The sequence below is a fragment of the Podarcis liolepis genome, assembly GCF_965112155.1.
Source record: "Podarcis liolepis genome assembly, chromosome: 1".
Taxonomy (NCBI): Eukaryota; Metazoa; Chordata; class Lepidosauria; order Squamata; family Lacertidae; genus Podarcis; species Podarcis liolepis.
Genome location: NC_139554.1, coordinates 82919882 through 83063000, shown reverse-complemented (window position 1 = coordinate 83063000; position 143119 = coordinate 82919882). Strand labels below are relative to the sequence as shown.

General features: G+C 41.8%; 20 protein-coding genes across 22 annotated transcripts; 4 read left to right on the top strand and 16 right to left on the bottom strand.

The window, feature by feature from the left end:
* Positions 1-2416: 2416 nt before the first annotated feature.
* On the bottom strand, positions 2417-3355 carry LOC310685803 (olfactory receptor 5AR1-like; the record flags this gene model as incomplete). Its single annotated transcript, XM_083458756.1, has 1 exon — positions 2417-3355. The coding sequence occupies one exon, from the start codon at positions 3353-3355 to the stop codon at positions 2417-2419; it is 939 nt and encodes a 312-aa protein (XP_083314882.1).
* Positions 3356-9736: 6381 nt separating this feature from the next.
* Positions 9737-10672, bottom strand: LOC310686386 (olfactory receptor 5AR1-like; the record flags this gene model as incomplete). The annotated part of the gene is made up of 1 exon (XM_083460177.1): positions 9737-10672. The coding sequence occupies one exon, from the start codon at positions 10670-10672 to the stop codon at positions 9737-9739; it is 936 nt and encodes a 311-aa protein (XP_083316303.1).
* Positions 10673-15574: 4902 nt separating this feature from the next.
* On the bottom strand, positions 15575-16519 carry LOC310689358 (olfactory receptor 5AR1-like; the record flags this gene model as incomplete). Its single annotated transcript, XM_083466995.1, has 1 exon — positions 15575-16519. One exon carries the CDS (start codon positions 16517-16519, stop codon positions 15575-15577), a length of 945 nt encoding a protein of 314 aa, XP_083323121.1.
* A 5044-nt stretch (positions 16520-21563) lies between these two features.
* On the bottom strand, positions 21564-24658 carry LOC310713566 (olfactory receptor 5AR1-like; the record flags this gene model as incomplete). The annotated part of the gene is made up of 2 exons (XM_083517874.1): positions 24582-24658; positions 21564-22524 (listed from the first exon to the last, which is right to left on the bottom strand). Exon 2 carries the CDS (start codon positions 22518-22520, stop codon positions 21564-21566), a length of 957 nt encoding a protein of 318 aa, XP_083374000.1. The 5' UTR covers positions 22521-22524; positions 24582-24658.
* A 2332-nt stretch (positions 24659-26990) lies between these two features.
* On the bottom strand, positions 26991-27926 carry LOC310686329 (olfactory receptor 5AR1-like; the record flags this gene model as incomplete). The annotated part of the gene is made up of 1 exon (XM_083460016.1): positions 26991-27926. The coding sequence occupies one exon, from the start codon at positions 27924-27926 to the stop codon at positions 26991-26993; it is 936 nt and encodes a 311-aa protein (XP_083316142.1).
* Positions 27927-31542: 3616 nt separating this feature from the next.
* On the bottom strand, positions 31543-32478 carry LOC310686083 (olfactory receptor 5AR1-like; the record flags this gene model as incomplete). Its single annotated transcript, XM_083459197.1, has 1 exon — positions 31543-32478. The coding sequence occupies one exon, from the start codon at positions 32476-32478 to the stop codon at positions 31543-31545; it is 936 nt and encodes a 311-aa protein (XP_083315323.1).
* A 14819-nt stretch (positions 32479-47297) lies between these two features.
* Positions 47298-51537, top strand: LOC310713677 (olfactory receptor 5AR1-like; the record flags this gene model as incomplete). 2 transcript variants are annotated; one of them, XM_083518114.1, is made up of 3 exons in its annotated part: positions 47298-47397; positions 49493-49581; positions 50577-51537. In XM_083518114.1, exon 3 carries the CDS (start codon positions 50584-50586, stop codon positions 51535-51537), a length of 954 nt encoding a protein of 317 aa, XP_083374240.1. In that variant the 5' UTR covers positions 47298-47397; positions 49493-49581; positions 50577-50583. The 2 variants fall into 2 exon arrangements, with proteins under 2 accessions (XP_083374240.1, XP_083374241.1); XM_083518115.1 differs by lacking the exon at positions 47298-47397 and adding an exon at positions 48761-48799 and having other exon boundaries at positions 49496-49581.
* A 4010-nt stretch (positions 51538-55547) lies between these two features.
* Positions 55548-56504, bottom strand: LOC310689353 (olfactory receptor 5AR1-like; the record flags this gene model as incomplete). The annotated part of the gene is made up of 1 exon (XM_083466974.1): positions 55548-56504. One exon carries the CDS (start codon positions 56502-56504, stop codon positions 55548-55550), a length of 957 nt encoding a protein of 318 aa, XP_083323100.1.
* A 3964-nt stretch (positions 56505-60468) lies between these two features.
* Positions 60469-62090, bottom strand: LOC310714120 (olfactory receptor 5AR1-like; the record flags this gene model as incomplete). Its single annotated transcript, XM_083519160.1, has 2 exons — positions 62030-62090; positions 60469-61423 (listed from the first exon to the last, which is right to left on the bottom strand). Exon 2 carries the CDS (start codon positions 61414-61416, stop codon positions 60469-60471), a length of 948 nt encoding a protein of 315 aa, XP_083375286.1. The 5' UTR covers positions 61417-61423; positions 62030-62090.
* Positions 62091-63917: 1827 nt separating this feature from the next.
* LOC310686134 (olfactory receptor 5AR1-like) lies at positions 63918-64853 on the bottom strand (the record flags this gene model as incomplete). The annotated part of the gene is made up of 1 exon (XM_083459333.1): positions 63918-64853. The coding sequence occupies one exon, from the start codon at positions 64851-64853 to the stop codon at positions 63918-63920; it is 936 nt and encodes a 311-aa protein (XP_083315459.1).
* Positions 64854-80903: 16050 nt separating this feature from the next.
* On the top strand, positions 80904-81842 carry LOC310689348 (olfactory receptor 5AR1-like; the record flags this gene model as incomplete). The annotated part of the gene is made up of 1 exon (XM_083466960.1): positions 80904-81842. One exon carries the CDS (start codon positions 80904-80906, stop codon positions 81840-81842), a length of 939 nt encoding a protein of 312 aa, XP_083323086.1.
* A 2337-nt stretch (positions 81843-84179) lies between these two features.
* LOC310686815 (olfactory receptor 5J3-like) lies at positions 84180-85109 on the bottom strand (the record flags this gene model as incomplete). Its single annotated transcript, XM_083461090.1, has 1 exon — positions 84180-85109. One exon carries the CDS (start codon positions 85107-85109, stop codon positions 84180-84182), a length of 930 nt encoding a protein of 309 aa, XP_083317216.1.
* Positions 85110-89697: 4588 nt separating this feature from the next.
* On the bottom strand, positions 89698-91988 carry LOC310714069 (olfactory receptor-like protein COR4). Of its 2 annotated transcripts, none has more exons than XM_083518926.1 (2): positions 91659-91988; positions 89698-90722 (listed from the first exon to the last, which is right to left on the bottom strand). In XM_083518926.1, exon 2 carries the CDS (start codon positions 90710-90712, stop codon positions 89765-89767), a length of 948 nt encoding a protein of 315 aa, XP_083375052.1. In that variant the 5' UTR covers positions 90713-90722; positions 91659-91988; the 3' UTR covers positions 89698-89764. The 2 variants fall into 2 exon arrangements, with proteins under 2 accessions (XP_083375052.1, XP_083375053.1); XM_083518927.1 differs by having other exon boundaries at positions 89698-90717; positions 91829-91988.
* A 1675-nt stretch (positions 91989-93663) lies between these two features.
* On the bottom strand, positions 93664-113413 carry LOC310689342 (uncharacterized protein; the record flags this gene model as incomplete). Its single annotated transcript, XM_083466945.1, has 5 exons — positions 93664-93817; positions 94960-95015; positions 102538-102729; positions 107073-108112; positions 112498-113413. 5 exons carry the CDS (start codon positions 113411-113413, stop codon positions 93664-93666), a joined length of 2358 nt encoding a protein of 785 aa, XP_083323071.1.
* On the top strand, positions 100579-103705 carry LOC310713347 (olfactory receptor 5AS1-like). The gene is made up of 2 exons (XM_083517382.1): positions 100579-100637; positions 101938-103705. Exon 2 carries the CDS (start codon positions 102034-102036, stop codon positions 103000-103002), a length of 969 nt encoding a protein of 322 aa, XP_083373508.1. The 5' UTR covers positions 100579-100637; positions 101938-102033; the 3' UTR covers positions 103003-103705.
* Positions 113414-116513: 3100 nt separating the features above from the next.
* Positions 116514-117458, bottom strand: LOC310714497 (olfactory receptor 5F1-like; the record flags this gene model as incomplete). Its single annotated transcript, XM_083519835.1, has 1 exon — positions 116514-117458. One exon carries the CDS (start codon positions 117456-117458, stop codon positions 116514-116516), a length of 945 nt encoding a protein of 314 aa, XP_083375961.1.
* Positions 117459-123210: 5752 nt separating this feature from the next.
* LOC310714380 (olfactory receptor 5F1-like) lies at positions 123211-124172 on the bottom strand (the record flags this gene model as incomplete). The annotated part of the gene is made up of 1 exon (XM_083519819.1): positions 123211-124172. Exon 1 carries the CDS (start codon positions 124153-124155, stop codon positions 123211-123213), a length of 945 nt encoding a protein of 314 aa, XP_083375945.1. The 5' UTR covers positions 124156-124172.
* A 3537-nt stretch (positions 124173-127709) lies between these two features.
* LOC310714261 (olfactory receptor 5F1-like) lies at positions 127710-128654 on the bottom strand (the record flags this gene model as incomplete). The annotated part of the gene is made up of 1 exon (XM_083519576.1): positions 127710-128654. The coding sequence occupies one exon, from the start codon at positions 128652-128654 to the stop codon at positions 127710-127712; it is 945 nt and encodes a 314-aa protein (XP_083375702.1).
* A 4195-nt stretch (positions 128655-132849) lies between these two features.
* LOC310689336 (olfactory receptor 5T7-like) lies at positions 132850-133782 on the bottom strand (the record flags this gene model as incomplete). The annotated part of the gene is made up of 1 exon (XM_083466937.1): positions 132850-133782. The coding sequence occupies one exon, from the start codon at positions 133780-133782 to the stop codon at positions 132850-132852; it is 933 nt and encodes a 310-aa protein (XP_083323063.1).
* Positions 133783-137770: 3988 nt separating this feature from the next.
* Positions 137771-138697, top strand: LOC310686856 (olfactory receptor 8U3-like; the record flags this gene model as incomplete). The annotated part of the gene is made up of 1 exon (XM_083461221.1): positions 137771-138697. The coding sequence occupies one exon, from the start codon at positions 137771-137773 to the stop codon at positions 138695-138697; it is 927 nt and encodes a 308-aa protein (XP_083317347.1).
* Positions 138698-143119: the final 4422 nt, after the last annotated feature.

The following is a 143119-nucleotide window of genomic DNA, read 5'->3' as shown; positions in this document are numbered from 1 at the left end:
GAAGTGAATTCACCGCCTTGATCAGAAAATAAACAGCCAATGCATTTATTGTGAGCATTCTCCAACCAAGCACAGAACGCCTTGAACTTAGGGAACGCTTCTGACTTCTGCTGGAGCATAAACACATGAATGTACCTGGAAAAAGAATCAAGTAAAACCATGAAGTACCTTGCTCCACCCAAAGAGGGTGCAAGTGGACCAATCAGGTCTGCGTGGACTAGCTGATAGGGTTTGGAAGCCTGTCTGCTAGACACTTTGCCTTTCGGATCAACCTTCACCTTGTTTTCTGCACAAGATACACATTTAATTTGAAACTTACAGGGCTTAATGTTCAAACCCTGAACCAACCCAGGCATCTTGGCCAGTGCCTGCCAAGACATGTGACCAAATTTTCGGTGCGCCTCGTGAATACATCCTGCATGAAGAACTTTGTTAGTTTGTGCAACACAACAAGATTCAACATTAGACACATCAACAGCATTGTCATCATAAGTTATCAAGAACAAGCCATCTACAAACTTCGCATGCAAAATGTCCTCTTTGCCCTTCCTGATGACACAGACGCTCTTCTTGAAGGAAATCTCAAAGCCCTGCCCAGTCAGCTGTGGGACGCTGAGGAAATTGTCTGCAGAATCTGGAACAAAAAGTACTTCGCTGATGGTTGTGTGCAGACTTGCCAGTTTCACTGTCCCGACTCCTGCAACTCTCAACATCTTTCCATCAGCCTGTTGGATCTCCCCATTTTGAGGCATGAAGGAAATAAACAGGTGACGATCCTTGTTTTTGACTGGCCTGGGTTTCCCACCCCCCTTCTGCTTCTGGCCACCTGCACGCTTCTTCTTTTGTTTAGCTCCAGCCTTTGGGCAATATCTCTGAATATGACCTTGGTTTCCACATTTCCAGCACTTCACAGCTGCCAATGCCTTGGCTCCCCCTGGAAGCTGGAATGCTGTCCCACACTGCTCCCCCTGAAGCACACAAGCTGGTTCAGCTGCATTCCTCCTATCATATTCGTTTTGCAAGGTCACCAAAACTTTTGTAGCAGTGAGGTCCTGCGCAGGAAGAGTTACCAGCTGGCTTGCCACAGCATGATAGATCTCATCCAGGGAGACCAGGATAAGGATTGCAAACAGAGACTCAGGCATATTAAAACTTCTATGAGTCAATTCCTTTCTGAGATGCTGCAAATGCAAAACGTGGGCTCCAAGGTCTTCCCCTGGCTCCAAATGCTTCCTGTGCAGCTTTTTGAAGTAAAGCAACACAGACCCAGTCTCTTGTCAGGGATGACAGGCCGGAAGCCCTTCCCACATCTCATGCGAGCTGGCCTTGCCAGCCAGGGTGATTAACTCTTCAGGAGCTACTGAGAGCAAAATCACTCCCATGGCTCTTGAATCTTGTGCCACCCATTCATCTGTCAGAGGCACAGGGGGGTCCTCAGAAACAGTGTGCCACAGACCAAGCCCATCTGGCCCTCACAGTACCTTGCCCAGGTCTGATAATTGTGGCCATTAAGCTTTGGGCCCAGAGCCCCAACGGAGGCTTGTAAAAGATCCATCCCAGCTCTTTACTTCAGCCGTGAGCCTTATTCCCTTCAAGGGCTCCTTATCTTTAGCACGTCGTAAATCAGACGTAGCTTGCTTCCACGGCACAGAAAAGCCTCGATTTTCCACATACCTCTGTTGCTATTGCTGCCAGGATCTCAGCAGGCATCAGCAGTCTTACTCTCCTGTAAGTGCCATGAATCTGGGCCCGAAAGCTATTGTTGGGATACTGCCAGGGAGATGGATCACCGATCTCCCGTGGAACAGCATCAGTCAATTAGTGACACGAGCCTCAGAGTCATTCCAAGACCTGTGCACACCCTTTCAGCAGATTCTCCGTAATGAAAGATGCAGACAGGAGAGCATATTTACAGCTTTATTCAATGTAGTTCAGAACAAAGGAAAAACATGACGGCTTGCCTCCGTGTCCAGGAAAAACAGCCAGAATACAAAAGCTATGTACAATGGAAGTTCCCAGCAGACAGTGCTTGGAGTAAACAGGCATGTGATACACAACAATCATGCCTGACCCTTTTAAGGTGAAATGGAACTATATCCTAACAGTTAACAGGAATTTTGGATTATATCTGGCTAGGAAATGTATTATAAGAAACCTTACTTCTGAAGATGATCAGTGTCGATCCTAGAACCCTAGAATAAGGGATGTAGAGAGAAATGCTCATTTTATAGCTGTTTTGCCACCACCTAGTGACCAAATTCCTCAAAGGCATAAATTAAAATACTCTGTATGACATCTCAGCACAATCACCTGAGGACATACAGCCTGGGAATTTATTTTACTTTCTACTATTCATCTTTAATTAGTTTCTAACAGACGTTGCCCCTCCCAATTCAGCTCACAATTCAGGAGGAATTTACCTAGAGACCACCTTTCCTCCAACCAGCCTTTTGAAAGCCTCTTTTACCTCCTTGTTTCTCAGACTGTAGATGAGTGGATTCAGCATAGGTATTGCAAGGGTGTAAAAGACAGAGATGATTTTGTCTTGCTCCACTGAATACTTTGAACTGGGCCTTAAGTACATGAAAGCTCCTGTTGCATAGAATATGGTGACAGCCATAAGGTGGGAGGCACAGGTGGAGAAGGCTTTATGTCTGCCCTCAGCTGACCTGATCCGAAGGATGGCAATAAGTATGTATGTGTAAGAGATGGAAATGGCCAATATAGTTACAAATATAAGTGCTGCTGAGAAGGCGAAATGAAAAATATCAATGACTGTTGTGTCTGAGCAGGACAGCTTTAGGATCGGGGGCTCATCACAGAAGAAGTGGTTGATGATGTTGGAACGACAAAAGGACAAATTAAATATAAGGGAAGTGTGGACCACTGCATTCACACAACCTGTTACATAGGAACCAGCCACAAGCAAATAGCAGAGCTTCCTGGACATGAGAGCAGTATACAACAGTGGGTTGCAGATAGCAATGAAGCGGTCATATGCCATCACACCCAGCAGGCAGCACTCACAGGATACAGCAGTGCAGAAGAAGAAAAACTGCAGGGCACAGCCAGTGAAGGAAATGGTTTTGCTTTCTGCCACAAAGGTAATCAGTGTCCTGGGAGCAATTACAGTGGAATAGCCAATATCCAAAAGTGACAGGCTGCAGAGGAAAAAATACATGGGAGTGTGGAGCCTGGAGTCAACCCTGATTAATGTTACCATGCCAATGTTCCCCACCAGGGTCAACAAGTAAATCAGTAAGAACAATATGAAGAGAATAAACTGCAGACTCGTGTTATCTGTGAATCCAAGCAAAACAAATTCAGTAATTGTGGTGAAGTTTCCTTCTGACATTGTCACAAGTTGTATTCTCCTGTGTAAATAGAAATATGAGAAAAAAGTTGAAATAGTATTAGCTCCACAACCAAAAGTAGTTTCAGGAGACCCTACATTTAAGTTGCAAGGAACAGTGATGTAGCATAGGTTGCCAGTACCCGTGGCCACATAGGGAAGGGGGGTGCGGAGAAAGGGAAATGGATAGAGTATGCATGCACATTAACTGCCTAACAGCATCTGTGTCACCCAGGAGATCACAGCCACAGAGATAAGAAAAGAAGAATCGTTCCATTGTCTGGAGAGGTCACTTCCTTTTTCACATGGGGAAGCCATTTTCTTTTTTTCTTTTATTAATTTTATAATAACAAAAAGAAAAAAACCCCAATCATAAAAAACATCACAATCAAAATCATACATCTTAACTGACTTCCCTCCAACTCCCCCTCCTGGTTCAATTTTCTATACTTATTTATACACTTATCCCTTTTTTAAGGAAAGGGGGGAAAAGAGAAATTGTCTGCTATGTCCAGTTATAGTTTATTAGTTTGTTTTGCCAATCTCTTTCATCTTCTTTGGCGGTGGCTTCTTCCTTCTATAGGGATGGGCTGGGCTGGCCCTGGCGTCCGTTCTCAGATGCAGGAACAAAGTCTTTTGCATGGTAAATCCATTAAGTCCTGTACCTTCCAGGATCTTAGCTTCATTTTTTTTAAACAAAAGTCATTTTCAACATTTTCTTCAAATCTTTATATACCACTTCCCAGGCTTTTACATTGTCACCACATATGGTGGGCTCTCATACCCTTTACCCAAGTTTCCTGCATCATCTCTATCACCGTCCAAGCTTCCCAGATCAATGTACACATGATATCATTTTTGTAATAGGCTGTCCTTGTTCTTCCTTGTATTTCCCTCAAACCTCGCACAGCCACATAGATAAGAAAATAAGAGTTGTTCCATTGTCTGGAGAGGTCACTTCCTTTTTCACATGGGGAAGCCATTTTCAAGGGAGCCCAACGACGGAAGTGCACAGCAGTACTGAGGCAGCACAGGGTGTGGAAATTTTGCACCTCTAACAATTTTGCACCCAGGGAAGCCGTCCCTGTGGCCCTCCACACACTTTGCCGCTGGAGAGGAATGTCAATGAGATGCTTAACGTTTCCTCCTCCAATCTAAACCCCTCAGATATAAGCTTCAGAAACTCCTAATGTTTGTCAAAAAGAAGATATGAGCGCTCCTGAATTCTTCTCTGGCTCTTGCCCCAAGGGCCCTGTATGTAAATTGGGATTCTTCCCCATCACTGTGCAGTCTGCTTGTGTCAAGCTGCCAGGAGGGGTTTGGTTATCAAACACATAGCCTCTTTCAGCCTTCGTCAAGGTTTTGTAGAAAGCTCTTGTGCTGGCCATTGGCTCCCACTAGTGACCAGTGCCACCACTTACTCCCCAAAACCAGCACCATTTGCTGCGCCTAATACCCATTTTTTATTTTTAAAACATCCTTCAAATGCTGGCCACTTCTTGCTATGTCACTGCAGCAAACCTCCTCAATCCCCCTTAAGTTAAGGTTCCTGCATCTTTTCCCCATCTTTTCCCTTTTTTAAAAAAGAATTCACTATCAAATCTTGCTGCAACTTGGGTCAATGGAATCTAAAAACAAGGCAGAATTGGGTTGATGTTCTGCAGTATGCTGTTTGCCCTGGTGTTCCCCATATTCATTTGTGAGGCTGCTGTGGAAAACAATGAAGCACCGTCATACCATGGATCTCAAACGCCTCAGCTCCCGAACAAATTGGCTTCTAAACAATCGAAACCCATAAGTGAGTGTTCCGGTTTTCGAATGATTTTTGGAAGCCGAACACCCAGCACGGCTTTCGTGGCTTCCAATTGGCTGCAGGATTCTCCTGCAGCCAATTGGAAGCTACGCTTTGGTTTTTGAATGGTTCCAGGAGTCAAATGGATTCTTTTCGAGAACCAAGGTACAATGCAAATTGCCCTTCAGCAGGCAAGCTCTCTTCCATTTGCTCATAAACATGTTTGTTGGATGGAGGTCATAAAGAGAGAATGCAAAAATATTGTAACTGAGTGTTAACTCGCTCCCTTCAATGCCCAGATATGCAAATGTGTCTCTCACTTCAATCTGAGTTTTCCCCCTTTTTGGTTGAATCCAGCTGCAGTACCAGATAAAAAAACATGAAGCAAATAAACTGCTTATCTGGTGATTTTAAATCTCCATTTCTGAATTCCTTATTACAATCACACAAAACTTGTAAGAAAGATCTAGTGCAGCATCATCAGAAGTCAACCTCCCCAGTTTTGTGAAAAGAAACCAAGCTAAATTCCAAAAAAATCCCTTGCTTTCAGAGAATGGAACTGTCCATAGATATCATCTGGCTGCCAAAAATAAAATATCCTAAGCACTCTGAGAATAAATCAGGCTAGGAGTCTTACCTGTGAAGAGGACAGATGTCATTCCTAAAGCCCCAAAGTTAGGCATATCAATAGAAAGGCTAATTTTATAGTTGTGAGGTAGCTGCAGTAGATAAAGAATTACTTCCTCTGCAGTATGTTGACATCCTTCATTTGCACATAAACCTGTTTGCTGGATCAGTGCAAAAGAGGTAGAATTCAGAGATACTGTAACCAAGCAAGAACACCCTCCCCTCAATGCCTAGATTATAAATTTGCTTCCAGAGAAATGCACTGTTGATAAATTTGACTGCTAGTGGGGAGTTTAACAGGAATTTTGGATTATATCTGGCTAGGAAATGTATTGTAAGAAACCTTACTTGTGAAGATGATCAATGTCGATCCTAGAGCCCTAGAGTAAGGGATGTAGAGAGAAATGCTCATTTTATAGTTGTTTTGCTACCACCTAGTGACCAAATTCCTCAAAGGCATAAATTAAAATACTCTGTATGACATCTCTGCATAATCACCTGAGGACATACAGCCTGGGAATTTATTTTACTTTCTACTATTCATCTTTAATTAGTTTCTAACAGAAGTTGCCTCTCTCCATTCAGCCCACAATTCAGTAGGAATCTTCACTAGTTACTTTCCTCTATCTTGTTTTAGAGCAGCCTTTCTCAACCTGTGGTTTCCCAGATGTTGTTGAACTACAACTCTCATCACCCCAGCTAACAAGGCCAGAGCTAAGGGATCATAGAATCATAGAATCATAGAGTTGGAAGAGACCACAAGGGCCATCGAGTCCAACCCCCTGCCAAGCAGGAAACACCATCAGAGCACTCCTGACATATGGTTGTCAAGCCTCTGCTTAAAGACCTCCAAAGTAGGAGACTCCACCACACTCCTTGGCAGCAAATTCCACTGTCGAACAGCTCTTACTGTCAGGAAGTTCTTCCTAATGTTTAGGTGGAATCTTCTTTCTTGTAATTTGAATCCATTGCTCCGTGTCCGCTTCTCTGGAGCAGCAGAAAACAACCTTTCTCCCTCCTCTATGTGACATCCTTTTATATATTTGAACATGGCTATCATATCGCCCCTTAACCTCCTCTTCTCCAGGCTAAACATGCCCAGCTCCCTTAGCCGTTCCTCATAAGGCATCGTTTCCAGGCCTTTGACCATTTTGGTTGCCCTCCTCTGGACACGTTCCAGTTTGTCAGTGTCCTTCTTGAATGATGGAATGATGGGAGTGATGGGAGTTGTAGTCCAACAACATCTGGGGGCCCACAGGTTGAGAACTGCTGTTTTAGAGTAAGTTTGTTGCACATTCCCTAAGCTATTAACACTAGTTAACAATACCAACAAAGTCATTGGGACCTGCAGGACCGAAAGGTGCTTGCAACGTGATGATTGTTAGACAGAGCCATCCAGAGCAGCTCACCTGCTAGGGCTGAGCTGCTTCATTAACAGTGCGGGTCACTCCTGGGTACGTGGGATTAGAATCTCACAGTTCAGTATAAAGTTGTTATGCTGTCTAATTGCCCTCACTCAGGCATTGAGTAGGTACTATCCATGTCCAGAAAATGTCAGGGGGCAGGGAAATGAATTCAAATTTAAATTTAAAAGTGAATATCTATAGTGGTCAAAAATGGGCAGTCAAATCCAGATGGTTCTACAGTGGTACCTCTAGTTACGAACTTAATTCGTTCCGGAGGTCTGTTCTTAACCTGAAACTATTCTTAACTAGAGGTGTGCTTTTGCTAATGGGGCCTCTTGCTGCTGCTGGAGCCGCTGGCACACGATTTCTGTTCTCTTCCTGGAGCAAAGTTCTCAACTCAAGGTAACTCTTCCAGGTTAGCAGAATTTGTAACCTGAAGCGTTTGTAACCTGAGGCAGTTCTACTGTATCCATTTTGATAAAGAGACCAGGACTTGAACTGAGGAGCAGTAATAAAATTCAAATGAACAATCTTAAATCTATTACCTGGGAATAAGTCCATCTGAATTCAACGGGCCTTACTTCTGAGCACACACAATTAGGTTTGCAGTGTCTTAGTGTACACCTGCCTTTGCCAAGAATGAAATATTGCAAAGCAATTTATGTTACAATTTGAGTACACGTTAAGAAATAACAACATTCCTTGCAGAGAACTAAAGTGCATAGCTTTCACAGCAGATGTTGTTGAATGAGCGGATGGAAGGAAATCTGCTTGATAGCCTCTTTTCAAAGGTTTCTTCTGACATTGTGCTCAAAATCTTAGGCTCTACTAATCTGCCTCATCATGTTCATAAACCTGATTAGTTGGGACACAAGACAGGGCCTTTTCTACTGTGGCACACAGGTTGTAGATCACCATTCCATAGAGTTGACTACTTCTCTTTCAAGTTTTGGGTAAGCAGTGAATAACTTTATTTCCTCAAGCTCATTCTGAGTCTTTTCTACATTCAGCTATTCAGCATCAATGAGGCACTACCAGGCAGAGATTGTTGGAGATACGTTATTTCTTAGTGGCACCATGTGAAGCTGTAAATGGACACATGCCAAATATATGGCAATAATGCCAGGGGCGGAGGAAGGGAGGTACAGTGAGGGCGGATCGCCCCAGGTGTCTTCGCTGAGCGGGGTGACATTTGGCAGTCGTGGGCATGCAGCACACAAAATGTTTCACTCTGGCCACATGGGCAGCTCAATTCGCCCCTGGCTGCAGGGCATGTGCGCGCCGCTCTGTGCACCCGAGCAGCTGTCCCATGCCTGGAAGGGCACCCTCCATACCCCGCCCCCCTCGGGAGTGCGTCTGCCCTGGGCAGTGTGGGCATAGGCTCCATCTCTGAATAATGCCTTGCTGAGGATTGAGCCCATTGTATATGGTGAATGGCTTTTTAAAGATCTACATTATTAATCAGTGCTATTTTTCTAGAAAAATAGGAACTCTTTTGGAACTAAAAATGAACACCCCCTTGTTCACCTGAGGTGCCAGAACTGAGTTCCAGTAAATTCCAAGTGAAAAAAGTCCTGTTATTAATACATGCAAATAGATAATGGTCATGCTGTTCACCCCCTGATGTGACAGATGAGGTAGCATCAAATGACTGAACCTCTAAAATGTGAGTGAGCATTCACTGAATGTTCACTAACCCCCCGCCAAGCCAAATTGAAATGGCTTAGTTAAATGAGCTGAAAAACTAAAGTAAAGAGGCTATGTGTGTACCTAAATAGACATGGGAACAAAGGATTCAATTTTTTGGTTGCCAAAATTTATTTATTTATTTATTTATTATTAATAATATATGTTCATTGCCTTTTACAAAACTTCTGAAAAAGTGACTTACACCATACTAGAAGACAAACAGCTCATTAAAAATTTAAAATTCATAACATGGAATAAAACATAACAGTAAAAGTGTTCGTCCAGCAACGCTAATAAAGAGAGGAACATCGTTAAAGGCCACCATTAAAAGTCAAGCCAGGCCACTCTAATACCACATTATAAGTAAATGACAGAGAGTTCCATGTAAACCTATTTCATTCATTTATTCATGTATATGTACACATACCATTCCATCACCCCCAGGCATTATGACACGAGACAGTAGTGGGGAGAAAGCCAATGAATAATAACTTCTAAACATTGTGATAAGATGTGCAAGGGCAGCCTATTTTGGGGAGAGAGATGGGAATGCTCTATTCAGTCTCCTTACTGGGCATGACCACCATAGTTTATGCACTCGATCAAAAATGTTACTAATGCATACCTATCTCTTAGAACTCACACACATTTCAGTGGGACTTGATATAAATTAATGCACAGAACAATACAAAAATGCCTGCTGAGAAATAAACCCTGTGGAGTTTAGTGTGAGCTACTCAAATTAAGAATAGAAGTGTAGCTTTAGCCTGGATCTGACTCACTGAGAAGGAACTAATAGTAATACGGACTTTGCAATAAAGGATGAAGTAAGCTGTAGGATTGGATTTATTGTTTTGAACGTTAATGTCTTTAAGAGATAATCTTTCCCCCAATCATCCTTTTGAAAGCCTCTTTTACCTCCTTGTTTCTCAGGCTGTAGATGAGTGGATTCAGCATAGGTATTGCAAGGGTGTAAAAAACAGAGATGATTTTGTCCTGTTCCATGGAATATTTTGAACTGGGCCGTAAGTACATGAAAGCAACTGTGCCATAGAAAATGGTGACAGCTGTAAGGTGGGAGGCACAGGTGGAGAAGGCTTTTCGTCTGCCCTCGGCTGAGTTGATCCGAAGGATGGCAACTAGGATGTATGTGTAAGACACAAGAATGGCCAGGATAGTTACGGATACAATTGCTGTTGAGAAGCTAAAATGAATCATATCAATGACTCTTGTATCTGAACAGGAGAGCCTTAGAATAGGGACCACATCACAGAAGAAATGGTTGATGATGTTGGATCTACAAAAGGACAAACTAAATATAAATGAAGTCTGGACCGCTGCATTCACACAACCTGTTAGATACGAGCTAGCCACAAGCAAATAACAGAGCTTTTTGGACATGAGAGCAGTATACAACAGTGGGTTGCAGATTGCAATGAAGCGGTCATATGCCATCGCACCCAGCAGGCAGCACTCACAGGATACAGCAATGCAGAAGAAGAAAAATTGCAGGGCACAGCCAGTGAAGGAAATTGTTTTGCTTTCTGCTACGAAGGTCATCAGTGTCCTGGGAGCAATGACAGTGGAGTAACCGATATCTAACATTGACAGGTGACTCAGGAAAAAATACATGGGAGTGTGGAGCCTGGAGTCAATTGTAATTAATGTTATCATGCCAATGTTCCCCACCAAGATCACCATGTAAATCAGTAAGAACACAGCAAAAAGAAGAACCTGCAGATTCTGGTTATCTGTGAATCCTAGCAAAACAAATTCAGTCATTGCGGTGAAGTTTCCTTCTGACATTTTACTAAGGTGTGCTATCTTCTGCAAATAAAAATAGGAGAACAATGATGAAATAGTATTAGATCCAAACTAGATATTACAGTGTGTACTATGTCCATCACCACCAAAAGCTTCAGGAAGCCACAATTTTAAGTCTTGAAAGAGGAGTGCAACCATTCCATTGCAATTGTCAAATACAGACAACAGAGATTACCAGGAATGTTGTGAAGTCTTATAAATGAAGTGGGGGAACTGAAGCCCTGGGTGATCAATGAATCCTACAAAACTGAACTAATTTATAATAGTATGCTTTTATTTTACTGCATAGGGACACGGGTGGCGCTGTGGTCAAAACCACAGAGCCTAGGGCTTGCCGATCAGAAGGTCGGCGATTCAAATCCCCGCAATGGGGTGAGCTCCCGTTGCTTGGTCCCTGCCCCTGCCAACCTAGCAGTTCGAAAGCATGTCAAAGTGCAGGTAGATAAATAGGCGGGAAGGTAAATGGCATTTCTGTGCGCTGCTCTGGTTTCGCCAGAAGCAGCTTAGTCATGCTGGCCACATGACCCAGAAGCTGTATGCCGGCTCCCTTGGCCAGTAAAGTGAGATGAGCATGCAACCCCAGAGTCGTCCATGACAGGACCTAATGGTCAGGGGTCCCTTTACCTTTACCTATTTTACTGCATATTGCTCTGAAATGCAACCCAAAAGAATGCCTGCAGCTGGATGACTACCACACTACCTTAAAACGAATTACCACAATTATGCCAACAATATCTCATAGGAGAACACTGTAGGAATGAATCAGCCACAAACTACAAGCATAGATTTTTCCACCTTCTGCTGATATTATTGGCGACAGTCCATTCATTTTATGGAACTGGATTATGTCACAAACCTCTGAAAATGAACTTTGACTTTTGACTCCACAGTCCCACAAAAACAAAATACTTAATGGAACAAAGACCTGTAATGGCCAAACTTGGCCCTCCAGCAGTTTTGGGACTACAACTCCCATCACCCATAGCTAACAGAACCAGTGGTCTGGGATGATGGGAATTGTAGTCCCAAAACAGCTGGAGGGCCAAGTTTGGCCATCACTGAACTAAGTCTTGCATGGTGTCACAAACCCCGCCCACTTCTTGGAGGCGGTGAGTGGTAATTTATTTTCAATACAGATCCACATTCTACCACTATGGGAAACTCTTTCACACCAAGGTCCAGCTACTTAGGCATTTTGAGCAACTTGCTTTAGCTGTCTGTACTATCTGGTCTTCATGAAGTGGAATTTTGATTGTCCCTGCTGTTCACTTATTTACAGCATCCTGAGGCGTAAAGGAACCTGCTTGGATTGTGTTCCTATTTTACACCGTCATGCCCTTTCAGTATGTAAGAGTCTATGACTCTAAAGTTTTTTTGTTTGCCTACCAAGGTGATTGCTGCTCTTGGGAAAGGGGAATGCATGCTCCAAAAAATATGTGAAAAAGCTCACATACATCCCCTTCTTCCCAAAGGCAACAACAATGAAAAAAACTATGGAGGGACATACTCCTTCCTTTGGAACTGTGTAAGCTAACAGTAACATTTTTTATAAAACCTCTTGCCCAATATTTCATATTTGTTACGCAGTATGTAAGCTATCCTTCAGCTGCACATGACTATGTTTTCTACAACAAGTCAATGCAGAAAGACTGCCATCTGCATTTCTGCAGATCTCCATGATCTGCTGCTGCTTACAGTCACAGGCAACTAGTAGGCTACATCACATACAGAGAATAAAAAAAGTCTTTTGTCAAAGAAAAAGCCAAAATAAATCCCAGGTAATTGATTTGCCCCCAGAGAACCAAGCTGTTGCTAGATCTGACTGCTAGACATAAAAATTCACAAGCACTCTGAGAGTCTATCAGGTTAGTTAACATAGCATATCTCACCTTACCTGTGAAGACGATGGATGTCATTCCAAGAACACCAAACCAACAGTTGTAGATAGAACCTGTCATTTTATAGTTATTTTAGCATCAACTAGAAGCCAAATCCCTGAAACACATGGGTGAAGCCCATATCATTAAAATGCTCTCCATGACCCCTCAACATAATCATCTGAGAACATGCTATTTGGGAATTCATTCTTTCCATTCTTCATCTTTAATTGGTTCCAAGCAGAAGTGTTTCATCTCCATTCAGTCCACAATTCAATGTGAATCTTTATTTATTACTTGCCTCTATTTTCTGCCAAATTAAGTTTGTTGATAAACTTATGACAGCCTGGTCCCAATCTTGCCAACTCAACTGTGCAAAGCTATTTCTCATGGGGAAATTTGTAGTATGCCTTTCACAAGAACAGGCTCTTCAAGTATATGGCATGCTGATTCATACTGAAAATGTGAAGTGTGAGCTTCCAGTGGAACATCTTGCATTTGCAAACATTTCCATCATTATCCTCACATACACACACGTCAGCAATTGGGAACTTTGAGATTGCAGAGTCGTCAAGGTTCATAACACCTACATTCCCCCCCCCTTTCCATTATCTTTTCTGGTCAAAGAGATTTTGAAGGGCTTCGAAACATTTCAGAAACAAGCCCAATCTTTTTGACTAAAGATTGCTGAGTTAGTTTGGAAATCAGTATGGCCATTGAGGTGGAATGGGTTTTGCACTCCCACGTTCTCGACACAGAGGGTTGCTAGGAGAGGGAGAGGGCAGGTGCAAGGTGCAAGGTGCAGGGAACGGGTTTGGTGCAGCGCATCATGGCAGGACCTTCTGGTTCACTCTGCAGCCATATTCTTCTCTGGGTTCAGCTCCCTATGTAAAGAAGCGCACGTCTGAACCCACAAGCATGCCCAGCAACCAAATCTTCCCTTTACAAGATCCCAATATGTTGTTGGAGTCAATGTTTCTTTCCATTAAGAACATGTTTTTTCTACCTTAAATCTTATTCTCAATAAGAAAGTAGAATAATGTAGAATAAAGAAAGTAGAATCTTTATTATGTTTATTACGTGAAATGACAGACAGAATATACGGGTGCTGCTTCAGACACCCTGATTATAGAGATATCAATAGGTAACAAATCCCCCAGTACAGTTGCTCCTTGGTCTTAAGAGCATCCCAAGCTACCCAAAGCCTGATGAGCAGGTACTGCAATTTGCCACAGAGCCACACTCTAAAAGTAAAGAGAAAAAGGGAGGGGGTATAGTTTTCCTGAAGAAAGAGGAACTGAAGTCTGGCATCAGAGATGTGTGCCTTCCATGTGAGAGTTAAGCTCTAATATCAGCAAGGCTCCAGCCGTTCCCTCACTCAATCCTAAGTCTGCAGTTCAGCAAAGATGGTAGCTGGTCCTTGAGAATGTAAGGCAAAAAGGTGGTCCCATTGAAGTGTGTGAGCTATCCTACCATGGAAATCTGTGGTTTAAATACTATTTGGAGCCAATGTAACATGATGAGTAGGGGAGGGGTCTTCTTGGAATGAGCATTGTAACATACTTATTCCTTTCCAACATAAATAATTTATTTTTGTTGCCGAAGTACACTACAGGATCCTGGAGACCCATGGAGATGAAATAGATTGCTCGCCTCTTTTTCCCTTTGGCAAATGACTGTACTGTTGAAATGGCGATGAGATTGCACTGGCCTATTTATTCTGATTTTTTGTATGTGATGCCAATAAAGGTTTGATGATGATGATAAATAATTTCCATTCCCCCCCCCCCCATTATGTAGAGTTTGTACAGTCTGAAGTTGAAAGAGCATGACCTCCATAAGAAATGACTAGCTGGTTATATTTTTTCTAAACCATTACTTTTTGAGGAAGAGCCTACTGTCTAAGCAAAACAGGGCTTTTTTCATTAGAAGAGGTAATAAGCTTTGTTTGTAACAGCAGATGAGTGCACTGCTCTTTACATTAATGATTAGGAGGTCTGGATATGTACTCATACCTTCCCGGTCACATTTAAGATAAAGATTATTACCAGAATAAATATATACAGTAGTGAACCATAGAAAATGTATAGTTTGGCACCATTGCTTCACCCTCCCTTGTCCCACCCCTTTCTCTTTCTGCAAGTGCCAGCAGTTAGCTAGGTTGGAATGCTAGAAGAGCAATGGTGCCTCACCCAGGCTCCCTCACTGGACCCTACTGTGAAGGAGCAATATAGTTGGCTGCCAGGAATGTGGCATTCACTCACAGTCAAAACACTTCTCCATGTCTATCAGTGAATGGTGTGACTGTCTTGCCTAAGTATCACTACTGCAACACATTAACCATCCTCTGAAGAAGGGTAATCAGAGCCATGCTATTCATATAGTTCCCTTGTCACAAATAGCATATATTAATCTTTGCAGCAACAGAGAATGATGCATCGGCCAATGTGTGCAACATGTGGACCTTCATCATACCTGTGTCAGAAGCTTCCAGCATCTACTAGAGCAGGCATGGGAACCTGTGGCCCTCCATATGTTCCTGGACACCAGAATGGACAATGGTCTTGGATGATGGGAAGTGTATTCCAGCAACATCTGGAAAGCCAGGGATTTTCATCCGCTACAGGTTAAATAGTATACTCTCTGTTATCATTCAATGGAATGGTGCTCAGTTCTCATTCTTTCCCTTGCTGACAGAAAACAGGCATTAGAATTCCTTGGTGCTTCAGTAAATCAATAGCCTGTAAACCTCAAATTGTAATACTTTGCTTGGAAACAGGCAGAATTTGTTGTACCTCATTCCAATAAAAATCGAGAGGGCCCAAGTCAAACTTCAATGGAACCTAACTACACATAAAAAATGGAACAATCCCATACTCAGAAATGGGAGTACATAAAGGATTGTAGACTAAGTGTGAATGTAACCCACTATAGAGATAAAAATTAAAAATGGAAAATGAGATAAAGGGTACAATAAGATACAGAACCAGGATTTTGATAATGAAGCTTATCGCCTCTTACAGATAATCTTTCCCCCAACCATCCTTTTGAAAGCCTCTTTTACCTCCTTGTTTCTCAGGCTGTAGATGAGTGGATTCAGCATAGGTATTGCAAGGGTGTAAAAGACAGAGATGATTTTGTCCTGTTCCACAGAATATTTTGAACTGGGCCGTAAGTACATGAAAGCAACTGTGCCATAGAAAATGGTGACAGCTGTAAGGTGGGAGGCACAGGTTGAGAAGGCTTTTCGTCTGCCCTCGGCTGAGCTGATCCGAAGGATGGTGACAAGTATGTAACTGTAAGACACCAGAATACCCAGGATAGGTATTGATACAACTGCTGTTGAGAAGCTAAAATGAATCATATCAATGACACTTGTATCTGAACAGGAGAGCCTTAGAATAGGGACCACATCACAGAAGAAATGGTTGATGATGTTGGATCTACAAAAGGACAAAGTAAATATAAATGAAGTCTGGACCGCTGCATTCACACAACCTGTTAGATAGGAACCAGCCACAAGCAAATAACAGAGCTTTTTGGACATCAGAGCAGTATACAACAGTGGGTTGCAGATTGCAATGAAGCGATCGTATGCCATTGCACCCAGCAGGCAGCACTCACAGGATACAGCAATGCAGAAGAAGAAAAACTGCAGGGCGCAGCCAGTGAAGGGAACTGTTTTGCTTTCTGCTACGAAGGTCATCAGTGTCATGGGAGCGATGACAGTGGAGTAACCGATATCTAACATTGACAGGTGGCTCAGGAAAAAATACATGGGAGTGTGGAGCCGGGAGTCAATTGTGATTAATGTTACCATGCCAATGTTCCCCACTAAGATCACCAAGTAAATCAGAAAGAACACAGTGAAGAGAAGAACCTGCAGATTCTGGTTATCTGTGAACCCCAGCAAAACAAACTCAGTAATTGCGGTGAAGTTTCCTTTTGACATTTTACTAAGGTGTGCTCTCTTCTGTAAATAAAAAGAAGAAGTGACAACGTTTAAATACTCTTAGCTCAACACTAGATGTTGCACATATTAACTTGTCCACTGACTTGTTAAAAACAAGAACCAAAAGCATTTTCAGGTGGCCTTGCATTAAAATGGAGGGGAATCGTAAGGAACTGTTGAACACTTCCTCCTCTGAACAAATCATCCCTGCTATAAGCTTCAGAAATTATTGTTCCCCAAAGAAGAGGGGAGTGCAATGAAATTATGTGGTTCTTGCACCATGGGACCTCTCTCTTTGTTGGGATTCTTCCTGACCTGCGCTTTCCTTCTGGACAGTTTCCTTATGTCAAATAACTAGAGTTTATCTAGTTACCACATGAGGGGGGCAGGTCAAATGTAGAGGTTTGGAGTCTTCTCCCCCAGGAAGCAGCCTGCTTATGTAAAGTCACTAGGAGTGTTCTCATTATCAAATGGGGGCACATCAATTTTTTTGTAATGAGGTGCTTTGCAGACTGATCCATTTAGCTCATAAATTTTACTTCCTGCAGGGTAGGGTCACCCAGTAAACAGCCATAGGAGCATGATAGAGTTTGGGGATATTTCCTGCACAGGGCTTTCTCCAGTTCCTTAAGTTCATTGTGTTCTAACATTATTTTTCATAAGGTGATCCTAGTTTACTCCAAACAATGTGTGTTACTTCATTATATCTGGCCTCCTTACACAAATACTACTTTTGCTTGCAGCATACATTTCTCTCTTTTTATATGATGTCTGCATTACTGAGGCACCATGTCAGGGACTGGCTGGATGAGGAGGAATTGTGGAAGCTGCCTGACAGGAGCCACCCTTAGAAGTCTCTGTGTGTTCTCTTTTCTGCTTTCTTAATAAAGAAACTAACTGCAAGTTAGCTGGCATGTCACTATCTTTCTCTGTTCTGCAAATGACCTGTTCTCTCTGTTGGCTTCTTACTTAACACACCACAAAGGGTGGGAAAGTATCTGCTTCAGGGATATTCTGGGTGTCTGACCTGTCCCATGCCAGGGTCCAACACTGGTCAACTCCCATGGGAGGTGTTGGATACCTGCCAACTATTCAAACAGAATGCCATTCCATTGCCAAGGGCTGATGGGAATGAAGAGTCAATCCTCACACTACTGCCAGGCCAACCCCACTTACCTGCTGTATAATCAATAAAGTTGTAGCTTTATTTAACCAAACACTTGTCTGGCACGTGTCATTCTCACAGCACCCACAAGCCACAAACCTGCAGCTGCCTGGGAAACATTGCCTTTGTTTTATGGAGCAGGAGTTTACCAACTGCATTAAAAAAAAGTGCTCTGTGGCAAATATGACATGCTTAGAATAAGGAGCACTCATTTTATAGCCTTGTATAAGCTAGAAACCAAATCCGTGAATCACATGAGTGAAGCTCATATCATTAAAATGCTCTCTATGGCCTCTCTGTATGCTCTCTATGGCCTCTCTCCTGAGGACCTGCTATTTGGGAATTTGTGGTTCTTTCCACTATTCATCTTTAATTAGTTTCAAAGAGAACCGTTCCCTCTCAATAAAGTCTATGCTACAAAGTGTGCAACTGAAGCCCCATTTTGTGTCCACCACCCATGTGTTCCCTATATACTCTACACACGCCTGATAGGTTAAGGATCTTTGTTGGCGTTAATATGTGTGTTTCTACTCTGTGTGTCTATTCTTAATTTCATGCCCAATAAGAAAGATAGCACACCAGCAGAATAAAGAAAGCTTGGTTTATTACATGGAATGAAAAAGACAGCGCATATATGTGTTGCTTGACACCTTGATTACACACATACTTAACACAACCAGGCAGCAAATCATTCATGTTCATCTTAATAGCAAAAGCATCCCTAACTACCTCAAAGTCTAATGAGTAGGTGGAGCAATTTGTCACCTTCTGGGGCGGCAAGCGGCGGTGGCATATGGCGGAGGTCAGGCACCCATAGCAAAAAAATGTGGGTGCCCAAGCTCCCAGGGCCCACTGGAGCTGGCGCCAGTGCTCAATATACAGCACACCAAGGGCACAACTGGCTGCTCCAACCCACCCCTGTGGATCAGCATGGAGTAGACAAAAGGCTCTGAGGGCGGTTCCTTTCTTTGTTCCCTCGAGCTGGCCAAATATGAAATGTATGTTAGCTTCCACCCCTTCAGGGTGATCATCTCGGCAGAGGTGTAGGAATGGGGGTGCGGGGGGTGCGGTCTGCCCCGGGTGTCATCCCTGAGGGGGTGACAAAATGGCACACCATGGGGGGTGGCACTTACCACAGAGCCTGGCCTGTAGCGTGCCAGAGCCACACGTCTCTCCTGGGAGTGGCTCAGGCCCCCGCACTGCCTGAAATGGCAGCATGGGGCTTGCGTCCACCAGGCGGACTCTGTGGGCAGCTCATTGCGGCACCCCCCGGGCAGATCGCTGTGGCGCCCCCGTGAGCAGATCACCCTGCCCCCACTGCTCTGGGTGCCAGAGCAGCTAGCTACGCCCCTGCATCTCAGTAGAATAGTATTCCAAAAAGGGATTGTGAGGTGCTCTAAAAGAATCTCTCCATATTTGAATGTCAAAATGGAAATGAAATTCAATGTAAGTGAGTTTAAAATGAGACACATTCGGGGGGGGGGGGGGAAATCTAACTTCACATAACTTCAACTGGTGGTGGCAAACCAGGGGGAAAAAAGGATTCAATTGGAAAAGAGACTGGCCATATTGTAATGACTTTTCCAAAGAGATTGTGAGGGAACCTGGTCACAAATAACTGATTTTGACAATTAGAATGTACAGAATGATACACTGGCCAATGTGTGAAACATGTGCTTCTCCATGATACCTGTGCAAGGAACTTAACTCATCTAGAAGAGAAGCGATGGGAACCTATGACTTTCCAGAAGTTGTTGGACTCCAGAATGGCTGGGATGATGGGAGAGATAATCCAGCAACATCTGGAAGGCTGCAGATTCTGCACCCCTGTAGCAGTGTAAGGCCTATACTCTACCTCTGCCAGTCCTCTAGATAGACCTGTTTGTGCTTGAAGGGCCCCTTTCATTTCACATCTCCCATGTTTTATGGCATCTAAAAACAGCCATAATTGGGAGTAAACAGGCATGTGTCTAGTATTTAAATCAGTTACATGTCTAATAGCAAACTCTGTTGCTATTCAGTGCAGTGCCCAGTCCTCACTCTCTCTCTTTCTGATGGAGAACAGACAATCCTCACACTACTGCTTGAAATCAATAAGCTGCATTCAGCCTAAATTAGTTATGTTTAAGTCCAATTCATTTTATTTTACGTATATGAAAAAAATCTTTATTGGAATTCATTAATGTCATTACTCTGACCAAACTGCGGGAGGCAGTGGAAGACAGGAGTGCCTGGCGTGCTCTGGTCCATGGGGTCACGAAGAGTGGGACATGACTAAACAACAACAACAACAATGTCATTACAGATTTAACTTCACACATACACACATACACATACATACTATATATATATGTGTGTGTGTGTGTGTGTGTGTGTGTTTAAGAATATATATATATATATACAGGGACGCAGGTGGCGCTGTGGGTAAAAGCCTCAGCGCCTAGGGCTTGCCGATCGAAAGGTCGGCGGTTCGAATCCCTGCGGCGGGGTGCGCTCCCGTCGTTCGGTCCCAGTGCCTGCCAACCTAGCAGTTCGAAAGCACCTCCGGGTGCAAGTAGATAAATAGGGACCGCTTACCAGCGGGAAGGTAAACGGCGTTTCCGTGTGCGGCTCTGGTTCGCCAGAGCAGCGATGTCACGCTGGCCACGTGACCCGGAAGTGTCTTCGGACAGCGCTAGCCCACGGCCTCTTGAGTGAGATGGGCGCACAACCCTAGAGTCTGGCAAGACTGGCCCGTATGGGCAGGGGTACCTTTACCTTTACCTTATATATATATATATATATATATATATATATATATATATATATTCTTAAATTAGTTTAACTTAGAATGTTAACTTAAGCTTCTAATTCCACTTAGATATCAGCTAAGCTAAAATCATATAATGGTACATAAAATAAAGTAAAACGACAACAACAAACTATAGTAAAATAAATATAGACTTCCCATCATTTCCCGATATAGTTGACATTTGTGATTTTGAATGTACTTATAATTATTACCTTACATTTAATATACGTTCTAATACTTTCTTACAACCTTGCATACTGATTTTCCTTTATTTCTTAATATTTTATGTACACAAGGGTCATTCAAACACTACCATATATAATATGTCGCTGTTATTATTTTTTAAGTATCTCTTAAGCATTTCCCATTTCTGAGAAAATAATTGTTTGGTGTTACCTCTTAACCTATTTGTTAATTGAGCCATTTCCACATAGTCTAATAATTTATTTTGCCATTCTGTTAGCGTTGGTATCTTTTCCCCTTTCCAATTAGATGCAATTAATAGACTGGCAGCCATTGTTGCATATAAAAAGATTTCTCTTGTATGTTTCGGAATGTTTCTACCTAAGATTCCTACCAGAAAGGCTTCTGGTTTCTTTAAAAATGTTAATTTGAACATTTTTTTTCATCTCATCATAAACAATATTCCAAAAATCTTGGACTTTTCTGCACATCCACCACATATGATAAAAATCTCCTATTTTTTTTCTCCACACTTCCAACACTTATTCAAACTATTTTTTTACATTTTGGAGATTTTTGATGGTGTAAGGTACAACCAAAACTGCATTTTCATCATATTTTCTTTGATGGTGTAACATACAGTAAAGTTCATGTTAATTTTCCAGTTAATTTTCCAATTCATTTTAAAGGGAACTGAGTTACGACCTTTTTCATCCATTTCAGTGGGACAGAAATTCAGTTAATGAACAGAGCAATCACATACATCTCTATGCAGAAAAAGGACTCTCAGAGTTCAAAGTGGCTTACCTTAAGGTAAGTAGTCAGGACCAAACCCAAAATGTAGACAAAAATTAATCATATGGACATTGCAGTTAAGGATGAAATAAGGCCTCTTAACATGAAGTTCAATGGCTCTGAGTGATAGCCTTTTCCCCAAGCAGCCTTTTGAAAGCCTCTTTGACCTCCTTATTTCTCAGACTGTAGATGAGTGGATTCAACATCGGTATTACAAGGGTATAAAACACAGAGATTATTTTGTCCTGCTCCACAGAATATTTTGAATTGGGCCGTGAGTACATGAAAACAGCTGTCCCATAGAATATAGTGAGAGCTGTAAGGTGGGAGGCACAGGTAGAGAAGGCTTTACGTCTGCCCTCAGCTGAGTTCATCCGAAGGACGGCAACAAGTATGTATATGTAAGAGATCAGTATGGTCAGGATCGTTACTAATGCGATTGCTGTGGAGAAGCTAAAATGAATTATATCAATGACTCCTGTATCTGAACACGAGAGCCTTAGGATAGGGGGTACATCACAGAAAAAATGGTTGATGATGTTGGATCTGCAAAAGGACAAAGTAAAGATAAATGAAGTCTGGACTGCTGCATTCACACAACTTGTTAGATATGAAACAGCCACGAGCAGATAACAGAACTTTTTGGACATGATGGCAGTATACAACAATGGATTGCAGATAGCGATGCGGTCATATGCCATTGCACCCAGCAGGAAGCATTCACAGGATACAGCAATGCAGAAGAAGAAAAACTGCAGGGCGCAGCCAGTGAAGGAAATGGTTTTGCTTTTTGCTACCAGTGTCATCAGTGTCCTGGGAGCGATGACAGTGGAGTAACCAATATCTAAGATTGATAGGTTGCTCAGGAAAAAGTACATGGGAGTGTGAAGCCTGGAGTCAATCCTGATTAATGTCACCATGCCAATGTTCCCCACCAAGATGAGCAAGTAAACCAGTAAGAACACTATGAAGAGAAGAAACTGCATACTCCGATTATCTGTGAATCCCAGCAAAACAAATTCAGTAATTGTGGTGAAGTTTCCTTCTGACATTGTCACAAGTTGCATTCTCCTGTGTAAATAAAAATATGAAAAAAAAGTTGAAATAGTATTAGCTATCAGGAATTCTTCCCTTGCTCTTGTCCCAAGGGTCCTCTGTGGATGTTCGGAGTCTTCTCCACAGCCTACTAATGGCAAATGACCAGGAGAGTTCTCTTAACAAATGAGGGTCAGAAAAAAAAAAGATTGGCACATAAATGTTCAGTCTCCTTTCCCCTATTTTGTGTGTGTGTGTGTCTAATTTATTTCTGAGCCAAACCAATGGAAGCCATGGTCATTTCACTCATAATTCATAATGTGCCATTCATATTGGCTACCTCAGTGTTATGTACTGATAGTCATCTTTACTTTATTATATGCTGTTTTCTGTGGATGATAATATTTTGACCTAGCATAAGTGCAGGTTTGTCACCCATTCCTTATTTTCACTGTTCACAATTTAGGACTTATCATCATAATTAATAAAATATATAGCATGGGCAGAGTTTTCCCATATTTTAAAGGAAGGTGAAAATTTTCAACCCCATGTTATCTTGTTTTACTGAGGCATTAGCTACTCTGACATCAGTAGATTTTATGCCCAAATACATGAGCATAATATTGCAAACTCTGAGCTGAGGTTTCAATGTTATATAACCACAAGGCAGTACAGGACAGACTTATGACCTAAGAATGCAGGTTGTGTCAAAGATTGGCACAAAAAAGCAGGGGTGGGAGCAATTTCAAATGAAAGGCAAGAGTTGAACCCTATCTCTGCTCTCCACTTTCCCACTGCTTTTCTCCGAGATGCGATTTGAGATTAGAAATTAAAGGCAGGATTCACCTAACCAGCCTTTTCAGAGGAAGACACAGATTTACACCTTTACTCTTTCCACCCTCTCCTTCCCCCAACACCGCAGAAATTGACTCAAGGGGGTTGGGTAACCAGTACACAGAGGAAAGAGACAGGGGTCATTTTATCTGACAAGCTGTAATGCTTGCACAGACAGAATGGTTAGAAAAGTGTGGCACTGAATGGATTGTCTAATTCATTTTGCCCATTCACTAACTAGGATTTTTTTTAAATGGCTATGCGTTTTGACAGGAGTGGATATCTGCAAACATAGTACCCACTTTCCCCAGCAGCTTATAATGATAAATGGAAGTGTTCGGATTCTGTAAATTTTTTTCTTGGTTAGGCAAAATACCATCAAAAATTGACATGTATTTCCCCACAGTTTTTTTTTTAAATAAACCTTTGCAAACTGCTGTTTTGTTCACAAAAGTTGACCTTTTAGACCATCCTTAATCAGCCCTTGTAGTATGCTACTACAGCAAAGTCCATCTAGCCTTTCCAAATCCATCAAATTTCAGGTTTCTTTTTTCTCATTCTTTTTACTTTAATGTCATCATCTGTGCCACTTGAGTAAACAGAAATTTAAAGCTGGGAAGAATTGTGCTATTCTTCCTACTGAAAGGGTGTCTTCTCATTCATTTGTTAGGCTGCTGTGCCGAATAAAAAAGGAACGTGCCTGCAGTGTTTAAGCTGCAAATACATAGAACCAGAGAATTTTGGAGTTGGATGGGACCACAATGATCATCTAGTCCAATCCCCTGCAATATGGCTTGAACCAACAACCCTCAGATTAAGAATCTCATGCTCTACCAACCAAACTATTCCTTCCCTTTCACAGAAAGAAAGCAGAGATATTGCATTAACCCACTGGTCTCAATGCCCAACTAATATGACAGGTCTCTGAAACTTAAATGTTTTATCTGAGCTGAGGTTTAAAATTTGGCTGCAAAGCCTCATGAAAACACTGCTTGGCTAATTAATTTCAGTCCACGTTTAATGAGATCTGCTTTATCTGTTGTTCTCTTAACAGTCACAGACAACATGTAGGAGACAACATGCAGCATCATACAGAGCCAGTCCATACAGCTTCTGCGAACAGAAAATGAAAATAATTTCTGTGCAACTGATTTGCCTTCAGATAACTAAGCTGTTCATTAATCTGAAGGTTAGAAATTAAAATTCACAACCACTTTGAGATTTTATCAGGTTAGTCAACATAGCCCAAGTAACTTTACCTGTGAAGATGATAGATGTCATTTCTAAAGCCTTCCAAATCAAGATGCGTAGATAAAACTGCTCATTTTATACTTGCTTTGGTATTACCTAGAAATCAAATCCCTGAAATATATGAATGAGAGCTGTATCATTAAAATGTTGTGTAGGACCTCTCAGCATAATCACCTGAGGACATGCTGTGTGGGAATTTGTTCTTGTTCCCACTGTTCATCCTTAATTAGTTTGAAACAGGACTACTGGCTTTCCATTCAGCCCACACAATATGGTCACAATCCTCATTAGTTATTTTTCTCTACCTTGTTTTCAAATGAGCTCATTGATAAAGAGTATGGTAGAATCAGAAGACTCTTTATTTGCATCAGCCACTAGCCATATCAATAAAATAAAATGGAATATACTGAAGACAGGGATAAATATTTAACTATACAAAATACGTTCTGGAGGTATACATCAATAATCAAATAAAATATCTTATTCCAATTGCCCCTGCTAAAAAAATTGCAGTTTTTGCTGTCACCTTATTATCTTGATTTGCCAGAAGAAAGGACACAGTAGCAATGGTTGAGCAACCTAGTATGGATAGTAGTAGAGGGTTAATAACCTCACTCCTCAAAAAGGGGTATCATTGTCTATTCCCAAACTCATGAACATTGAAGCCAACCCAACAGTGCCAAAATACTTATCATTGGAAAGTGTCTTATGAGTTCTTTGTATTTTGAGTGTGCATTGTTCTCTTGGAAGATATTTAATAGAATCAGTTCTAGGGTTGCTTCTAATACCTGTTTTGTTATTTTGCAGATTTATTGTAGGACTGATGTCCAAAAGTGTTGAATTTTAGAGCATTCCCACCAAATGTGGAGGTATGTGCCCATAGCGTTGGACCTAGTGGTGCAAGCAAAGCTTGCAAGATCTTGCTGGCTGATCAGGGTGTGGATTCCAACCAGGAATTCAACGTCTGAGCGTGGGGTGCCGTGGCCAATCCCCCTCCTCTGACCCCTTATGAGGAGCCCCCTTTACTATGTTGATCTGTATAAACAACCTTCTTTTCCAAAACTCAGAGGGAGATCTTCTTCCTGTGAAACCCCACAGGAGCATGACATGGGCAGAAGTCTGCCCCTCAGTTGAAGCTCCTCTAGTCCTTACCCCACCAGGCAACAGGGTGCCCTGTCTATTTTGGCCTAAAATAAATTCCACTGTATTAGTGGCAATTCACACGATCCTGTGCACCAATTATGATCAAGCTCAGATGTTCTTTTATGTGTCTCACCATGTTGAGAAGCATAACTGATTGGGATGCAAGACAGGGTGTTTTCTTTCTAAGCACCCAGGTTGTAGAATAACCTCCTGAGAGACATTCATCTGATCTCCCCACTTTAAACTTCAGATTAGCAGATAAAACCATTTCACTCTGCTGAGTTTTAGTGTGGCTTTATTTTACCCTTCTGTTGGTGTAAACGGATTATTAAAAATTAGTACAAAAATAGATTTTAGCAGCTTGGACTATTTAGATTGGCTTTTTTAGATGGGAGCCACTGTGAATTAATCTGATAAATAAGGTGAGGTATAATTTTTAAAATAAATAAAAGAGAGTAACATAGAGCAGGACAAAGACCATTCACTCACAGTCTAGTTGTTCCATTATTTAGATCACTGAGTACTGCTGTTGTGACCTGATGGCTGAATAAAAAGTCAGATACTTTAGGTTGGCTTTCAAGCCACTTTATTGATTCTGAAACTGAACCAATCAAAACATGCAGAAGGATATTTCTGTGAGTGCAGAAATCAACTGTAAACTCTGAGGGAAGCCCCTGGGCCAAAGAGTCCAAAAAGCCAGCTTTGTGGCCAACTCCTAAGTAGATCACTAAAGCTAAACCTGCTTCCTGCACCTAACCACCAAAAGTCATTAAATCAAGCCTATCAAACCTATCACATTATGGACTACAACTGCCACTCAGCAGGGGTAGACAAACATGCATCTAGCCTCTCAGAGAAAGCAAATCCACATTTTTATCTATTTGAAACTCAAATTCAAACTCAAACTCATCATTTAATGAAATCTTTACTCTCATCCTTCTGAAAGCATCTTTCACATCTTTATTTCTCAGAGTGTAGATCAACGAAGATCACCTCTGAGAACAAACTCATCAATTGTCTCCCAAGACACACAGATACCAGCCAGCCATGCTATGTACTATTAATGCCACCTACTGACTATTAAGTGTGAAATGGGCAAAAAAAAAAAAAAAAGCAGCAACACACCAGGACAATTACACACAGAAATACACACACACACACACACACACAGAGAGAGAGAGAGAGAGAGAGAGAGAGAGAGAGAGAAAGAGAAATACCCACTTTCTTGGTTATTCTTTATTGGAAACTCAAACTCATCTTGAAAAAGAACTGACTTAATTTAATGAAATATTCCCTGTCATCCTTAGGAAAGCATTCTTCACATCTTTATTTCTCAGACTGTAGATGAATGGATTTAGCATTGGGATCACAAGAGTATAGAACACTGAAACAAATTTATCTTCATCCTTTGAGACACTGGAATTGGGCCTCAGATACATAAATATGATGGTCCCATAGAAGATTGTAACGGCCATGAAGTGAGAGGCACAAGTGGAAAAAGCTTTGTGTCTGCCCTGGGCAGAGCGAATCTGCAGGATGGCAAAAATGATGTAGGTATAGGAGATGAGGATAATCATCAAAGTGGGTAGGATTCCCACAATACCAAAGATAAAATGTACAGTGTCAGCCACCTGTGTGCTTGAACAAGAAAGTTTCAGGATGGGAGTGGCGTCACAAAAGAAATGATTGATAACATTTGAGCTACAGAAGGACAGGCTAAATATGAATGAAGTACGAATAGCTGAATTCACAAAACCACACATGTATGCACAAATTACTAAGCGCAAACAGAGCTTCTTAGACATGGCAACGAAATAGAGTAATGGGTTGCAAATGGCAGTAAAGCGATCATAAGCCATAACAGCTAGAAGGCAAGCTTCAACTGTGGCAAACATACAGAAAAAGAAGAATTGCATGGTGCACTCTGTGAACGGAATAGCATTGTTGTTCGCTACAAAGGTCATCAGCAACCTGGGTGCGATAGTAGTGGAATACACAATATCAACCAAGGACAGGTTGCTGAGGAAAAAGTACATGGGAGTGTGAAGGTGTGCATCACGGGTGGTTAGGATGATGATGCCAAGATTTCCTGAGACTGTGACAATGTAGATCAAGATAAATGCCAGGAAGAGAATGGCCCACAGCTCTGGATGTTCCATAAAGCCCAGAAGGATGAATTCAGTCACAATACTGTGATTCATGTATTCCATGATTTATCGCAAAGTTTCCCTAGGAGGAAAAAAAATACATGAAAATTTATCAGCATTTTAGTTCAAATTTCTCCTAATAAACACCTTTCTATATGCAGTTTTGAGTAACATGCAGATTTTTGCAATGGATTTACCCCAAGGTGATAAAGTTTGTTTATTTGCAGTAATATGTGCATTTTGTGAACACTTTCCCCAATATATGCATTTTTAACCCTTTTTTGGAGAACTACACCACAAAATTCAGTGAAGTGCCCACTTAAGGATTTGGGTTTGCATATTAGTTTGAGAAGTATGAGTTAAGTAGTTTGGGTGTTAGGGAATGGTTAGTACTTCTTGTGAGAGACACATCATGCTCCTTCAGGGGTATTTTGTCCACCTTTGGTCCCAACCCATGCTCACCTCTGGCTCCTAGAAGCTATCAGCATGTGACAGTGTCCAAGCCCTGGGATCGACTGGTCAGCTAAGCCACATGATGGTAGCCAATGGTCTCAAACCTTTGGTGTGATAGGGACTTCCCCTGCATGTGAACTCAGGCACTGACAAATTGAGCAGACAAGACCAATAGTGGGTCCAATGGTCAAGAAGGCCATTTCTGCACTTGCTGTAGAGGGAGGTGAGGGGCAGATGGGGCTGGTCAACTTGGGAAGATGGCCCATCTAGGAGAAGGAAAATTCTGAGAAAGATATCCTTTCTGGGGTTTCCAGGTCAGAAGCATTCCAGGTCAGGAGTTGCTGAGATTATAGGTTCCAAACTTGAAACGTAGGGGCAGGCCCCATTAATCACATTGGGCAGGCCACAACAATGGCATTAAGCAGGACACACCTTAAGCACTAACCAAAATAAAGCACATGCAAAGGAAGAACATAGGCCCTTGCAACATTTACTTGTCGTGAACCACTCTTGCAAGCAGCCAGTGATAAGGACACAATTGCCAGTCAGTGCTGTATGTATTTCCTTTCCTCCTGACCTCTTGATTGTCCCCCCACCCCACCCCCACAACACTTATGCCATTACAGAATTTGGTACTGTTTAAGGTGCCACAAGGGATTCCTGCCTGAGTTCATTAGAACACGTAACATTAACACCCACATACAAGATCACCAGTGCAGGTCTACCTGTCTGACAGCAATGTGGCAGAAGTGGGGACAGTAGCACAAAGCAGATTAACTTCCCCAGCCACTCCTTTAAACTGAAACACATAACAAAAAACCCCCCACATCCTATTCCTTAAACTCTATTTCTAAGACACGGAATGTGATGGGAAATGTAGTCTACCCAAGTAAAAATTGCAGGGACCTCTTTTCACACCCCAAACAGACACTTCTAAATGTCTACATTACACACCTACACAATTTATTCCCCAAGCACTGAGTTTAAGAAACATAGGGGGTGGGAGACAAAAATCCCACTGGGCTAGCTGAAATCCCCTTTGTGAATCAAGTTCTATCTTCAATGCAGATTTTAGTTTAGAAAAGTCCTCCATTTTTCTTAAATACACTTCCCTTCTTTTCTTTCCCACATCCAAACTGATTTATTATATCCATTCCCAGGGTTGCCAACTGGATTATTTCAAGGATGAGCTAGTGTGGGGACTTCCATGGAGATGGAAAGGGAAAAAGTCCTGTAGTGGCATTGGGAATTTCTCAATCCAGCATTTTCTTTTATTCAGCCTCTGATGCAGCCTCCCACCCCATCAACTTCGAGAAATGATCCCTCTCGTCTCCACTGCACTGCAAATGAACATAAATAATAAACACCTCCTCTGGTCCACACTCTCCAGTTTCCAGTCCTGTCTCTCAGCACTCCAGCCTCCATAGGCCATCCAAAAAAATATTGCAGGTGGTGGAGGCAGCAGTGCTAGCCTCCTGCCACTCCAGCTCTTTAGTTTGCTCTACTTGGTTTCCAGCCCTGCATCTCATGCCAGGTGTGCAAATTGACTCAAAGCCCCATCTTCCTCTCGAGGCCAGCCTAGTTCTTTTTCTTCATCTGCTCTCCCTCCCATCACTGCGCCCTGGAGACTGAGGCTAATAGGGAGGGGAGGACGCAGCCCCGTGGAGATCCTATGCAATATTTTGCAGAGATGGGAGTTAATTGGGAGAGGGAAGGAAGGCAGACTCCTCAGAGAATGTATGCAAGAATTTGCAGTTGATTCCAGCTGGGCTGAAGCTGACTAGCTCCACCTGCAGTCTTCTGTAAAAAATATTTTTTTAAGACACTCTAGCCCACCAGTAGATCCAGGCTCTCCCACTGCCACCTGGAAAAAGCCAGGCAAAACTGGAGACTTCAGGTCAGCCCTTGGGGATCATACAGCCCCAAATCTTCCCCTGTATATTTCCAAATTCTATACCAACACAATGAGTAAAGCATTTTACTATTCCCCTATATTATAGAATCATGGAATTGTCAAGTTGGAAGGGAAATCAATCCTGCCCAGTGCCATTTCTGCATCTGTACAAAGAAACTTCTTTTCCAAAATTTAAAGGGAGTTCTTCTTCCTGTGAAACCCCACAGAAGCATGACATGGACAGAACTCTGCCCCTCAGTTGAAGCTCCCCTAGTCCTTACCCCACCAGTCAAAAGGGGCCCCAGCCTATTTCAGCCTAAAATAAAACCCACTGCAATTCACACAATCCTGTGCACCAATTGTGAACAAGCTCAGAGGTTCTTTTGTGTGTCTCGCCATGCTGAGAAGCATAACTGATTGGGATACAAGACAGGGCCTTTTCTTTCTAAGCACTCTCCTGAGAGACATTCATCTTATCTCCCCACTTTCAACTTCAGATTAGCAGCTAGAACCATTTTACTCTGCCTAGTTTTTGTGTGGCTTTATTTTACCCTTCTGTTGGTGTAAACTGTTAATTAAAAGTGAATACAAAAATTGATTTTAGCAGTTTGGACTATTTATATTGGCTTTTTAAGATGGGAGCCACTGTGAATTAATCTGATAAATACCGTATTTTTTGCTCTGTAACACGCACCCGACCATAACACGGACATAGTTTTTAGAGGAGGAAAATCCGTAGGCATGCCACCCGTAGGCATTCCCTCCATAACACGCACAGACATTTTCCCTTATTTCTAGGAGGAAAAAAGTGAGTGTTATGGTGCAAAAAATACGGTAAATGTGAGGTATAATTTTTAAAGTAAACAAAAGAGAGTAACATAGAGTGGACAAAGACCATTCACCCACAGTCTAGTAGTTCCAGTATTTAGATCACTGAGTACTGCTGTTGTGACCTGATGGCTGAATACAAAGTCAGACACTTTAGGTTGGCTTTCAAGCCACTTTATTGATTCTGAAACCAAACCAATCAAAATCTGCAGAAGGAAACTTCTGTAAGTGCAGAAAACAACTGTAAACTCCGAGGGGAGCCCCTGGACCAAAGAGTCCAAAAAGCCAGCCTTGTGGTCAACTCCTAAGAAGATCGCTTAGGTTAAACTTGCTTCCTGCCCCTAACCACCAAAAGTGATTGAATCAACCCGTTTACACACTATGGACTACAACTGCCACTCAGCAGGTGTAGACAAACAGGCAAAAAAACAAAAAACAAATACACATTTTCTTTCTTGGTTAATATCTATTGGAAACTGAAACTCATCTTGAAAAGGAAATGAATTAATTTAATGAAATCTTCCCTCTTGTCCTTAGGAAAGCATCCTTCACATCTTTATTTCTCAAACTGTAAATCAATGGATTTAGCATGGGGATCACAAGAGTATAGAACACTGAAACGATTTTATCTTCATCCGTTGAGACACTGGAATTGGGCCTCATATACATAAAGATGATAGTCCCATAGAAGATTGTAACGGCCATAAAGTGAGAGGCACAAGTAGAAAAGGCTTTGTGTCTGCCCTGGGCAGAGCGAATCCGCAGGATGGCAAAAATGATGTAGGTATAGGAGAGGAGGATAATCAACAAAGTGGTCATGATTATTGAAGTAGCAAAGATGAAATGCACAGTGTTAGCCACTACTGTGCTTGAACAGGAAAGTTTCAGGATGGGAGGAACGTCACAAAAGAAATGATTGATAACATTTGAGCTGCAGAAGGACAGGCTAAATATGAATGAAGTCTGAGCAGCTGAATTTACAAAGCCACAAATATATGCACTTGTTACTAACACCAGACAGAGCTTTTTAGACATGGCAATAAAATAAAGTAACGGGTTGCAAATGGCAGTAAAGCGATCATAAGCCATAACAGCTAGAAGACAAGTTTCAACTGTGACAAACAGACAGAAAAAGAAGAATTGCACAGTACACTCTGTGAATGCAATAGTGCTATTCTTTTGTAGAAAGGTCATCAGCAACCTAGGAGCAATAGTAGTGGAATAGCCAACGTCAACCAAGGATAGGTTGCTGAGGAAAAAGTACATTGGGGTATGAAGGTTTGCATCAAGAGCGGCTAGGATGATGATGCCAAGATTTCCTGAGACTGTGACAATGTAGATCAAGATAAATGCCAGGAAGAGAATGGTCCACAACTCTGGATGGTCCATGAAGCCCAGAAGGATGAATTCAGTCACAATGCTGTGATTCGTGTATTCCATTATTTACCCCAAAGTTTCCCTAGGAGGAAGAAAATGAAATTGTGAAATAAGTACCGTATATATTTTTAATCCTCTTGAAAAATTTCTAGCAGTTTAGTGCAAATTTCTTCTAGTAAGCACATTTTTCTATGCAGTTTTGACTAATATGAATTTTTTGAACTGATTTTCCCTAATGTAATCCAGTTTTGAAGGTTATTTTCACTAATATATGCATTTTTGTACCTAATGAAGGTGGCAAACAAAATTCAATTTAACCTCCATCGCTAGTGGACCTAAAAAATCCACTCAAAAATCTGGGACTGATTCTTCCTATCACCTCCCATGACCTTAAGCCCAGTGGGAGAATTCAGTATCACGTTCCTGGGAGGCAAAAGTCCTTGAGGAGGGTAGGCTAATGAAAGGCATTGTCTAGTGAGGAAGTGTTAGCTTGGAAGGGTCCTATGGACTTAGACTTACTTGAGGACCACATTTGTCACAGTCCTGACACAGTCCTGTTGCAGTCCTGAATGTCACAGTCCTGACATTCTTTACTCCCTTACACGAAGAGTGTCTGCATGTTACTATGTCACAGTGATTCAGTCTCCTGTTGGCTGAAACCATGAACAAAATGTTTAACAGTAATTAGAACAACAAATGCTCCTGGCTGGAATCTGTCTCCGGTGACATCTGTTTTTGCTAAAGTCACTTAAAGGGAAAATACTGGAACTTTCTCTGTTAGTGTTTTAAACAACTGGAAGACTGCACTGGATATCAAAACAGGATTTTCCAAGTACTGCACTTCAACTAAAGCACTCCTACCCAGCCTCTGCTTTAAACTGAAACACACACAACATTTATTCCTCAAAGTCAGTGTTTAAGATGGGAATTGTAGTCCACCAAAATAACAATGGCAAGGACCTCTTTTCACACCAAAAGCAGTCATTTCAACTTTCTATATTACACAACAACACCATTTATTACCCCCCCCCCAAATACCACTGGCTAGTTGAAGCCGCCTTTGTGAATCAATATAGCTCTATTTTCGGTCCTGGTTTTAATCTGAAAAACTCATCCATTTTTCTTAAACATACTCCCCCCTTCCACCACACCTTTCTTTCACTCTAGCAATTTTTTATCAGCCTCTGATGCAGCCCCCCCTCTACCCCATGCACTTCTTTAAATGACCCCCCTAGTCTCTACATGAAATAAAAATAAATAATAAAACCTTTTCCAGTGCAGACTCTCCAGCCTCCAGTCCTGTCTCTCAGCACTCCATGCTCCACAAGGCATCCTGGAGATGCTGTAGGTGGTGAAGGCAGGAGTCCTAGGCTCCTACCACTCCAGTTCTTCAATGCACGCTCCTTGATTTACAGCCCTGCCAGGTGTGCATGAACACTCAAAAACCCCTCTTCCTCCTCTTGTGACCAGCCCATTTCTTTTCCTTCACCTGCTCTCACCCTGGAGACTGAGGTCAACTGGGAGGGAAAGATGCAACCCCCCCCCCGCGAGTCTATGCAATATTTTGCAGAAATGGGAGTTAATTGGGAGAGGAGAGGAGAGGAAAGCAGACTCCTCAGAGAATCTATGGAACTTTTTAGTTGCTCCAGCTGGGATGAAGCTTGCAAGCTCCCTCTTCAACCTTCTTAGTCATATCTGAGCAGGATGGTAACAATATGAGATTGCCGTATTGCTTTATGCTGTCAGTGGCAAAGAAACACAATCCTGTGCATTGACTATGCTCAACTTCAGAGGCTTCCAATATTTGTCTCATTTACAGTTAATTTGGCTTATTGCTCAGAATCTATTGCTTGAATCCCTTTCTTAAAATTTTCTCCAAAATTCATTTCTTCAAGGCCTTTTTTCATAAATTCCCATGAAATGTTATCAAATGCTTTCTCAGCATCTATAAACATCAATGCTGCCTGCTTTTCATTTCTTATTTTCAAGTATTCTACGATATCTATAATATTTCTTATACAGTGGTGCCTCGCAAGACTAAAAGAATCCGTTCCGCGAGTCTCTTCGTCTTGCGGTTTTTTCGTCTTGCGAAGCAAGCCCATTAGCAGCTTAGCGCTATTAGCGGCTTAGCGGGCTTAGCGGATCAGCTGATAAGCGGCTTAGCGGCGTAGCGGATCAGCTGATAAGCGGCTTAGCGGCGTAGCGGATCAGCTGTTAAGCGGCTTAGCGGATCAGCTGATAAGCGGCTTAGCGGCTTGGGAAAAAAGGGGGGGGAAGGAAAAAACCCCCGCAGGAACTCACAAGACATTTTCGTCTTGCGAAGCAAGCCCATAGGAAATTCGTTTTGCGAAGCACCTCCAAAACGGAAAACCCTTTCGTCTAGCGGGTTTTCCGTCTTGCGAGGCATTCGTCTTGCGGGGCACCACTGTATTATCCTTCATTTCTCTCCCCAGAAGGAAGCCTGCCTGGTCATGATGTATAAATTCCTTCAGTATTATTTTCATCCTATTAGCCAATATGTTAGCAAACAGTTTGTAATCATTATTTAATAATGAAATAGGTGTATAATTTTTTATTGATGTCAAATCTGTCTCTTGTTTCGGGTTTAAAGTTATATATGCTTCTCTCCAAGCCTCTGGGACCTTCCCTAACTTTAAGATTTCGTTCATTGTAGCTTGTAATGCTGTTAATAATTGTTTATCTAATTTTTTATAGTATTTAGCTGACAGTCCATCTGGTCCTGACGATTTCCCTGTTTTTGCCTGATTGATTTCTTCCAATAGCTCTGTGGATGTCATAGAGGCATTTAAAATTGCTACGTTCTCATCTCTGATTTTTGATAGTTTACTTACTTTCAAATATTCCTCTATCTCTGTTTTATTTTCTGATCCTGTTTTTTTATAAATCTGTAAAATACTTGACAAATTCTTTCCTAATCTCTTTTGGGTTGTCTAGAATTTTTTCCTTGACTTTAATTTTACTTCGAGTATTTTTTTGTTGTTTAATTGCCATGCCAACATTTGCATGCTCAAAATATATATTTTTCTTTTTAAAAATTTCCCACTCTACTTCTTTACAGTGGTACCTCAGGTTACATACACTTCAGGTTACATATGCTTCAGGTTACAGACTCCGCTAACTCAGAAATAGTACCTCGGGTTAAGAACTTTGCTTCAGGATGAGAACAGAAATCACTCAGCGGCGGCGCAGCAGCAGCGGGAGGCCCCATTAGCTAAAGTGGTGCTTCAGGTTAAGAACGGACCCTCGGAACGAATTAAGTATGTAACCAGAGGTACCACTGTACTGATAATCATTGAATATTGTGTTGGTAATAGCTTGATAGCTTGCTTTGTACTCTCTTTGTTTGGTTTGTATATTAACTGTTTTTCTTTATTTCTCAGGGCCTCTAAGATTGCCCTTGTTTTTTGTTCTCTCAATTGCTTTTGGTATGCATTTTGTTGAATTAAAAAAACCTCTTATCACAGCTTTACTGGCATCCCAAATCACCTGAAGGTCTGTTCCTTTATTTAAATTTGTCTTGAAATAGTCCCCTAACATTTTCTCTGCCTTTTCTACCAAATTTTGATAATCTAATAAAACTTCATTCAATTTCCATCTGAAAGTAGAATGTTTTTCATTTTGTAATTCTTAAATTAATGGATTGTGATCTGATATTTTTCTTGGTCTTATTTCTTTTTTTAAACTATTAATTCTAATTCTTTAGAGACCCACATTGCTTTGATTCTTGCACTGCTTTTATGCACATATGAAAAAAGTGAACTCTATGCCTAATGGGTGCTTAAAGGTAAAGGGACCCCTGACCATTAGGTCCAGTCGTGGACGACTCTGGGGTTGCGGCGCTCATCTCGCTTTATTGGCCGCGGGAGCCGATGTACAGCTTCTGGGTCATGTGGCCAGCATGACTAGGCTGCTTCTGGCGAAGCAGAGCAGTACACAGAAATGCCATTTTCCTTCCCGCCGGAGCGGTACCTATTTGCACTTTAACGTGCTTTCGAACTGCTAGGTTGGAAGGAGCAGGGACCAAGCAACGGGAGCTCACCCCATCATGGGGATTCGAACAGCTGACCTTCTGATCAGCAAGCCCTAGGCTCTGTGGTTTAACCCACAGCACCACCCGCGTCTCGAATGGGTGCTTAGTTCTCCATATAGCTGTCAAATTTAGGTTCTCTACCATGCCACAGAATCTTGTTGGGAGTCTCCCTTCTTTAGTGTCTTTTTCCATTTCAAGTGAAAACACCCTATTTAAATTGCCCATTAAAATCATTTTCTGATCTGCAAATTCCAATAATTCTGTCATTCATATATATATATATATATATATATATATATATGCAGGTTTTGGTGTCTTCGGGTGTCTTCCCGTGTAAGAGTTGGGGTGTCTAGGCGACGTTTCGACGAGGTCTCACTCGTCATCTTCAGGCTGGTGCTTTCGGCTTCTTGTTACTGGAACAGAGCGGGATCTCAGTGTTTGAGTTCCTATAAATACTGTAGAGGGGTGTGGTGTATTGCCTCAAAAGTTCTGGGCAGAGGGGAAGTTCCCAGGCTAGTGTTCTTTTCTTCTTTTGTTCCTTAATTACTTGAGGGATATCTTGAGTGATTTCTTGAGTGATATTCTGAGTACCACTTAGGTGGGTCATTAGGTGTGGATTAGTTGCTAAAGCCTTCGTGTCTTGACCTCTTGAATTTGTGAAGAGTTTTTCTGGGAAGATGGCTGTACTGCACTTAGTTGAGCTTTGGCTTGGCTTCGTGTATAGGGGCGAGCTGTGGTTTTGTGCCCTGTGCCAGCCAGATCTGTGTAGGGATTGCAGGGGGGTGCAGCATCCGGAGGTGCCACTATGGTTTGGTTACTGGATGGTGTCTGTAATTTATCTGTGGAGAGGGTCTGGGTTTGGGTCTGGTGTGGTTGATTGGTGGTGGCGTTCTGTGTGCCTCTGGATCTGGTGTCGGTTTTTGTGGGGAGGGCTAATTTCCAGATGTCTGGCAGGCGGGACGTGTCGTCACGCTTGTTCATGTTGTGAGGGTGTTTCTCTATCTCGATGGCTTCCATGATTATTCTCTTGTGGTGATGTTCCATGTTAAAGAGCAATTTGGAATCTGCAAAATTAATTTCGTGTCCTGTTTCTTTCATGTGTTGGAAAAGAGAGGAAGATTTTTCTTCTTTTTTGACGGCATTCTTGTGTTCTGCGATACGTGCATTTATTCGTCTGTTTGTTTGTCCAATGTACGTGGCTGGGCAGACTTTGCAGGGTATTTCATAGACCCCTTGGTTTTCCAACTGGATTTTATCTTTGGGGTTTCTGAGGATATTGGCTATTTTTTGGTTGGTGCAAAAGGCTGTTTTGATATTGTGTTTATGGAGGATTTTGCTAATTTTATCTGTAGTGCCCTTGATATAAGGAAGGAGGGCCATGCCATTGTTTTCTTCCGTGTCTTGGTTTTTGGGGGGTGTTTCTTTTTGGATTAGCTTCTTAACCCTGTTTTGCTGGTATCCATTGGCGATTAACACATTTGAGAGATTCTGTAACTCAGTTGTCAAGTGGTCTTTGTCAGCCAGGCGTTTGGTTCTGGAGATGAGGGTCTTGGCTACGGAGTTTATTTGTGCAGGGTGGTGGTGTGATTGAGCATGTAAGTAGCGGTTGGTGTGTGTTTTTTTCCGGTAGATAGTGTGTCCTAGGGAGCCATCAGGTTTTTTGTAGATTAGGACGTCAAGGAAGGGAAGCTGGTTGTTGGCTTCTATTTCCATAGTGAATTGTATTTTGGGGTGTAGGCTGTTGAGATGTGTGAGGAAGCTATCTAGTTTTTCTTTCCCGTGTGGCCAAATTACAAAGGTGTCGTCAACATATCTGAGCCAAAGTTTGGGTTTGTGTTCTGACTTGTCTAAAGCATTGGTTTCAAAGTGTTCCATGTACAGATTTGCGATGACCGGTGAGAGGGGTGATCCCATAGGTGCTCCTTCTATCTGTTTGTATCTTTGTCCATTGTGGATGAAGTACGTGTTGGTTAGGCAGTGGTTGGTCAGGTCCAGGATGTATTCGGGGGGATTGTATTTGTTTTGGATGGCTGTCAAGGCTTCATTAATGGGCACTTGTGTGAAGAGAGATACAACATCGAAGCTCACAAGTAGGTCATCGGGATGTAGGTTTTGCTTCTTTATTGTTTCTATGAACTGGAAGGAGTTAGTAACGTGTGAAGCGATGGATTCTGCATAGGGCTGAAGTTGCTTAGCGAGAAATTTAGCGAGATTTTGTAGAGGTGAGCCTATGGAGCTGACTATTGGTCTGAGTGGTGTTCCTTCTTTGTGTATCTTGGGGAGACCGTAGAGTTTGGGGCATCTGGATGATTTTTCTCTGGGGATGATTCTTAGCTGGATTTCTTCACTGATAGGAGAGGCTTTTATTTTGGATTTGGTGGTTTTTTCCAGATAGGTGGTGGGATCTGTTTTTATAGGTTGGTAGGTAGGGTCTTGGAGTAGATTTGATAGTTTTGCTTGGTAGTCCGATGTGTTCATCACAACAGTGGCATTACCTTTGTCTGCTGGGAGAATGATTATGTTGTTGTCTTTCCTCAGGTTGGTGAGTGCTTTCTGTTCTTCTTTGTGTAAATTGCTTTTGGGTGGTTTGCTGGAGCAGAGGATGTTGGTGACTTCAAGTCTGATTTTATTGGCTTCATCTGGGTTGATTTTGGTTAGGCTAGCTTCGACTCCGCATATGATGTTTTCCGTGGGGATGCGTCTCGGGGCGACTGCAAAGTTGAAACCTTTGGAGAGTACTTTGGTTTCAGTTGAGGTGAGGATCCTGTCTGATATGTTATGTACTGTTTGTTTCATGGGTTGTTGTGGAGGGTGGCTGGGCTTCTGGCGTTTCTCTAGTTTGTGGAGTTTGTTGGTGTGTCTGTCTGTCTTATGTGAGGTCTCAGTTTCAGCTCTCCAGACGGCTAGTTGTTTGCATTTGTCCCAGAGTGCAGGGTGGATTTTGTTACAGAGTTTGAGGTGAAGAGTGAGCAGATCTTTGTTGGTTTGGTTTAGTAGGTATCTTTTTTTATGTATTTCGTTTCTGATTAGGGATAGTTCAGTTCGTTTCAGGATCCTTTCGGTAGCTGGGGTTTTAGAGTGGAATTTCAGTTGGAAGCATGTGGGAATTAAGTTGTTGTCTCGGCAGTTGCGTAGGAACAAGAGATCACATAAGATGGTGGCTCTTCGGATTTCTAGTTTCTCGTAGGTTCTTGTCAGCTGGAAGGTTTCCTCCCCGTAGAGGTGAGATATTTGCTTTCGTAGACATAAGACAGACAGACACACCAACAAACTCCACAAACTAGAGAAACGCCAGAAGCCCAGCCACCCTCCACAACAACCCATGAAACAAACAGTACATAACATATCAGACAGGATCCTCACCTCAACTGAAACCAAAGTACTCTCCAAAGGTTTCAACTTTGCAGTCGCCCCGAGACGCATCCCCACGGAAAACATCATATGCGGAGTCGAAGCTAGCCTAACCAAAATCAACCCAGATGAAGCCAATAAAATCAGACTTGAAGTCACCAACATCCTCTGCTCCAGCAAACCACCCAAAAGCAATTTACACAAAGAAGAACAGAAAGCACTCACCAACCTGAGGAAAGACAACAACATAATCATTCTCCCAGCAGACAAAGGTAATGCCACTGTTGTGATGAACACATCGGACTACCAAGCAAAACTATCAAATCTACTCCAAGACCCTACCTACCAACCTATAAAAACAGATCCCACCACCTATCTGGAAAAAACCACCAAATCCAAAATAAAAGCCTCTCCTATCAGTGAAGAAATCCAGCTAAGAATCATCCCCAGAGAAAAATCATCCAGATGCCCCAAACTCTACGGTCTCCCCAAGATACACAAAGAAGGAACACCACTCAGACCAATAGTCAGCTCCATAGGCTCACCTCTACAAAATCTCGCTAAATTTCTCGCTAAGCAACTTCAGCCCTATGCAGAATCCATCGCTTCACACGTTACTAACTCCTTCCAGTTCATAGAAACAATAAAGAAGCAAAACCTACATCCCGATGACCTACTTGTGAGCTTCGATGTTGTATCTCTCTTCACACAAGTGCCCATTAATGAAGCCTTGACAGCCATCCAAAACAAATACAATCCCCCCGAATACATCCTGGACCTGACCAACCACTGCCTAACCAACACGTACTTCATCCACAATGGACAAAGATACAAACAGATAGAAGGAGCACCTATGGGATCACCCCTCTCACCGGTCATCGCAAATCTGTACATGGAACACTTTGAAACCAATGCTTTAGACAAGTCAGAACACAAACCCAAACTTTGGCTCAGATATGTTGACGACACCTTTGTAATTTGGCCACACGGGAAAGAAAAACTAGATAGCTTCCTCACACATCTCAACAGCCTACACCCCAAAATACAATTCACTATGGAAATAGAAGCCAACAACCAGCTTCCCTTCCTTGACGTCCTAATCTACAAAAAACCTGATGGCTCCCTAGGACACACTATCTACCGGAAAAAAACACACACCAACCGCTACTTACATGCTCAATCACACCACCACCCTGCACAAATAAACTCCGTAGCCAAGACCCTCATCTCCAGAACCAAACGCCTGGCTGACAAAGACCACTTGACAACTGAGTTACAGAATCTCTCAAATGTGTTAATCGCCAATGGATACCAGCAAAACAGGGTTAAGAAGCTAATCCAAAAAGAAACACCCCCCAAAAACCAAGACACGGAAGAAAACAATGGCATGGCCCTCCTTCCTTATATCAAGGGCACTACAGATAAAATTAGCAAAATCCTCCATAAACACAATATCAAAACAGCCTTTTGCACCAACCAAAAAATAGCCAATATCCTCAGAAACCCCAAAGATAAAATCCAGTTGGAAAACCAAGGGGTCTATGAAATACCCTGCAAAGTCTGCCCAGCCACGTACATTGGACAAACAAACAGACGAATAAATGCACGTATCGCAGAACACAAGAATGCCGTCAAAAAAGAAGAAAAATCTTCCTCTCTTTTCCAACACATGAAAGAAACAGGACACGAAATTAATTTTGCAGATTCCAAATTGCTCTTTAACATGGAACATCACCACAAGAGAATAATCATGGAAGCCATCGAGATAGAGAAACACCCTCACAACATGAACAAGCGTGACGACACGTCCCGCCTGCCAGACATCTGGAAATTAGCCCTCCCCACAAAAACCGACACCAGATCCAGAGGCACACAGAACGCCACCACCAATCAACCACACCAGACCCAAACCCAGACCCTCTCCACAGATAAATTACAGACACCATCCAGTAACCAAACCATAGTGGCACCTCCGGATGCTGCACCCCCCTGCAATCCCTACACAGATCTGGCTGGCACAGGGCACAAAACCACAGCTCGCCCCTATACACGAAGCCAAGCCAAAGCTCAACTAAGTGCAGTACAGCCATCTTCCCAGAAAAACTCTTCACAAATTCAAGAGGTCAAGACACGAAGGCTTTAGCAACTAATCCACACCTAATGACCCACCTAAGTGGTACTCAGAATATCACTCAAGAAATCACTCAAGATATCCCTCAAGTAATTAAGGAACAAAAGAAGAAAAGAACACTAGCCTGGGAACTTCCCCTCTGCCCAGAACTTTTGAGGCAATACACCACACCCCTCTACAGTATTTATAGGAACTCAAACACTGAGATCCCGCTCTGTTCCAGTAACAAGAAGCCGAAAGCACCAGCCTGAAGATGACGAGTGAGACCTCGTCGAAACGTCGCCTAGACACCCCAACTCTTACACGGGAAGACACCCGAAGACACCAAAACCTGCATTCCTGTACCCGTGAAAATCTACGAAAGCATATATATATATATATATATAGTGCTTTCTTTTCATTTGGGGCATAGATTCCAACTAATAGAATTTTTTCACCTTGTACTACAATCTGTACTATGATCACTCTTCCTTGTTTGTTTTCAGGATTTGTTTAGGCTCTAATTTTGGTTTAATGTACAAAACCAAGCCTCGTTTTTATTTATTTATCTGCTGTTATAATTTCCATTCCTAATTTTTTATTGATTAGGACTCTTTTACAGTATGTCTACTTGCTATGTGGGTCTCTTATAAGCAGATTACATCTAAATTTTGTTTTAGAATTATATGTTCAGTTTTATTTCTTTTTACTTCATAGTTCAAGCCATTTACATTCCAGCTCCATACCTTTAGATCTGTCATTTTATTTATCTGTTTTCTTTTTCCCTAGTCTTATCTTTTCCTCCTCTTGGTTATTTTAATTATCTATCCCCCCCCCCGTATCTCCTTCACCTGTTCCCCCTGTTGCTCCAACCGGTTCTGATGGTGTATATGGGTTATCAAAATCTCTGCCATATCTTTGCCAGAAGTCCTGTGCCTGCTCTGAGTTTGTAAGTCTGTGTCTTTGTTTCTTGTATGTAAAGGAGATTTCTTCTGGAAACTCCCATCTGAATTGTATGTTAACTCTAGTCAAAACATTTGTCAGGAATTTGTACTTTTGGCATTTTTGTAAGAAACGGGGAGGGATTTCTTTCAGCATGAAAATCAGGTTTCCATCAATCTGGAGTCTGTTTTCATAATTATTCTGGACTATAGCATCCTTCAGCTTTTTAGAATTAAAGATCACCAAACAGTCTCCAGGCAACTCCCTTGCTTTAGCAGATTTAGTCCTCACATGATAACAGCTGTCCATTGCTTCTGCAATGTAATCCTGTTCTTCACCCAAGCATTCAGCAATTACGTTGGCTAGGTAGGTTTTAAGATCCAATTCCCCCTTGTCTGGGACACCCCTCATTCTTACCACCTGGGATTTCTGCCTCATCTCTAAAACCGCTACACAATCTTCAAATTGATCCGGTCTACCAGACAGTACCACAATATCAGCCCTTATTGTCTCCTGTTCCTTCTTTATGTCTGCATTCTCACTTGCAATTTTTTGAGATTTAGCCTCTAATCCTTTCACAGAAAGGTCCAAAGCTTCTGTTTTGTTTGTTTGTTAAATTTTCCAGTTTGTTGGACATTTCTGTGACCATCTCAGTATTTTTCCCCAATTCAGCTACCACCATTTCAGACTGTTTTCGCATTTCTTTTAACATATCGTTTTAAAATTCTGTCAGAAAATCTGCCATTTCTGGAGAGACAGGTCTATCAGGTATCTCCTGCACAGATCCTCTTCTAGCCACAGGAGCCTGTTTCTTAGTTGTTGTCATTCTGAGTTGCACTACATCTATACCAACAAAACTTCTTTTCCCCTTCAAAGCAATAATTCTTTTAACACTATCTTATCAACCCTCCAAGGTCATAATTCCCCCTTGTTTTGTTCCTACTGCCTGACCTTCCTTGGAGAACACAGAGTAAAAGAAAAAGAGAAAGTATCAAACAAAGGAGAAGGAGCAGTTCAGTAGTACAAATACCCTGGATTACAAAGACATCTCCAGAATGTAAAAGTAGAGATTGAAATTTTGATTAATCCTCTCAACATCAGTCTGTCGCCATCTATTGGAGCTGTTAAAGAAAAAGGCCACAAGAGTAAAGATTAATTTTCTCCAGTCCAAGTAATGTCCTCTGCCTTCCTTTTGTAGTCAAATGTAACTTTCATCCAAAATTCTAAATGCTCTGGTCTTCACCAATCAATTTATTTAACTTGACAATGTGCAAAACCTCCAGCTATTTCCAGGCACTCACCCCTTCCTCCTTGTTTCCAAGGTTAGATAAGTGTTCCCCTGCATAGCTTTGGTTTAGATTGTGAAGATCCAGGTATTTTCAAATAATTCCAAAGAATCCAGTAATATGTTGTCCAAATAAAAGAAAAAAGGAAAAAAAGAAAAGAAAAGAAAAGAAAAAGGAAAGAAGATTCCGGTGCTCTGGTCTTCACCAATCATTTTATCTGGCCTGACTACAAGCCAATCCTCCAGCTATTCCCAGGCACTCATTTTCCCCCCAAAGTTAGATGAGTGTTCTCCTGCATAGCTTTGGTTTAGATTGTGAAGATCCAGGTATTTTCAAATAATTTCGGAGAATCCAGTAAGATGTTCTCAAATCTAGGAACTGTCACTTCAAGTTCAAGATCAATATTATATCCAATAGAGTTCAGGTTCAGCAATCAAGTTCAAACAGTATTAGCACTAAAAAACCCCTCACAGAAGGTATTTCTCACCAGAGGGATTAAGGTAGCCAGTAAGACTTCCACTTACAAATCTCTTCCCAGCAGTTGGCAGATAGCCAGAAAACAGAAGTTGACTTCCTTTTTGATTTCTGTTTTCACCAAATTAAAAGAAAAAAAGGAAATAAAAGTAAAGAAAGTCCAAAGATGTTTCGGTTTAGTAAAATTAGAATAAAAACCTCCTGCTTACCGTGACAGTCTGAGACTTGGACTCACAGGTTTCGATGCAACCACAAGAGCTCTCAACCGCTCCCCCCCCCACTTGTCTTTCAACAGTGTTTTATTGGGGGGGTGCTGGCAGAACATTGCGCTCTGCCGGACCCTTCGACGTTCCACAACCCCTAGTGGAACCTTCGGGGGGGGGCCTTGCCGTGGTGCTTTCCTCTCTATCCCCTGCAGGTCTCGAACTGATCAGACAATCAGTTCTGCGCTGCATTTTCCTATTAGCAGGAAACCGGAAGTGCCAAAAAACCACAAATTTTTTTCACGTGTGCCTCTCACTTTATGGCCATTACAATATTTCATTAAATTAAGTCAGTTCTTTTTCAAGATGCGTTTGAGTTTCGAATAGATATTAACCAAGTAAGAAAATGTGCATTTGTGTTGTTGTTTTTTGTGAGCAGTCTACTAAGTTGCCTGTTTGTCTACCCCTAATGAGTGGCAGTTGTAGTCCATAGTGTGTAAATGGCTTGAATCATTCACTTTTGGTGGTTAGGTGCAGGAAGCAGGTTTAGCCTTAGCGATCTTCTTAGGAGTTGGCCACAAGGTTGGCTTTTTGGACTCTTTGGCCCAGGGGCTCCCCTTGGAGTTTACAGTTGATTTCTGCTATTGCAGAAGTTTCCTTCTGCATGTTTTGATTGGTTCAGTTTCAGAATCAATAAAGTGGTTTGAAAGCCAACCTAAAGTGTCTGACTTTGTATTCAGCCATCAGGTCACAACAGCAGTACTCAGTGATCTAATAATGGAATAACTAGACTGTGAGTGAATGGTCTTTGTCCTGCTCTATGTTACTCTCTTTTATTTGTTTTAAAAATTATACCTCACCTTATTTATCAGATTAATTCACAGTGGCTCCCATCTAAAAAAGCCAATCTAAATAGTCCAAGCTGCTAAAATCAATTTTTGTACTCATTTTTAATAAACAGTGTACACCAACAGAAGGATAAAATAAAGCCACACTAAAACTCAGCAGAGTAAAATGGTTTTATCTGCCAATCTGAAGTGTAAAGTGTGGAGATCAGATGAATGTCTCTCAGGAGGTTATTCTACAATCTGGGTGCTTTGAAAGAAAAGGCCCTGTCTTACATCCCAATCAGTTATGATTCTCAACATGGTGAGACACACCAAAGGATCACAATTGATGCACAGGATTGTGTGAATTGCAATGGGATTTATTTTAGGCCGAAATGGTTTGCCAGTAGTGGCTTAGTCATGCTGGCCACATGACCAAGAAGGTGTACGGCGGCACCCTCAGCCAATAAAGCGAAATGAGCGCCGCAACCCCAGAGTCGGCCACGACTAGACCTAATTGTCGGGGTTCCCTTTACCTTTACCTAGGCTGGGCCCCCTTTTGCCTGGTGGGGTAAGGACTAGAGGAGCTTCAACTGAGGGGCAGACTTCTGCCCATGTCATGCTCCTGTGGGGTTTCACAGGAAGAAGATCTCCCTCTGAGTTTTGGAAAAGAAGGTTGTTTATACAGATGCAAAAATGGCATAGGGCAGGATCAACATAGTAAAGGGGGCTCCTCATAAGGGGTCAGAGGAGGGGGATTGGCCACGGCACCCCACGCTCAGACGTTGAATTCCTGGTTGGAATCCTCACCCTGATTTGCCAGCAAGATCTTGCAAGCTTTGCTAGCACCACAAGGTTCAACACTATAGGTACATACCTCCACATTTGGTGGGAATGCTCCAAAATTCAACATTTATGGACATCAGTCTTACAATAAATCTGCAAAATAACAAAACAGGTAATAGAAGCAACCCTAGAACTGATCCTATTAAATATCTTCCAAGAGAACAATGCACACTCAAAATACAAAGAACTCATAAGACACTTTCCAATGATAAGTATTTTGGCACTGTTGGGTTGGCTTCAATGTTCATGAGTTTGGGAATAGACAATGATACCCCTTTTTGAGGAGTGAGGTTATTAACCCTCTACTACTATCCAAACCAGGTTGCTCAACCATTGCTACTGTGTCCTTTCTTCTGGCAAATCAAGATAATAAGGTGACAGCAAAAACTGCAATTTTTTTAGCAGGGGCAATTGGAATAAGATCTTTTATTTCATTATTGATGTATAACTCCAGAACCTATTTTTTATACTTAAGTATTTATCCCTGTCTTCAGTATATTCCATTTTATTTTATTGATATGGCTAGTGGCTGATGCAAATAAAGAGTCTTCTGATTCTACCATACTCTTTATCAATGAGCTTATTTGAAAACAAGGTAGAGAAAAATAACTAATGAGGATTGTGACCATATTGTGTGGGCTGAATGGAAAGCCAGTAGTCCTGTTTCAAACTAATTAAGGATGAACAGTGAGAACAAGAACAAATTCCCACACAGCATGTCCTCAGGTGATTATGCTGAGAGGTCCTACACAACATTTTAATAATACAGCTCTCATTCATATATTTCAAGGATTTGATTTCTAGGTAATACCAAAGCAAGTATAAAATGAGCAGCTCTATCTACGCATCTTGATTTGGAAGTCTTTAGAAATGACATCTATCATCTTCACAGGTAAAGTTACTTGGGCTATGTTGACTTACCGGGATAAAATCTCAGTTATACAGAATTTATTTTCATTTTCTGTTCACAAAAGTTGTATGGCTGGCAGACCTTGCTACATGTTGTCTCCTGAATGTTTCCTGTGACTGTTAAGAGACCAACAGATAAAGCAGATCTCCATAAATGTGGACTGAAACGAATTAGCCAGGCAGTATTTTCATGAGGCTTTGCAGCCAAATTTTCAAACTCAGCTCAGATAAAACATTTAAGTTTCAAGTTTAAGAGACCTGTCATATTAGTTGGGCATTGAGGCCAGTGGGTTAATGCAATATCTCTGCTTTCTTTCTGCGAAAGGGAAGGGATAGTTTGGTTGGTAGAGCATGAGATTCTTAATCTGAGGGTTGTTGGTTCAAGCCATATTGCAGGGGATTGGAGTAGATGATCATTGTGATCCCATCCAACTCCAAAATTCTCTGGTTCTATGTATTTGCAGCTTAAACACTGCAGGCACGTTCCTTTTTTATTCGCCACAGCAGCCTAACAAATGAATGGGAAGACACCCTTTCAGTAGGAAGAATAGCACAATTCTTCCCAGCTTTAAATTTCTGTTTACTCAAGTGGCAGAGATGATGACATTAAAGTAAAAAGAATGAGAAAAAAGAAACATGAAACTACATGGAAGCCTAATATTTGATGGATTTAGGAAGGCTAGATGGACCTGTCCCTTTGCTGTAGTAGCGTGCTACAAGGGCTGATTAAGGATGTTCTAAAAGATCAACTTTTTGTGAACAAAACATATGGGTCATGTGGAGAAACTTGTGACACTAGTCAGAATTAGACATAGGGGAATCTATCAATTTCAGTTTCTCTTAGTGCCTCATTTTTCCAGTCACTAATTCTGTTTTCCCCATTTCCAAAGCAGTTTGCAAAGTTTTATTTTTTAAAAAAAATATATGTGGGGAAATACATATCAATTTTTGATGGTATTTTGCCAAATCAAGAAAAAATATAGAAACCAAACACTTCCATTTATCATTCTAAGCTGCTTGGGGAAAGTGGGTACTATGTTTGCAAAAATCATCCACTCCTGTCAAAAAATATAGCCATTAAAAAAAAATCCTAGTTAGTGAATGGGCAGAATGAATTAGGCTAAGACAGTGCCATTCAGTGCCACCCTTTTCTAACCATTCTGTCTGTGCAAGCATTAGAGCTTCTCAGATGAAATGACCACCCCCTCTTTCCTCTGTGTACTATTCTGCAGGTTACCCTTGAGTCAATTACTGGGGTGTTGGGGGAAGGAGAGGGCCGAAAGCCCTGTTGTAAAAGTGTAAGTCTGTGTCTTCCTCTGACAAGGCTGGTGAGGTGAATCCTGCCTTTAATTTCTAATCTCAAATGGCATCTCGGAGAAAAGCAGGTGAGTTTGCAGTGGGAAAGTGGGGAGCAGAGATAGGGTTCAACACCCCCTCTTGCCTTTCATTTGAAATTTCTCCCACCCCAGCTGTTTTGTGTCAGCCTTTGGCACAACCTGCATTTTTAGGTCATAAGTCTGTCCTGTACTGACTTGCAGTTGCATAACATTGAAACCTCAGCTCGGAGTTTGCAATATTATGCACATGTATTTGGGCTTAAAATCTACTGATGTCAGAGTAGCTAATGCCTCAGTAAAACAAGATAACATGATAACATGGGATTGCATCTTTCCATCTTCCTTTAAAATATGGGAAAACTCTGCCCATGCAGAGTTTATTTTTTTATTATTATTTTATTAATTATGATGAGAGGTCCTATAATGTGAACAGTGGAAATAAGGAATGAGTGACAAACCTACATTTGTGCTAAGTCAAAATATTATCTTCTACAGAAAATAGCATATGATAAAATAAAGATGAGTACCAGTGCATCACATCTGAGGTTGCCAATATGAATGGCACATTGTGTATTATGAGTGAAATGACCATAGCTTCCATTGGTTTGGTTCAGAAATAAACTAGACACACACACACACAAAGAAATGGGGGAAAGGAGACTGAACATTTATGTGCCAATCTGTTCTTTGCTCCCTGACCCTTAATTGGTAACAAGAACTGTCCCGGTCATTTGCTGTTAGTAGGCTGTGGAGAAGAATCCGAACATCCACAGAGGACCCTTGAGACAAGAGCAAGTGAAGAATTCCTGGTTGCTCACCTCTTCTGTGAGGTAAGAATTTTGAGTTCCTAAAGCTTATTTCTGGGGTGAACTGGCCAGGGTGGGAGCGGATTAAACAGTTCCTTGTTATCCCTCCACTTAAATATGTAGCCTCAAAAACAGCCTTTGATTAAATGAGAGAGGGAGGGAGAAGAGAATATCACTTTACATGTTGCTATGTGTTACACCTAGAGAAAAGGTTAAGCAGCTCCATGTCACCCTAGTCATAAGCATGTGGCCTCATAAAACTACTGCTGTTTGGAACAAAATGTTAAAGATGATTTGCTACTCTGTGTCATATCGAGTATGGAAGTAATTCTCTTTCATCATTGTTCTCAAATGAGAGCACACCTTTCTTAAATGGAAGAGGGAAACTTCACAATTACTGAGTTTGGGATTCACAGATAATCGGAATATACACTTTCTCCTATAGCAAGCTGATTTACATGTCATGACAGAACATTCAGAAGAACCTAGCACTTAATTCCTCCCATTGCGCTTCAAGTCATGGAACATGATATTTTAAAAGATTGTCACGGTTTCTGATCCCTTCTGCAATTTTCATGCAAGTCATCACTTGATTGTGCATTAATTAGCCCCAATGCTGGTAAAGATAGTCATAACTAGGGGTAGATGAGAATTTGGTTTGGATTTTAATGAGAAACCACCAGTTTGCACTTTTCAAACCAATATGATAACCCAAATATTTCAACCAAACCTACACTTCTCTGAATTTTGTGATGCAGTTCTCCCAGCTAATAATATTTTTTAAAAATGCATATATTGCAGAAAGGGTGCACAAAAATGAATACATTACTGGAAATAACGCAGAGAACTGAATTAGGTGAAATCACTTGCCAATATGTATATATTAATTGAAACTTCATGCAAAAATGTGTTTATTGAAAGAAATTCACACTAAAATGCTGACACATTTTCATGAGAATTTTTAATAATAAATAAATAAAATTACTTGCTTTTTATTTCCTTTTTGCTTTTCCTCCTAGGGAAACTATGGGATTAATGATGGAGTACACAAATCAAACCATGGTGACTGAATTCATCTTCGTAGGCTTTATGGAATATCCAGAGCTGTGGGCCCTTCTCTTCCTTCTGTTCCTCTTGATCTACATTGTCACAGTGTCAGGGAATATTGGCATCATCATACTAGCCACCCTTGATGCAAACCTGCACACTCCCATGTACTTTTTCCTTAGCAACCTTTCCTTGGTTGACGTTGGCTATTCCAGTACCATCGCTCCCAGGTTGCTAATGACCTTTCTGGAGAGCAATAATGCTATTGCATTCACAGAGTGTACCGTGCAATTTTTCTTTTTCTGTCTGTTTGTCACAGTTGAAGCTTGCCTTCTAGCTATTATGGCTTATGATCGCTTCACTGCCATTTGCAACCCATTACTCTATTTTGTTGCCATGTCTAAAAAGCTCTGCATAGTCTTAGTAACAGGTGCATATATTTGTGGCTTTGTGAATTCAGCTGTTCAGGCTTCGTTGATATTTAGCCTTTCTTTCTGCAGCTCAAATGTTATCAATCATTTCTTTTGTGACATCCCTCCCATCCTGAAACTTTCCTGTTCAAGCACAGCAGTGGCTAACACTGTGCATTTCATCTTTTCTACTGCAATAGTCACAACCACTTTGTTGATTATCCTCATCTCCTATATCTACATTATTTTTGCCATCCTGCGGATTCGCTCTGCTCAGGGCAGACTCAAAGCTTTTTCCACCTGTGCCTCCCACCTCACGTCTGTCACAATCTTCTATGGGACCATTATCTTTATGTATCTGAGGCCCAATTCCAGTGTCTCAATGGATGAAGATAAAATTGTTTCAGTGTTCTATACTCTTGTGATCCCCATGCTAAATCCATTGATCTACAGTCTGAGAAATAAAGATGTGAAAGATGCTTTCATAAGGATGAGAGGGAAGATTTCATTAAGATCTCATTAAATTAATTCAGTTATTCTTCAAGATGAGTTTGAGTTTCCAAGAAAGTGTGTATTTGTTCTATTTGTGTGTGTGTGTGTGTCCTGGTGTGTTGCTTTTTTTGACCATTCCACACTTAATAGTCAGTAGGTGGCATTAACAGTACATAGCATGGTTGGCTAGCACCTGTCTGTCTTGGGAGACAATGGATGAGTTTGTCCTCACGGGTGAAGTCAAAACGTTGGAGAGTTACATTGGGCGGCTGGACATTGGGGAAGCCTTGATATTGGGTAGAGGGCAGCTTGTAGCCTCTGTCTGCCCCTCCTTGGTTAAGGGTATTTTGTTAAAGGGATCGGGGGAGGGGAGTGGCGTATGACTGATGCCCAGACAGGGACCAGGGTCATATCACACCTCTAACAGGGACCTGCCAGGGGGATCCGCTATTTGATGTAGGTCATAGGCCCACTGCCCATGGTGGTCTACCATTAGATGCATTCCCAGCAGATGGGCTGGAGTGATTTAAACTGGCTTCACCCAATGTTTATGGTCTTTCCTCCTTTGGTCACTACTGTGGATACATGAGCTGTCTCCAGGAATTAGCTGGAATCTCCTTTCTTGTAACTTAAATCCATTGGTTTGGGTCCTAGCCCCCACAGAAGGAGAAAACAATCTTGCTTCATATTCCACATGGCAGCTCTTTAGATATTTGAAGCTGACTATTGTATCACCTCTCAGTCTTCTCTTTTTCAGGTTAAACACACCCAGCTCCCTTAACCATTCCTCATAAGGCTTGGTTTCCAGACCTTTTATCACCTTGGTTGCCCTCCTCTGTACACGTTCTGGGGATCACGTAGAACCCCCAAAAGTGGCATGTCTGGGAATTTCCAGAGGTATGGCAACCCTGCTATTAACTCATGTTCAGCTTGTCGTTTACTGAGACCCTTATATCCTTTAAACATGTACTGTACTTACTGGTAAGCCAGGTGCCACCCATCTTATATTGATGCAGCTGCTTCTTCCTGCCTAAATATAGAACTTAACATTTCTCAATATTGGAATACATTTTGTAAGTTTTGATTCAGTCTGTTCAGGTCAGATTGAAACAACAACAACAATTTATTATTTATACCCCACCCATCTGGCTCAGTTTCCCCAGCCACTGATGTGGGTGGAGAATTTCCTTTGCTAAAATTCTTCCCACCCTCCATTCTTCCCAGTCTCAGTGGAGGATTTTGAATAATCTATTACATGCAGCTTGCATTTTTCAGCTTGGAACTCAAGCTGCAATATCATTCTGCTAGTGGTGTGCTGTGTGTGATACACTCCAAAGGATACACATCACTGACAGTAGAGCTTGTGCAGGAGTTTTTAACCGTTCAAAAACATGCACTATCTAGTCAGAGACTTCTAAGTAAACTTAGCAGTAATGGGAATAAGTGGGGACAGTTCCTCTAGGGAAAAGTAAATGACCGAAGCGGAGGAAGCTTAGAGTAGGAATAAACAGACCATTCTCACAATGACGGGATGCAAGAAGTGGGTCACACAAGGAGCTATGCTAAGACTGGTTCTTTTGAATTTGTTTATAAAATACCTGATGTTATCTGAGCAGGGTGGTAACATGATGAGACTGTAATGTCATCCATGCTGTCAGTGGCAAAGAAACACAATTCTGTGCATTGACTGTGCTCTACTTCAGAGGCTTTCAATATGTGTCTCATATCCAGAAGAATGATTGGTTGGGATGCAAGACAGGGCCTTTTAAACTTCAGATTAGCAGCTAATCCATTTTATTCTACTGTGTTTTAGTCTGGGTTGCCTAGTTTTTATACTAATTTTTTTGGTCCCTCTGTTGGTTTTAACTGATTACTAAAATTGAGTGCTAACCATGATTTTAGTAGTTTGAACTGTTTTCATTGTCTTTTAACAATTTTATGATTCTCTGCAAACCATGATGGCTTTGATTTATATTTCAAAAGTGAAGTATAAATTTTTGAATAAATGAAAGAAGTATATTTAAAAATAATCATTAAAAGAAGGTAACATTGAGCAGGAAATAAAGCACTCCCTCCCAGCTCAAGCATTCCACCATTTATATCTGTGAGTATTGTGATGGTGATCTGATGGCCAAACCAATCAAATCCTCCAGAGGGAAAACCCCTCTAAGTGCAAAAATTAACTACAAACACCAGGCAAAGCCTGAAACCCATAAGGGAAGCCAACCCCTGCCTGTGGGAAGTGGAGATGTGGCAGTAGTACTACCTGCCCACTTTACCTGGCCAAACCCTGAAGGCAAATAAGCAGGTTTCCCCTGCGTGAATCCAGCCCAGGGTCCTAGAGCTCCAAGCAGATGAGGCAAGTTGGTCTCATAGGTGTTCCCTATCCAGCTCCAGGGCCCCAGAGTCCCAAGATTCAGCTTCAGGGACATCCCCTCACCCCAAAAGGTGCCTAAGGAGATCACCTAGGTTAAAGCTGCCAAGGAGTGTGGTGGAGTGTGGTGGAGTCTCCTTCTTTGGAGGTCTTTAAGCAGAGGCTTGACAACCATATGTCAGGAGTGCTCTGATGGTGTTTCCTACTTGGCAGGGGGTTGGACTCGATGGCCCTTGTGGTCTATTCCAACTCTATGATTCTATGATTCTAAGATCCTTCCTACACATAACCATCCAAAGTGACTGAATCAACATATTTATATGCCACAAGAGCGGAGGGCAACCTATAGACTTCAGGAGCAAGGCTTCAGCACCTCCCAAATGCAATGCGTCAGGAAGATTTGGTGCATGGCAAAGCAGGACAGAGTCTCAAACCCACATTCCCATCACATTCACCTCCCAGAATCTCTCAGTGACATCTATGCTGGCTTGGTCATGACCACAGAATGGAAAACGACAGGATCCCTAAAGACATGCTGCAAAGGGAGCTGGCTTCTGGCACCAGGCCAATTGGCAGACCAACTCTGTGTTGTGAAAGATGTCTGTAAACAGGACGGGAAGGCTGACAACATTAACCCTGTTGTGTGGGAACCCCTTGCAGGTGGCCATAGTACCTGGAGACAGTCAGGCTGTGTATTCACAGCAGTGACGAGAGGAGGAAGGACGGCTGGATGGAGTGCAGAAAGAAGGAACGCCATGGTGCATCTTTAGCAGCAAAACCAGATGCCTTCATCTGCCCCAGAAGCAGCAAAACATGCCTCGCCTGTATCAGTCTCTACAACCAAAGCAGGTGCTGTAAATCTCCAGCACTTTGACTTCACCCATGAAGGCACACTCATCCATTGTTTCTCAGTGCCAACAGAAGACAGCCAATCATGCGGTGGAATACTAATGCCACCTACTGACTACTCAGAGAGGAATAGGCAAAAAAAAAAAAAAGCAACCCACTAGGACAGTGGTGGCAAACCTATGGCACGCATGCCAGAGTGGGCACATGGAGGCCTCTCTGTGGGAACGTGCGCCATCGCCCCAGCAGTGCCATTCTAGGTGTACATCTGCCCCCCATGCCATTGTGGGGTGGAAATGCTCCCTAGAGCACTCTCTGCCCGCAGCAGCCTTGGGGGAAGTAGCGTTCCCACCAAGCAGCTAGTTTCTGTCCGCGCTGCTACCCCCACACCACTGTGGGTGTGAAACTGTTTGTGTAGGAAAATGAAAAGGTGCACATGTTGGTTGCTGCGTCAATGTTTTTTGTTGATTGCTCCCTGCCGTTGAGCATTGAGACTATCAGTTGGTTCTGCTTCTTTTCTGCGTGTGAGTGTTTTTCTGCAACCTCCCCCCCCCAAAAAAAGCTTCAGCAACTCAACAACTCTTAGCAATCCTCCCCCAAAAAGCTCAACAACTCTGGGGGCATGGTATACACAAAAAATTGCAGTATATTCATTTGTTTATCCCGTAAGTGCCATTTTGATACGTGGGTTTTTGGTTGCAGTTTGGGCACTCAGTCTCTAAAAGGTTTGCCACCTCTGCAGTAGGACAATTACACACACACATACAAATGAAACAAATACACATTTTATTTCTTGGTTAATATCTATTGGAAACTGAAACTCATCTTGAAAAGGAAATGTATTCATTTAATGAAATCTTCCCTCTCATCCTGATGAAAGCATCCTTCACATCTTTATTTCTCAGACTGTAAATCAATGGATTTAGCATCGGGATCACAAGAGTATAGAACACTGAAACAATTTTATCTTCATCCGTTGAGACACTGGAATTCGGCCTCATATACATAAAGATGATGGTCCCATAGAAGATTGTGACAGACGTGAGGTGGGAGGCACAGGTGGAAAAAGCTTTGTGTCTGCCCTGAGCAGAGCGAATCCGCAGGATGGCAAAAATAATGTAGATATAGGAGATGAGGATAATCAACAAAGTGGTCACAACTATCACAGTACATAAGATGAAATGCACAGTGTTAGCCACTTCTGTGCTTGAACATGAAAGTTTCAGGATGGGAGGGATGTCACAAAAGAAATGATTGATAACATTTGAGCTGCAGAAAGAAAGGCTAAATATCAACGGAGCCTGAACAGCTGAATTCACAAATCCACAAATATATGCACCTGTTACTAAGACTATACAGAGCTTTTTAGACATGGCAGCACAATAAAGTAATGGGTTGCAAATGGCAGTGAAGCGATCATAAGCCATAATAGCTAGAAGGAAAGTTTCAACTGTAGCAAACATACAGAAAAAGAAGAATTGCACGGTACACTCTGAGAACGGAATAGTGCTCTCCTTTTGTAGGAAGGTCATCAGCAATCTAGGAGCGATAGTAGTGGAATAGCCAACGTCAACCAAGGATAAGTTGCTGAGGAAAAAGTACATTGGGGTATGAAGGTTTGCATCAAGAGCGGCTAGGATGATGATGCCAAGATTTCCTGAGACTGTGACAATGTAGATCAAGATAGATGCCAGGAAGAGAATGGTCCACAACTCTGGATGGTCCATGAAGCCCAGAAGGATGAATTCAGTCACAATGCTGTGATTCGTGTATTCCATGATTTACCCCAAAGTTTCCCTAGGAGGAAGAAAATGAAATTGTGAAACAAGTACTGTATATATTTTTAATCCTCATGAAAATTTCCTAGCAGTTTAGTGCAAATTTCTTCTAACAAGCACATTTTTCTATGCCGTTTAACTAATATGAATTTTTTTGATGTGATTTTCCCTAATGTAATCCAGTTTTGAAGGTAATTTTCACCAATATATGCATTTTTGTACCATTTTAGAAGGTGGCATAATAAAATACAGGGAAGTCCACATTTCTAAGCATAGCTGAATTTTGGTTTGCATATTGGTTCAAGAAGTACAAATTAAGTCATTTCCACTAAAATGCAAACAAAATTCAATTTAACCTCCATCGCTAGTGGACCTCAAAAATCCACTCAAAAATCTGGGACCGATTCTTCCTATCACCTCCCATGACCTTAAGCCCAGTGGCAGAATTCGGTATCACCTTCCTGGCAGGCAAAAGTTCTTGAGGAGGGCAGGCTAATGAAAGGCATGGTCTAGTGAGGAAGTTTTAGCTTGGAAGCAGTGGCGTAGCGTGGGGGGTGCAGGGGGGCCCGGCCGCAACATCTGAAGGGGCGCGCTCGCACTCGCAGCTCTCTGCCCCTACCTGGCTCACTCACTCTCTCTCACTGCAGTGCTGGCTGTGCGAATCCGATCCGAGCCGCTGGGTCGCCGCCCACTGTGGAGGGGGTGGGTGCCAGGCGTGCGGTGCGGAGAGCGAGCGAGCGAGGGACTATCTGGGGGAGGGACAGTGCAGCGGCCGCCCAGCGCAGCGCTGAGCGTGGGAGAGAACCACACCAGACCAGACCAGGCAGCAGCAAGAAGAAGCTGGGAGCGGCGGCAGGTTAGGGGTTAGGGCAGGGGTCTGCAACCCGTGGCTCCGGAGCCGCATGTGGCTCTTTTACACCTTTGCCGCGGCTCCGGGGTGGATACTAGCGAGGGGAGGGGGCGCATTGTGCGCCCCGACACTCCCCACTGTGGCGGGCGCTGTTCTGGCTGTGACGTCGCATGCGGGCGGTGCGTGAGTTAGTCACGCACATTCCCAACGTCACCTTCCCGTCTGCTGTCAGATTGGAGGGCAGCGGCGCGCATGCTTTAAATGTCGCAATGGTTTTGCGGCTCCCAGTTTTTTTCCCCTTCAGAAACGGGTCCAAGTGGCTCTTTTTGTCTTAAAGGTTGCAGACCCCTGGGTTAGGGGGCGCAAATTACTTCTCTTGCCCCGGGTGCTGACAACTCATGCTACGCCGCTGCTTGGAAGGGTCCTATGGACTTAGAGTTACATGAGGACCACATTTGTCACAGTCCTGAATGTCACAGTCCTGACATTCTTTACTCCCTGTATGCATGTTAGTATGTCATAGTGATTCAGTCTCCTGTTGGCTGAAATCATGAATGAAATGTTTAATGATAATTGGAACAATGAATACTCCTGGCTGGAATAGTCTGTTTCCGGTGACATCTTTTTTTGCAAAATATATTTAAGGGGAAAATACTGGAACTTTCTCTGTCAGTGTTTTTATCAACTAGAAGACTGCACTGGATATCAAAACAGGTTTTCCAAGTACTGCACTTCAACTAAAGCACTCCTACCCAGCCTCTGCTTTAAACTCAAACACACACAACAGTTATTCCTCAAAGTCAGTGTTTAAGATGGGAATTGTAGTCCACCAAAATAACAATGGCAAGGACCTCTTTTCACACCAAAAGCAGACATTTTTAAATTTCTACATTACACAACACAATTTATTACCCAAGCACTGAGTTTAAAAACACAGGTGTTGGGAGCCCAAAAAATATAACTGGGCTAGTTGAAGCCGCCTTTGTGAATCAATATAGCTCTATCTTCAGTCCTTGTTTTAGTCTGAAAAAATCATCCATTTTTCTTAAACATACTCCCCCTTCCACCACTACTTTCTTTCACTCCAGCATTTTTTTATTCAGCCTCTGACGCAGCCTTCCCCCTCCCATCCACTTCTTCTTGAAATGACCCCTTTGGTCTCCACTTGAAATGAAAATAAATAAGAAACACCTTTTACAATGCAGACTCTCCAGCCTCCAGTCCTGTCTCTCAGCACTCCATGCTCCACAGGGCACCCAGGAGATGCTGTAGGTGGTGAAGGCAGCAGTCCTAGGCTCCTACCACTCTAGTTCTCCAATGCACTCTCCTTATTTACAGCCCTGCCAGGTGTGCATGAACACTCAAAACCCCCTCTTCCTCCTCTTGTGACCAGCCCAGTTCTTTTCCTTCATCTGCTCTCACCCTGGAGACTGAGGTCAACTGGGAGGGAAAGATGCAACCCCCCCCCCGGAGAGTCTATGCAATATTTTGCAGAAATGGGAGTTAATTAGGAGAGGAGAGGAGAGGAGAGGAGAGGAGAGGAGAGGAGAGGAGAGCAGACTCCCCAGAGAGTCTATGCAGCTTTGGAGCTGGCTCCAGCTGGGATGAAGCTTGCTAGCTCCCTCTTCAACCTTCTTAGTAATATCTGAGCAGGATAGTAACAAGATGAGATTGTAATATCGCTCTATGCTGTCAGTGGCAAAGAAACACAATTCTGTGCATTGACTGTGCTCTACTTCAGAGGCTTTCAATATGTATCTCATATCCAGAAGCCTAATTGGTTGGGATGCAAGACAGGGCCTTTTCCAATGTGGCACCCAGATTGTAGCATTACCTCTCCAGAGAGAAACACCAGACTCCCACCTTTTAAACTTCAGATTAGCAGCCAATCCATTTTATTCTACTGTGCTTTAGTTTGGGTTGCCTAGTTTTTATACTAATTTTTTTGGTCCCTCTATTGGTTTGAACTGATTACTAAAATTGAGTGCTAACCATCATTTTAGTAGTCTGAACTGTTTTCATTGTCTTTTAACAATGTTATAGTTCTCTGCAAACCATGATAGCTTGGATTTATATTTAAAATGTGAAGTATAATTTTTTTTAATAAATGAAAGAAGGTAACATTGAGCAGAAAATAAAGCAAGCCAACTGGAAGACTAGCTCTGCATTACAAAAGATTTCTGCAAACGTGACATGAATGCTAGCAACATTAACCCCATCATGTGGGAATTCCTGGCAGACAACCACAGTGCCTAGAGACAGTCAGATCATGTATCCACAGCAGTGACCAAAGGAGGAAAGACCACTGGGAGGACCACAGAAAGAAGAAATGTCATGGTGCATCTGTAGCAGCAAAACTAGATGCCTTCATCCGCCACAGATGCAACTAAACATGTCTCTCTTGTATCAGTCTCTACAGCCACAGCAGCTGCTGTAATTGCCTGCCAAGATCCCTGGACCTGCAGCTCCCTAGGGGTGAATAAATAAACAGGCAACAGTATATACTGTGGATCAAATAGGCCACTACTTTTATTAGTTACAGATGTGAGTGGTTTTTCATAAACATTGGGTGAAGCCAATTTAAATCACTCCAGCCCATCTGCTGGGAATCCATCTAATGATAGACCACCATGGGGAGCGGGCCTATGACCTACATCAAATAGCAGATCCCCTGGGCGGTCCCTGCTAGAGGAGTGATATGACCCTAGTCCCCGTCTGGGTGTTGATTATAGGCCACTCTCCCCGGATCCCTTTAACAAAATACCCATAACCAAAGAGGGGCAGGAAGAGGTTACAAGCTACCCTCTACCCAATATCAGGGCTTCACCAATGTCCAACCACCCACTGTAACTCTCCAGCGGTTTGACTTCACCCGTGAGGACAAACTCATCCATTGTCTCCCAATACACACAGATGCCAGCCAACCATGCTATGTACTATTAATGCCACCTACTGACTATTAAATGTGGAATGGGCAAAAAAAGAAAAAGAAGAAAAAAAAGCAACACATCAGGACAATTACACCCACCCACCCACACACACACAAATAGAACAAATACACACTTCCTTGGTTATTATCTACTGGAAACTCACTCATCTAGAGCAATAACTGACTTAATTTAATGAGATCTTTCCATTCATCCTTAGGAAAGCATTCTTCACATCTTTATTTCTCAGACTGTAGATGAAAGGATTTAGCATTGGGATCACAAGAGTATAGAACACTGAAACAATTTTATCTTCATCCATTGAGACACTGGAATTGGGCCTCAGATACATAAAGATAATGGTCCCATAGAAGATTGTGACAGACGTGAGGTGAGAGGCACAGGTGGAAAAAGCTTTGTGTCTGCCCTGAGCAGAGCGAATCCGCAGGATGGCAAAAATAATGTAGATATAGGAGATGAGGATAATCAACAAAGTGGCCGTGACTATTGCAGTAGAAAAGATGAAATGCACAGTGTTAGCCACTTCTGTGCTTGAACAGGAAAGTTTCAGGATGGGAGGGATGTCACAAAAGAAATGATTGATAACATTTGAGCTGCAGAAAGAAAGGCTAAATATCAATGAAGTCTGTGCAACTGAATTCACAAAGCCACAAATATATGCACCTATTACTAAGACCAGACAGAGCTTTCTAGACATGGCAACAAAATAGAGTAATGGGTTGCAAATGGCAGTGAAACGATCGTAAGCCATAATAGCTAGAAGACAAGTTTCGACTGTGATAAATAAACACAAAAAGAAAAATTGCATGGTACACTCTGTGAACGCAATAGCATTATTGCTCTCCAGAAAGGTCATCAGCAACCTGGGAGCGATAGTGGTGGAATAGCCAACGTCAACCAAAGATAGGTTGCTGAGGAAAAAGTACATGGGAGTGTGCAGGTTTGCATCAAGGGTGGCTAGTATGATGATGCCAATATTCCCTGACACTGTGACAATGTAGATCAAGAGGAACAGGAGGAAGAGAAGGGCCCACAACTCTGGATATTCCATAAAGCCCAGAAGGATGAATTCAGTCACCATGGTTTGATTTGTGTACTCCATCATTAATCCCATAGTTTCCCTAAGAGGAAAAGAAAAAAGGAAATAAAAAGTAAGTAATTTTATTTATTTATTCTTAAAAATTCTCATGAAAATGTGTCAGCATTTTAGTCTGAATTTCTTTCAATAAACACATTTTTGCATGTATTTTCAATTATTATACACATATTGGCAAGCGATTTCACCTAATTCAGTTCTCTTTGTTATTTTCAGTAATGTATATGTGCATTTTTGTACATATTATTTGGTGGAAGAACTGCATCACAAAATTCAGAGAAGTGTAGATTTGGTCTAAAGTTTTTGACTACCATATTGGTTTGAAAAGTGTAAACTGGGTGGCTTCTCATTAAAACCCAAACCAAATTCTCATCTACCCCTAGTTATGACTATCTTTACCAGCACTGGGGCTAATTAATGCACAATCAAGTGATGACTTGAATGAATATTGCAGAAAGGATCAGAAATCGTGACAATTTTTAAAAATATCACCTTCCATGACTTGAAGCACAATGGGAGGAATTAAGTGCTGGGTTCTTCTGAATGTTCTGTCATGACAAGTACAGCAGCTTGCTAGATAGGATGTTCCATTACCTTCTCCCACTGAGTGCAGTTTGGGGTTTCTCCCTACCAGGGCTATAGGGGAGGAGAGGGAGAAACCCCCGTTGTGAAGTTGGAAGTCATCAAATGGGCTCCTGTTCATGAGAGTTGTTCATTGAATCCCACCAAATAGTTATAAATGTCAGCCATTGTTGAGCTTAGGCATGAGTCATCAGGTCATAATCAACACATGATGTAAAGGACCCCTGGATGGTGCAGGTATGAGGAGGATTTTTTCCAAGTGAGACGCACATTACCTGGTGGACAGCCTTCTGGAGTATACATGGCTGTTGGGTGGGATCGGATCGGCACACACCCACGAAATCAGAAATCCTCAACTGATGCCCATTCATTTCTCATGTAAGCATAGTACTCAGAAACAACCAGCTCAGGCATAAGACTTTGAAGAGTCTGGTGCAATCATCAAGTGCATGTTTCATATTGTTACATACCCACATTGCTGCTTCCTAGAAAGACTTGCTTCCAGTATCTTTTGCGGCAGCTTCCATCCATACCACCTGCTATTCTTGAATCTTGGACAATAAAACAAGCTTCAGTAATTAAGGCTGCAGTTATTAGGGGGAGTATATATGGCTGAACTCAATGAGTTTTACTTCTGAGCATAATATTCCATATTCTATTATGTTTAAACAAATACAACTGGGCACAGGTTCTTTCTTTTGACTCTCTCCCCCCCCCCCCGATTTTGTGTCAGTTTGCTGCAAATGTCAAAATGAAAGGCTTTTAAAGAGTTGGTACAATTGAATGCAATATCTCTTACCGACATAACAAAAATGCAGAAAAAATGATGGTGGTATCTATTTCAGCTTTATTAGTCAAGCTGGTAACTCTTACCAGTGGAAAGAAAAGTCATTTCATGACTACAAGCGTATCACTGTGTGCATTAGCAAGATGTGTTTATATATGATTCCTTGGAAACTAGGGACATAGACCCCATGGGATTTTCTAAGTAAGATATAACTGAGATTGCAACATTCCCTTCAGGTCCACTAGGGAATAGTAGATGACTACAAAGTAATATATTGTCTCAGATCTAGAGCACCAGTTCACATCACTTCTTGGTAGTTGTTGTTGTTTTATTTAACCAGTCTACATTCCAAGAATACATGAGTAGTGTACAAAAACAGAATATCAAACAGAATACAAATCATAAAGCAATGCTAAAAACACAAAGCCAACAAGAATTTGAAACTGCAGAACTAGAATGGACTAATTCAGGAAGCTTTGGGAGAAAACAAAAATTCTCAACACATTTGGAAACGTAACAATGGGTGGTATCCAACTAACATGTCTCATTAGTGCATGGATTTTGACTTGCACAACGAGACTTTCCCCCTCTCCTCCCCCTGTGCATCTCCTGTGGACTCCCCAAATCTGCTCCAGAGGGCTGAGAGAACCCCAGAACATATTTAGGGGGCATGTGGAAGGAGAAGGGGGGGGAGTCCCATTGCGCAAGCCTTAGCTGACAATGCATCAAAGTGAGTTAAACATATGTGATAACCAGGTGTGAGGCTCGGGGGGAGGGGGAGGGGAGGGAATCCAATACCACCCAAGGCCATGGATCAAAAACTTTCAGAATAAATGGAGAACATGACCAACAGAGAAATCATTTTTTAAAAGGTCAATGTATTTCATCCCAAGAGCAATGTGTGTGTGATGAACCTACCATGGCTTTTCATAGTTCACACAGATGCCCAAACACAAAGAATTTAACTGAACATCACTGGCTCAAAACAAGTCCCTAAAGAGTCACACGTGTTACAGGTAGCATCAACAGTAACAGGAAAAGTGGCTTGCTTGTAGGAACCATTGGCCACTGCTGTGGGGTAACTGGGCAGGGGGAATTCATGCCCTTATGGCAATGATGGTGGAGGCAGGATGAAGCAGTTGCAGAGTGGCTACTTAAGAAATGCCACTTTGCCTGCTATCCTGCACACAGCATCTTTCACATCTTTGTTCCTTAGGCTGTAGATGAGAGGGTTGAGCAGGGATGTCACGAGAGTATAGAACACAGAAACTATTTTGTCCTGATCCTTTGGGAAACTGGAGCCAGGCCGTATATACATGAAGATGATGGTTCCAAAGAAGATAGTGACTGTGGTCAGGTGGGAAGCACAGGTGGAGAAGGCTTTGTATCTGCCCTGGGCAGAACGGATCTGCATGATAGCAAAAACTATGGCAATGTAGGAGACCAAGACAATGAGAAAAGTCGTCAGTGCAATGACAGTGGATAAAATGAAATGCACAGTGCGAGTGACATGGGTGTCAGAACAGGACAACTGGAGTATAGGAGGAACATCACAGAAAAAATGATTAATGATATTTGAACTGCAGAAGGACAAATTGAATATGAAAATGGTATGGATAGTTGAACTTGCCAAGCCACAACTATATGCAACTACCACCAATATGGCACACAACTTCTTTGACATAATAGCAAAATAGAGCAGTGGGTTGCAGATGGCTGTGAAGCGATCGTACGCCATCACAGCAAGAAGGCAGGCTTCAGTGGTCACAAACAAACAAAAAAAGAAAAACTGCACTGTGCATCCCTTGAAAGAAATGGTTGTCTTCTCTGTCACAAAGGTTGTCAGCAACTTGGGGGCAATGGCAGTTGAATAACCAATATCGATAATGGAGAGGTTTCTCAGGAAAAAGTACATTGGGGTGTGGAGCCGAGCATCCATACTGGTTACTATGATTATCCCAAGGTTGCCTATTATTGTGACTACATAGATAACCAGGAACAAGATGAAGAGGGGGACTTGGAGGTCAGGGTGGTCCATGAATCCTACAAGGATGAATTCCGTTACAGAAGTGAGATTTTGCTTCATTATTATTCCTCTATAATGGGATAAAAATAATTATTAGCATAATGTGACAATCAAGGTCAACCACATCTTTGCTTTTCTACATCCCTCAGGAGTATATTGTGAAAAGGCAATAGAGATGATCCCTGCTTGATGTGTAATAGGAGGAAATTCAAAAGGGTAGGTACCACCACACTAAAAGCCTGATTCCTATGTCATATGGTATGGACTTTCTAGTAAGATGGAATCTGCAGGAGGCCCTCTCCTGAAGTGTGAGGTGATTGATCTAGTACATAATGAAACATTACAATTTCATAATACAGCATCAAACAATTGCAAAACAGGGACAGGGCCACATTTTTAAAAAAATAAATCATAAAAATAAAATGATTTCATGGTTCCCTAACCTGGGTGCAGCCACTGGGAATACCTTCTCTTTTGTCCCATCCTAAGTGGGACACTGAGAAGAGTCTCTCATCATCATCATCATCATCATTATTATATTGTTTTGTCAGAAACAGTAACACGGTTTCTGCTTTGATGAATTTGTTCACTAGACATTGATGTGAAATGAATAAGAAAATTCACTGAAGCACCCCTTATTTGGGGGAAGACCAGTCTCATAATGACTGGATTGCTTGGAAAAGTAGCCTCCATCATTTCATGTAAAGAGAGGTTGAGAAAGCCTTCCTCAGACATTTTCTAGAGCACAGTTTCAAGTCTACCAACTTTGCTTTACATAACCAGAATAAAAACCCATTAATGAAAAAAGAGCTATAACCAGTGCCTTTTTTCTGGGGGTATGCATACCCCTAAACATTTTGTGAATCTAAATTTGGCCTCATTGAGGGGCAGTATTTCAATATGAGCAGGAAAATGAGAGTACCCCTAAACATTATTTTAGAAAAAAAGCACTGGGTACAATGGAGGTTTTGACTGAGTAGTTCTCTACCTACTACATTGAATGAGGGAGTTAGCATTCTTACCACCAGTTTTGAAAGGAATAACTTAAAATGTCTTTGTTTCCTACCTTTTCCTCTCCCCCCTTTCTTTGTGTAGAATTCAGGTAGACTATTTTGAGTAGCAAATCAGTTTGACATCAGAACATATATTTAGAATTAGGTATAATAAGCACTCAAGTAGGCTTGCCAACATGCATTCTAACTGTAATTTCCACAGCAACGTCCTTCCTTCTGGGAGGACGAAGTCTCTCTCTGTATCTTTCTGTATCTCCTTGTCTCTCTCTTTTGCACAAAACTTGCTAAAACTGAATTGCTGGCATTTTGAAATTCTCTCACCCCCACCACATGTAGAAGTGCAATCTATTGTGCCTATATTTTGTGGGATGTACTTCTGGATGAATAATGGGCACCTATTGGCTAGTGCTCACAACATCATTAATGTCCAGTGATGCATCTTTTCCATCCATATACCAACATTCTTTTACACATCAAAAAAGTAGGTATTAAAAATTATGTTATTCTATGAATTTTAGATTGCAATCCTTAAACACATTCACATCAGAGTAAGTTCCGTGCTCCCAAATTTTACAGTCCAAATATAAGATGCCAGTCAGAAATTGTTGCACCATTGCAGCTGGGCAGTGTGGATAATCTAGCCTTTCAAAATATTTCTGCACTGGTTGCATCCAGCACTTTTTTTTAAAGAAAGCCTGGATTGTGGCTGTGAGTCCCAGAATGGTTTCTCTTCTCCCACCTGTGAAAAGCCCGTCCCCATTTATTGCCAAGGCAGCTGTAGACAATAAAGAAATAAATAAATAGCCCTGCAGCACCCAAACAGTCCTTAGGGTTTGCTGGGTCACAACAAATATAGATAAATAAGGAGATATTATAAATGGATGATTAAAAAGATAATGCACCAATAATGATCCCCTTGACTTTAAAGTGGTTTTGCATGGGTTGGAGTTTGGCGATGCCAAAAGGAATAAACTTCTAGATTAATAAATGGATGGTAATACATGGATGAATCTATGTGATGTTCGTACCTCACTCAATGTTTCTGAAGATCAGCTTTGGTTGCGTAGATCCTTAGGAAACCTGCAAGAGATTTGTAATGCAGCATCACAAAGGGCTTTCAATCTCTACCCATCGTTGGTGGCTACTGAAAACTTGTTTAGCTTCCAGACAATTTAGCTGCTTATACTTCTGATTGCCAGAGAACATTTTTTTTTGCCAATATTTCATGTGTCAACCATAATAAGAAGAAATAGTCTAAGAACTCTTACCTGTGAATCACAAAATGTCATCCCCAAAGCTTAAAAAGCAATGAAATGTGGATAGAATTTCTTGCTTTATAGCTGGTTTGGTATTGAGCTAGAAGAGAATTGCTGAAATTCTCAAGAGAGAAACCCATATCATTAAAATATTCAGTATGACCTCTTCGCATAGTCATCACCTGAGGACCTGCAAGCTGAGAGTTTATTTCCATAATTGGTTTGAAACAAAACTGTCCCCATGCCACTCATTTCAGTACATATTTTCAACCATTAATCTACTCCATGCCACTTTAATGTAAGCTTGCAGATAGAAGTCATTTACTCTTTGCTTATTGCTGCTTATTTCTGCACTATTTCTGCTAGTGCAATACTCACAATGCAGTAGATCAGGCTTCCTCAACTCCCTCCAGATGTTTTGAGACTACAATTCCCATCTTCCCTGACCACTGGTCCTGCTAGCTAGGGATCATGGGAGTTGTAGGCCAAAAACATCTGGAGGGCTGATTGAGGAAGCTTGTAGTAGATTCAGCAGCAGCTGCAGTGTACCTTATCCCCCAAATAATGAGCAATGAGGCCAACCTAACAATACCAACATATTTGGTATGTTGGCCTTTGGCTAATTAATCACTATATGGCCTTTTAAACTATATAGGAGGTTTGTTGTTTTGGTTTGTTACTAAGTGTTTTGTGTTTTTATATTGTAAACCATCCTATCATCCTTGGATGAACGGTGGTATACAAACATCATCATCATCATCATCATCATCATCATCATCATCATCATTATTTCTCATTACCACGTGTGAAGTTAATACTTTGGGCTTCTTGTCATCACACACTTTGAATAAAATAGTGCAAGTCCCCCTGGGAGTGAGGGGACTCGATGCACGTCATCTGTCTCAGGAGGAACTGTATTGATAGGGGGAACATGGCTGTCCCCATGTAAATACTGACACTCCTGTCTTTACTGGGAACTCTGGTCTTGTGCTGGTCCCGGGGGGAAGGTTACCATTGGTGTGGTCAAAGTCCAGTCCTGGGTCACTAGTCTGGAAACAGTTCACAAAGAGCGAGGCGGGGTCCGAAGCAGGAAGCCGGGCGGGGACGGGAACACTGGAAGGTCAGGTCTGGGTCCGGGCAGGAGCAGGTATTCAATGACGTTGCTCCCACAACCTGGGACCGGGCTGACTGGCCTTCATCTTCTCTGAGGCCAGGGGCGGTCCCGGCCCCCAGGAGACCCGCCTCTCCCGGCCTTAAGGTGAGCACTCCTCCTGGGAGAAACCAGTTCCCTCCGCCTCTCTGCCCTGAGCCTCTGCAGTTCAGGAGAGGCTGAGGAGTTACTGGACCCAGAGGGAGACTCACCTTCCTCTGGCAGGGCCGGGAGAGGCGCACCTGTAGGCACTGTGTCCTCAATCACCTCCGGAGCTAGAGTGGAATCACCTGGTGCCTGCTCCTGAGGATCCGGCACAGGTGCAGGAGCTTCAGATCCAAGGCCCCGCCCCAGCTCAGCTGGCCCTGGAGGCGGGACTCCTGTTCAGGCTGGGGTTCCTCCGGTTCAGCCTCTGAATCGGATTCCCAGGCCATTACAGGTCTTTACCAGAAACTGGGTGGAGGAGGCAGAGGAAGTAAGATGCACTTATTCAACATCACACTAGTAGATGACTAGGGCCACTCCCCTTCTCGGGGGGGGGGCGGTGTTGCAGGCAGGCCACACACTTTCCCCGTGTACAGCGTGGGGGGGGGGCTGACAATGCCGCCTGTGTCACGGGGAGTCCTGACCATGTCACGCCCTCGGCTGACCAATCCAGGGGGCATGGCTTGTGCTATTTAAACAGCTACGCGGCTGGGGGCTCTTCCTTCTTGCTTCCCACTTCATCGAACCTTCCGCCCTCCCGCCCTTTTTTCATGCATTTGCCATCTTGGCCTTGCTATGGACCTCAGTTGGTTGCCTGTTAAGGGGGCCAGGTGGGAATTTTTCCACTTGGAAAATTGGCACCAGCCATGTGGTTTTCGTCTGCCTCGTAGCAATCATCACAACCTTGTAAGGTTTGGCAGTTACGCATTGATAAAACCTGGTTTATGGGAGGGGAGGTTGTGGCCATCACCTGCCCCTCCTCTTTAAGGGTATTCCGTTAAAGGGATCCGGGGGTGTGGATCTTGTCTGAAGCCCGGGTAGGGGCTAGGGCCATGCCATGACCCCATTAGGGACCCTGGGAGAGCTCTCAGTTGATGTACATCAACAGGGCTACCCCTACTGGTGATTGACCCTTACTGGACTACCTGCATAGTGGGCAGGAGTCAGATATAGTCAATTCAATTCCAGTGACTAAGCCAATACCACTCTCATTCTGTAACCAATAAAGTTGTGGCCTTAATTATCCCATTAACCTAAAATACTAGTGTCTTATGTGTTTTATTATTCAACAAATGAGGGAGGGCTCACTGCCTTGACATGCAGCTAGCCTTCCTCACTGATATCAGCAGCCTCTGTTCATGTGTTGCATCTAACTAATCAGCATCTAACTAATCAGCATCTAACTAATCAGCACTTGAACAATTCTACTTATCCCATTGGTTTCTGATCAGGGTGAAAATTCCTATTTTTGACTGCACCACAATGGAATCTAGAGGTTACTACTGGACGGCACTGCTAGAGTACATCATGGGCAACAATGCATCTGTTATAGCATTTTCCATGGTATAAAAATGCACCCATTTTCCCTTTCTTAATTTTGAAATGTATCATTACCTCTTAGTAAAGGTTAATGGTGGTGATCCCTTTAGCAGCTTTAAGTTATGTGCCTGACAATGATATTAAGGATTTGTTTCAGTTTTCATGTCAACATTTGATCTGCTGATGATGGGTCCTAGTCGAGGTCCCTACTTCAAGGACACAGTGGAACAATCCAGCAGTTGCATTAAGGAAGAAGTTGCATTGAAAAATAAAAATAAACATGGAAACATCCATGCCTTTCTTTTAGGAAGGCACATAAGGCTGCAATACATGCCTGGATTGTGAAGATTCTAGTCCTTGTGTCAGAGGACATTTTGGCAGACACAGGGAGATACAAAAGTGGTATAAATAAAGCAATTTTAGACAAAACAGGTATGTGGCTATTTATTTAAATGGGTAGTGGTTAAACATATGTTTAACTCTTGTATCGAGTTCACTGCTGCTTAAGTGTGGTTGGCTTGTGTCCTAAATGTAATAGACATTAAAGCCACAATGGTAAATATATGGTGTGTAAGTAAATCCCACTGATATTTTGAATGGACGTGCTGTTGGTTATAACTTTGATACATGTACTAGTGGTTTCAGATGGAGTAATTTCATAGCTCTATAAATACTTGAAGAGGAACATTTCACAAGTTTTTGCTCAAGACAGCTACATTTTATTAAATAAACAAGGTTGTTAAAACAGATAAAGCAATAGCAAATAGTGTGATGGACAGATCTAACCATGTCCAGGAAAACTGACATTTTGGTGACACTATATTTATTGATCATGATGAGAACTGTAATCTGCTATATTGGTCATTGAAAGGTGACCAATCTTTAACAAGATGCAGAAGATGGACATATATTTAGGTATGCCTAGATTTACATTTTTGGATCATATCAATTGACTGTGAGTGACAAGGAAGTAGAGTTCCTGAAACTGACATGGTAAAAGGGCACATGCATGTGGATGCAAGCCCGCACCCATTACTGATTTTGAGAGTTGATAGCGGCTAACTTTGCAAGCTTGAATGGCACATAAAAACTGTTCAAGTTCAAAATCACAGTGCTGATAGCTTCCTGTTACAGAACCATTTATTTATTTATTTATTTTTACATACCAGTCCCTAAGCAAAGCTTTTATTGAGAAGAAAGTTTCCTTTGTATAGACCTCTTCAAGGCAACCTTCACTTCCTTGTTCCTTAGGCTGTAGATCAGGGGGTTTAGCATAGGAATTACTAGAGTATAGAACAAAGAGATGAATTTGTCATGGGCAACTGCAAACCTGTAATCAGGTCTTACATACGCGAATATGGCAGTTCCCAAAAATGGCCACAGCAGTCAAGTAGGAAGCAATAGTGGAGAAGGTTTTGCATCGACCTTCTGTAGAATTGATTCAGAGAATGGCTGCCAGGATGTATATGTAGGAAACAAGAACGGTTAAGATGGTGCTTGACAAAATAATGGTGGAGAAGATGAAATGTACAAGGTGGGTAAAATAGGTGTTAGAACATGACAGTTTCAGAATGGGGAGCACATCACAGAAGAAATGATTGATGACATTGGAGCCACAGAATATCAAACTGAATATGAAAATTGTCTGAACAACTGCATACACAATGCCATAGGTATATGCAACCATAATCAAGAAATGCAGAGTCTTCTGGACATGATAACTGTATACAGCAATGGGCTGCAGATGGCTGTGAAGTGATCATATGCCATTGCAGCCAGGAGGTCACACTCCCTGGACACAGAAATGCAGAAAAAGAAGAACTGAATTGCACACTCATTGAATGAAATAGATTTGCTTTCCATCATAAAAGTTATCAACATTTTGTATTCTGTATTGTTGTATTCTATTGTATATTCTGGTGTGATGTGTGATGTTGTGTAATTTAATGTTGTCTGTCAAATAAAGTTTAATAATGATGGTGATGGTGATGATGTTATCAACATTTTGGGAGCAATGGTCATTACATAGGCAACATCCAAGAGAGACCGGTTGCTGAGGAAGTATGGAAGTACATGGGAGTATGAAGTTGCCAATCCATCCTGAGCAACATAATCACCCCAAGAGTCACAACATAAATGAACAGAAACACCAAGAAGAGGAGCATCTGGAACTCTGGGTGCTCTGTAAATTTTATTTATTTATTTATTTACGGCTATTAGCCCATAAAATATGTACAAACATAAAAACACAGAGGCATAAGGACCGATATATTCGACACCAAAGGGTGAACATCACGGTACTAGGGTGGGTCAATGAGCAGAGCCAAATAACAGCTTGGGGCCCAGAGAGCTCCAAGGGACGGATCACAGAAAAAGAAACTGAAGACGAGGTCCGACATGCACTCTCATCGTAACTGTCCGATTAGTTTTGGTGTTGTTGTTGTTTTTTAGTTGTTTTTGTGTGTGAGATAACCGCGTTCAGGAATCTCGCCACCTGCAGAGTTACCGAGGGATCTGTATCCTGCAAAAGTAGTGCGGCGTGTGACTCAACAGGCCGGCCCACCAAGCACAGTAGAGCAGGACCTAGGAATTTAGTCCTGGCTATGCTATGTAGGGGGCAGTTGAACATTATATGTGGAAGAGATTCAACAGTTTTCCCGTCACACACGCATAACGGAGACACCAAACCCTTAGAAAATCTGTGGCTCAGCAGGTTCGATGGAAGGACATTGAACCTTGCACGAATAAATGCAAGTCGGTGTGGTACAGATGAAAGAGATGACATGTATGATGGAAGGCCAAGTGGTGGGGTTATTCCGTGATACCTGGGGGAGCAAACACCCCCACCCCAAGCCAGGTTGTGTTGATATTCAATGTCTGCTAATCTTTGTTCTATAAGGCTTTTGGCTGAGCATAAGTTCATCTTTAGGGAGTCCGCTGGAGAAATTCCGATGCTCAGGAGTTTGGCATGGATTTTTCCTACCCACGGATTGACAAAGTCGTCTCGCCAGAGGCACTGAAAAAGGTAATGGTCGGGAAGCCTATGCCAGCTGGACAGCCAGTAGCCAAAGACTCGCTTCCAGATGACGGTCTCCAATGATGCAGTCCTTAACTCCAAACGTATGGCTGCGTTGCTCACACACATGGGGAGTTTCAGGAGGCGACGGAGAAACTGATTCTGCAATGTCCCAAGCGATGTTAAATTGGACCCAGGGGCCCAGAGCGGGGCAGCATAACAGAGGGTGGAAACCACTTTTGCGTGGTATACCTTCAAAGCAGAAGGGATGTGGGAGGCTCCGTCGGCCGCAAAAAATTGGAGCAGAGAATAGAGTATTGTTTTCCCTTTGTTTAGTAGATACTGAATCTGTGGCTTCCAGCTTAGGTTGTAATGAAAAAAGACTCCTAGGTATTTAAATTTGAAAACCTGTTCTAGTTGGACTCCATCTAACTTCCAGCTGTAAGTTTTCCGAGACCTGGTGGTGCTCTGTAAAGCCCAAGAAAATAAATTTTGTCACAATGGTCTGGTTTTTTGTCACCAATTAGCCCAGATAAGGTCTCTTCTGCAGGTGAATATATATAGGATCTACAGTTATATAGTAAGCAGATGATGGTTGGATTGCTTTCTTCACAATTCCTATATGCCAGGGACTGGCAACCTTCTTGGGTACATTTGCAAATCAGGAAAATTGTCATGAGCGCCACACACACTACAACCAAGCACACAATGCATCTTATCCTATTGGTCAAAATAGGATGCTTCTTTCAAGCCCAGAAGGGCAACCTGTGGGCAGCAGAGAAGGTCCATGGCCACCTGATTGATGATATTTTCTATACGCCTTTGCAAAAGTAAGCTCTCGTTGATTTCAGCTGCAATATCTGTGAGCAGGATTGCAACTTTAGGTTCTAGCCTTGCACTAGTTTCACTTAGCTGAGTAAGAGCAATGAAATCCTAGCAATGCCTATGCAAATCTCTGCATCCATCTGGTATCATCAGGTGGCTCTCTTCTGCAGAGAAAAGCAAGATGAATTTGGGATATTAAGGGGTAAGGGTATCTTTCTCATGAGTCCCAAAATCATCTGAGTTAAAATCATCTATGATTAAAACATTTGAAATTGTCTGACTGATGATTGACTTAAACTTGAGTAAAACAAGATTGATAATTGCTAGCATTACTAACTCTCAGGAATCATTATTGATGAAAATGTGCTCTTTGTTAGAGATCTTTAAAAGTTAAACTATTTCATCAGTTCATGAGTTTTCTTTGAAACTCATTAAAGGTGATGTGTAATAATCTTTGGAGGAGGCATGCTGTCATGTGATTAGGTCCCGAAGGCATGAACAATAACTGAAGAGCATCATGTGTCTCATCCAAAATTCATATTGTTCCGAATCGCATCCTCAGCTAACCATTAAACTATATCAAATACAAATGCCTCATGGAAATAACACATTATGCTGTATTGTGCAGGAATATTTTGAGAACAGACACTCTTTCTGGGTAAGTTAATTTATTCCAGCTTTCTTGAAATAGAGTTGAAAGTGAGAGGGCTGGGTCAATTGCCAGAAGAGGATGCTTGTAGAAATCATTCAAACAAATTTTACTCAGGCTTCCTTCACCTACCACTGGCTATCTTCCCAGACTCATTGTAACACAGGGATATCTTTTCTTCTAAAACAAGGACAGGGAACCTGTGGCTCTTCAGAGAGTGTGGGACTCCAGCTGTGTTCAACCTGACCCAGCATGGCCAATAGTCAGGGATGTTTTATGTATGTTCTATATGAATATTTCTGCTACAGGAGCAGGGGGAGCTGCAAGCAGGAGTGGGAAGCTACAATCAAATAGATTGCAATAATACTTATTCTCATTTCATTTCTTAAGAACAACCTTGAAGTCATTTATCATTGCACTGAGTACAATGTTCCACTAAATTGGAAATATTAGGGGTGGTAGTCAACTAAATATTTGAATACAAGGATTAGCACGAGCACAATGGGACTTTCCTTCCTCCATGTCATCCCGAAATCTGTGCTGGGGGGTTGGAAGAAATCCAAACAGATATAGGGAGCTAACAGAGGGAACAGATGGGGAGAGTGTTCTAATGTACAGGGAGAAATCCTTTTGCTAGTAGAACAATTTGCTTAGTGCTATGTTGAACTTGATTTAGTCCTACTTCTGTAAGTATCCCAGCTCAACATTTGTGTAAAACTCCTGGATTAGAAACATTATATGGATATTTCTATTGATACTTAAAACTTTTCAGTAGCAAATGGGACAAAGGAGGTAGATGGCAAAGGAGGGGAGTACCACATATTATTTGTTTTAGGAATAAATAAGCAGTAAGAATAGAAATGCTGGATTAGTATTGCATCCTTGTATGGACATCATGTTGGTATTTTGCAGTTATACAATATTAGAAATTACATGGTCATTATTAAGATTTTTTTTTTTTAAAAAAAGGTAGGATGTATTTCAAACATAGCTTCAGCTTATTTCAATGGGGCAGGTAAAATGGAATGTAACATGGAATGTAAAAGAGTTTAACTTTAGTAACACTGTACTAACTATAGTAACACTGCAATTCTAAGCAGAACTCAATGAGAGTTAAAGACGTGGGGAGGACTGGGCTGCTGGTTTGAAGGCCATTTGCCAAGCAGCATCACATTAACTCAATGAAGGATGTTACGGAGCAACCGATATACTGGGGTGCCTCTGTGTTTCTCATCTAAATTTCTCCTCAGGTTTTAAAATTTCAGAACTGGAGAATTTCCCCACTGTTTTATACTTTATTGTTTGTATTTCTGAATGTTGTACAGTGCCCTGTACATGCACATTTTACCACAGATTTTTGTGCATTTAATGCCTTCCAGGGTCATGTCCAGTAAATTTATCTTTGTGGGGCCCCGTAAATTTTGTTGTAATGTGCATGTGTGCAGCAAACTATCATAACATGTATTGTAATCCATGCCCCACTACAACACACCTGCACATCTTTGTGTGTGTGCATGTGCACACATTGTTGCTTAGAGCCACATTCAGTAGCTTAAAAAAAACAACCCAGAATGGTGAATGCAGAAGAGTGTTTTATTCCATCTTCAAACTTGTTTTCTAGCCACATGAGGGCTGGCCCATGCATTCCACCATATTGGTGAAATAATTCCTATCTGCTCGGTAACAAATAGGGTGTGAATCTCTTTCCCCATTTCTTACCTCTATTTGTGATCTTCCCATACTGTTTGCTATACTATGGCAGCTATTGTATTCACAGTACTATTTTTGCTCTCCAAAGCAGTCTTCCAGGTGTTAAAACCGCTGACAAAGAGGATTCATTTCCAGTATTTATCTTTGAAATATATTCTACGAGGGCAGCAGAGAACAGTGTCACTAGAAACAGAGTATTTCAGCCAGGTGTTTCCATTGTGCCAATTACTCTCAAACCTTGCTCTCTTTTCAAGTGAGGCTTTTGGGTGGCTGAGGAAGATACAGTTGTAAAATGTGCTGACAATTTTGGAATCATTTTCCTATGAATGTGACCATGTCAGAGACTGGGCAGAGGAGGAATGGTGGAGACTGTCTCCCCAGTTTGGCCCTTCCAGGGAGAAGGAAGAGGAAGACAGTTTAGAATTACAACAGGGGTTTGAGGGAGGTCACAGCTCAAAGGCAGATGAGGGGGAAAGTTGGGAAATAATGGGAGAGGAAGAGAAAGTACCAGGAGGCAGTGCCGGATTTATGTATAGGCCAAGTATTCTGAAGCCTAGGGCCTCTAAATCTAGGGCGCCTCGCCAGCCTGCCCGCTCCCCAGTGGGCAGTCTCCCCGCTCCCAAAATTGCAAATCCAAGACTTCATGCGAGGGCAGGGCAACTCAGGCCCGGCAACTAAGAGACTCAAGGCTAGCCAGTGGGGCCCAATTTGAAGCAGTGGGGCGCAAGTTGATTTTTTTTGGTAGGGCCTTAGTTCACAGCCAAATATAATAATTTATACCCCGCCCATCTGGCTGGCCTTCCCAGCCACTCTGGGCGGCTTCCAACAAAATATTAAAATACAGTAATGCATCAAACATTAAAAGCTTCCCTAAACAGGGCTGCCTTCAGATTTCATCTAAAAGTCTGGGACTTGTTCTCTTTGACATCTGGTGGGAGATGTACCGAGAAGACCCTCTGCCTGATTCCCTGTAACTTGGCTTCTCGCAGTGAGGGAACCACCAGAAGGCCCTCGGCGCTGGACCTCAGTGTCCGGGTAGAACAATGGGGGTGGAGATGCTCTTTCAGATATACTGGACCAAGGCTGTATAGGGCTTTAAAGGTCAGCACCAACACTTTGAATTGTGCTCGGAAAATCCATCTAGATTGCCCTGGTGTGGGGGCCCTCTTAGGAGCGGCACGCAGGACCCAATTTGGCCAAATTGCTCCAATTGCTCTAAGGTCAGCCCTGATGAGACTGTGCAGGGGTTGGACTGACAAGCCCTGCACCTTCTAGGTCCCTGGTGTCACTATTCAGAGTACAGGCTCAAGGGCTTGTTATGTAGCAATGGAGATTTATGTTACTGCTTTATGAATGAACACTGTGTTTTATGAATGGACTCTGTATTTTATGAATTACCTAAGAGCCACCAATAGGGAGCTCTAGAATCTGACAGCTAACCAAACAGCGACCTCTATTGCTAAAAGCAGGTAACCAGCAGGGAATACTTCAGCTCAGCCTTTGCACTGTTGACTGAACATCCCCTGCTGTGCAGATAATGGAGAAAGCTCATAAATTGTATCCCTTCTTTCGTCCTGGCCAACTCTATTACGCTGCTGTAAACCCTGGTGCACCAGGAACCCAGAATAACAGCAAATAAACTCCTCTCATACGTCAGCAACTGATAGGACTTGTCAACCAGCTCTTCCAAAGTCTTCCTTAATTATAAAGCTCCAAAATACAGGCCAAAAGAGAACAGGCCTGGGAAGAGTGAGGCATGCAATGGGCAACACCAGCGAAAAGGCCCTGCTCCATGTAGCTCCTGCCCTGTCATTTGATAGGGTGCCCACTTGCCCTCCTTCTTGACATGGAATGTTCTTGACATGGAATGCTCTCTACTGGAGTCTCCAGGTCAAGTACAAAGACCATAAGAAGGGAGAGCAGGGACCTTGAAGTTCCCAACAGCTGTTAATCCAAAGCAGTGGGTTGCTTCCCACTGAAATGCAAACAAAATCAAATTTCTTCCTTATCCCTAGACTGCAGACAACACACCTGCAAATTAGGATAAACTGTGTTGAAAACTTTTATTTTCTCCCAAGCCTTCCTGAATTGGCCCTTTCTATTTCTGCAACTTTTAATTATTGTTGGCTTCATGTTTTTAACATTGTATTATGATTTGAATTATATTTGATATTCTTGGATGCATTCTTGGATTGTAGACTGGTTAAATAAATAAATAACCCAAAGAAGAAGTAATGAAGGTATGTGAACTGGTGCTATATCTGAGAGTTGTTACTTCACAGTCATCTACAAATGCTCAGTAGGCCTGAAGGGAATGCTGCAATCCCAGCTATATCTTACTTAGAAAGGTCCATGGGGTCTATGTCCCTAGTTTCCAAAGAATTATATATAAACAATGCTTACTAATTCACACAACAAGACTCTTGTATTCAAGGATGAAATACCTTTTCTTTCCACTGGTAAGATTCATCAGCCTGACTAATAATGTTGAAAGAGTTGTTGTTGTTGACCTTCTTCTGCATCTTTTTAAACTGTGTGCAAAATAGATATTACGCTCATAGAATCATAGAATTATAGAGCTGGAAGGGATCATGAAAGTCATTTAGTCCAACCTCCTGCAACAGAAGAATCTTTTGCCCAATGTGGGGCTCGAACCCATTAACCTGAGATTAAGAGTCTCATGCTCCACTGACTGAGCTATCCCAAGTTTGCTGGACCAGCTTTTTAAAGGCATTTCATGTTGTCATTTACACCATACTGATACAAGATCTGGGCAAGAAGTGTTAAAAGAAAAAACAGTGTCTAACTGCATTTTTGAAAACATACTACAACGTGGAGTTTTATGCCTAGAAGTGAATCTCACTGAATTTACTCCCGCTAGTAACTGTGGAAAAGACTGCAGCCTTAAATGGTGAAACTTGCCCAACATTCAGGAATAATCAACTGGAGTGGTGGTGGTGTAGATCAAAGCTGATGCACAGAAGATATTGGACATACGATTTTCATATGTTACCATATAAAACATGTATCCAATGATTGCACTGGACTATTTAAAGTCTCATGTCTCAGTAGGGTGTTTCTTTCAGAGTACAGTTTCCTGCTTAGCAGGGGGTTGGACTCGATGGCCCTTGTGGTCTATTCCAACTCTATGATTCTATGATTCTATACTATACGTTAATGAGAAATTAATGGGCTTCAATTGAGGATTTGTGCTTCTGTATAATGTCAGAATGATTCTTCCTAGTTTCATCCAGTGTGGGAATCTACCCATCTCCTTTCTGTTGCTCCATAAACTTTTCAAGGCAAGGCACAGTTTTCTTATTTTTCTTTGGATATAAGGAGTGGAAAGGTTTGTATGTACCTCCACTGAGAGAGGTGGTAGGCTTCTGAATACCATTTGCTGGGAATCAAATAAGAGAGTGCTGTTGCCTTCAAGACCTGCTTCTTGGCTTCCAACAGCCATCTGGTTGACCGCTATGAGAACAGAATGCTGGACCAGATGGGTGACTGGCATGTTCAAGCAGTCTTTTCATATGTCCTTACTTAAAGCTTGCTCGGAATGCCTATTGGCAGGATACATGGATACATAATACCAACAAAAACAATGGGCTATATCCGCTCATGCACTTCCATTTGCAGACGGCTCTTTGATTTAGCAGAAGCCTCAACTAATGGAAGCAGTTTCCTTCTATTTCTCCCTGCAACCTTCTCTACCACTTACAGTGCTGATTTGGGGTGCCCCCCAATCTTTAGGGGCAGAGTTTGGGAAAGCAAAGGGGCATGCATGGGAGATTTCCCACCCTTTTTTTTTTGTTCGTGGAAGCCTCTTTTGGATCAGAAGCCCTTCTATGGTGATAGAGTAGCATTTTATTTCATTTATTTTAGCAGAACATTTATACTACACCCTTCTTGTGTATTAAGAACATCACTCAGGCTGATAACATAAAACATCTGTTGAACTTTCTATATGTAAAACAATTATGAAAAAGAGAAACATTGGATACAACATATTATCCAATGTATTGAACATTTTTCAAGGTACTGGAAATGTAGAACAGAAGAAGGACCTGGTTGGCTGAGATCAGAGGACCATCAGCTCCAACATATTGCTTCAAACAGTGACCAGGTAGATGCCTCTCAGAAGCTCACAAACAAGGCATGCCTGCGGTAGACCTCCCCTGTTCTTCACTCCAACATGCAGTATTCAGAGAAACAGCCTCTCACTGACTTTTTAAGAGAACTTAATTTACCTTCTCCTTTCTGCTGACTTGCCTCAGATCAGTAAAATGATGTTACCATTCAATCCCAATAATATTTACTCAGAAAGAAGACTCATTGCAGCTAACCGATAGTACTGGAGACTGGAGTTAGGTGTGATGCTTGAGGCTCTAGTGGAGCAGTGGCTATTTTGTTTTGACCTGAGGGTAACAGTCAACCTTGGCCAATCCTCTGAGGGGTGCATGCCAGTGATGGGCATGGACATCCATGCTCTTACACCTGCTGTTATGTGCATGAGAGATGCAGGACATCGAGGACACATGCACAGCCTCTCCTTAACTAATCTGTGCAGAGAGGGTGGTTATCAATGCTCAATCAAATGATCAATCTGGATGCTGGGTTGGATGAAGAGATTTAAATTTCTTTGCCTACCCCTGTACCATGTCTACTTAACCCTTTTTTGATAGGTTTGGGTAGAATAAAGTGTTGGGGGACTGTACCACTAGGACCATCCCTGCTCTAGTGGAAGGAACAAAACTGCTACTGTTAATGAGTGTTGTGGAACCTATTGAGGTGCATCACGCAGTAGGCATTTGGAATGCAGTCATCAAAGAAGGGGCTGGCATTATTCATCAAAAATGGTGGACCAAGCAAGTGTGCATGAACTTGTCTTGAAGAACTATTAATGTTGGTGCTCATTTAATTGCAAATGCTCCTTCTCTCTTTCAGTGGAGAACAAAGGAACATAGATGGAAAGAAAGAATCATACCAGTGTGACAGAATTCATTTTTGTGGGATTTATGGATCACCCAGAGCTTCAGATTCCTCTTTTTGTGCTGTTCCTTGGTATTTATATCACCACCCTGGTGGGGAACTTTGGCATGATTATTTTAATCCGGATTGATGCCCGACTTCAGACTCCAATGTATTTCTTCCTCAGTAACCTGTCTCTTGTAGATGTTGGTTATTCAACAGTCATTGCCCCTAAGATGCTCATGACCTTTGTATCTGAAAACAGAACCATTCCCTTCATTGAGTGTGCTGTGCAGTTTTATTTTTTCTGTATCTTTGTAACCAATGAATGTTGTCTTTTGGGTGTGATGGCCTACGATCGCTTTGTAGCTATTTGCAATCCATTACTTTATCACACCGCAATGTCCAAGAGACTTTGTATCTCGCTTGTCATTTTGTCATACATAACTGGTTTTGTGAACTCCACTGCACAGACAATTTTTATATTTAGTTTGTCTTTCTGTGGCTCCAATGTAATTAACCATTTCTTCTGTGATATCCCTCCAATCCTGAAGTTGTCCTGCTCTGACATCCACAGTACAGACATTGTTCATTTTACCTTGTCCACAATAGTTGTCATGAGTACTATCTTGATTGTCCTAGTGTCTTATGTTTCCATTGTCACCACCATCTTAAAGATCAACTCTGCTGAGGGCAGGCGCAAAGCCTTCTCTACCTGTGCATCCCATATCATGGCTGTCACTATCTTCTATGGAACTCTCATCTTTATGTATTTGCGGCCTACCTCGGGCTACACAATGGACCAAGACAAAATTATCTCAGTGTTTTATACACTGGTGATCCCTATGCTAAACCCTTTGATTTATAGTCTGAGGAACAAGGAAGTGAAGGAAGCTGTGAAAAGGGCAATCGGCAGAAAGATCTTTGCTTGTTGAGCAGTCAAACTTCATTTGAGATAAAACGGATATGGTAAGATAAGTTTCTGTACCCATTGTTAAAGTATCTATTAAAATCTCTTTGATCCTGTTACACTTTACAGTCTTTCCTCAAACTCATCCCTTTTGAGGTTCCTCAGAATCCCAGACCATCTTTGTTTAAAAGTAGACTTTGTGAGCCCTTTGTCCCCAGAACTCAGAGGCCTGGTTCATCACAGGACCCTCCTATGGGCTTCTCCTACATTCTTATGCTCAGGTTCCCCCCTCTTCCTTCTCTTGGTCTAACATAAACAGTATTACTGCTTCCTTTCTCCCCCTAGAAACCTTCCCCTTGGCTCCCTAGGAAGCTAGGTTGCCAGCCTCCTTCTTGGCCTGTCAGCATTTGGGTCATCTGTGGCATTGAGGCAGAGGGGTCCACCATCTTCCTTGCCTGTCTTTGCCTGTCTGTGTTCTTGTTGGAAGCACCAGATGCTGTGGGAGTTTTACCCACAGGACTTTTAAAAAGCCTTTCATAAAGTCCATCACCACTGAGTTCTGAGTAAGTCATGGGATAAGGTGACCAGTGCTTTTATTGATAAGTAACTGGAAAAAGAATAGGAGCCAAAAAGTAGAAATAAATGAAGTTTTCACAATGAAGAGAAGTAAGGTGTGGGGTTCCACAATAATCTGTATTGGGACTGATGCTTTTAAATCTGTTCATAAATGAAATCAGAGGTAAGCAGTGAGAAGACCAAATTTGCCATTGTTGGTGACACCCAGTTATCAGGGCTGGTAAAAACAAAAAGCAACGGTTCAGAGGTTCTTGTGTAGCCAGGGATATGAGCACAGAAGTCCACTTCTTCATGATGGGAAATCACCACCTTGATTGGTGTGTTTCCTTCCGAAAATTTTTCTTTTGAGCCTGAGTCCACCAACTGGAAACCATGAGAATCCAAGACACTTGAACCTGAGCACCCACACACAACGTCAAGGGCTGGACTGAGAAGGAATGGTGGGGGTTGCCCCCCCTTCTTCTGAACCTTCCTGAGAACAGGAGGACAGTGTAGATTTAGAGCAGTGGTTTGCAGAAGGGTATAGTTCACAGGCTGCAGAGAACAGAAGCTGGGAAATACTAGAGGAACAGCAGGAAGAAAGAGAAGCACCAGGAGAGAGGCAGCCAACAGACGTGGTGTCTTTGGAGAGCATTCCTGACCCCCCCCCGGATTAGGAGTGCTGTGAGAGTAGCCAAACATAAAGCTCAGAGACAGAAAGCCCAGACCAAGTGGCACAGGGATGACGTAGTATGAGAGAGATGAAGGGGGGGGGAATGTTACTTGGAACAATGTCATTTCTAGGAGAGAGAAGCATTATTTTGTCTCTTGCTGTGATTACTGAATTGCTAAGAACTCTTCTTTTATCTGCTTCTTTGCTGCTGCCGTGGGAGTGATAGGATTCATTGAAGCCTTGACACCCAAGCTGAATGAGAAGGAATGAGAAGGCTGTGATTTTTAATTATCTGTTAGCAAAAAGAGCACTTGGGAAAGAAACAAGTCACCCCAAGAGTGCTATCACTCTGCTTTCTGCTTTCACTGTTCTCTCACAGCCAAAACGTAGGACAAGGTTGCTCCACATGAAGAACGACTGTTTATTTCTCCCTTAAATCACTGTGATTGGAACAGACTGTATTTTTCTAATGGATATTTTAGATTAGAGGGTTGTTGTTCTTTAAATCAAGTAAACAGTAATATTACACACACACACACAAAATCCCATGTGATGTTAGGTAGGTTCCATTACTGGCTGTAAAAACTATATTTCTGCCTTGTCTTTCAGGAACAAATTGTGTCTGGGTATCTGATTGTGTGGCCTGGCCTTGGTGGCTTTATTATGCTGCTTTTCTGATATTATGCTGGACAGCTAGATTTTAAAATATGGGATTGTTTCACTGGTTTGTTTTGAAATGTTATTGATGTGAATTTTGCTTTTGTATTTCGTGTGTATTGCCTTGGGAAGCATTTTATTCTTGGGAGGAGATAACCAAATGAAATGAATATACAAAGGGATTTTCTACACCAGCTTATTTTCCTTCCATTTTATTTTATTTGTACATCATATTTGTATATCAGACAAATTAAGACAATATCTGCTCTCCCCATTTGACCTCCAACTCATTCAAAAGAAATGACTGAATATGGGATGGGGAATCTTTGACTTTGAATCTTTGGTATTGTTGGACTCTAACTCCCATCCACTCCAGCATGCCCAGTGGCCACAGATATGAGCTATGGTCCAACATCTGGAGGTCCACAGATTGCCCATCCCTGCAGCCTAAACTATCCTGAGGCGAGGAGACTCAGATTATTTCTTTTGACAATTGATCACTTGCTTCAAAGCATCCTTTACCTCTTTGTTTCTCAAGCTGTAGATTAATGGGTTCAGCATTGGGACCACCAGGGTGTAGAACACAGCTGAGATCTTCTCCTGTTCTACAGAGTACATGAAACTGGGCTGCAAGTGACTTAAGCTTACTGGTCCATAGAACAAAGTCACAGCTGTCATGTGGGAAGCACAGGTGGAGAAGGCTTTGATTCTGCCCTCAGAAGTGCGCATCTTTATGACAGAGGAGAGGATGTAGAGGTAAGAGATTACAATGATCAGGAGTGTGGAAATAGCAACTGTCGCAGAGAAGGTTACCAACAAAAGTTCATTAATATGGATATCAGAGCATGCAACTTTCAACATAGCTGGGGTATCGCAAAAGAAGTGGTTGATTATACTAGGGGCACAGAATGACAGTCTCAGCAATCCAGAAGTATGTGTGATGGAATTCAATATCCCCCCAAAGTATGCCCCTGCTACTAAGTAAATGCAGACACTTTTGGACATAATAGCAGTATAGAGCAGGGGATTACATATGGCAATATAACGGTCATATGCCATTGCAGCTAAGAGGAAGCCTTCGGTACTCACGAACACTACAAAGAAGCAATGCTGAGTGATGCATCCCGCATAAGAAATGATCTTAGATTGTGCTAAATTCATCAACAGCCTTGGGGCAAAGATGGAAGAATAGCAGAGATCAACTACAGAAAGATTGCTAAGGAAGAAATACATAGGGGTGTGAAGCCGGGGGCTAATCCTGATCAGTACTATCATCCCCATATTCCCAGCCAATGTCAGAATATAGATCAACAGGAATATCGCAAAGAGAGGAACTTGAACCTCCAGCCGATCTGTTAGTCCAAGAAGGATGAATTCAGTCGCCATAGTGTAATTGTTTGCAGCCATTTAGTTGTGATGACATGATACTTGCACCTGGTTAACACAATGAAAAGAAGAGGGTCATCACTTCTGATTGGTGGCACTGTTGGCAGCACAGTTACCAAGCCACTATAAAGATTTAAAGAGTTATATGTTGTTATATCACATTTAAATGTGAGCTTACCTAATTCACACTTTCCAAAAGAATCAGCAAGCCAAAACACACACATACTTTGGCACTTGCACTTCTCTGAATCTTGCAATGAAGTTATCCAGTCATGTACTGTGTAACAAATAAATCCTATACTAGGGTGTTGTGTATAAAAATCCATATATTTGTTAAAGTAACATGCAAAAAAGCATAATAGCAAGGGAAATGGCTTTGTAAAAATGTTTATATATATATATATTAGGAGGAAATTGCCCAGAAACGTGTGTATTAGGAGAAATAATGAAAATAAGACTTCTCCTTTTAGAGGCCTACCAAACTTTTGTTTGTCAGAGCTACACGTTATGAGGCAAACAGAAGGTACTCAACTATTGTCTTCTTCCTAATACTAATTTACAGGAGGAAATAAGCAGGAACTGGATATGGGACAGCCATTTTATCCTGGTTTCCCTTCAGCTGGACTACATGACTAGAAATTAATCCAAGGGAATGACATATTGGAAGGGCACTTAAAGGGAAGAATTGGGGGCGGGGCACAGAAATAGTTAAGAATCTCTATCTTCTGATTTACCCCTATAAATCCTCACCACCACCATTTGCATTATTTCATCAAATTAGGGAACTCACATTTGCTGATGGGTACTTATGTTTTCGGGACATGGGTGGCGCTGTGGGTTAAACCACAGAGCCTAGGACTTGCTGACCAGAAGGTCGGCGGTTCGAATCCCCGCGACAGGGTGAGCCCCCTTTGCTTGGTCCCTGTTCCTGCCAACCTAGCAGTTCGAAAGCACGTCAAAGTGCAAGTAGATAAATAGGTACCGCTCCGGAGGGAAGGTAAACGGTGTTTCCATGTGCTGCTCTGGTTCACCAGAAGCGGTTTAGTCATGCTGGCCACATGACCCGGAAGCTGTACGCCGGCTCCCTCGGCCAATAAAGCGAGATGAGCGCCGCAACCCCAGAGTCGGTCACGACTGGACCTAATGGTCAGGGGTCCCTTTACCTTTATCTTTACTTTTGTTTTCAGGCCCTTGTAATTCTAACATTACATTCCCATTCAAGGAAAGTATTTTTTAAATGAACAAACTGAATGAATGTTTATTATTACGGCTAAACAGCCAGCATAGTGAAACCAAAAATTCAGAATATTTTTTACATAAAAATTAAAACGGTTAAAATGGAATTTAACAGTCAACATACTAATTGAATAGATTTAAAATATGTGTCCAAGGAAATATAAACTCCAATTAAATGTTCTTACCAGCACCTTTGTTGGATTTGTCAGGTTCAGGCATGAATCACATACATCTTCATTATCAATCAGTTTGCAATGGAAAACGAAACACTGGATGCAATTTGCTTGCTGCTGCCTTAAAACATGCAAAGGAAATCTGGGAGTCCCAGCTGCAGCCAACACCATCTGCAAATAATAGAGGAAGGCAGTCTACCTTTACCAGGAGGCTGGAATGAATGCATGGCAGCATCACTGCACAATTTTTACAGGACAGATTCAATGGTTTATGATGGGGGAGGGATTTTTTATTATTATTAATGAAATCCCTGAAGCAACTCTAGTCTCAGAGAAAATAATTAAAAATTACACTTGTGGGAGCTCTTAAAAAAGCTCTGTTTTTTAAAAAAAGTTAATTAAAAACTGAATTGCTGTTCTTTCCCCCCTCTATTTGAATATAAATAATGAACATACCTTTCCTCATAATTTATTTTGTTCATGCTTCAAGTACAAGGAACACCATAATCAATATTTGAGTTAGCCCAGTCTTCAGCATGATATAAATAATTTTCTCAGTTTTATATATGCCATATGGGCAGTGGCGGACTTTGGGCTCTCAAATTCCAGTGGTGTCCTGTGCAATGTCAAAATTCAGCACCCCCTACCTCTCGTGCTCCTTTCTACAGCATTGTTGTGGTGCCCTTTGTGCCCAAACTGGTCATGCTAGCAGTTTGAAAGCATGCCAGTGCAAGTAGATAAATAGGTACCAGTGCTGCAGGAAGGTAAACAGCATTTCCATGTGCTCTGGCACTCGTTACGGTCCTCCATGCACCAGCAGCGGTTTAGTGATGCTGGCCACATGACCTGGAAATCTGTCTGTACACAAACGCTGGCTCCCTCGGCCTGAAAGTGAGATGAGCATTGCAACCCCATAGTCACCTTTGACTGGACTTAACCATCCAGAGGTCCTTTACCTTATCTTTACCTTGCTACCCTAAAACTGTCTTTGATATGGGGAATGTATTCCATTGCACTTGAGCCAGAATCCAACAATGGCAGAGCTGGATCCTTTCCACCTGTCTGAATTGCACAAATGGTGGTGGTGTATGTACTCCAGTGTACATACAGAGTACAGTATGTACTCTTGAATCAGACACAGTCTCCACAATACAATTTGACTGGGCATTTTGTACTGTTTTGTATCTAATTGGCCTATAGGGCTGTAAAGGATAGCATGAAGTTTAGGACTGGATAGGACTTTTGCTTCTCTTCCTTCATAGATTCAAGAAACTCTCCTTGCCTGTCATATCTACCATGTCCATGTAAGGATCTCCCATGTATCACTACGAGGGAAATTCTCTCAACACACACAGTGGTATTGCAGTGCATTCAGTCATTCAAATCCTGTAAGAGAGATACATTCTTGGACGGGCTTTCTGTGCACATATGCAACCTCCCACAGGTGTTGCTAAAGACACTGATGTGTGTCAGCATGCAGACCCCAAATACCACTACATTGCTTGACCAAGAACTGTTGAACATCTAAAGGATTCACTTTAAATGGCATTGTGTGCGGTGTTTCATTTTGTTAATTAAGTTGCACTAGTTTTTGCTGTCTTCTAATCTTTACAACCTTTGACACATTCCTGCATGTCTGTAATGGGGAGCTTAACTTTTGTGCTCCTATTCCAACCATAGGGTGTTAGCTGAGGCAGTCATGTATGCTGCTTTTGTTCTTAACAAAGACATGGGTGGCGCTGTGGTCTAAACCACTGAGCCTTTTGGGTTTGCCGATTGGAAGGTCAGCAGTTTGAATCCCCGCAGCAGAGTGAGCTCCCGTTGCTCTGTCCCAGCTCCTGTCAACCCAGCAGTTTGAAAGGATGCCAGTGCAAGTAGATAAATAGGTACTTCTGTGGCAGGAAGGTAAACGGTGTTTCCATGTGCTCTGGTTTCTGTCATGGTGTTTTGTTGTGCCAGAAGTGGTTTTGTCATGCTGGCCACATGACCCAGAAAGCTGTCTGGGGACAAACGCCAGCTCCCTTGGCCTGAAAGTGAGATGAGTGCCGCAACCCCATAGTCACCTTTGACTGGAATTAACCATCCAGGGGTGCTTTACCTTTTACCTTTTTCATTCTTAGCAATGCAGCTGCTACTTTCATGGTCACTCGTTTTGGTCTAGTTTCTGCTCTGAAGTAACCTGACCATGTCAAGTTCCCCAACCACTAAGGGCAGAATCCCATTGTTGATAGCAAATGATCTGCATTTGACTGGCGTGGAAGGACTGTGTCATGCTCCCATACCAAAACACAGTAACGGTGCTTCTTAACTGAGAGTAAGGAAGATATCTTTATTCAGGCTAGTAACAGAAGAGGCTCAGCAGCAATCACAGGGCCCAGAAATCATGATTCCAAGGTACAACAGTTAGACAAGAGGTACACATTTGAATGGAAGCAATGAAGATGTCCCAACAGTTACCACACTCCTCCCACCACAATTTTAAAGACAGGGCGAGCTCACACACATGACTTTCTTGCTTTGCAAGATGTCTGTGAGCACAAACATAAGCTCCGTTTGGGCTGATGCGTGGGCTCACTGTGTCTTGCCCTCAGACTCTGGATTCACTGCCACCTCTTTCTGCTCAGTCCCTCCTATAGGCTGGCCGAAGTGCTCCCCCTACCCCAGTGAAACTCTGTGCTCCACAGGAGGGGCAGTGGAGAGAGCCAGCAGATTTGCTTCTCTCTCCCTCTGATATCTAGAGTTGCAAGAGGAGAACCTCCATCTTCCATCCCCGGGTGGCAGCCTTCAAGGTTCAGCCTCCACCACTTCTTCTCTCTGCTCCTCTTCCATCTGGGACTGCCAAACCATGCTAGATCCTGATGAAACTGAGAGGCCTATGACAGACTGAACAGAGAAGGAAAGCACAGTGCATGCATTTAACATATCCAGGGAATTCTGAAATACAAACCTTCTCAATTCCCTCATCTCCTGACAAGACAATTGGCATTTAATTCGTTCTTTGTAGGGTATGCTGGACCTGAAGTTCCATGTCCCTTGATGTCCATAGACAGGAAGGTTTAAGGTATATGTGGTGGGCTGGAAAAAGATGCAGTTGCTAGGATATTCTGGAAAAAGATGCAGTTGCTAGGATATTCTACGGGTATAGATCACCAAAATACATTTGGAAATGTTCCAGTATGTTCAGTTGATATAAGGCCATGCCTTAAGATTTTATTGGCATATAGGTGGCCCAGTCCACCTATACTTGGTAACTCTTAAAAGAGATATTTATTGAAATACCACTTTTCTCTGAATCACTTTTCTTAGAGCACATTTTACATCCTTGTTCCTCAGACTGTAGATCAAAGGATTCAACACAGGTATTATCACTGTGTAAAACACAGAGGCTACTTTGTCTGTGTCAAGAAAGTAGCTGGAGCTGGGTTTGAAGTACATGAAAAGAATGGTCCCATGGTATATGGCCACTGCTGTGAGATGGGAGGCACATGTGGAGAAAGCTTTAAGCCTCCCCTCAGCAGAGCGAATCTTGACTACAGCTATAATAATGAATACATAAGAGATTATAATGACCAGCAAGGTGCTCATTTCAAACAGGCTACCAAAAACGAATACCAGCATCTCATTGATGTAGATATCATTACAGGCCAGTTTCAGAAGGGGCGTGAGATCACAAAAAAAGTGATTGATGATATTGGAACCACAGAAGGACAGTCTCAACAAGCCACCTGTGTGAATCAGAGAGTTCACAATACCCAAGAGGTAGGATCCTGCTATCAGACCTGCACAAAGTTTCTTGGTCATCACAGAAGCATAGAGCAGAGGGTTGCAGATAGCCACATACCGGTCATACGCCATGGCTGCCAGAAGAAAAAACTCAGTAGTGGCAAAGATTGCAAAGAAACAATATTGTGAAATGCAGGCAGCATAAGTGATGCTTTTGTTTTCTACTAAAAAATTCACCAGCATATTAGGTGTGATGGTGGTGGAATAGCAGGCATCTAGGAAGGACAGGCTGCTGAGAAAAAAATACATCGGGGTGTGCAGTTGAGGATCTATGCCAATCAATATAATCATCCCAAGATTCCCCACCAGTGTGGCAATATAGATTATTAAAAAGACCACGAAGAGTGGAGGACACAGCTCCAGATTTTCTGTTAGTCCAAAGAGATTGAAGCTGGTTGCCATGGTGTAATTTTCTTTAGCCATTGGATTCATTCACACTTTCCTGTTAGGAAAAACAAAGCAAGATTTCTTTATTAGATATGGGACACCATAGCATTTTAACCTCTTTTTGTCTCCTTTTCTCTAACCTCAGTAGTTGAACTGTGTGATCTACAATTGTTTGGCTGGGAGGTCCTCTTTGATGGACCTTTATTAACTGGAGACTTATTAAAAAAGTGAAATCTGGTGGAGGGTTTTTAATCTGGTTTTGCCATTGCACCCATCAATCACCTGGACAGACTGTAAATTCCACAAAATTAATTATTGCAGCTATTAAAGTGAGCCATTAACGCTCTTAGACCTCTTGGCTACTTCACAGTCCTGCTTCAATTAGATGGAATCACAACTCAAATAAAATGGAATTTGGCAAGAGCAGTGGTCTCTATATGCTTGCTCAGAACTGAGTTTAGGTTACCATGTACAGATTTCACCACATTAGAAGTACGTAAAATGTCAAACTGGAAAAAGCAGGATGATACCATGTCCTCTGTGAGCTGCTGGGGAAAGTTCCATGTCATGCCAATTCCCAATACCCTCAAATGATACAACTCTGACACCATTCTAGCTCATTACAATTTACTGTTTTAAGTTACAATAGTGAGCCTGGTGGAATCTGCACACATTTTTTAAAAAACGCAGTGAAAATGCTTTTTTTAAAAAAGGTTTTGAAAAATACATTGAATTTGTCATAGCTCACTCTCGCCATCTAGTGTCACATTTGTATATTGCACATTACAACACACTTAAAACATTTTATTTGCAGCTGTATAGCTGGGTCCCCTACCCCCAGTTTCCATAGTCCTCTAGAACTGGAGTGTTAGAGCCACCTTAAATGTTGGGCTACCCATTCCCTTATCTTCTAGTTCAACACTCCCTGCCTCTGAATTTGACACTGCTCTGGAAGGTGAAGTTCTCTCCACTGTTGACTATGGACCCCTACCACACTGGCATCAGCTGCACTACTCCTCTTTTGATGCTACCAGACTCTTCTCTTTTCTTCCCCCACAGCTCTTCATCCCATTTCCATTCCTCAAGATCTTCTACCTAACTCTTCCCTTTGAGCATTATTCTTTCTCTTAGACAAGTGTCTCCATCATGGACCTGGATCACTCTCCCTGACTGAACCTCACTTCTATGTCTCCTCACATTTACATAAGTAGATATGTCAAAGTTACTTCTAGTCTGAACAATGTTGCCCTTTTCCCAGATCACTCCAGTGAATGTTAGGAACATTCTCTTAAGTTTTCAAAATTGGAACAGTAGAATAAAAGAACCACACATTCTTTCCCCACATCTGGCTGGAACCACCCTCCTAACCACAAGAGAAATGGAAAGTTAATTCATGGCTATAGGTTTATTAATTGTTTGGCTTTTATATTCAATAAAACTACTAATGACATCACAAAACTACTGATGACATCACAAAACTACTAATGACACCACAAAACAAATTTATTCATCTTTATTTGGAAAATATGAATCTTGGATGAAATATAACAGACCTTATTCTGGAGGGCACAAATCAGACTATTTCTGGTATATCAGTCTATTTCAGGGAACCTGCCAGCATCACCCAAAGTTAGGAACGTTGTGAGCTGCCATATGAGATGGGTAAACAGAACTGCTATCCATGAGGCTCAAGGCAGCCCTCAAATGATCAGAGCAATTGCTGTTATATGACTGGGGGTGGGGGGCGGATTCATTCTCTGGGACATGGACCAGATTGCACAACTTAAGACACACGGACCATGAACACAGAGCTTCTCCTATGTTGTTGTTGCATCTCCCATTTTAGAACTCAAAGGCAGCCAACAAAACCAGGTTTATTGATCCTCTGATGCGTCACCACATTTTCCTAGTGAGTTTGACAGGCCCAAAACAGACCTGAGATATTGTAATGATTTTCTTTATGCTTTTCAGACATTTGATAAACAAAGTGAAGAGGCAACCACGAATAAATATTTAGCAAGCTACAAAAAGAGAAGAGTCACTAATGCTACGAGAATTACCTGTAGAAGAAATGGAAGATATCCAGTTGCTTAAGAAGTCATTCCTGAAATGAAGTTGTGCTTTTCTGAACTACTTATGTGTATCATAGAGAGATTTGAGGCAAATTACATGACGTTTTCAAAAATATCTCTAATACCAAAACAACACAATTAAAGTTTCTCCCAGTGGTGTGTTCTCCAAGAAAGGTAATTGATCTCAAAGGTATTTGTGAATATTGTCCCTGTTTGTCAAATGCTTCTTTTACTCCAAAGTAATTTTTGTACTTTTCGTACTTCTGCTTTGCAGTTCTAACCACGTGTTTATGCTCAGCAGCACTGTTGGCAACAGATGTCCCACCCATCCAACTTGCATGTTTTGCCCCTGCCCAAAGGTAAGCAGGAAACACATGTGTATGGCCTTGCTGTGGAGTTACTTGGACACCATATTTGGGGCCAAGGAGGAAACAGCCTACATAATTTGCCTACAAATTGGGCTGGTTTGGTGGTTTTGTTTAGCTCACAACAAATGTGAGGTAAACTTGCTGGTGGATAAAGGCATTGAGCTGAATCCTTAATCTAAACAGAGGGGGTGGAAATGAGCCCAATTCCCTTCTTATCAATCAAGAAGGCTCACAAACCTGCAGGAACGCCACTTAGCCCCATTGAAACAAAATTAATATAGCAGAATTTCCTGTAATGCCTGTCTCCATAATGGAGGTGGAAGTACAGCCTCAAAGTAGGAAGCACAAGAACACAAGATGGTGATGTACTCAAACCATTGGCTGAATTGGATTTATCCTTTAAGCTCATAGGTAAACATTGTGCAAAGCTGTCTGCTGTCAGCTCCACTGTAAATGGGTTTACAAAATGGGCATCATGCGTCAGAGAAGGTCAGATGTGGTGCTGATCAGATCCATTCTTCTATAACAGAAAATAGATTTGCTTGTGTTTCTTTCTTCATTTATGTAATAATAGCCTTCTCTGTGCCACTCTCCTCAGGGCATCCTTAACCTCCTTGTTTCTCAGGCTATAGATAAGGGGATTGAGCATGGGAATGACCACAGTATAGAAGACTGAAGCCACTTTGTCTGTACCCAGGGAGTAACTAGATCTAGGTCAGAAATACATGAAGAGAACTGTGCCATGGAAGACTGTGACTATCGTGAGGTGGGATGTGCAAGTGGAGAAGGCTTTTTTCTTTCCCTCAGCAGACCTTATCCTTAGCACAGTAATGGCAATGAAAACATAGGAAATAATGATTGTGACAATTTTGTGATTGTGCTCATTTCAGCAAAGGTGCCCAATACGAAAACATATAGTTCATTGATGTAAGTGTTTGTGGAAGAAAGTTCCAGCAAAGCAGTGATATCACAGAAGAAATGGTTGATGACGTTGGAGTCACAGAAAGACAATCTGAGCAAGTGTGTGCAAGTGAGCAAGTGTGTGCTGAAGAGGTCATGAAACCCATATGAATGTTACTGTCAACAGCTGTACACACCTTTTGGGGGGCATGATAACTGCATAGAGCAAGGGGTTGCAGACGGTGACGTAATGGTCATATGCCATCACAGCAAGCAGGAGGCACTCTGAGGTTGCCAAAAAGATGAAAGCGTAGTATTGAAGAACACAACCTACATAGGTAATGGTGGCTTTTCTTACTAAGAGGTCCGCCAACAGCTTTGGAGTGATAACTGTTGAATAAAAGCTGTCAACTATGGACAAGCTCTGGAGGAAGGAGTACATGGGAGTCTGGAGGTGGGCATCAGCATGGATCAAGGCTACCGTCCTGAGATTCCCCACCTGGGTGACCAGGTAAATCATTAGGAACAGCCCAAATAAGGTGATCTGCACCTCCCTGGAAGCTGTCAGTCCCGAGAAAACAAATTCAGGGGTAGATGTAGTGCAATTCATGTTCACCATTCATTCAGTTCCAAGAGTTACTGCACCAGAATAAAAAAGGTAAAATTTAAACCAGGATAACACAGAGAGCAATTCTTGCAGCCTTCCCCTTGGTTCACCACTGTAAGCACAAAGTGCTGGACTAGATGGGTCATTGGCCTCATCCAACATGGCTCTTTTATGTTCTTCTGAAAATAGATGTATTGTTATATGTCTGTGTTCTGATATCCATGCACATATGTAGCAGAATCCAATGCAACCAATCACCTTTTAATGGTCAATGCTGTCTGTTGCTAAAAGCAGCAAAGCAAGTTGCTAGACTGCTTCTGTGTGCCATCTGTCCTCTACTCTTACCCTGTGTGACAGTTTACCAGGACCAAGAAAGACTTTTGCTCTTGGCCACAAGAGTCCTGTCAGAACAATGAGTGCAAATGAACAGTCTTTCTCATATACATAGACCCATGGATTGGAGACCATGACTTATTATTCTTTGCATTGCTATCTCCCCACTCTGAGGAATTCTTGAACTATTTTAATATATGACTTCAGAAAGATATGATAGGTGATAGATAGATGATAGATAGATAGATAGATAGATGATAGATAGATAGATAGATAGATGACTGACAGACAGATATAGATATCACATATGATTATATCCTGATTTCTTTTCTGGCAACCTGAAATCCATTTGGATGCATAACCATGCTTACGGGATGGGATTTTTTTCTTGATTCATGGAAGCACAGAATTGGGTGGAAGATCTAGGTTTTTGTGTGTAGCATGCTATTGCTGTGGAAGAGAATGCACTGCAGAGCTGTTCTGGATTCATTATAATGCCTTTCACCACTTGGGAGCAGCATTAATCACATAAAGATGAGCATTCTTGGGGAACAGCAGAGAATTACGGTATGTGACACCTTAGTGGTGCCACGAGACATCTCCCTATCCACCCTCTGCAGCTGATGAGCATGTTCACTCCTCTAGAATGTAAACGGCTTGCAATGTTGTGTAAACATTTCTCATTTATTGCTTCTTAATTAGTTACAGTTTACAAACTGAAAATCTCAAACTTGCTTCAAGAATTCTTCCTGGTGATGGAACACACCATACAACAAACGTGCTTGATGCTTGGAATACAAGATTTCCTGCTGCAGTAGGTTGTCCATTTAGCTCCCAATGTCACCCATCAATGAACTAAGTCAAATTAATGGGGTGGGGCAAATTTTTCAGCCGGAAGGCCACACTCACCTTAGGGCAATTTTCTGGGGGCCACATGCAAGCGGTGGGAGGGGAAATGCCCTTAGGCTTCTGATTTTATTACAATGTTAAACTAGCATTTTAGCCACCATCTCTGATTGACTTTTTTAGTGTCTTTGTGTGCTGGCATTTTTAGTTGCACTTTGAGGCCCCCAGGATTCCACCCCCCTTGAAATAACTTCTTTTTAGTAATTGAAGACATATCCAAATGCTTCATACTGAAAATAGACTCATTGAAATAAATGGTTTTCAGTTGCTATTATGAGTTTTGGGAGGTGAGATCCTCCCCCCAATAACCTCTACATTCAGTGAAGGGTTAGAAATTCATGAGCAAACTCATAAATTCATGAATTTAGCAAGGGCTGGAAATAATACTAGCTAGCTTCCTCATGAGGCTCACTGTGTGTGGGTCATTGAGGAAACAAAAGGCTGATAAAGGCCTGCTTTGTTTGATAATGGCAAGGCATTGGCAAAACATCAGACTCTCTGCCCAGTAGCTTTTAAGGTTGGTAGGGTTACCATTGGCCTGATGTAAGCAATAGCAAAAAAGAAGAAGCAAGCCTTTCGCAGTGGACTTGAGAAACAGAGGTTACCATGGTTGGGGCAACAGAGGCTGGGGATGCTGGAAGCGGAAGGTTTGTTTTCTGCAGGTACCACTAGGAAACAGGAGGAGGAAGACATGACAGAACTTCATGTTAGGACTGAAGGGCAGTCGCCATGCTGGCTGGCTGGAGCAGGCTGTTACAGACAGACACAGCTTTGGTGCTTAGGATGCCTCTGAATCCAACGCTGCGCTGTTGGAAAGGACAAGCCCCTCTAGAGATGCAAATGCTGTGAGCTCTCCATAAAACTCAGGTGTAAATATGTGTGTAAAAACCGTACTTCATAAAGACCCTAGCCTCTGTTGTGCCTCATTTCCTCCAAAGAAACACAAACCCTTGTGAAGTGTCAAGAACCCTGGAATCTCTTGCTACTGCTCAACAGAGATTGGGGTGGCTTGATTCAATAGTTCCACTCTGAATACAACTAATGTTGGACACCACATTTGGGTTTTCTGAAAGGGGTGGGGAACCTCCAGCCCACAAGTCTTTATACTTTGATCATGTAAACCACCCTGTGATTTTTGAATGAAGGGTGCTATAAAAATTTAATTAATAATAGTAATAAGTCAAGTGCAGAGCCAATTTACAATGGTACCAGGGTATGATCAGGAAAGCACATGGAGCCATTTGGTAAAGCTGAGCATGTCTGGATCTGGTCAGTACCTGGACAGGTGACCTCTGCAAACCGCATTTATGCCAAATACAAATGTAAGAAAATAGTCACAAATAATTGAATAAAATGCAAAGTAAATGGGATGTCATTGGTAGGACTGTTGGGGCTTTTGGCTGGCTGGAATGACTCCTCAAACTCTCATAATGCTGATTGCTTGCCTGAAAGAAAGATGGAGAGGTGTATGGCTAGGTGTGTAGAGGTTTACTAAACAGAATGTGAAGAATCACATTCACTGCTCTGCGCACTTTTGCCTCTGTTTCCACCCACCACAGGCATTTGGCTCCCAGAAGCTTGTCAGTGAGGGAATGTGGCCTTCAGATTGAAAAAAGATTTCCCATCCCTGTTCTACGTGGGCAGGAATTCTGAATACACAGGTAAGGCAATAAGTTTCAAGAGACCATTGTGATGAATATAAGATCTGGACCCCAGCATGCAACACTGAACGACCTATTCAAAGGGACCTTATATGGTGTCTCTCTCCCTCTCGCCAACCAACTTGACAACCAAAATGACAGGTATTATTTCCCTTTTAACAAAATGAGGTGCTCAGGTTGTTCCATCAAAATGGGTTCTTTACTCATCTTCATGTCAGGCAACAAACTTCTGTGCTTTTAAAGAAAGTACTGTGTTTTTGTTTTTTGCAGTTTGCTAAGTTTTCCTATCAAATGTTAGTCAAAATACTATGAACTTTACTTAACTTTTCAAGGCCACTTTTCTGCATGTCATTAATCTACCCCCCAGGAGATGCAAAGCGTATTTTAATTTTCCCAGCAGGTCTTGTCTTGAAAGACAGAGATATGAGTTTATCTCTCTATCAAAGCAGCATTGTGTTGGATGGAAGGAAACCATCAACTCTGTCTTACATATCCTCTGGAACAGAGAATGGCTGTCATCCTTCTTATCTAACAGGTATGACCATTTCTCCAATGTAAAGGGGGGAAAGGGCTGGTGATGAGATGTTCAGAGAAATTAGAAGCTTTGAGTGAAGCACGTGTGCCAAAGTGTGAGAAAGTGATGAGAAAGATATTCTCCTTTGGAATATTTCAAAACAGTACTGTTGCTTTCTTAAAGTATCTTTTGAAGCTCTTGTACTAACGCAAAATATAATTTCAATAAGACTGAAGGCTTGATTGGTAGATATATCAACTAAAGTTTGTTAGTTGATTGAGTGAAGGTTGGTAACTCGAATTAGCAAGAGCCAAATGTGGCAGAGGAGCCAAGAGGTTATTAGGGGGGCTAAATTAGTTGCTACGAGTTTCTGTAAAAGGGAATCAATAAAAGTTAAGGAAAACTTTTTATTCTTACATTAAATTCAAGTTACATTGCACTTTAAAAGAATATATGAAAAGGAACCTGTGTTTCTTGTAAAATCACTATGGGATGTTTTATGGGAAGCAATGCATAAACAAAATGTTACAGAGGCTTGACTGACCTCACTCAGAAGCCATGCATTTAGTGTCATTGGTCCTGTGCTGTAAAACAGGGACATTCAACTCCCAATAGACTGCAATCTGCTCACAGTATACAAAAACTGGCAGTGATCGACCCATTGTTGTTGAGCTTTTTGGGGAAAGGCAAAATTGTTTTAGGAAACCAAAATTGTTTCCCCCCCTTTGGGTGGTCAGGGGGAGGAGCTCACTGAGGGGTCCAAGATCTACCAGCATCTACCAGGAACACCCCACGATCTACCAGTGGATCATGATCTACCTGTTGGACATGTCTGCTGTAAAACACTCCCCAACAGAGATTGGGCAGGCATCCTCCCTTTTGACTTTTCAGATGTCTCTTAAAGACCTTTCTATGGCCTATGCAGTTGTTTAGAATTTTATTGAGTAACCAATCATAATAATTATAATAATTGCTCTGTATTACCTTTAATGGTTTTTATGTTTTTATATTGCACCGTACTGGCCTGATATTTTATGAGATGGTGGTATATAAATACACCAATTAATAAATAAGAGTAAGAATAAGAATAAAGAATAATGAGGTATGGGTAACATTACATTATTTTAATGAAATTGACTAATTGGTTAAAGAGCTAAAATTATATTAAATTCATTGATAATCCTATATTAAAATTATGCTTACCTATATTTAAAATTAACTAAAAGGCAGACAAGGTTTTAAAAAGCATTTAGGCACCCCTTAATCATGATTATCATGCCTCTCCCCCCCTGCTCTGTCATTGATATACATCTATATATTGTGATAGTATTATATGCCCTAATGTTGAAGTAGTGAGTGCCTCATCATTTACCATATACGGTAGCACTTTTAATTTGCACAGTGTTTCATAATCTTACAATGAGCACTGACACTTTATGGAATAGATTACTGCTCCCACTTTTCAGAGGCAGTGTGTATTCCAGTGCCAAAAGATGGAGCATGAGTCTCTTAATCTCAGGGCTGTGGGCTTGAGAGCCACACTGGGCAAAAGATTCCTGCATTGCAAGGGGTTGGACTAGATGACCCTCGTGGTCCCTTCCAACTCGACAGTTCTATGTTGCTATGATGCAAGTTCTCCAGGCCATAGTTCCAACCTGATCCGACAGGTTTGGTGTGAATTATTATGAGAGCATTGCATGGGTTAGTTATCCCTAGACCCTGCACTTTCTCTCTGAAAGTGCTATGTGAAGTAAAAATGCTAATCTGCATTCTTAGTAGACATTGAAGGATATGTTCCTCCTGCTACTGAATTCATGCTCCCCACAGTGCAGATGGCAATGGAAGCAAAAGCCTGTCACAGGGCAGAAAGTAGCATGGAAAGGGCCAGAGAGAGCACCTTAGTCATATTATTGTCTCTGATAATACTTGAAGCATTATCCCCAAGTTTCTTCAGATGCTGAAGTGCTAAAACATTTTGCTCAAGCTTTTGAATATATACACCCACCCGTATGGTTGGAGCCCGTTATGACTGAATTCCCGTTTTTATAATATTCTTTTACTGGTTCTATGCTGTAGCTTTGTTTTTATGTATTCACTGTTTTATTGTATTTTGAAATAATAGGCAGCTCAGAAATGTTTTCAAACAAACAAACAAACAAACAAGATTTTATACCCCCTTTCCACTGAAGTACACAAGGCAGCTTACCTAAAATCAGCACAGTACCAAAATACAACCCCAAAGCAAAATGATATATTTTCCCTATGTACCCCTCAGCTAAGTTAGTGAAACTCTTCACAACGAACTCCTCACAGAAACTCCTCACAATGAAGCTGATTTACCTTCAAGTTTTTACACAGTGGCTGGATATGGGGGTCGTCCCTTATGAAGTAGTCTCTGTAGCTACGGTGGAGCAGGTGAACAGGGAATCAAACAGAAACGGCTCTCTCGATTGGTTAACCTGGATTTTTTTTTAAAAAGGTGAACTTGTGTATACATTCTTGGACTGTTACGTGTACAAAATGCTAAAACTTTCTCTTTCTTGCAGGTACCCCCCCAAATTTGTCACCCCTCCTTACATTTTTCTAGTGATAGCCATCAACTCATGGAAGTAAGTACTGTACTCACTATCATCATGATTTGTTTTATCATCATGATTTGCTAGCAGCTTTGGGGGGCAGAGAGGGATTATTTAAGAAACCAGAAAACAGCTCAGCCTGCAATCCTAACTCTGCTTACTTTGGAGTGAGCCCCACTGAATTAAGTAGGACTTCCTTTTAAATATACATGGTTAAGGTTGTGCTGTAAACAAGCTCTCTTGTTCTGAGTTTTATATAAAAAATAAAGTATTATATGTGCATAATTGTGCTTATATACTGAGAGAAAGATAGAGCAAAGAAGGAAGCAGGGAAGTACCATAGTATTAAAAATAATTTAAATGCACACCTATATACAGTGGTACCTCGGGTTACAGACGCTTCAGGTTACAGACTCCGCTAACCCAGAAATAGTACCTCGGGTTAAGAACTTTGCTTCAGGATGAGAACAGAAATTGTGCAGCGGCGGCACAGCAGCAGCAGGAGGCTCCATTAGCTAAAGTGGTGCCTCAGGTTAAGAACAGTTTCAGGTTAAGAACGGACCTCCAGAACGAATTAAGTTATTAACCCGAGGTACCACTGTACACACACACCTCTGTCCCCATTAGTTTTTCACTGATTAAACATTTGTATAAGCTACTGTTTTATTGTTTTAAAGCTGTGACTGTGTAAATATCTTCCTGTTGGTTTATAGTTTAATGCAGAGGTGGATAACTGGTCGGCCCCATAGGTTGCTGGCCTCCTAACACTCATCAACCCCAGTCAGTCAGTTGTCAGGCATGATGGGAGTTGTAGTACAGCAGCATCTGGAGGACCACAACTTCCCCAACTCTATTCTACTGACTGGTGTTCTTTATTCTGAAAGTTTTATTCTGTTTTAATACAAGTTTTAAAACTAATATATTGCATTATGAAGCATTGCATTGTTGTGTTTTATAGTTATATTCCTGTTCACCATCTTGAGTGCAAGTAATGCAGAAAGGTTGTGTGTGTGTGTGTGTGTGTGTGTGTGTGTGTGTGTATCATAGGACATTAATGGCAGACATTGCTGTTACATGTGGCACATCTCCCTTTTGCCTTCAGCAAGCAGGTTTTTCAGGATTTGTACTGTAAAGCTACTGATTCTCAATTTATTCACATCTCCAAACACTATATGCACAACTTGAATATATTCATATTATGCCAAATAGAGCCACTCATTTTTATTACATGTATGACAACACTTTCAGTGGTTTTCAGTGGGATAAACGGTGATTATACAAAGCAGCGTTTCAGACTGGATGGGTTGTTAAGCACATTCACCTTCTCTTTCAGATACGGGTAACAGACAAAATCTGAGGGGAAACCTGCTCTTAGAGCAACTTCTCTGCCGTCTCCCTACTCAGATTGGCAAGTGCTGCTTCTGCATATATGAATATGAAAACAGAAGCAATGGTCAAGGGGAATCAGACAACAGTGACTGAGTTCATTCTCCTTGGTTTCACAGATCGTCAAGAGACACAGGTAGTCCTCTTTGTGCTCTTCCTGGCCATCTATGTGGCCACCCTGGTGGGGAACATCGGCATCATGACGTTAATCTGGATCAGTCCCTCTCTGCACAGTCCGATGTACTTTTTTCTCAACAATCTGGCCTTCCTAGACCTCAGTTACTCCTCTGCCATTACTCCCAAGATGCTGGCCAGTTTCTTAACAGGAAGGAAAACTATTTCGCTTGCAGGATGCATTGCGCAAATGTATCTGTTTGCTTCCTTTGCAGATGCGGAATGCCTCCTGCTGGCTGCCATGGCGTACGACCGCTACATGGCCATTTGTTACCCGCTGCTTTATCCGGTTCTCATGTCACGCAAGGTTTGTGTCTGGCTAGTAGCTGGCTCCTATCTCACAGGCGGCATGAGCTCATTTATGCACACTTACTTTACATTCCGCCTCTCCTTCTGCAATTCCAATGTCATCAATCATTTCTTCTGTGACATTCCTCCTCTGTTGGCCCTCTCCTGCTCCAACACCCACTTCAATGAAATCCTGCTCTTTGCCCTGTGTGGATTCATCCAAACGAGCACTTTCGTGTTCATCCTTATTTCTTACGCCTGCATCCTTTGCACCATCCTAAGGATCCACTCAGCAGAAGGCCGCCACAAAGCCTTTTCCACCTGCACGTCCCACTTGACAGCTGTCACTTTGTACTATGGTACTCTTCTCTTCACATACTTGCGCCCAAGCTCCAGCTATACTCTGGACACAGACAAAATAATCTCAGTGTTTTATACTGTGATTTTCCCCATGTTGAACCCATTGATCTACAGCTTGAGAAATGAAGAGGTGAAGGATACCCTGGGCAAAATATTGCAGAGGAAAGTGATGGTACTCAGAGGTCGATAGCAAGATTTCCATTTATTATTGGCAGCATAAACACCACCACTTGCCATACAGATTTGAATCTATGGATCCACAACAACAGAATGCTACACCCTCACCCTTTACAGTACTTGCGGTTGTATTGTATTTAAGGTTGCCACACATCTGGAATTTCCCGGGCATATCTGGAATATTGCATTTGGAAGCAGTGTCTGGGTAGGAATCGCAAAAATATTTGGGAAAATCCAGACGTATGGCAACCCATGTCAGCAATATTGTTTTTGGCTATTTCCCTTAAAAATAACTCAAAAAACTTCAAAAGGGTTTGCCCAACAAATTTGGCCAAAACTCAAAAAGCTAAACAACTTTGGCAAAGGAAGAAGCAGCTCAGCAACTTTTCTGGCTGGATTTTCACCATTTGGAATATGTTGACCCTAATAATATTGCTTCAATTCGGTTTTGCAGGTGATCATTACTTCATTTAAAACCATTTACTTAACCAGGGATATTTAGATGTTTAATGGCTGTGTGGGACATAGCAGCTTTCTAATGGAAAAGTTGGAGAACATTACATCTTTTGGAAGAGGTGATGAAGACATTTTCAAATAGATACACTGTGAGTCATATGATTTGTGGATCACAGTCATAAAGTTTCTCTCAGTTATGAAAACACTGTAAGTGCTCTGGATAAGAGTTCCTATAAACAATTTATTGGGACAGTATAAAATAGTATTTTCACTGAAGCTTTATTCAGAAATTGCTCTCTTCATGCTCAGAAGCATCTTACTGAAAACACAATGCTGGAATAGATGGACCTGTGGTTTGTACTGTCAGTGATCACCTTCTAGACCTGGAGACACATTTCTAACCATTTTCTGAATTGCCATGAGTGATTATATGTCACACACAGTTAGGAATGGGCCTAATGTTTCCCAGTGGACAATTCAGTGTAAAAGGGGGTGTTTCAGGGGTTGAGAGATCCCCATATTAATATATTTAGGGTAGGCCCTTATGCATCATCAAAGAGGCGGACAAAAGAGGGCACATATTTGCATAAAATTAGCATCGGGTAATGCACACAGATAGAAATAAATAAATTACTATAATTTAAATAGAAATATGTCTCACCATAGTGAGAAGGAATTTGACCTGTGTGCCTTCTCAATCTGTTGTGGTTCAGGTGTTGTTGATGAGGAGTTTCAAGGCTTCCTCACCCTGTCCCTCCTTGTGGTTCTTTAAGCTGGACTCGACAGCTTTAAACAGTCGACTGTCCTCTGTAAAAGTAGGACACACAACCACCCTAGTCATATTTGCCACCCCCAACAGGTGTTACTTGGGCATTATTTTTGTTCCCCTTTAAAATTGCCCTTTGCAATCCTAGTAATGGTGATGTTGCTGCCCAGCCAATCAGATTTGGTTATTTGAGGGCAAGCACAGCTAATGAAGAGCAAGTAAAGGTCTGAATTAGTTTGCTTTGCTTTTGGTGACATCGTCACATAGCCAGATCAGAGTGGCATTGCCGCTGTTACTGGTGGGAGATGGGCACTTTGATGAAAAGTGCCACAGTAAAGCTGCAGCCATTTTCAGTAGCAGTAGCCACCAGTTATAGTGTTGCCATTGGAACAGGGAGCACCAAGCTAAGGACTGCCTCCTCAGTGAGTGGGGCCTGCCTAAATTGCTGGGACTTCTCTCTGTAATGGCCTCAGGAGAAAAGGGGCCCTGATCACAAACGGTGAGTCAGATTTTTGCCAGGGGAAGAAACCACATACACCCCCATTATAACCCAGCCTTAAGGTAAAGGTAAAGGGACCCCTGACCATTAGGTCCAGTCATGACCGACTCTAGAGTTGCGGCGCTCATCTCGCTTTATTGGCCGAGGGAGCCGGCGATTATGTGGTGAGCATGACTAAGCTGCTTCTGGTGAACCAGAGCAGTGCACGGAAACACCATTTACCTTCCCGCCGGAGCAGTACCTATTTATCTACTTGCACTTTGACATGCTTTCGCACTGCTAGGTTGGCAGGAGCTGGGACTAAGCAACGGGAGCTCACCCCGTTGCGGGGATTCGAACTGCTGACCTTCTGATCGGCAAGTCCTAGGCTCTGTGGTTTAAGCCACAGCGCCACCCACGCCCCTAACCCAGCCTTAGATAATAAATTATTTGAAGGGTGGTTGTGAGTGCTCACAGAAAAGGACAAGAAGCCCAATTCATTTAATTTGTGTTTCAGTGACTAAGCCTGGTCTTCACTAATCTCCACTTGCTGTGTGTGTGTAATTCCCCCCCCCCCAAAGGATACAGAGTGCATCTCCAGACATGCAGTGAACATGTACCTGGAAGCATAGGTGCCAACTCGCTGGAGCCCTGGGTGCCTGAGCACCCACAAGATTCCCCATGAAGGGGCCGGGCACCCACAAATTTCAGTGCCAGGGGCATGTACACTGCATGGCACCCACAGCCCCGGCGACCCATGGTCACGAGCCCAAGCTGGCACTCCTGCCTAGAAGCCATAGTTATTATTTCATTTTAGCATGTGTTTATGGAAATGGACATCTCTACTTGACGTTGTATGATTTTGCCATAGTAAATACCAGCAAATCTGTTCTGCAACCAAAAGCATGAACTGGCCCTTTCATGTTGCATTCCTGCACACAAAGAGTAGGGAAGGGGGAGAAATTTTATTCAGTTCTCCTTTAAAGAGGGAATCTAACTAAACTGCACTTTCTGAAACAACACAAGGAGCAAAACACAGACATCCTTCAGAATTTACAATTCTGAAAATTTTGCAATGCAGTTCCCCAGGCAAGTAATCTCTCTCTCTCTCTCTCTCTCTCTCTCTCTCTCTCTCTCTCTGTATGTGTGTGCGCGCGTATGTGTGTGTGGTGAGGTATGCATGAAACTGCATATACTGGTGAAAAGCATACAAATGTGCATTATATTAAGGGAAATTGCTTTGCAACTATGTGTGTATTCGAATAAATTCACACTAAAATGCTGATGAATTTTCATGAGGACTTTAAAAACTAATTCACATTAAAAAACAACAACCTTCTACATCAATTTGTAAGTGTGGAGAAATGAACTCCAGATTGGAAAAATGAGAAAATGAAATCATCAAATTTGCCCATCATCACATGGGTGTAAGCTCAGTGGAAACTGCATGGCTGACCCATGAGGAAACATGTATAGGATTGTTCTCTCAGTGAAGCAATGCTGTTTTTTTTTTGCTGTTGATGTTCAGGCTCACTGGTTGAATTGACTCATTTCTGCTACCTGGTTTTCTGCCAATTTCTATCTCATGCTTCAACTTACTCACTGGGAAGAGAGAGTGAAAGATGGCACCAAGAAGCAATGAAGAAACACTCCTTTTCTCTTGAGTCAGTACTATTCTGTACTAGGGGATCCTCAGATTCTACTTCTTTCTCACATTACACCAGCCCTTTAACAAGCACAAATCAAATTTCATGCCAAAAAGAAAAGAAAGAAGGAGGATGAGATGAATAATGGAGGATGTGGAGGAAAGAGTCAAGTAATTCTTTCCCTATTAAATATGCAGGAATACGGTACAGGGAAACACCAATTATCAATGAATAGGTTTTAAAATGTTTCCACATTTATGTAATGTGGTTTCAGGGTTGGGGGTGCTTCCTTCTCCCTGTTCAGAACCCCTCCCCCTGCAGTGTCAGATGAACAAAGATATCACTGAGAAAATGACATTCTTCCATTCAGAATAGGAATCATGGAAAGATGCTATATATCCTAAGTCAGACAATTGGTCAATCTAGCACAATATTTTTTTACTCTGACTGGCAGCTGCTGTCCAGTATTTCAGATGGGGATCTCTCCCAGCCCCACCTGGGATCTTCTGCATGCAAAGCAGATGCTCTACCAGTGAGCCACGTCAAAACAACATAGTACATTAGAACCAAACCATGTAGAAGTGTGGCTTCTTCATACTCAGGTGTCTCTGACCAGGTTTATATATTCTTCTAGACCACTCCTTTACAAGTCTATCTATACACAAAGTAGATAACAAATGGACTAAGAAGAGCTTGTGTCCCCTTTTCTCTGCATTTCATCACTAACAGCAGCACACATTTCTCTCCAATGTTCTCTTCAAGGCGTCCTTCACCTCTTTGTTCCTCAGGCAGTAGATCAAGGGGTTCACCATGGGAAACACCACTGTGTAAAACACTGAGATTATTTTGTCTGTGTCCATGGCATAGCTGGAACTAGGACGTAGATACATGAATAAGAGGGTGCCATAGAAAAGGGCAACAGCTGTCAAATGGGAGGTGCATGTGGAAAAGGCTTTGTGGCGGCCATCGGTTGAGGGGATCCTCAAGATGGTGCAAAGGATGCAGGCATAAGAGATGATGATGAGCACAAATGTGCTCATTTGGATGAATCCACACAGGGCAAAGAGTAGGATTTCATTGAAGTGGGTGTTGGAGCAGGAGAGGTTCAACAGAGGAGGGATGTCACAGAAGAAATGGTTGATGACGTTGGAACCGCAGAAGGAGAGACGGAAGGTAAGACAAGTGTGCACCAGTGAGGTCATGCTGCCTGTGAGATAGGAGCCAACTACCAGACATATGCACACTTTGCGTGACATGAAAAGTGGATAGAGGAGTGGGTTACAAATGGCCATGTAGCGGTCGTACGCCATGGCAGCCAGCAGGAGGCATTCTGCATCGGCAAAGGCAGCAAACAGATACATTTGCACAATGCATCCTGTGAATGAAATGCTCTTCCTCTCTGCTATGAAGTTGGCCAGCATCTTGGGAGTAATGGTGGAGGAATAACTGAGGTCCAGGAAGGACAGATTGTTTAGGAAAAAGTACATTGGGCTGTGCAGAGAGGGACTGATCCAGATTAATGTGATGATGCCAAAGTTCCCCACCAAGGTGGCCAGATAGATGGCCAGGAAGAGCACAAAGAGAATGGTCTTGATCTCCTGACGATCCGTGAAACCAAGGAGAATGAACTCTGTCACTGCCGTGAAATTCCCCTTGGCCATTTCCTCCCGTTTTTGTTTCATTGCATCTGGATCTATGGTAGGTGAATCAAGAAGAATGAGCTGTGGGGACAATGAAATGGTTTTAGACAGTAGTTTCCTCTGCCTCTCTCTTGAAACTAGAAGAAGGAGAGTAAATATTCTCAAAAGCTGCCTTGTATATTTTATAGGGAGGTGTGCGATATATGGCAAAATTAAACAAACAAACAACAACAAATATATAAATAAATATTATCCTTGTGAGAACATATTGGGTGTGGTTGCAGTTGCTTGAAGGAGCAGTGTGGGAGGGCTCATTGCAGAGAACAGTCTTCTTTTTGAAAGATGTTCTCTATTTGAAGGGCTACCTGGTTCTCAGCCAGGCTATCACACGGCTCCTGAGGCTGCCTCACCAGTAGTGGTTGGTGAGGAGGGGCAGTGCCCATGCTCATGGCCTTCTGTCAGCAGAGCTGCTACTACTTACTGGGAGTCTGAGGCAATGAGGGGGTTAATGCTGTGCAAGTGCACTGGTGGAGCCACTATTAGTTTAGTAACTTGGGCCACAGCTTAATTGGGCATTTCACGAAGGAGATCTACAGAACTCTGATTGTGGTGTAAACTATTGCTAGAGTGTGTAAAAGTACCTTAAATGGTTAATTTGTAAATGCTATGGCTCAAGTGTGATTAGAAACCTCACTTGCTGACCTGAATTTGCCTTCTCTCTTTGGTGATAAAGGACACTTTGCACGTGCTCAGAGCTACTGTATCTTCCTTATTGCCATGTATTACTCAGAGTTGAGCCTTGGCATTAAAATATTTTACAGGGCTTCAACCTCATGAAATTAATCTGAAATTAAGCCAAAAATGCCACTGCATAATAGTCAACATGCTTAGAAATAAGTTGTCTTTCTGTGTGTTTACTGACTGCTCAGAACAACTTGCTGCCAATAGACATCTGTTTATAGAACTTCATTCTGTATAACCACTTGCTTATTTTTTTTAAAAAAATACCCAAAGTAGTATATGCAAAAGCAGTAAAATGCAAAAGCAGTACAAACAGAACACCTAAGTGCCCTCATAACATTATTGGAAAGAATAGGTCACTTATAATATTGTATAGTTTCTTTTCACCCTATGCAAATTATAAGAAAACAAGTTTTCTTACTTTTGGAGGTTGTGCTTTCCTGACATTTTTAAAGGAAAGCAATAATTTGATGAATTAACGCAATTTGAGCTCAGAAAACCATGTAGAAGAACATACAGTAAGGTGCCTTTGTGAAGCGTTTATGAATAATAGTCACAAGCTGGAATCTTTGAAGTGTCTGCATCAAGGAAGACAGCAATTTACCACTGTGTTGCAGCTGCTAAGATAGCAAAAATTACCATATTCAGGTCAATTTCTCCTTAAATGGTTCTCATTTGTGGCAACTTACCTGTGAAGCGTGTAATGGATTATGCATTGTCTCATTGCAGGAACTGTTGCTTTTGAAGGTTTGCGTTAATCATCATGCTGTTGAGACCAAGTCCCTGGAGAACTTGACGGAAGCTGGGGAAGGGTCCAGGAGGAAAGGGACTGTTGCATATCCAAACCAAAGAGTTACAGGTATATCACAATACTGCAGGGGTAAAACATGAATCCATGAAGGTTGGTGTCCTACGTTTTTAGGATGGAAACACCAGTGCTCATATTAACCAGTGCTCAGAAAGCTTTTGAAATGCTTTCCCTTGTTTCCACTCAGGCGCCAAATACCTGAAAGACCTTCCCTAAAGACCCTCTCAGGTGCTGAGATCAGCAGAGGAAGCCCTCTTGGTAGTTCCTCTGCTCTCAGAATCTCAGGTGGTGGCGGCATTCTCTCTGGCAGCCTTTTAATTTTATTGGTTTTTTTTATTTGTTTATTTTGTATTGCTGTTAGCCGCCCTAAGCCCGGCTTCGGCTGGGGAGGGCGGGATATAAAGAAAAAAATATTATTATATTATTGTGGAACTCCCTCCTCACAGAGGTGTGTCTGGCACCTTCATTATACAATTTCTGGAGAGTGCTGAAGACGTACTTCGTTACTCTGGCCTTTGAAACTTGTGGTGTATGTTTTCAGGACAATTTTTATGATTGTCATTTTTTTAAATGATGTTGTGCTTTAATGTGATAACCCACCCTGGAAGCTTAGGATGAAAGGTGGGTAATAAATAAATAATTAAATAAATGTGGACTTCGGATATGTGAATGTGACACAGGTATCTTGGCCCTACTGTCCAGCATTCACCAAGTGAAGTTTGCTTCTGGCCTAGATTGGAGTGGTGGTAGATGTTCCTCACTGCAAGGGTGATGGAACACATTGGGTAGCTCACCCCCAGAGACTGATGGAACCTGTTGGATTCCTGAATGCTCTGCCAGGCTTTCCAGTGGAGAAAGCTGTTGATCATGGTCTCGCTGTGGAATGGGAAGATGAGACAGGTGGTTGATAGAGTCACTGCTAAATGTCCACTCCAGCATTGTGGAACCCAAGTGACTCCGGGGTCTTCTGGTGAGCTACAGGCTATGAAACAAGCCAGATGAAGACTAGAGTACAAATGATGCAATTCATATTTTGAAGTCAACCCAACACTGGTTAGTACACAGAATCATGTCTCCCATGTGGCAGGTGTCCTGAGCGCACCCAGCCCAAAGATGACAAACGGATGGTAGTTTAATTCTTTGTTGACAAAGCACACATAGTAGGTGCACTAAACACACCCGCTTCTGGTGCCTAAGTAGCTTGCATCCTCTCCTCAGACTTGTGCTCCAAGCTGGACCGTTGGAGCAATAGCACGGCCATGCCTCTGCCCAAACTTATGTACCATCATCTGATGGCGCGCACACAAGCAACCTGCGACTTCTCCTACACAGAAGTTGCCGCTGTGCCTGCTTCTTCAAGCCCTTTGTGGTCCTGGAAGACAGCAAGGAAGGGACGGAAGGCAACCAACCCCCTTCCTTTGGCAAGTGGTCAAGAGAGGAACTGCAGGCATTTTGAATGTCATGCATTATCTAGATCATTCTAATCTGGGTCCACACCTGGCCATGAGATGGAGCCAGTCTTGGTTGCTCTGATGGATGACCATTACCAAGAGTGGGACATGGGAAGTTCAAGCTTTCTCCTGCATCTCTGTCTCTCTGTGACCTTGGATTCCTCCATCTTGGGCTGGCTCTGTGGGATGGTAATTGAAGGCACTTTGTCCTGGTAGTTCTTGTTCTACCTACTGTACATGGTCATGTCCAGTAGAATTGGGGAAGTGCTTTTCAGCACCCTGGCAATTATGCTTTGGAGTGCTGCTGGAGCACTGTTGTATACCCAGTGTGTGTGTGTGTGTGTGTGTGTGTGGATCTAGCCTTGAAGACATAGCAAATATTTCTAGAAGATTACAAATTCACTTAAATGGAAGTTAAGTACTTAAGCACCCCATGTCACCAGATTAGAATACTTGAAAATATCTAAAAGGTAATCCATATCAGTGGGTAACTTACAGAGAATTGCTGTACTTTACAGGGGATTACAGTACCATCAGTTACATGAAATGTTTAAATTAGATAGAAAAAAAATGTTTTTCACACCAAAGCTCACAATTCGAAAAAGAATTTCTAAAAAACAAAGAGAAACTTTTGTACAAAATATATAAGTTGTTATTAGACTGGGAAACAAAAGACGGGCGTGTTAAAGCACACTGGGCGATAGATATAGGACAAAACATAGATTTTAACCTCTGGGGAAAACTGAAAAAGTGATTTGAAGTTTACAGCATGTTATTATTTGAAGGAGAACTACTTGAAAATGATTTACAGATAGTATCTAACTCTGAGTAGGCTTGCAAAAATTTATAAAGGCTGAATCAGATAAGTGCTGGAGATGCAAAGATGTGGAGGGAACATTCTTTCATATGAGGTGGATTTGTAAAAGGGTAAAAGAGTATTGGGAAATGATCCATAATAAACAGAGTCTTTTCTGTTGGGGGTAACTCAGACTTTAATTCCCAAGTGTCAAAAAAGGTTATTTATGTATACTACTACTGCGGCCTGTGTTTTGTTAGCCCCAAAATGGAAAACGAGCGAGGTCTCAACCAAAAGAATGGCAACTTAAACTGACAGAATATAAGCAGCTTGGATACTTAACATATAGACTAAGAGAACAAGAAGAACACGTGTTTAGAGAATATTGGAAAACATTTATTGAATATATGGGAAATAATTGTGTACAGCTGAAAACGTTGGCAGCATTAAGATAAATTCAACAGTATAAATAGTTGTGATGGATGCAATAATGGAATACTGAATGGTATAGTTTTTGTAAAATATGCAGGGATTTATGATACGTAATGAACCATGGAAAGGGAAGAAGGAAAGTCATTGATATTTTAAGGATGTAAAAATGAGTATTTTAATTGTAAACTAGAAAATTTAATAAAAAATATATACAAAAAAAATAAAAGCTCATCCATATGACTTGAAAACCTTTTAAAGTAGCAAGCTATAGTAAGTGAGAAGATGCGCTTTTACCTGTTACTCTCTTCATTGCCTCCTTTACCTCCTTGTTCCTCAGACTGTAGATTAAGGGGTTGAGCATTGGGATGACAAAGGCATAAAATAGAGAAGCCGTTTTATTCTGATCCCCTGAATAGTTGGAACTGGGCTGTAAATATGTAAATAGGCCAGTTCCATAGAATATGATCACAGCAATCAGATGGGAGAAGCAGGTGGAAAAGGCTTTCTTGCGGCCCTTGGCTGACTTTATCCGGAGCACCGTGAAAAGGATGTACAGGTAAGAACTCAGTATTATCAAGAGAGAGCCCAATATATTGATTCCAGCAGAAATGAAAACTAGTGTTTCAGCTATGGATGTATCAGAACATGAGAGCTTGAGTAGTGGGGGGATCTCACAGAAGAAATGGTTGATTTCATTAGACTGGCAAAAAGACAAAGTACCTACCAAAGTGGTATGAATGATTGAGTTCAAGAAGCCGGCTGTGAATGCTCCCCCAGCCAACTTGACGCATCGGGTGTGTGACATGATTGATGTGTACAACAAAGGGTTGCAGATGGCCACATAGCGGTCATAAGCCATCAGCCCAAAAAGCATGCATTCTGTACTTACCAGAGCAACAAAGATATACAGTTGGATGAAGCATCCCAGGAAAGAAATGGTTCTCCTCTCTGATAGTAAAGTTCTTAAGGCTTTGGGGGTGATGTTGGAAGAATAGCAAAAATCTAAGAAAGCCAGATTACTGAGGAAAAAGTACATGGGAGTGTGCAGCTGAGAGTCCATTCTGATCAGCAAAATCATCCCTAGGTTGCCCACCACAGTGATAACATAGATCAGCAGCAACAATGTGAAGATGGGAATCTTCAGTTCTGGTACATCTGCAAGTCCCACAAAGATAAATTCAGACACAACACTGGTATTTTCTGTAGACATTTTTGTAGCTGATTTATTCCTGCTATTTTTATTTCGAATGAAGATGGATCTTTATATGATTTCAGTTGGGGGAGAGAATGGATTCAGCTGGGAAGAGCGAATGATATACCTTCAGTAGTCATAACCAAAAAAGTCTGGTTGTACTAAGTAATGCATTTCTTGGGTTGTCAATGTGTACAGACAGCTTGTGTGCCTTAGGTTGTAGAGCATAATTTTTCTTTTTCTTCTCAATCTGCAAATAAAAAATAAAGTAAGCCTTTTCTGTCTGGATTTTACTGTTTGAAAAATGGCAAGCCTATGTCAGAGATCTCCACTGTACATGAGCACAGATGCAGAAATTCCCATCTTTCTTGTTTATTCACTGATTAGAAATGGAGTTTCTTGTTGAACTGAATGCAATTGTATTTTCTCAGGGTCGTTTTTTTTTAAAACCCTCAGTAAATTATATGTAATTAGTTACACATTTATTACGTATGTGCTGTGCTACTACACTAATAGATGATTCATTTCCCTAACTCTCTGAATTATATGGCCCTGAAGAAAGTAGTTGTCCACCCATGAATGATGGGCAATACCTCCATCATTCATGGATGAACAACAGTTACTATGGGGGGATGATGGTTTTGTGATTGGCCTTTACCTGCGTCCCTAATGTTAAATAGAGAGATAGGGGGCAGGTCTGGATAATATAATGAATCTGTGCATGACACAAGTATGTGACGATTGCTGAGGGACTGCAGCTTTCAGCAACGTGGATTTTGGGGGTCCTGTCTGGATAATGCCCTTAGACCCTTCCAATTATTGGGCCCCTGTACCCAGTAAGGGTTGGAATCTAACAGAGGAGATTGCTGAACTAGTCAGAGAAGTTTCCTTGTAATAGAATGGCTTTAGCTGACTCCTTAAGTATCCTCTGTGGCATCCAAAACAAATGAGCTAGGCTAGCACTAGGTGATGGTGCCTTATAGACTAATAGGGGGGCCTTTCATCCACTTGCGCTCACCTAGCTGCTAGAGAGGAAAACAATAATCTGGTGGGTGGGTGTGAACTGAGCTGGAAGCAGGCTGGAAGCTGGAGAAACAGAGACATGCTGGAACTGTGCTATATCCAAAGCTGGGACTGATAGAGAAACAAGATCTGGTGGGGTGTTAATGCTGTGAGCTCCTCCATCTTATGCTCAGATTATATACTGTATGTGTCTAAATGAAACTAGATATCTTAAATGCACCACAGTCTTCGCTGAGCTTCATTCCAAGGAAAACGAAACCTGAAAAAGTGCTGGAACCTCTAAAATCTCCCACCACTTGGAGATTGGGGCTGCCTGGAACAGTATTAACATTTCTTTGGAGGATGATTCCATCTGATACCTGCACTGAAGTCCTCCCATTTCACGTATATACACTGTTCACACTCCTTTTTTCCACACATCTCACATTCTAACTACCCAAATGCCCCATTCACACATCAAGCAGTACTCACCCATCCCTAAAAATACACAACCCATTCACTCATGCACACACTCTTTCATATATATGTGTGTGTGCACCACACACACAGAGAGACACACATGCACACAAAGCCACCATTCATAACCTCAGTCAGAAGCACTGTAAAAGGGCAATAATGATAGAACACATGTAACTTGATGGGATCAGAAACTACCTACCTGTATGACTACGAAGAAAGTCACTTGACATTGGAAGTGCCCCACCACCAACCTTCAGAAGTGTTTTCTTTCTGTGACTCAGTGATTCACCTACCATGTACCTCGAAGTCCTCAATAAAGTAATCGTCCTGCTAAGCAAAGAGTGTGTGACTGATTTCATTCAGGGTCAGGTCTACCCCATCTGCTGAGGTTAACGAAAGAACTATATCTTTCTGCCACTGTGCCTTAAATTCCTTTTGCGAGTATACATATGGGAACAAACATTTTTATACTAATTAGAGCATACATTTTTTATCAGGGACTTTAATCTCCAAGGAATAAGAAAGATCCAGAGACTCAGAAGTTTCCATTTCCATATTATTGGACCAGCTAAAAGGTAGACCATTAACAGACACAACTTTATTAATTGAGCTTGCAAGCAACACAGACCACATTTCCAAGGCAAGGATGAACTCAGCTCAGCTACTTCTCCACATAGTATAAACTCTTTCCATATCCCTTTAGCCCTGCAGATAATTGCTTGTACTACCACGTGAGGTATGAAACCAGCCACCCTAGTTCTTTAGATTCTTTCAGAAATGTATATTCTATCTTTCTGAATATAAGGGCACTTCTGTACAGCCAGCTGAGAAAAGTCTGTGTACTTCCTCCAAGATCATTAAAATGGCCAACCAAGATTGCTTCTGTCCTTCCTTGATTACATTTCAATTGATTTTCTTCCAAAACTATGAAAAGTTTAGAATTTGCAGTGCCTCGCCAGGATTGAATTGTGGAAGCAATAAGTAAGAGCTGGGTGTCATCAGCATTGTGATGACATCCCACCCCCAAACTACAGGTGACTTCTTCAGGTAGATGTCAAAAGCATGGGCGACAAGATACAACCATTCAGTGCCTACCTGTCAATGGTCACATTTTAGGGAAACAGTACCCAGCACCATCTTGTATTTCAAGAAGTAGCATAACCACAAAGAACAATGTTTTTTTCTCCTTCCCCAAAACCTTCTTACCCTTATGGTCGAGAAGGATTCTACACTGGGTGTGGATGAAGGAAATAATCAGAGTCCAAAACAGTCTGGAGGGCCCCAGGTTTCCCACTCATTTTAGGCTAATTTGGGAACACCTGCATTCAGCTCTACCATCATTTTAGCATTGCTTCTTTCTTGCAAATTTTGAGGGCCTCTTTTTGGGGTATGTTTTCTAATAGCTCAATGCTCATTGTATCAGGGTGAATACTTGACTATCAACCCCAAATACAATGGGGATCCATATGTTCTCTAAAATATTTAAAAATATGGCAAAGAACATAGACAGTTCTGTTGCATTACAGATATGTTTAAATGAAGAACATGCTTAAGTACTTTACATAACAAGGCTAGAGGACTTGAATAAAATCTAACATGCAATCTAATTAATTCGACAGTCTGTTGATATAGTATTTTATAGTAAATGTGAAAATGCATTCTTATCCATCACTCTCTTCATTGCCTCCTTCACCTCCTTGTTCCTCAGACTGTAAATTAAGGGGTTGAGCATTGGGATGACAAAGGAATAGAACATTGACACAACTTTATTCTGATCCTCTGAATAGTTGGAACTAGGTTGTAAGTAAATATATATAGTAGTTCCATAGAATATGATCACAGCAATCAGGTGGGAGATGCAGGTGGAAAAGGCTTTCTTGCGGCCCTTGGCTGACTTCATCTGGAGCACCGTGAAAAGGATGTACAGGTAAGAACTCAGTATTATCAAGAGAGAGCCTAACATATTGATTCCAGCACACATGAAAACTAGTGTTTCAGCTATGGATGTATCAGAACATGAGAGCTTGAGTAGTGGGGGGATCTCACAGAAGAAATGGTTGATTTCATTAGACCGGCAAAAAGACAAAGTACCTACCAAAGTGGTATGAATGATTGAGTTCAAGAAGCCGGCTGTGAATGCTCCCCCAGCCATCTTGACACATCGGGTGTGTGACATGATTGATGTGTACAACAAAGGGTTGCAGATGGCCACATAGCGGTCATAAGCCATCAGCCCAAAAAGCATGAACTCTGTACTTGCCAGAGCAACAAAGAAATACAGTTGGATTATGCAACCCAGGAAAGAAATGGTTCTCCTCTCTGATAGGAAATTGCTTAAAGCTTTGGGGGTGATGTTGGAAGAATAGCAAAAATCTAAGAAAGCCAGATTACTGAGGAAAAAGTACATGGGAGTGTGAAGCTGAGAGTCCATTCTGATCAGCAAAATCATCCCTAGGTTGCCCACCACAGTGATAACATAGATCAGCAGCAACAATGTGAAGATGGGAATATTCAGTTCCGGTACATCTGCAAATCCCACAAAGATAAATTCAGACACAACACTGGTATTTTCTGTAGACATTTTTGTAGCTGATTTATTCCTGCTATTTTTTATTTCAAATGAACATGGATCTTCATATGATTTCAGTTGGAGGAGAGGATGGATTCAGCTGGGAAGAGCGAATGATATACCTTCAGTAGTCATAACCAAAAAAGTCTGGCTGTACTAAGTAAAGGGCATTTCTTGGGTGGTCGATATGTACCGACTGCTTGGGTGCCTTACGTTGTAGAGCATGATTTTGCTTTTTCTTCTCAATCTGCAGATATAAAATAAAATAAGCCTTATCTTAACGTCTAGGGATATTACAAACAATATTTCTATAATTTAACAAATATCATTTTGCAACGTTCCATTCCTTAAACAAGGTTTTTTTTCTTCAATTTTCTGGAAAATCATCCATTATCTTTAAGATTTACAGTAATATTTTGCTGTATGAATTTGCATCTGCTTTCTTTTCATTTTCAGGTTTGAGAATTTAAGATGCAATTCATATATATATATACACCACACCCCCTCAACAGTATTTATAGGAACTCAAACACTGAGATCCTGCTCTGTTCCAGTAACAAGAAGCCGAAAGCACCAGCCTGAAGATGACGAGTGAGACCTCGTCGAAACGTCGCCTAGACACCCCAACTCTTACACGGGAAGACACCCGAAAACACCAAAACCTGCATAAATATATATATATATATAATTATTTGTCCTAGGCTTACTTACCTGGGACTAAGCCACATTGCATTCAGTAGGAAATACTTCAGGGTAGACTTGTATGGGATTTTGTTCTTAATAACTTAATAGCTGAATAAGACATACAGAGCTATATATTTTAGTGCTTTAGCCTACAATTGTCACCTTGTTCTAGGAAGGACTATGCAGGCATACCAGGGGGCTGCTACATGCACATCTTCTGCTCGAAGGAGAACTCTTATGTTTGTGTCTGGTTTAAAGCCAGCCCTGCCATTAGACACAGTAAGGCAGCCATGAAAAGTAAAGTGGGAAACAGCCGCTAAGCATCAGGGAGCTCTGTGTACCCAGTGAGGGTTAGAATCTAACAGAGGAGATTGCTGATCTAGTCGGAGAAGTTTCCTTGTAATAGAATGGCTTTAGCTGACCCCTTAAGTGTCCTCTTCGGCATCCAAAACGAATGAGCTAGGCTACCACTAGGTGATGGTGCCTTCCAGACTAATAGGGGGGGGGGCTTTCATTCACTTGTGCTCACCTAGCTGCTAGATAGGAAAACAATAGTCTGGTGGGTGGGTGTGAACTGAGCTGGAAGCAGGCTGGAAGATGGAGAAACAGAGAATGCTGGAACTGTGCTATATCCAAAGATGGGACTGACAGAGAAACAAGATCTGTTGCGGTGCTAAATGAAACTAGATATCCTACATGCACTACAGAAATAAACCCTGGTTTGAATACACCTGTTTTGAGGCCAAGAGAGCCCTGCAAAATGCTTACAAAGCCGCCCTGACAGCTGAAAATTCTGTCAGACAGCAAGCCTATCTTGCTGTTCGTGCCCTAAAAAAAAGAGTATAAAGACCTAATAATCCACCAAAATAATGCCTATACCAGAAAATGTTGGCTGGAATTAATTAGTGCGGCAAAAGCAAAAGATCAGACACTATTCCGGAAATTGGTAGCTTCTGGCACCCATAAGGCTATTTCCCCCTTAACCTCGCAAATTCCCCCTAACCTTTAGGGCTCATTCTTCCAATCTTAGTATGAGGACGCTGAACCTCCATTATGGAATTATAATATAGAACAACTGGCTAAATGGCCACCAGTTTCAGTAACTGAAGTGAAATCATATATAAACCAACTGAAAACGGCCAAAGCCCCAGTCCCAGAAGGCATTATGCCAGAAATGATAAAAGCACAGGCGGATTTGTGGGCACCTTTCTTAGACATCCTCTTTACTTACATAGATGACACTGGTCGCATCCCAAGGGAATGGGGAACAGCCATAATTGTCCCATTCTATAAAAAGGGTAATAGAGGGGACCCAGCAAATTACATTCCGATCAGCTTAAGTGTGATTAGTAAACTCTACTCAAAGTACCTCCTTAATAAATTGACAGAATGGCTAGAGAATGAAGATCCTGGCAATAGAACAAGTGGGCTTTAGACCCAGAAGGTCCATGATAGATCACTGTCTAACGTTGCAACATCTCATCAATAAATACAAATCAGGAGGGCAGGCCTCACTATATGCTGCTTTCGTTGATCTAAAAGCAGCCTTTGATACAGTCTCCAGAACCAGACTCTGGGACAGATTACAGGGTACCACAATAGATAGAAGGCTTCTGTTCCTAATTCAGGCACTGCAGGCAAACACTGCTCTTAGAGTCAGATGCCTAGGACATCTAACAGACCCCATTAAAACCTTCAAGGGAGTCAGGCAAGGGTGCCTTTTGGCCCCCCTACTATTCAATTTCTATTTAAATAATTTAGGATCTGCACTCAATGACTTAGAACTTCACCCTCTGAAGCTCGCAAATCGGCATATTTTGGTCCTGTTATATGCTGATGATACGGTAATTTTATCTAGAACCCCCACTGGACTCAAAAGAGCACTAAGAAAGCTCGCAGCATACTGTGAAACTGAATGTCTCAAAATCAACTATCAAAAGACCAAGATACTCACTTTTGGGGAAAAACCAAAGCTTAGAAGCTGGGAACTTCGAGGCCATAAATTGGAACAAGTCACAAATTATAAGTATCTAGGAATGGTGGTACAGGCCTCAGGAACAAACTTCACATAAACTTCATTGGGAGCTCAGCAGAAAAAACCACAAACCGTATTCTTAAAATTTTTAGAGCACAAGGGGGCTTTTTCATCCCCGCGGCACTAAAATTGTACAAGGCCAAAATGTTGACACAGCTCCTTTATGGATCCTTTCTGGGCCCACCTTCCTCTGCTTTCTCCCCCCTTGAGAGAGTTCAGTCTAAACTCCTTAGAGCTCTCCTACAAGTCCCCAGATGTGTTTCAAATGCATGGATTAGACTAGAAACGGGGATGATGAGAGTGGAGGCTTATATCTGCCTAGCATCAATTTACAAATGGCTAACATTGAATCTGCTCCCCCGAGGAATAGCCTCACTGATCCTCTGCGACCAGTTCCAGTCAGGCTGGCTGACAACAGTCCTGAACACCCCTCAGAAACTGGGTTTTGCCCCTCAAGCCCTTCTAAGTCTGGGGTTGGGCCAGTCAAAAGCTATGGTCAGGCAAAGAATCACAGACACCGAGAGACAACAGGACTGCTCAAGGTGCCCTGACTATAAAATCGGAGAAATCGAGAGATATATAGCCACACTGGCAGCATATCTCTTCTTTCTCGTATCCAAAAATGCTAGAAGGGCCTTTACACTCACCAGAAGCTTGGCTCTGCCCTCGCTGGTCCTGGAAGGAGCCTTTTAAAAAGTCCTATATGCTCAGAGACTTTGTGCCTGTTCATTGGGGGATATAGGAAGCCCAGAGCACTTGTTCTTTAGATGTCCCTTTTATGAAGAGGCATGTAGAAAGACCATTGATCCCCTACTGGTGAGGCTCGCTGACCTACCGGAAAAGCAAAAATTTGACCTTTTCCTGTTAGGCAAAGATCATAAGACGACACGGATGGTTGCCAGGTTCTGTGTACAGATCTGTAGGCGCAGACCATCCCCCGACTCAGACTAGTTCATGAAGAAAATCCCCAAACTCAGTTCCATGGGTGACTCTGGGTCACATCTATGCGGTAGCTTATCTTAAAGTTTTAAGTGTCTATATGCTTATCACATTTATAAATTTTAAATTTATTGTGGTACATTGTTTTAACTGTTTGTTTTCTTTCTGGGATTGTACCCCAAGTGTGTTTTATAAGCTGTTCTCCGACCGTAATAAATTATCTATCTATCATGCACCACAGTCTTCACTGAGCTTCATTCCAAGGAAAACGAAACCTGAAAAAGTTCTGGAAACCCTAAAATCTCCCACCATGTGGAGATTGGGTCTGCCTGGAACAGTATTAACATTTCTTTGGAGGATGATTACATCTGATACCTTCACTGTAGTCCTCCCATTTCACATATATACACTGTTCACTCTGCTCTCCCCCCATCTCACAGTCTAACTACCCAAATGCCTCATTTACACATCAAGCAGTACTCACCCATCCCTAAAAATACACAGCCCATTCTCTCATGCACACACTCTTTCATATATATGTGCGTGTGCACCGCACACAGAGAGAGACACACACATGCACACAAAGCCACCATTCATAACCTCAGTCAGAAGCACTGTAAAAGGGCAATAATGATAGAACACATGTAACTTGATGGGATCAGAAACTACCTACCTGTATGACTACGAAGAAAGTCACTTGACATTGGAAGTGCACCACCACCCTTCAGAAGTGTTTTCTTTCTGTGACTCAGTGATTGAGCTACAATGTACCTTTAAGTCCTCAATAAAGTAATCGTCCTGGTAAGCAAAGAGTGTGTGACTGATTTCATTCAGGGTCAGGTCTACCCCATCTGCTGAGGTTAACAAAAGAACTATATCTTACTGCCACTATGCCTTAAATTCCTTTTGCAAGTATTCATATGGGAACAAACATTTTTATACTAATTAGAGCATACATTTTTTTATCAGGGAATTTAATCTCCAAGGAATAAGAAAGATCCAGAGACTCAGAAATTGTCATTTCCTTATTATTTGACCATGTAAAAGGTAGACCATTAACAGACACAACTTTATTGATTGAGCTTGCCAGGAACACAGACCACATTTCCAAGGCAAGGATGAACTCAGTTCAGCTGCTTCTCCACATAGTATAAGCTCTTTCCATATCCCTCTAGCCCTGCAGATAAAATGCTTGTACTACCACGTGAGGTATGAAAGCAACCACCCTAGTTCTTTAGATTCTTTCAGAAATGTATATTCTATCTTTCTGAATATTAGGGCACTTCTGTACACCCAGATGAGGAAAGTCTGTGTACTTCCTCCAAGTTAATTAAAATGGCCAACCAAGATTGCTTCTGTCCTACCTTGAATATATTTCACTTGATTTTCTTCCAAAACTATGAAAAGTTTAGAATTTGCGGTGCCTCGCCAGGATTGAATTGTGGAAGCAATAAGTAAGAGCTGGGTGTCATCAGCATTGTGATGACATCCCACCCCCAAACTACAGGCAACTTCTTCAGGTAGATGTCAAAAGCATGGGAGACAAGATGCAACCATTCAGTGCCTACCTGTCAAAGGTCACATTTTAGGGAAACAGAACCCAGCACCAACTTGTATTTCAGGAAGTAGCATAACCACACAGAACAATGTTTTTTTCTTCTTCCCCAAAACCTTCTTACCCTTATGGTTCAGAAGAATTCTATGCTGGGTGTGGATAAAGGAAATCAGAATCCAAAGAAATCTGGAGGACCCCAGGTTTCCCACTCATTTTAGGCTGATTTGGGAACACATGCATTCAGCTCTGCCACCATTTTTGCATTGCTTCTTTTTTGCAAATTTTGAGAGCCTCTTTTTGGGGAGTGTTTTATAATAGCTCAATACTCATTGTATCAGGGTGAATACTTTACTATCAACTCCAAATACAAAGGGGATCCATATGTTCTCTAAAATGTTTAAAAATGTGGCAAAGAACATAGAAAGTTCTGTTGCATTACAGATATGTTTAAATGAAGAACATGCTTAAGTACTTTACATAACAAGGCTAGAGGACTTGAATAAAATCTAACATGCAATCTAATTAATTTGACAGTCTGTTGATACAGTATTTTATAGTAAATGTGAAAATGCATTCTTATCCATCACTCTCTTCATTGCCTCCTTCACCTCCTTGTTCCTCAGACTGTAAATTAAGGGGTTGAGCATTGGGATGACAAAGGCATAAAACATTGACACAACTTTATTCTGATCCTCTGAAAAGTTGGAACTAGGTTGCAAATATATAAACATGCCAGTTCCATAGAATATGATCACAGCAATCAGGTGGGAGATGCATGTGGAAAAGGCTTTCTTGCGGCCCTTGGCTGACTTCATCTGGAGCACCGTGAAAAGGATGTACAGGTAAGAACTCAGTATTATCAAGAGAGAGCCTAACATATTGATTCCAGCACACATGAAAACTAGTGTTTCAGCTATGGATGTATCAGAACACGAGAGCTTGAGTAGTGGGGGGATCTCACAGAAGAAATGGTTGATTTCATTAGACTGGCAAAAAGACAAAGTACCTACCAAAGTGGTATGAATGATTGAGTTCAAGAAACCGGCTGTGAATGCTCCGCCAGCCATCTTGATGCATCGTGTGTGTGACATGATTGATGTGTACAACAAAGGGTTGCAGATGGCCACATAGCGGTCATAAGCCATCAGCCCAAAAAGCATGAACTCTGTACTTGCCAGAGCAACAAAGAAATACAGTTGGATTATGCAACCCAGGAAAGAAATGGTTCTCCTCTCTGATAGGAAATTGCTTAAGGCTTTGGGGGTGATGTTGGAGGAATAGCAAAAATCTAAGAAAGCCAGATTACTGAGGAAAAAGTACATGGGAGTGTGAAGCTGAGAGTCCATTCTGATCAGCAAAATCATCCCTAGGTTGCCCACCACAGTGATAACATAGATCAGCAGCAACAATGTGAAGATGGGAATCTTCAGTTCCGGTACATCTGCAAGTCCCACAAAGATAAATTCAGACACAACACTGGTATTTTCTGTAGACATTTTTGTAGCTGATTTATTCCTGCTATTTTTTATTTCAAATGAACATGGATCTTCATATGATTCCAGTTGGAGGAGAGGATGGATTCAGCTGGGAAGAGCGAATGATATACCTTCAGTAGTCATAACCAAAAAAGTCTGGCTGTACTAAGTAAAGGGCATTTCTTGGGTTGTCGATATGTACCGACTGCTTTTGTGCCTTAGGTTGTAGTGCATGATTTTTATTTTTCTTCTCAGTCTGCAGATATAAAATAAAATAAGCCTCATCTTAATGTCTAGGGATATTACAAATAATATTTCTATAATTTAACAAATATCTTTTTTGCAACGTTCCATTCCTTAAACAAGGTTTTTTTTCTTTCTATTTTCTGGAAAATCATCCATTATCTTTAAGATTTACAGTAATATTTTGCTGTATGATTTTGCATCTGCTTTCTTTTCATTTTCAGGTTTGAGAATTTAAGATGCAATTCATATATATATATATATATATATATATATATATATATATATATATTTGCTTTCGTAGATTTTCACGGGTACAGGAATGCAGGTTTTGGTGTCTTCGGGTGTCTTCCCGTGTAAGAGTTGGGGTGTCTAGGCGACGTTTCGACGAGGTCTCACTCGTCATCTTCAGGCTGGTGCTAGCACCAGCCTGAAGATGACGAGTGAGACCTCGTCGAAACGTCGCCTAGACACCCCAACTCTTACACGGGAAGACACCCGAAGACACCAAAACCTGCATATATATATATATATATATATATATATATATATATATATATATATAATTATTTGACGCTGATATCCTAGGCTTACTTACCTGGGACTAAGCCACATTGCATTCAGTAGGAAATACTTCAGGGTAGACTTGTATGGGATTTTGTTCTTAATAACTTAACAACTAAATAAGACATACAGACCTATATATTTTAGTGCTTTAGCCTATAGTTTTCACCTTGTTCTAGGAAGGACTGTGCAGGCATACCAGGGGCCTGCTACATGCACATCTTCTGCTTGAGGGAGAACTTATGTTTGTGTCAGGTTTAAAGCCAGCCCTGCCATTAGACAGAGTAAGGCAGCCATGAAAAGTAAAGTGGGAAACAGCCGCTAAGCAGCAGGGAGCTCTGTGTACCTAGTGAGGGTTAGAATCTAACAGAGGAGATAGCTGATCTAGTCGGAGAAGTTTCCTTGTAATAGAATGGCTTTAGCTGACCCCTTAAGTGTCATCTTCGGCATCCAAAACGAATGAGCTAGGCTACCACTAGGTGATGGTGCCTTCCAGACTAATAGGGGGGGCCTTTCATCCACTTGCGCTCACCTAGCTGCTAGAGAGGAAAACAATAGTCTTGTGGTTGTGTGTGAACTGAGCTGGAAGCAGGCTGGAAGCTGGAGAAACAGAGACATGCTGGAACTGTGCTATATCCAAAGCTGGGACTGATAGAGAAACAAGATCTGGTGGGGTGTTAATGCTGTGAGCCCCTCCATCTTATGCTCAGGTTATATACTGTTTGTGTCTAAATAAAACTAGATATCCTATATGCACCACAGTCTTCACTGAGCTTCATTCCAAGGAAAACGAACCCTGAAAAATTGCTGGAACCCCTAAAATCTCCCACCACTTGGAGATTGGGTCTGCCTGGAACAGTATTAACATTTCTTTGGAGGATGATTCCATCGGATACCTTCACTGTAGTCCTCCCATTTCACATATATACACTGTTCACTCTGCTCTCCCCCCATCTCACATTCTAACTACCCAAATGCCTCATTTACACATCAAGCAGTACTCACCCATCCCTAAAAATACACAACCCATTCTCTCATGCACACACTCTTCCATATATATGTGTGTCTGCACCACACACAGAGAGAGACAAACATGCACACAAAGCCACCATTCATATCCCCAGTCAGAAGCACTGTAAAAGGGCAATAATGATAGAATACATGTAACTTGATGGGATCAGAAACTACCTACCTGTATGACTACAAAGAAAGTCACTTGACATTGGAAGTGCCCCACCACCAACCTTCAGGAGTGTTTTCTTTCTGTGACTCAGTGATTCACCTACCATGTACCTTTAAGTCCTCAATTAAGTTATCGTCCTAGTAAGCAAAGAGTGTGTGACTGATTTCATTCAGGGTCAGGTCTACCCCATCTGCTGAGGTTAACAAAAGAACTATATCTTTCTGCCACTGTGCCTTAAATTCCTCTTGCAAGCATTCCTATGGGAACAAATATTTTTATACTAATTGGATCATACACTGTTTATCAGGGAACCTGATCTCCAAGGATTAAGAAAGATCCAGAGCCTCAGAAGTTGCCATTAACTTATTTATTTATTTTCTATACCACTCTATATTTTTAAGAAAAATCTCAAAGCGGTTTACAGCAAATTAAATCTATAAAACATAAATAAAGTTATCTGAAGAAAGTCAAGTATACAGTCAAAGCAGCATAATATAAAACTAAAATATTATCTTAAAAATTTCTAAAAGGTAGATCATTAACAGATACAACCTTATTTATTGGGCTTGCAAGCAACACAGACCACATTTCCAGGGCAGGGATAAACTCAGCTCAGCTGCTTCTCCCGATAGCATAAACTCTTTAACCCTCCCTCTAGCCCTGCAGATAAATCCTTCTAATACCACGTGAAGTATGAAACAAACCACCCTAGTTCTTTAGATTCTTTCAGAAATGTATATTCTATCTTTCTGAATATAAGGGCACTTCTGTACAAAGAGTCGAGAAAAGTCTGTGTACTTCCTCCAAGATCATTAAAATGGCCAACCAAGATTGCTTCTGTCCTACCTTGATTACATTTCAATTGATTTTCTTCCAAAACTATGAAAAGTTTAGAATTTGCAGTGCCTCCACAGGATTGAATTGTGGAAGCAATAAGTAAGAGCTGGGTGTCATCAGCATTGTGATGACATTCTACCCCCAAACTACAGCTAACTTCTTCAGGTAGATGTCAAAAGCATGGGAGAGAAGATGGAACCATTCAGTGTCAAAGGTCACATTTTAGGGAAACAGTACCCAGCACCACCTTGTACTTCACGAAGCAGCATAACCACACAGAAAAATGTAGTCCCCCCCCCCAAAAAAAAACTTCTTACCATTGTGGTCCAGAAGGATTCTATGCTGGGTGTGGATGAAGGAAATCATCAGAGTCCAAAGAAATTTGGAGGACCCCAGATTTCCCACCCATTTTAGGCTCATTTGGGAACACATGCATTCAGCTCTACCGCCATTGCTGCATTGGTCTTTTTTTTGCAAATTTTGAGGGCCTCTTTTTGGGGAGTGTTTTCTAATAGCTCAATGCTCATTGTATCAGGGTGGATACCTGACGATCTCCTCCAAATACAAGGTGGATCCATATATTCTCTAAAATGTTTAAAAATATGGCAAAGAACATAGACAGTTCTATTGCATTACAGATATGTTTAAATGAAGAACATGCTTAAGTACTTTACATAACAAGGCTAGAGGACTTGAATAAAATCTAACATGCAATCTAATTAATTCAACAGTCTGTTGATATAGTATTTTATAGTAAATGTGAAAATGCATTCTTATCCATCACTCTCTTCATTGCCTCCTTCACCTCCTTGTTCCTCAGACTGTAAATTAAGGGGTTGAGCATTGGGATGACAAAGGAATAGAACATTGACACGACTTTATTCTGATCTTCTGAATAGTTGGAACTAGGTTGTAGGTAAATATATATAGTCGTTCCATAGAATATGATCACAGCAATCAGATGGGAGATGCATGTGGAAAAGGCTTTCTTGCGGCCCTTGGCTGACTTCATCTGGAGCACCGTGAAAAGGATGTACAGGTAAGAACTCAGGATTATCAAGAGAGAGCCTAACATATTGATTCCAGCACAAATGAAAACTAGTGTCTCAGCTATGGATGTATCAGAACATGAGAGCTTGAGTAGTGGGGGGCTCTCACAGAAGAAATGGTTAATTTCATTAGACTGGCAAAAAGACAAAGTACCTACCAAAGTGGTATGAATGATTGAGTTCAAGAAACCGGCTGTGAATGCTCCCCCAGCCATCTTGACACATCGGGTGTGTGACATGATTGATGTGTACAACAAAGGGTTGCAGATGGCCACATAGCGGTCATAAGCCATTAGCCCAAAAAGCATGACCTCTGTACCTACCAGAGCAATAAAGAAATACAGTTGGATGAAGCATCCCAGGAAAGAAATGGTTCTCTTCTCTGATAGTAAAGTTCTTAAGGCTTTGGGGGTGATGTTGGAAGAATAGCAAAAATCTAAGAAAGCCAGATTACTGAGGAAAAAGTACATGGGAGTGTGAAGCTGAGAGTCCATTCTGATCAGCAAAATCATCCCTAGGTTGCCCACCACAGTGATAACATAGATCAGCAGCAACAATGTGAAGATGGGAATCTTCAGTTCTGGTACATCTGCAAATCCCACAAAAATAAATTCAGATACAACACTGATATTTTTTGTAGACATTTTTGCAGCTGATTTATTCCTGCTGTAGTTATGGTGAATGAACATGGATCTTTGTGCACCTTCAGATGGGGAAGGAAGTGAAGTCTGCAATGTAGTGCGCTCCCTATTTTGACATCTTGCTCTGTGAAGAGGTCATTTGACTTCTCCACCCCCTTGCCAGATATTAAGGGTGTGCGTGGACAGAGGCAGTTGGAGATAGAGTGTGCTGAAATGCCTTCAGAAGTCATAACACAAAATGTCAGAATGTATCACTATACTTAATAATGAGTATTTCTGTGATTATCAATTCGTACAGGCTACTTGTGCGCCATAGCTTGCAGAGCATGAATTTCTCCTTTATCCTCAATCTGCAAATATAAAAAAACATTATCATAATACCTAGTGATATTGCAAAGAATAGTATATAATTTAACAAATGTTACTCCCATAGTTCATTAGCGGAATAAATTCCATATAAATTTTAGGGGGAAATCAATTTTTTTCTTCATTTGCACTAATATCCAGCTTTGTGAATATGCATCCTTTTAAAAATCATTTTCAGATTAGATCATTTAATATGCAACTGTTATCTTTAAAAATGCTTTGAAGCTGCAATCCTATGCCTTATTACTTTGAAGTAAGCCCCAAATCATTCAGTAGGCGTTATTTCAGGGTAAACAGGCATCAGATTGTGGTACGGATTTAAGTCAATGTTTTAAGAATTACACAGCTATATATTTTAGTGCTTTATACTACTATTCTCACACTGGTCCAGGATGTCCTAAGCAGGCATAAAATTCTGCTAGTCTCACTGAGCCTAGCTCACTGAGTCTCTTTTTTTAAAATATAAATATTTTATTAAGTTTTCACAATAAAAAAACATACATAGACAAAGAAAATACAGAATCACAAAGAAAAATACAGTACAAAAATACAAACATTAAACACATCAAAAGAAAAAGGAGGAAAAAAGAGATAAAAACACATATAGTAACAAAAAACAAAAATTCCCTCTTTCTTAATTTCTCATCTTCAATTAACTTATTTTCCCGACTTCCTCACGTCTCCCGTTCTTGTATCCCTTATTAAAAATTAATTCAGCAAATTCATATCCTATTAATTTATCTATTGTTAATCCAATCTTACATTTTACTTCGTTGCTGAGGCCCCTGCGATTCATTTCAATGTCCTTAACATTCATAAATTTTACAGTATTTCTGCAAATAAATTTTAAATTTCTTCCAATCTTCCTCCACCATCTCCTCTCCCTAGTTCACTGAGTCTCATCCAGCAAGTTTGAGGGGAAGGTGCCATGGGAGAGGTCAGGGTCTGCTTCTTTTATGTTTCTGACCTATTAGATACCCCATTCACAAGTAGTATTCATCTTCCCCTAAACACGCACAGAAACAGCATTCTCTCATGTACACATATTTTCATATACATATACATTCACACACAAGCCCCCACAAATACACTCAGCCACCATTTCTATCCCCAGTCATACGCACTGTCCAAGGGCAGTAAGGAGACAACTCATCTGATCTGTTGTGATCATGTACTACCTACCTACCTCAATTAATGTGAAGAAAGTTACTTGACAGTGGAAGTGCCTCACTGCCAGACTTCAGTACCATATTGTTTCTGTGGTTTGGTGATTTTATCGTAATGTAAATAAGTCCTCAAGTAACTAATTATCACAGCAACTATAGAGTGTGCTGATGATCTCACTGAGGCCAGTTGTCCAGCCAGCTGAGGTTGGCAAAAGAGCTATATCTTTCTTCCACTGTGCCTTAAATTCCTTTTGCCTTTAAATCCCTTTTGCATGTATTCATATGGGATCAAACACTGTTATACTAATTGGAAAGATATACTGTTTACTAATTTGAGGGACTTGATCTCAGAGGAGTAAGAAAGACCCAGAGATGCAGAAGTTGTCATTTCCATATTTACTGAATCAGCTAGAAGATAGACTATGACACAACTCCTAATCAATAGCCACAACTTTATTGATCAGGTTTATAAGCAACACAGACCATATTTCCAAGGCAGGGATAAATCACTCAACATTGTATCAGGATAAGTGCCAGGACCAAGGATGGTATCACTTTCAGGGTTAGTAGGCTCCATACAGATAACTGAGCTCAGCAGCTTCCCCACATTAGACGAGAGACAGGATGGAACCCTTCAGTGCGTGCCTGTCAAAGGACACAGTTTAAAGCCACAGCTCCCCAGCACCATTTTGTGGGACCTTTATTCCAGGAAGAAGTTTAACTAACGAAACATCCTTTTTCTCAGAACCATATTATGCTCATTGTCTTGAGGGGAACAGTCCAGAGTCTTCTCCAAAAATAAAAACAATTCATATGATCTCTAAAATTATACATAATATGATTGGAAGCATGGATACTTCTGTTAGATTACTGATACATTTAAATGAAGAACATGCTTAAGTACTTTACCTAACAAGGCTAGAACACTTGAATGAAATCTATGGTGAAATCTAACTGAAGAAGAAGAAGAAGAAGAAGAGGAGTTTGGATTTGATATCCCGCCTTTCACTCCCTTTAAGGAGTCTCAAAGCGGCTAACAATCTCCTCTCCCTTCCTCCCCCACAACAAACACTCTGTGAGGTGAGAGGGGCTGAGAGACTTCAAAGAAGTGTGACTGGCCCAAGGTCACCCAGCAGCTTCACATGGAGGAGCGGAGACGAGAACCCGGTTTCCCAGATTACGAGACTACCGCTCTTAACGACTACACCACACTGGCTCTCCTGAGAGGAAGAAGAAAGAATTCATCCTCAGCTAGTGGACCTATTTACCTAAAAGTACTACCCAAAGCTTCATGTTGATAAATTAGCTTACTGAATGCTGACATAGCATAGCGGCTGAGTGACTGGGTTATAAATCGGGAACTCCCCTTCAGGAATACATTTCTACCATCATCTCACTAGGTCTGTGGTGAGGAACTGGAGCTTCATTCTCATCTCCCCCATTCCCCATGGGCCAAGCTTGACAGGAAGGTGGTGTCCATGTGTCATTCACACAGTGTCAGGACAACTAGGTAGGTGACTGTCAGGACTTACAAAAAGCTATAAGCAAAGCCATGGAAGGTCTGATTTTCAGCTGACTAGTAGACTTATGAAAGCTGTTCTCCCTCAGTCCACAATGTGGGTTAATAATACCAATTTACCTTACTGGGATTTTGTATAGATTACAGCAAAGCAACACATAAAAAGTTCATTGAACATGTCCTTCATTTATATAACATGCTCTATATATGCAATTTTCTTTTGTTATACTGGCGTTTGTCCTTAAGGTTAACCTGAGTATGAGACGTAATACTGAAGCTGTGCTCCTTACAACTTTGGTGCTCATCCCGAAAGGCAGAGGTTATCATTACCTACACAATAGCCTAAAGATGGGAAGGAGCAACAGCTCATTAATTGCCTGCTTCACATAGCACTGTGAAGCCTGACTGGTGTGATTTAATCCATTTTAATCTGTCAAGATAAATTGTACAGGACTAAAAGCATTGCAGTACAATTATTCTGGGAACCTTAATTGTAGAAAAGGCAGTAAAGGTCAAACTCACTTATGTGAAACACACCATCAGAAAAAGAAGCAGACTCCTCTCCTCATCATACCAAAGGCCTTACACAGCTCATATTTGTCCTTTCAGTTTGTGACATCAGCAGCAGACTCAAAAGAAACAGAGCAAAGTTGGGCATGTGGTTATTATGGCACTCAAATGTTGATTCCCTCCCCCCTTCTACTTCCTCTTTGCACAGAAGTGACATCTAACTTTATCAAAAAGTATAAAACACCAATGTATTGCACATCGTGCAAGTGGAATAGATGATTCTGTACAAACAAAAATCGCACAGAGATTCCTGTACCAAGTCAAGAACAGGGCAGGAACGTATTTCTTAAAGAGGGCAGCATTTCCAACATATTATATGATGGCAGATCCTGTGGGCATTCCCCACTTGTGGACCACCTGTGGCCCTATATATGTTGTTGGACGTCAGCTCCCATCAGCCCTAGCCAACATGGTTCATGGTCAAAGACAATGGGAGCTGGAGTCCAGCAACATTTGGAGGCTCACAGCTTCCCCACCTCTGCCCTGAGACCACCAGACATTTGGTTAGCCACGCTGCCTGGATCTTGCATCAGAAAAATGTATGAACCCCCCCCATCTTACTGTGCAGTTTTAGTCATCAAGAAAGGAATCTGCCTCTCACTTTTCTGAGGGCATCTTTCACCTCCTTGTTCCTCATGCTGTAGATGAGAGGGTTCAACATGGGGATTGTAACTGAGTATAGAACAGAAACCACCTTGTCCTGATCTAGGGAATAGCTTGAGCTGGGCCTTGAATACATGAAGAGGGAACTCCCATAGTACAAAGCAACAGAGGCCAAATGGGAGGCACAGGTGGAGAAGGCTTTGCGCCTGCCTTCCGTTGTCCGCATCTTCAGGATAGTGGTGAGGACAGACAAGTACGATGCTAGAATGATAACAGTGGTGACTATGATGTTGAAGCCAACAACTGCAAAAAGCAGCATCTCATTGAAATGTGTGTCTGAGCAGGCCAGAGTTAGGAGTGGAGGCCCATCACAGAAAAAATGATTGATCCTCCGAGAACGGCAGAATGGCAGGTGAAAGATGGAAATGGTGTGTGTGGCTGAGCTAATCACACCAGCAGCGTACGCCCCAGCCACCAGCCCTATGCAAAGCTTATGAGACATCACAACCGCATACAGCAGAGGGTTACAAACGGCAACATAATGGTCATAGGCCATGGCAGCCAGCAGGTAGCACTCAGTGGTAGCACAAGCTGCAAAGAAGAAGAGCTGAATGGTGCATCCGGAGAAAGAAATGGATTTGCTGTTTGCTAAAGAATTCATCAAGGTCTTGGGGACAATTGTAGTAGAATAGCACACATCTAGGAAGGAAAGATGGCTAAGGAAAAAGTACATGGGTGTGTGGAGCCGGTGGTCCATCCTGATTAACACAATCATGCCGAGATTCCCAGCCATGGTGAAAATATAAATGGCAAAGAAGAGCACAAAGCACAAAACCTGGAGCTCACGCTGATCTGTAAATCCTAAAAGGATGAAGTCTGTTCCCAAGGAGCCATTTCCCTCAGACATTCCTTCAATGCTGCTCTTGCATGCCAGTCTTTGTCTGTCTCTGTCACTTGATGGCACTGGAGCTGAAAGAAAAAATATTTTATTTTAGTTGGCTGCTAATGCTGTAATAGTCTACAAGGTCAACTCCTTTGTGTCCAAGCTTGGAATCATCTCCAACTCATCTCCTTCCTTCTCCTATATCCAAGCCATTTCCAAATCCTGCCATTCTCTTCAATATTTCAAATCCTACCTTTTCTCTACACCTCCTGGCAAAACCTTTAGCCATGTCTTTGACACCCCCTAGTTTGAGTATTAAAACATATATTTACTGGTTAATATATAGAAGGCTGATCGCCGAAGAATTAATGTTTTTGAATTATGGTGCTGGAGGAGACTCTTGAGAGTCCCATGGACTGCAAGAATGGACTATCCATTCTTTAGGAAATCAGCCCTGAGTGCTCACTGGAAGGACAGATCCTGAAGCTGTGGCTCCAATATTTTGGTCAGCTCATGAGAATTGAAGACTCCCCAGAAAAGACCCTGATATTGGGAAAGATGGAGGGCACAAGGAGAAGGGGACGACAGAGGACGAGATGGTTGGACAGTGTTCTCTAAGCTACCAGGATGAGTTTGACCAAACTGCGGGAGACAGTGGAAGACAGAAGTGCCTGGTGTGCTCTGGTCCATAGGGTCACGAAGAGTTAGACATGACTAAATGACTAAACAACAACAACAACATATACATGAAACATTTGGCAGAAAAAACCTCTTCATCAATTTAGAATGTTTCTGATTTGCTTTCTATTCCCATCTCTTTAAATATCTTCACTGCTATTTTATGCTCCATGTTTTTAATTGCTACAATTGAGGCTTCTCACCATTCATATCCAAATGCACAAATATCACCATCAACTGATATATCATCATATACATATAAAACTTTTGGAATAAGATATTTCTAAGAAAGGAAACAAGATCAGATTTTAAAATTTTAACTGTACCTTTAAGAGGCATGAAAATGGCTCCTCAGCAAGCTCTCAGCATTGTTTATTGTATGAAACCATGAATCACTGGAAATACTTGTTTCTCTCCCTAAGAGTGCCTATACCGTGGCCTCACCCCAAGAGCACAATGATTCTGAATTTGTTTGTTTCTTTTCCAAGTTGTTGCTGCACTTGGACTTTGTTTTTCTGCGGTAGGTTGGGAGATGAAAGCGCAAGAGGATTTTTGTCTTAGGGGGAAATCTCCTTGAAACTATCCAGAACTTAACTCATTAGTTCATATGACAGCCCTGCATCTTTGCACACAGCTTCTGGTATTAGGTCATTGGTGTAGCATGTGGTACACAAGACTGCTCTGGTGCCACATATTATTCCTACCCATTGTATTTCCTACATGGAAGAATAAGGTATCCTTGATGATGAACTGCCACATAAACAAGTTTATTTAATTAGTTTTATAAGTTTAACTTTTCATCCATTGGTATAAGGAGCTCCTTAAGACTGCTACTTAGGCTGTGTTCAGACTCCCCTTTAGTGTGTACTCAACTGCATTTCCAGTGCTGGACATGTTCACATGACATTACCCAAAATACACATGTATCTAGTACTTTCTTATACAATGCTACTATTTGATGCATTGTATCTCAAACCAGCTTCACACCGATTGGAGTCCTTAAGCCGTCCTAATTTGTTTGCTAAAGTGCTCTGTGAAGCACTTTGCCCTCCATTTAAATGCAGCTGCAGCATGGTTTAATAGAGGAGTGGAGATTTTGCCCTCTCTGCCTCTTCATAGAGCTAGGGGCAGATAGTCAGGTATAGCACCACTCTGACTTTCTACACAATTACAGCTGTGTGAAGCGGAATGCGTAAATAGAGCTATACAAGCCCAACTGAAGGCAGCCAAAGTTTAATTCAGTTCTGACATTTATTCACATGAGCAGCAGATTGCCTATGCTGTACAGTAATACCTCCGCAAACGTCCACCTTGTCTAGCGTCCATTCCAGCAAACGTCCGCAGCAAAACCAGAAGTACCAGAACAGGTTACTTCCGGGTTTGCTGCTCATGCATGCACAGAAGCACAAACCGCTCCATGCATGTGCGCAGACGCATGGCTTTGCCCTGCGTCCTTTTTTGGCTAGCGGCCGGGACTCCAGGACAGACCCTGGCCGCAAAACGAGGGATGACTGTACTTCACTTTACAGTCGTACTTTGGATCCCAAATGCTTTGCGAGTTGAATGTTTTGGCTCCCGAATGCCGCAAACCCAGAAGTTAGTGTTCCGGTTTGCGAACGTTCTTTGGAACCCAAATCTCCGACGGGGCTTCTGCAGCTCCTGATTGGAACCTGCGCTTTGGTTTCCAAAACGTTTTGGAAGTCGAACGGACTTCTGGAACACATTCTGTTCAGCTTCCGAGGTATCACTGTACTGAGAACCCATGTTCAAAGGATCTCTAGGTTTCATTAGAAAATCGATCGCCCAGCGCTCTGGTCTTGTAAGTCAGGGAGCAAGAGTGGAGCCTGGGGCTGGTGGAGCAAGGAATGGTAGCAGTGTTATTTGTTCCTTTAAAGATAACTGTGCATTTTAATAATCAGTGCTTTTTTCTGGGGTGACGCAAGGGTATGCATACTCCTAAACATTTCAATGTGAGTATGAAAATGAGAGTACCCCTAAACATTTTTTTAAAGAAAAAAAAAGCACAGATAATAATAATACAACTGATACAGTGGGTTTTTTCCCCAGTGGGTACTCAAAGGGATGCAGTACTATCATCTCTTTTTGTTGTGGTTAAAAAGTGTGGCACTTGCTGTAACAACTTCATGGTGAGTACCGGCACCTATTTTTTCTAGAAAAAAAAAGCATTGCAACTAAAGTTTTGTCATAATGTTTCTTTTCTCCAAGATGGGGAATTCTCAAAATGCTCCAGAGATTAAACCCCAAAGGCCATAAAAGTGAATGAAAAACAGCTCCCGCACACTCAAGTAGCATTTGCTTTTGAATTCAAGGAAGAGCATCTTCTCTCTTCCTTCACGGCTTCCCATGATAAGGATCAGACAGGTAAGAAGGGCAGGAACAAAGTTAGGATTGGTCCCAGAAAATGTTGGCCACTGCAACTAAAAACAGTTCTCAGCAGAACTGGAACCCTCTCTTTCCTTCCAGGATCCTTCAGAGGCAAAGACCTTCCCTTCAGCATTAACTCTCACAATAGCCACATAGCTTTTCATAAACTTTACCCCAGATTTAGACAACTGGCGGGAGATTTTCCTTCTCCTTTCACATTTTGTGGTCACTATAACACTAGCTATGTAACCTGGAAGCAATTTCATGTAGCCATTTCTAATTTGATCAGTAAATAAATGTTGTAAAGACTTCAATAGGTCCATCCCTTGGTTGTCTAGTAAGATATGTAAAAAATACACCTTTCCCATAGTCAACATTCTAATAGTTTTTAATAAATTGACCTGTTTCATAAAGATTTTTTGCACACAGTATTTTTTCCAGCTGAGTTTTCTTCTAGAATGATATTTTTAATCACATGCTAAAAACATGAGAAACAAAAGCATCCTTTGAAGTAAAAATAAATAAAAAATGTAGTGAGTGGACTTTGAATTTAATATGCTTCTTGCATTTTATTTCTTTGTTAATTAAATTTATATGCTATCCTTCCTCACACAGGAACACAGGACAGCAAATAAGAAATGATAAAACAACAAAAACATATCCAGTATAAATACAGAATATTTCATAGTGATGAACCTTTAGATTAATCTGGTTCTCTTTCAAACCAATTGCAGGATCATTTAAGTCATCCAGATCTCTCTATCCAGCTCACAAGACTCTACCCAGACCATGCACAGAGGTGTCAACATGAAGCCTTTACTGTGGCACTCTTCATTGACAAAATAATATGGCAACAGATAATCTTGTTCAAAGCTGATTTTTGAGTCAACAATCTTGTATCCACTACCATCTTCCCCAATTCTTAGCGATAAAGCATGATCTCAAAGGAATGGAGAAAGGAAATTACACTTTGGTATCAGAGTTCATCCTCCTGGGATTCACAGACCACCCAGAGATGCAGATCCTCCTCTTTGTGGTGTTTCTCACAATCTATGTTGTCACCTTGATGGGGAATTTTGGCATCATCCTCATAATCCGGCTCGAAGTGCGACTCCACACTCCCATGTACTTCTTCCTCAGTCACTTGTCCTTTATTGACATTTGTTATTCTTCATCCATCACACCCAAATTGCTCGTGGACATCATCTCTGAGGCCAAAGGAATTTCTTTCTCTGCTTGTGCAGTACAGATGTACCTCTTTGTTAATTTAGTGGTGGCTGAATCTTACCTTTTGGCTGTGATGGCATATGATCGCTACGTGGCCATTTGTAATCCCTTGCTGTACACAGTGGTCATGTCTAGAAAGCTCTGCACCCAACTGGTAGCTGTTTCTTACATGTGTGGCATGGTTTGTGCCCTAGTTCACACTTGTTCTGCTTTTCGGCTAGTTTTCTGTGGGCCAAATGTCATCCATCACTTCTATTGTGACATTTCCCCAGTGTTAGCCATATCCTGCTCTGACAACAGCATCAATAAGATGTTACTTTTCATTTTTGCTACCTTTGTGGAGACTAGCACCATAGTGATCATTCTCATGTCCTACATTTTCATTATTATATCTGTATCCAGGATTCGCACCAATGAAGGGAAATACAAAGCCTTCTCCACTTGTGCCTCTCACTTCACAGCCATCACTATATTCCATGCTACCATTCTCCTCATATATTGCCAGCCAAATGCTAGCCATTCTTTGGAAAGAGACAGAATTGCTTCTGTATTCTACACAATAGTGATCCCCATGTTGAATCCCCTTATTTACAGCCTGAGGAACAAGGAAGTGAAAGGTGCCTTCAAAAGGCTGATGCCCCTCAGGTAGCATGTGGATCTAGGGTAGAGGAGCCCGCCCACCTTAGCTCCCCAATGTTGTTGAACAACAGTGGCTAGCATGGCCAAGGGTCATGGATGCTGGGAGTTGTAGTTGAACAGCATCTAGTGACCCAAGACTAGGAAAGTGCTAAATTCTAGGACTCCTTCTTGTTTGCTGTTCTGGTGACCAGCTGCAGTTGCAACGTGGACAAAGTTATTCCTTATGGTCATATGTTCATAAAAAGTGTTCTTTGCAAGTGTTCTTTGTAATCCATTTCCAGAAGAGGGTCTAAAAGATGCATGCATGCAACCAATATTGAGATCTATACCATATTTTCCAATGACAGCTGGATATCTCTATGTATGTATTCATTTTAGAACATTGCAAAATAAAACTAGAAATATGAATCAAACTTAGAATGGGAACAGTATTTATTTGGGAACCATTGTTCCACATTTAAAAATATGGTAGATTTTGATGACCACCTTTATATTATGAGGCTGAAGAAGGCTTATTTGATTAGGAAGGGGAGTAGCACCAAAACTGCAGAAGGCCATGAAGGCATGCACAATACTTTATGCAACTTTGGCAAAGGTTACATTCTGGGAGTTTGCACACAAAAGCAAAGTACTGTGATGTCAGGAAGACCCCAGGAACCACCCCTGCATGATTATCCCAACTTTTGGGGCTGTGGGAGGCTTGCAGGGCCACCCAGGATCTCGCAGGAGCTTTCCACAGCCTTCTAGAGGCCTTGAGTGTCCTCCCCATAGCCCAGTAAGCAGGTTAAGGTCTTAAAAGTATTTCCAGCGTGAAAAGACCTTGTAAGCCCTCCATCTTGCTTACCGGACCCTGGAAAGATTGTGTGAGATCTCAAATGTCCTGTCCTGACTGTTTCCCTCCTGTTCTCCATTTATTTTCCTGCCACACATGCAAAGCCACCACTGTAAATGATGCATAAGTTGCAGGTCTATTGTATTGCCTGAATGTGTCTGGGCTGAAGACTGCTCAGAACTGTACAAAAGCAGATGCCTTTTCTGGGCAGCTTCTTCCGGGGTAGGTGGGGGGTGGGTTGGGTGTCTCTCCAAAATCTCTCATCTCAAAATCACAATTAATATTGGGGGAAAATTTGGAGGGCAGAAAAAAATATCATGAAAGTTGTTCCCATTTCTGTTGTAAAAGGTATCATGGAAACTCTATTCAGTAGGTAACATTTATCAGTGCAAGCTGCTCTACAGATTATGACACTTGCTACATGCAATATTTGAAGCCCGTTTTCAAGTGACTTCTACACTGTGATCAATGATCATACAAGAATGGTGTAGGTAGAATGAAAGTGTGGCTCTAGATCTCATGCAGCTTGGCCAAAGAAAATCTGCCTCCAGCGGCTGAAGAAATTATTAATGGGTTTACCCTGAGTTAGACAAACACAGAATACAACCCAATCATGAGAACGTTTCATGGATATTAATTGATGATTTTTAATTTTGTATTATTTTCCTTGAATGAGTTTCTAAATAATAGAAAGGCAGAATCATACCCCTAAAGATTCAGTATTCCCTTGACATTGCTTGCATACCTGTGGTTTTAATTGCTGCAGACAAATAAATAAATACACACACATATCTATAGAGGAAAATAAGCAGCTATAGCTAGGAATTTAGTTAGACACACACATCTTATTTCCCTCTCAAATGAGCTTGTTAGGTTGATTCTCCCAGGGACAGATTATGCAGCATTTATATCCTGACCCATGTGGTCCTTTTGATGTAGATCTAGCCATGATTATCCATGGAATAGTCCCCACTACCACCCAAACACACCAGAGCACATTAGTTTTTGCCATATTAAAATGCTGGTCAAATAAATGCTTTTATTCAAAACCACGGGCATGTCTCTGACAGGGCAGAAGTCCAGCTCGCCGAGGGCTGTTAGCTGTCATTACACAAACTATAAATATTGTTATTATGTTCTCTCTCTCTACATATGGACTGTGTAATTTCCCTATACATGCAACAAGCAGTTTTTAATAAGGCATACTGGGTATTAGCTAAAAGCCCAATTACAGCTTTACTTTAAAGTGGGCAATCAAGAAAGTTACAAGAATAAAGAAAAGAAAAGAAAAGAAAAGAAAAGAAAAGAAAAGAAAAGAGAGTGAGTCACCATGTCACCTCAACCTCTTGGCTTACCTTAGCTCCATGTAGGAAAGCAATAGCAAGGCGGACACCAAGGGGTTGGCTCCACACACAGCCCTGCTCACTTTCCTACCATGAGCTGGCGTTATATGTCAGGGATGTGTATACCTGTGAAGAGATCCAAGATTTAAAACCTCAAAGCCAAAATGAGAGCATTTGGGTCAAAATTAAGGAAGAGAAGAATAACAGTGACCTCATTGTGGGAGTTTACTATGTGGGACATAGATGATGCCTTCCTGGAACAGATGGCCAAGCATGCAAAAGGACAACATTTGTTACCCACCCTTAGAAAACATTTCATCCTCTCATACACACATCAAGGCTTGCCTGACACCTTCACTACATATCTTTAGGTGCCAGGTGAAAATGTTCCTCTGTAACCCAGCGTTTGGCCTTTTAAATGTGTGTTTTGGGGTTTTTTATGGGGGTTATTGGTTTGTTCTTGTTTTATTATGTATTTTGTGTTCTCACTTTGTATTTTGCATGTTGTGAACTGCCCTTTGGTAAAAGGTGGTATACAATGCGCAGGGCTGGATTTAGGTTTGATGAGGCCCTGAGCTACTGACGGTAATGGGGCCCTTTATATGTCCAGCTGTCCTTTGTCAACAACAAATTGTCACTTTTTTGTGTTGAATATATGCTATATGGTAATTTATGGACCTAATAGCTATCTAAAGCCATTTGCACATGTTGCCATGCAACCAGTCCATGCAGAATGTAGGCACCATATATACAGAAATGATAAAACCAGTGATATTCTAGGGAGAAGGCTAGCAGGCAAGGCCTATTACTTACGTCATAGGAGCCTACACAACACAAAACACTTTTGCTGTATGTAGGTTTTATTTTATTTGTTTTTTATCTTATATTTTGGAAATGTACATCCAGTTTTTTCCCTTTAATTTTTTTATATGATTTTTATTAATTTTCCAATAAAGACAAATTTATAACATCATTAAACATCAAAAACTCATCACATATCTTTTTTTTTTCTTTTAGACTTCCATCAACAGGTCTGATAATTTTCCGTAATTATCACAAATCTTCACATTTCTTAATTTATATTGCACTATATATATCTTATCTTACCATGTTGTTTAAACAATATTTCTACCAAATCTTCTTACAGAGGTTCTTAAAAACTTACAAACGTTCTATCATTATCACAAATATTTTTAATATATTCTGTAAATTTACTCCAGTCCTCAGTGAATCTTTGGTCTCGTCGGTTGCGAATCCTCCCTGTCAATCTGTCCAGTTCCGCGTAATCCATTAATTTCAATCTCCATTCTTCAATCATAGGCATTTCTTCTTGTTTCCATTTCTGGGCCAAAAGAGTTCTGGCTGCTGTTACTGCATACAGGAATACTTTCTGATCATTCCTTTTTATTTCACCACCTAATATTCCTAATAGAAATGCTTCTGGTTTTTTAACAAATGTATATTTCAGTATTTTCTTTATCTCATTATATATCATTTCCCAGAAGCACTTCATTTTTTACATTCCCACCACATATGATAAAATGTCCCTTCTTTCTCCTTGCATTTCCAACATTTATTACTCACCTTATACATCTTACTTAATTTGACTGGTGTTATATACCATCAATATATCATTTTCATAACATTTCCCTTTAAATTTTTTTGGGGGGGGGCAAGAGAGGCTTCTTTAGCTTATATGTAAATCCTGCACTGACAATATGGCTGCCATTCGTCTGGGAATTGCTCTGAAAAAATGGCGTCTGGAAGGATTTGTGCTCAACAACTCTGTCCAGATTATCACTTTTGGGAATATGTCAACCCTAGTATACAAATAATAAAAATTAAAAGAAATTAAAGTACTGTATACATCTTTATGCACATTGCTGTGTGTTTTCCCCTCCAGGGTTATTTTCTCCACTATGTGGAGAGGAAAGCAGAGACCTACATTGGCTCCCAGTACGTTTCCAAGCAAAATTCAAAGTGTTGGTGCTGACCTTTAAAGCCCTAAATGGCCTCGGCCCAATATACCTGAAGGAGCATCTCCACCCCCATTGTTCTGCCCGGACACTGAGGTCTAGCACCAAGGGCCTTCTGGCAGTTCCCTCCCTGCGAGAAGCGAAGTTACAGGGAACCAGGCAGAGAGCCTTCTTGGTAGTGGCACCAGCCCTGTGGAACGCCCTTCCACCAGATGTCAAAGAGAACAACAACTACCAGATTTTTAGAAGACATAGCGTGTTCTCCCTAAATGAGAGCACGT

Coding starts and splice junctions, on each gene's coding strand:
- LOC310714069 (XM_083518926.1), bottom strand. CDS start 90,712: ATGAATCCAATGGCTAAAGAAAATTACACCATGGCAACCAGCTTCAAT.
- LOC310713347 (XM_083517382.1), top strand. CDS start 102,034: ATGAATATGAAAACAGAAGCAATGGTCAAGGGGAATCAGACAACAGTG.